A 144,179-nucleotide genomic window follows, 5' to 3' on the forward strand; every position below is an offset into this window, starting at 1 on the left:
CTTTGTAAAAGTTAAAGTGTGAGGTGGTTGGTTTGGCTTTTGGGTAGAATTAATGAACTAAGGAGAAAGGTGCACTTTTTTGAAAAAGTAAGAGCCACTTGAATTGAGAAAGAAAAGAAAAATATAGTTGTATTGATGTGAAAAATATTCCTTGATAGTGGTGACTCTTGATGTAATTGTGCTTAAAGAAGTATGGAGTTAATATACATTGATGTGAAGGTGGAGTTATGGTTTGATATAAGTATGGGTTAAATGTTAAAGTGTATGTATTAAAGTGTTTAGGGAGGTGTACTCACTCTTATATCCAAATGTATCCTACCTGACCCGCAGCCTACATTACAACCAATTAAAGTCCTACTTGATCCTAGACAGAATGAGCTCGATTAGTAGAGTAGTACACTACGGGCAAGCCTATGGTGAATATGAATGTTATTTATGAGAGTGAGTGAATTCTTCCTATCTTGAGTTCCTAATTGTTCTTAAATTTTATTGTGTGTGGAACTAATCTCTTTTGTTGTGTGAGGACACTTGATTCATGAAGGAAAGGTAATGTCATTGACCTCTATGTTAGAGTAAGTGAGTGAGTTGTGAATAATGTATGGTACTTGCGAGTCAAATCTTGAGGTGAAGATGTTACACCCTTGTGCTTAGTCTATTTTAAAGATTCTTGGTGTGATGAGTTAGGAGAATTGTTTAAAAAGGTCGTGTCTATATAAAGTGTAGTTTGATTGCTCGAGGACGAGCAACGTTTAAGTGTGGGGTAGTGATGTTTGGTTATAATTCCATATTTTTAGTGCATTAATTACCTTACATTTTGGTGCTTTAATCCTAAACAATACTATATTTATGCTTAATTGAGTTTATTTTATGTATAGATACGTTAAAGATGAAATTGGGAGAAAAATAGAGATTTTATGTGTATTTTATGCACTACAAGAATGGCTTGTGATTATTTGATGATGGAAAATATTATGACATCATGATTAGATAATGATTGAAGACAAAATTGTTAAAGGATAATGTGTGCAAAATGACGTGAGATGAAATTAGAAAGCAAAGGAAAGAAATGAGAGTGTTAGGCAACTAGCACTAACAAAAGACCTCAAAATTAAATTGAACCAGAGAAGCATCAGGCGAAGCGAGCCAACAAGCTCGCATTAGAGCAGGCAAAATGAGGGATTTTGCTCGCGATAGAGCTCGTGTCTCCAGGGTTGTAGCGAGGTGGAGCACGCGACATAGCTCACGCCGCGAGGCTTACAGCGAGGTTCATTGGGCGGTAGAGCTCGCGCCGCATGGTCTGTAGCGAGGGTGTTCCGGGTTTTAAAGCCTATTTTGTCTCCTTTTTGGTTTTGGACTTGGTTATTTCGTCTAGAATTTTTTTTTACACATATAAATAGTCATTAAACACCATTTTTAAAGAAGTTTTTGCGACCGGAGGCAAGAACATCACGTGGAACAACTTTTGGAGGAGAAAATCATCGAGTTCTTTATTCCTTTATCTTTTCTTTGTAATTTGTTTATGCAAAATACTTGGAAAATTGTTACTATGAACATGAGTGGCTAAGCACTCTAGTTCTAGGGTTGTGGTTGACATGATTATTAACGTTTATTAATTACATCTTCGTTAATTCGGATTATCATCTTGTGGTTGTTTCTTTAATTCTAATTTTAACTTGTGAATTATTGTAGCTACCAATTCACCCTACTATCTATGCTATGCTTGGGAAAGCTGTGTTTAGATTAGAGTATAATCAGAGAGAGCTTGTTTCTGAACTCGTGGCTCGGGGGACGATTTCGCAGTTAGGATAGAAATATACCTAACAGTCTTGCTTAATTGAATACCGTATTATATTCGTTCATGATAGACTAAATACCATAGGAATATAGTATTGTGGGAACATGCTATTCATATAAATGATCTAGTCAATTAGCAACCATAGATAATCTTGATTAACAATTGCGATTATTGAACTTAATAGGATTGATAAACCAACCACAACCCTGGATTCTTCATCTCCCCTGAATTACAATCTCATCATACACATTTGCATTCTTGATAAATTAGTTGTTACTTTTTTAATTTTTGCAATAGTATATTAATAGAAAAATATCACTCTTGATTATCTTGGACAATTACCTAATTTTAGTTTGCTTAGTTAACAATTGATCTAAGTCTCTGTGGGTTCGACATCTGACTTTTGAGTCACTTTGTTACTTGATGGCCACGTATACTTGCGTGTACTTGGGGAACCAACAATAACGGATCAAGATTTGGACTTAAACAACCGCTGGAAATTTTAGCCTTTTGGTGCAATCGCACCTGCAGAATCTATCTCGCAGGTTTGGGTTGAGGCCGAGGTCGCGACCAAGCATGAGTTGAGGCCGAGGTCACATAAGCGAGCAGATGGTCCGAGGTCGCAACCAGGCATGAGTTGAGGCCGAGGTCACAGAAGCGAGCAGATGGTCCGAGGTCGCGACCAGGCATGAGTTGAGGTTGAGGTTGCAGAAGCGAGCAGATAGTCCGTGGTCGTGACCAGGCATGTGTTGAGGCCGAGGTCGCAGAAATGACCAGACATGGGTTGAGGCTGAGGTCGCAGAAGTGAATGCTCGACCGCAGAAATGGCTAAATTAGTCGCAGGTGCGAAAAGCCATGGACAGAACATATAAATTCAGTGGCTGACCATTTTTACCCATTTTTGTATTTTAAGAGCTCGGTTGAGGTGATTGTCAGGAGATATTTCAAGGAAAATATTGGGGTAAGTGTTCCTTATCATATATTGATTATAATTCATGATTCCATACTAATTTACATCATGAATCCGTGAATTTATGGAAGAAAAATCAGATTTTTATAAAATCTTCCAAAAACGAAATCTAAGATATGAAGGTCCATTTGACATCGGAATTTGATATCGGAGCGGGTGTTTGGTTTTCGTGTGTTTTTTAGGTATTCGAGACGTGGGTCCCATTTTCGATTTTTAAAATGAATTTCGGATTTTAATCCATAAAATTAGTAAATTCATATGGAATTAATTCCTACGATTCGTGTTGAATATATTAAATTGTTTGTGACTAGATTTGAAGCTTTTGGACACGAATTCGCGAAGCAAAGGTGTATTCAAATCTTGAGTTGGTTGCAAATCGAGATAAGTGTCGTGGTTAACCTTGACTTGAGGGAGTATGATTTATTTGTCTATTTGCTACGTGATTTATCGTGCGGGTAAAAAGTATATGTGAGGTGAAGAGTACTTATGCATTGTGGTTGAGTCAAATCATGCGGGAGTAATTTGTTTCATTTTGAATAATTTCTTATTTAATTAAGATAATCTTGCGTAATTATTATTGATTATTTGATCATTATTCATGAAATTGTTATTGATTTAATTATTGTTGAATATGGTGAGAAAGAGTGTGAAAGCATGAAGGGTGATGTCGTTCTATTTATATTATTTATAAGAAAAAGTGTAAAAGGACGAAGGGTGATGCCGTGCCATTTTCAGAGAGTGTAAACGCACGAAGGGTGATGCCGTGCCATTTTCAGAGAGTGTAAAAGCACGAAGGGTGATGCCGTGGCAAAAGAGAGTTAAAGCATGAAGGGTGATGCCGTGCTAATTAATGTTAATTATTTATCGAATTATTGGAGGAATGTGAGTAAAGCACGAAGGGTGGTGCCGTGCCATTTTCATTTTATCAATTGCTCATTTTATTGTTGAGGAATTAATTGGCTGCTAAGTGATACTTCTCCTGCTGAAATTATCATATCAACCTCTTTCGCATGTTCCCTCCCAAATTATAAATTGTTATTTATTGTATTATTGTTGCTTCGTATTTGTATATACTTGTACAGGTTGTTTACGTACGTGTTTTGTCATAGCCTCATCACTAATTCGTTGAGGTTAGGCTCGACACTTACGGAGTACATGGGGTCGATTGTATTCATACTACACTTTGCACTTCTTGTGCAGATTTTGGAGTTGGTCCCAGCGGCGTACATAAACTTGCTCGGATTCAGCTACTAGAGGAGACTTGAGGTATAACTGCATAGTGTCCGCAGTTCTAAAGTCCCCTTCTATCTTATCTTAGCTGTGTATTATCTTTCAAACAACTTGAATTTTATTCATACCTTTATTTGTATTATTCTAGTAGCTCATGCACTTGTGACACCAGATTCGGGGATTTATTTGGATAATTCGTTTGTTATGGTTTTCCACACTTTATTTTAGTAATGGACTTTTGTTTAATTTAATTTGTTTAAAACTGGCTAAGATTATTATAATGTTCGCTTGACTAGCAAGTGAAATGTTAGGCGCCATCACGGTCCCGAAGGTGGGAATTTCGGGTTGTGACAAGTTGGTATCAGAGCACTAGGTTACTACGTCTCACGAGTCACAAACAAGCTTAGTAGAGTCTGAAGGATCGGTACGGAGATGTCTGCACTTATCTTTCAGAGGCTATGAAGTTTAGGAACAATATCACTTCTTTCTTACTTTGTCGTGCAATTTTATTCTATCATCGATGATTGAACCAGTGCTATAGGACGCTCTAGTCCGTTTGGTAAGTCTTATAGAGGGAGTGGCCCAGAATGGTACATTTTCAGTGGCACCAGCCGTCTCATAGGCTGGGGGAGGAGCACAAACTCCCACTACTCCTGCTCCGGAGCAGATAGTTCCCCAGTATCAGGCTTCAGCAGCCCCGCCAGTTGGGGTAGTTCAGTTGGATGTTGCGGCAGAGGCCGATGATAGGCCCGCCATGTCTTTTGAGGCTTTATTGATACTGGATAAGTTTACTAAGCTCTTTCCAGTTCACTTCAGTGGTACACCTTCTGAGGACCCACAAGATTATCTTGACCGCTGCCATGAGGTATTGCAGAACATGGGCATAGTTGAGACCAATGGGGTCGATTTTGCTGTATTCCAGATGACGGGATCCGCCAAGAGGTGGTTGAGAGATTATATGTTGAGCAGACCAGCTGGGTTGCCTGCAATGACTTGGGAGCAATTCTCACATCTATTTCTAGAGAAGTTCCTCACTATCACATTGAGAGAGGATTACCACAGGGCAGTATGACAATTACTCAGTACAAGACCCGTTTTGTAGATTTAATCCGACATGTTATCCTCTTACTACCTACTGATGGAGAGAGAGTGAGGAGATTTATTGAGGGACTCATTCACCCTATCAGGCTTTAGATGGCCAAGGAGACCGAAGGTGAGATTTCCTTTCAGGATGCTGCTAATGTTGCGAGGAGGATCGATATGGTTCTTGCACAAGAGAGATAGCAAGGGTCTAATAAAAGGCCTCGTAAGTTCGGTGGGTTCAGTGGTGCCTCATCTGGAGGCAGGGGTAATTTTGGTAGAGGCCATCTGTCACGCCCCGAAACTCGGAAGGGGGGGGAGAGACCGGCACCTAGTGCCTCACCTATCCTTTCGTACCAACTTGCGACTAAAGGAATCTGAACATATAATGTCATACGTTGGCCATGGGCCACATTGCAAGACAATTTCAGAAGAAAAATATAAAACTGATTGGAAACCAACCCTGACTAAACATCAATATAAAGCTGGGCCGGCAAGGCCGTCATAACTACTACAGCTGACAAACCAACAAAATATACATACAAGGCCTACAAGCCCAACATACTGCACTAACTGACAAGTTATGTCCACAACCCTCTACTGATGGATGTACCATGATCGGAACAGGGCCCCGACCTACCCATAATCTATATACATATATACACAAGATGTACACAAAACTTCTAGACCCGGCAGCTCCGAAGGACATGGAGCTTACCGATAAAGCTGAACTCGGGCAACACCTACCGAGAAAGTCTACCCGTCTGTCTGTCTGAACTTTCACGCATGAAATGCAGCATCCTAGAAAAAGGGACGTCAGTACGAAATAACGTACCGAGTATGCAAGGCAATAAAATAACTGAAAGCTAAAACTAAACTGATAATATAATAACTGAAAGTAACTGGGAGTCAAAGATGATTTGGAGATATACTTACCTGCTGACACCGACTCAACTCTCTCAATATAGTAAATAAAATAGATGTCCGGCCCTATAAGGCTCGGAACGTGTAACTACTCTACCATAGTAGGCTCTGTACCTCGGCCATAATGGGCTCGCTCATAGGTGCTCGGCCACAGTAGGCTTGATATATAACTTACCATCTGATCAGAGGTTACCCAATAGGGGCTTGCCCATCGATTATAGCTCGATGGTGGTAAAAGTACTGTAAAACTGTGCATATATATAGACCCTCTGCTCTCTTGACTGGAAGAAGACAATACTCAATTGAATATAAAGTCCCGATAAGAAAGAATACTGTAACTTATGAGACTAGGATAATGTATGTAAATTCGGGAGTATGAACTTCTCTTTATGCCTCGTTATCAAAAACATGTAGTTACGAGATCATGCCAAAATGAAGGAAGGACTTAACCTTAACATACCTGGAGTAGGAAAAAATCTGTATGATATTCTTGAGAAAGATTGCATCGTACTCCCTTAGAATCGCAAAATCTCACGTTGCTTAAGATACTAAGAATTCTCGTTTGAGTTTTTGTTTCAAGAGATTCACGTTACTACTACCTGAACCCTTGTATGAATTGGTTGAAGTCTTAATCCCTCATATTGTAGAGATATTCCATCTCTTTAAGTGATTTAGAGGGATGTTTTAAACTTTGGTGGTGTGGGCCCCACTAAGTGATGACTAAGCTTTGGCCTAAAGGCCCCTAACATGCCACCTTGTTTTGTGAGTTAAGACTCATTATAAATGCCTCTTTGGGCTGCCACGTTGGGAGGGGAGGTGTTACATTTATCCGAAAATTCACTCCTTTCCCTAATCAACTTATTAATCCTCTACTAATCCAATAATTAACCAATTACCCACACAATTAAGAATTATCTCAAATTACTTAAAATACTACTCGCTTTTAACACACTTTATACACCTTACTATCATGGTCATGTAGTACCTTGTATGGCACTAGTCCATAAATACCGGGTACTATAGCTCGGACCGTATTTTTTTTCCAAATCGACAATCTTCAATGAAGCTCATTTTCTTTGATTCGTTTACCCTTTAACCTTCATGGCATTTTACTTATCGCCTATTATAAATAGCATAAATGCTTATAATCTCAAGATAATCTCATCCCCGAGTCTACGTTGATTATTTGAAGACGAAACTTTAACGTATGAAAACGCGAGATGTAACATCCTTCCCTCCTTAGAAACATTCTTCCTCATATGTTTACTCTTAGAGACTTTGGGAAATTGTTTTTTTTTTACAGAGTCTCCTCCGTACATTAGACTAAAATCAACTTGTACGCAACCAGAAAACATACTATACGTGCCATACTTGGCCAATGTCTATAAATAGCAACACGTGGCCTTACACAGCTATCCATTATAAATTCTGAAAGTCAAAAATAAGAGCTTACCTGATGACCTACTGGCCTGAATAGAGCTGTGCTGAGGTATCCCACCTCGAGCCATATCTTCAGTTTGAAATAAGTGGGGGTATATAGACTTCATTTCATCCTCCGCTTCCTACGTCATCTCTTCCACATTCTTGTTTCTCCATAAGACCTTCACGGAGGCTACCTCCTTATTCCGTAGCTTGCGGATTTATCGGTCTAGGATGGCAACCGAAATTTCCTCGTATGACAAGTCCTCTGAAATATGTACATCATCTGTGGGCACCACTCGGGTAGGATTGCCAATGCACTTCCGTAACATAGATACGTGAAAAACCGGACGGACAGACTCCAATTCCAAGGGCAATTCTAACTCATAAGCTACTCGGCCAACTCTCCGAATAATCCTATAAAGCCCAATATACCGTGGGCTAAGCTTGCCTTTCTTGCCAAACCTCATCACACCCTTCATAGGTGACACCTTTAAGAATACCCAGTCATTAACCCCAAACTCTAAGTCTCGTCGCCGCATGCCAGAATATGACTTCAGATGACTCTAGGCTATCAACAGTCGCTCCCGGATAAGCTTTACTTTCTCTATGGCTTGCTGAACTAGGTCTGGCCCATGTAACCCAGATTCTCCAACATCAAACCACCCTATAGGAGATCTGCACTTACGCCCATATAAAGCCTAGTACGGAGCGATCTGGATACTGGAGTGGTAACTGTTATTATATGCAAACTTCATAAGAGGTAAATGTTCATCCCAACTTCTTTTAAAATCTCACACACATGCTCGTAACATATCCTTGAGCGTCTGAATTGTGCGATCGGCTTGTCCATCAGTCTGTAAATGAAAAGTTGTGTTGAGATTCGCCTGACTCCCTAGACCATTCTGAAATGACCTCCAAAAATATGCTGTAAACTGGGCCCCACGATCAGATATAATAGATACTGGTACTCCGTGTAGCCACACTATCTCTTAATATATAACTTTGCATAGTCTTCTGCTGTATATGTAGATCTGACCGGTAGGAAATGAGCTGATTTCATGAGCCTATCGACTATCAACCATATGGAATCAAAATTACGATTAGAACGAAGTAAACCCCTGATATAGTCTATGTTTATCGTGTCCCATTTCCACATCGGGATCTCTATAGTCTGCATTATCCCTCCCATCTTCTGCTGCTCTACCTTCACCTGCTGGCAACTAGGACACTGAGCGACAAACTCAGCAATGTTCTTCTTCATATCGTTCCACCAGCACACATCCTTAATGTCATGATACATATTCGTCGACCCAGGATGAATGGAGTACCACGAATAATATGCCTCTGACATAATATTGTCTTGTAGCTCTGCCACATCTGGAACACACAAACAACCCCTGTATCTAAGAATCCCATCTCCCTTGAGCTCTAACAACGTTTTCTTCTGTTGTGGAACTTGCTCTCTCAACTCGACCAACTCTGGGTCCTCATACTGCCTCTCCTTTACTTCAGCTATGAGAGATGATTTTGCAGTATTTTGGAGTACAACACCACTATTGCCAGAGTATACTAACCGAACCCCCAAACAAGCCAATTGATGAATCTCTCTAGTTAATTATCTTTTCTCGGCCTCTACATGTGCTAAGCTACCCATAGATCGGTGACTTAAGGCATCTGCTACCACATTAGCTTTTCCTGGATGATAGAGAATGTTAATACCGTAATCTTTCAATAACTCAAGTCATCGCCTCTGTTGCAAATTCAACTCTTTTTGCTTGAAGATATATTGCAGTCTTTTATGATCTGTAAATACATCAACATGAATGCCATATAAATAATGCCGCCATATCTTAAGTGCATGGACAACTGCGGCTAACTCGAGGTCGTGGGTCGGATAATTCCGCTCATGCTTCCTTAACTGCCTTGAAGAATACGCAATTACCTTCCCATGTTGCATTAGGACACATCCTAACCCGATATCTGAAGCATCACAATACATGGAATAACTATTTGGACCCTCTGGAAGTGTTAGAACTGGCGCTGAGGTCAACCTGTTCTTCAGCTCTTAGAAACTCTGCTTGCAAGCCTCTGTCCACTGAAACTTAGTTTCTTTCTACGTCAACTTCGCCAATGGTGCCGAAAGGGAAGAAAAGTCCTCTACGAACCTCCGGTAGTATCCTGCAAAGCGTAGAAAGCTATGAACCTTTGTCGGAGTTGTAGGTCTAGGCCAGGATTTCACAGCCTTAATCTTCTGAGTGTTTACCTTTATACCTCCATCGGATACAATGTGCCACAAGAATGCTACAGACTTCAACCAGAACTCACATTTAGATAACTTAGCATATAATTTACTATCACGGAGGGTTTGGAGTACCGCTCGTAGGTGGTCCGCATGCTCATCCTCTGAATGTGAATAAACAAGAATATCATCAATAAATATTATCACGAACAGATCTAAAAATGGCCAGAATAGGCTATTCATCAAGTCCATGAATACGGCAGGTGCATTCGTCAACCCGAAGGACATGACAAGGAACTCGAAGTGGCCATATCGGGTCCTGATGGCTGTCTTGGTAATATCTTTCTCCCGAACTCTGACCTGGTGGTACCCCGACCTCAAATCTATCATTAAAAAGCATCTAGCTCCCTGTAACTGATCAAACAAGTCATCTATCCTTCGAAGTGGATACTTATTCTTAATAGTTACCTTGTTCAGCTGCCTATAATCGATACACATCCTCAGCGAGCCATCTTTCTTCCGTACAAACAATACCGGTGCACCCCAAGGTGAGGTACTGGGCCTGATGAAACTTTTCTCCAACAAATTTTTTTACTGCTCCTTCAACTCCTTCAATTCGGCAGGTGCCATTCTATATGGAGGGATGGATATTGGTTGAGTTTTTGGAAGTATATCGATGCCAAAATCAATCTCTCGCTCTGGAGGAATACCTGGAAGTTCATCTAGAAATACATATGCGTACTCTTTGACTACTGGAATAGACTGAAGTGTAGGTATCTCAGCATCTACATCTCTAACTCGCACAATAAGATAAATGCACCCTTTTGCAATCATTTTCCTCGCCTTCAGATAGGAAATAAACCTACCTCTGGGTGTCGCTGTATTACCTACCCATTCAAGGACTGGCTCACCCAGAAAATGAAATCTGGTTGTCTTTGCTCGACAATCAACTGTGGGATAGCAAGCTGCCAACCAGTCCATGCCCATGATAGCATCAAAATCCAACATTTCTAGCTCAACTAGGTCGGCTGAGGTCTGACGACTACAAACTATCACCGTACAACCTTGGTAAACCCGTCTAGCAATAATCGATTGTCCGACCGGTGTAGATACGATAAGGATCACTTAGTATTTCATACACTATACCAAACTTCCCCGCGACAAATGGGGTAATACGCGATAAAGTAGATCCTGGGTTGATCAAGGCATAAGCATCGTGAGAGCAAATGGTCAACATACCTGTCACAACGTCTGGTGAAGACTCCTAGTCTTGTCGACCCACTAAAGCATAGCTACGATTCTGGTTACCACATGAACTGGAACCTCTACCTCTGTCTCGACCTCTACCCACTGAAGACTGAGACTTCCACCCTGAAGGATGCACAGACATAGATGACCCTGTAGCTGAATTCGCTGGTTGTGCCATACCCCCAGAATCTCTATTTGGGCAATCTCGCATCATATGCCCCGGACGTCCACATGTATAACAAGCATCAGTTTCGGCTCGGTATTGGCCCAAGTGTCCTCTACCACAGATGTCACATCGCGGCGAAAATGACCATGTCTGCCCTGAACCTCACAGCCGCTGCAAACCCGACACCCGTCAGCTCTCACCTAGTCTGGACTGAGTATAGCGGTCATACCGGTAACCCTGTAACTGAGGTGGCAGAGGCCTAGGTGACCGTTCGAAGTACTGGGCCTATAACTACCCTGAGACTGCTCCTGAGACCTGGCAAATCTCATCCTCTTACGCTGTCCTAACTCAGTCCTCTCGGTACCCTGCTGCCGACGCCTACCCCTTTATATATTCTGGGTGAATGCCTGAATCCGGGAGATATCTATAATATCCTGCAATGCAGCGGTGGCACATGCCTTGGTCAACTCTAGGGCCAACCCTGCTATAAACCTATGAATCATGTCTCGCATAGTAGCAACTATGGATGGTGCATATCTGGCCAATGAGTCAAAACGGAGACTATACTCTTGAACACACATATTGCCCTGCTTGAGGGCTAGAAACTGATCGACTCGAGCCTGTAGGATCTCCCGCGGTAAGTACTGGTCAAGGAAGGCATCCGAAAAATTCTCCCAAATAGTTGGAGGTGCATCACGTCCCCTGGACCTCTCCCATCCCTCGTACCAAAGGATAGCTATATCTCAGAGTCGAAAAGCTGCTAGCTCAACTGCCTCTTTCTCCATGGCATGCATAACCCGAAAGATCCTTTGAAGCTGATCTATGAAATCCTGCGGGTCCTCCCTCTGATCTGTCTCCGTGAACTCTAGAGGACTCAAAGTAATATACTCTCGGACCCTTAAACTCCTAGACCCCTCAGAAGATCCTGCACTAGCGGATGCCCTAGCCTGTTGCTGGGTAGCTACCAACTGTGTAAACAAATGCACCGCTCTCCTCAAGTCCTAATCCGATCGAAGCTGAGGGGGAACTGGATGTGCGGTCTCCCTAGGAATCTCCTCAAGTAGTGGAGGAGTCGTTAATGGCTGGGTATGGGTCTCTCACTGGGCCTCTGATTGGGCCCCATCTACTGAGGGTACCCTGCTATCCCCTCACCTACGGTTGTATCTCTCCTCTGACTAGCCGTAGTATTCCTAGTCACCATCACTTGTGCATGCAAACGCCAATACGTAAGTTTAACTCAAATTTCCTATAACTCAGTTTTATAGCACGATTTAGATTTAAAAGAAGGGTAACCAATTCCTAAATGTCCTGTAGTCCCCTGCTTATATAATGTGGTGCACAACACATCTATAAACAAGACCCTACTAGACACGGCATGTAGACTCCCTAGGACAGAACTGCTCTGATACCACTTTTGTCACGCCCCGAACCTGGGGGGAGGGGGGGGCGAGACCGGCACCCGGTGCCTCACCTATCCTTGCATACCAACTTGTGACTAAGGGAATCTGAACATATAATGTCATACTTTGGCCATGGGCCACATTGCAAGACAGTGCTGACTAAACATCAATATAAAGCTGGACCGGCATGGCCGTCATAACTACTACAGCTGACAAACCAACAAAATATACATACAAGGCTTACAAGCCCAACATACTGCACTACCTGACAGGTTATGTCTACAAGCCTCTACTGATGGATGTACCGTGATACGAATAGGGCCCCACCCTACCCATAATCTATATACATATATACACAAGATGTACACAAAACTTCTAGACCCGGTAACTCCGAAGGACATGGAGCTTACCGATAAAGCTAAACTCGGGCAACACCTACTGAGGAGGTCTACCCGTCTGTTTGTCTGAACCTACACGCATGAAATGCAGCATCCCCAGAAAAAGGGACGTCACTACAAAATAATGTACCGAGTATGCAAGGCAATAAAATAACTAAAAGGTGAAACTGAACTGATAATATAATAAATGAAAGTAAGTGAGAGTCAAAGATGATCTGGAGATATACTTACCTGTTGATACCGACTCAACTCTCTCAATATAGTAAATAAAATAGATGTCCGACCCTATAAGGCTCGGAATGTGTAACTACTCTGCCGTAATAGGCTTGCTCAGAGGCTCTCGGCCATACTAGGCTCTGTAGCTCGGCCATGCTGGCCTCGCTCATAGACGATCGGCCACAATAGGCTCGATATATAACTTACCATCTGATCATAGGTTGCCCAATAGGGTCTTGCCCATCGATTATAGCTGAATAGTGGTAAAAGTACTGTAATATTATGTATATATATAGACCCTCTGCTCTCTTGACTGGAAGAAGACAGTATTCAATTGAATATAAAGTCTCGATAAGGGAGAATACTGTAACTTATGAGACTAGGATAATGTATATAAATTAGGGAGTATGAACTTCTCTTTATGCATCGTTATCAAACACATGTAGTTACGAGATCATGCCAAAATGAAGGAAGGGCTTAACCTTAACATACCTGGAGTAGGGAAAAATCCGTATGATATTTTTGAGAAAGATTGCATCGTACTCCCTTAGAATCGCAAAATCTCATGTTGATTAAGATACTAAGAATTCTCGTTTGAGTTTTTGTTTCAAGAGATTCACATTACTACCACATGAACCCTTTGTATGAATTGGTTGAAGTCTTAATCCCTCATATTGTAGAGATATTCCATCTCTTTAAGTGACTTAGAGGGATGTTTTAAACTTTGGGGGGTGTGGCTCCCACTAAGTGATGACCAAGCTTTGGCCTAAAGGCCCCTAACATGCCCCCTTGTTTTGTGAGTTAAGACTCATTATAAATGCCTCTTTGGGCTGCCACGTTGGGGGTGTGTTACATTTATCCAAAATTTTACTCCTTTCCCTAATCAACTTAATAATCCCCCAATAATCCAATAATTAACCAATTACCCACACAATTAAAAATTATCTCAAATTACTTAAAATACCACTCGCTTTTAACACACTTTATACACCTTACAATCATGGTCATGTAGTACCTTGTATGGCACTAGTCCATAAATACCGGGTACTATAGCTCGGACCGTATTGTTTTTCCAAATCGACAATCTTTAACGAAACTCATTTTCTTTGATTCGTTTACCCTTTAACCTTCACGGGATTTTACTTATTGCCTATTATAAATAGCATAAATGCATATAATCTCAATATAATCTCATCCCCAAGTCTACGTCGATTATCTGAAGATGAAACTTTAATGTACGAAAATGCGAGATCTAACACCATCTTCCCAGGCTGTTTCATTCAGCGCTACAGGCTTCCCACAGTGCTTCAGGTGGTCACATTCCTCTTGTGTCTCATTCTGACCATCTAGCTTACAGTGCACCACCAGCTCCTATTAATGGACCTCCGATCCGGAGTCATCGTAATGGCTATCAGGTTGGCATGGCTAGTTCTAGGGTCAACAGTAACAACAGCCGAGGACCTGCTATACTTATGGTGATCCGAGACACATTACTAGATTTTTCCCTCGAGCATCGGGCAGTTCACAGCAGCAAGGTTCCCTAGCTATGATTCCAGCACCAGTTGTTCTGCCACCCGCCCAGTCAGCTAAGGGCCGGGGTAAGACAGCTAGAGATTGAGGTCAGGCAGTTAGAGATGGAGGTCAGCCAGTTAGAGGCCGTCCCAGGGATGCGGTTTAGAGTGGTAGGGCCTAGCCCCGATTTTATGCTTTTCCAGCTAGGCCTGAGGCCGAGTCATCCAATGTAGTGATCACAGGTATTGTTCTAGTTTGCCATAGAGATGCTTCAGTTTTATTTGATCCAGGATCTACTTATTCCTATGTGTCCTCCTATTTTGCTTCATATCTGGTTGTGACTCGTGATTCTCCTAGTGCTTCTGTGTGTGTGTCCACACCGGTGGGAGATTCTGTTGTGGTAGATCATGTCTATCGTTTATGTGTGGTTACTATTGGGAGTCTTGAGACTAGCGTGGATCTTCTACTACTTGACATGGTATATTTTGATGTCATCTTGGGTATGGGTTGGCTGTCACCTTACCATGCTATATTGGATTGTCACGCCAAAACGGTGACCTTAGCCATGTTGGGGTTACCTCGACTAGAGTGGAAAGGGACTCTTGGCCATTCTATCAGCAAGGTTATCTCTTATGTGAAAGCTCGGTGTAGGGTGGAGAAGGGGTGTCTAGCTTATTTGGCTTATATTCGCTATCCCAGCGTAGAAGTTCCTTCTTTGGATTCAGTTCCAGTTGTCCGTAAATTTCCAGATCTATTTCCTGCTGATCTGCCGGGGATTCCACCAGAAAGAGATATTGACTTCTGTATTGATTTAGCTCTGGGCACTCAGCCCATTTCTATTCCACTATATCGTATGGCCCCTCCAGAGTTGAAAGAATTAAAGGAGCAGTTACAAGACTTGCTGGATCAGGGATTTATTAGACCTAGCGTCTCGCTCTGGGGTTCGCCAGTGTTATTTGTATAGAATATTGATGGCTCTATGTGGATGTGTATAGATTATTGGCAGTTGAACAAGGCCACTATCAAAAACAAATATCCATTGCCCAGAATTAATGACTTATTCGATCAACCTCAGGGTGCCAAGAGGTTTTCAAATATCGATTTGAGGTTTGGTTACCATCAGTTGAAAATTAGGGCATCTAATGTCACTAAGATAGCATTTGGGACTCGGTATGGACATTACGAATTCGTAGTGATGTCATTTGGGCTAACAAATGCCCTAGCAGCATTTATGGATTTGATGAACCAGGTATTCAAATCCTATTTGGATTCTTTTGTGGTTGTATTCATTGATGATATCTTGATTTACTCTAGCAGTCGAGAGAAGCATGAGCATCATCTTCGAATTGTGCTTCAAACTTTGAAAAATAATCAATTATATGCCAAATTTTCAGAATGTGAATTTTGGTTAGACTCAGGTGCCTTTTTGGGTATGTTGTATCGGTAGAAGGCATAAAAGTGGATCCTAAAAAGATTGAGGCTATTCAAAATTGGCCTAGACCTACTTCAGCTACAGAGTTCTGGAGTTTCCTAGGTTTGGTAGGTTATTATCGCCGGTTTGGGGAGGGGTTTTCATCTATAGCATCTCCATTGACCAAATTGACCCAGAAGGGTGCCCCATTCAGATGGTCAAACGAGTGTGAGTTGAGATTTCAGAAGCTCAAGACCGCTTTGACTACAGCGCCAGTGTTGGTATTACCCATAGGTTCAGGATCTTATAAAGTATATTTTGATGCAAGATGGTAGGGTTATTGCATATGCGTCGTGGCAGTTGAAAGTTCACGAGAAGAATTATCCTGTTCATGACTTAGAATTAACAGCCATTGTTCATGTGCTGAAAATTTGGAGGCATTACCTTTACGGTGTCTCGTGTGAGGTATTCACTGATCATCGTAGCCTACAGTATCTGATCAGGCAAAAATATCTCAATTTGAGGTAGAGAAGATGGTTGGAGTTATTGAAGGACTATGATATCACCATTTTGTATCACCCCGGAAAGGCCAATGTGGTGGCCGATGCTTTGAGTAGAAAGGTTGTGAGTATGGGCAGTCTTGCGTATATTCCGGTTGGTGAGAGGCTGTTAGCTGCAGATGTTCAGACTTTGGCCAATCAGTTCGTGAGGTTAGATGTTTCAGAGCCTTGTAGAGTTCTAGCTTGCACAACTGCTCGGTCTTCTTTATATGAGCGCATCAGAGAGCGGCAGTGTGATGATCCTCATTTTCTTGTCCTTAAGGACACGGTGTGGCACGGTGATACCAAACAGATTGTTGTATGGGAAGATGGAGTTCTACGGATGCAGGGTCGAATTTGTGTGCCTAATTTGGATGGACTTCGTGAATTAATTCTTGAGGAGGCATACAGTTCCCTGTATTGTATTCATCTAGGTGCTGCCAAAATGTATCAAGATTTACGGAAAAATTATTGGTGGAGGAGAATGAAGAAGGATATAGTTGCATATGTAGCTCGGTGTCTAAATTGTAAGCAATTCAAGTACGAGCATCAGAGACCTGGTGGTTTGCTTCAGAAGTTAGAAATTCCTAAGTGAAAGTGGGAGAGTATCACTATGGATTTTGTTGTTGGGCTTCCACGGACTCAGAGAATGTTCGGCGCGGTAAGGATCATTGTGGACAGGTTGACCAAGTCGGCACATTTCATTCCAGTAGCGGTTACCTATTTTTTAGAGCAGTTAGCAGAGATTTACATCCGCGAGATTGTACGCCTTCACGGTGTGCCCATGTCTATCATTTCTGATCGAGGTACGCAGTTTACCTCGCACTTCTGGAGGGCTATACAATGTAAGTTAGGCACGCGTGCTGAGTTGAGTACAACATATCATCCACAGACAGACAGACAGTTAGAATGCACTGTTCAGATATTGGAAGATATGCTTCGCGCTTGTGTTATGGACTTTGGAGGTTCTTGGGATCAGTTCTTGCCACTTGCGGAGTTTGCCTATAATAACATCTACTAGTCGAGCATTCAGATGGCTCCATATGAAGCATTATACGGGAGACAATATCGTTCGCCAGTTGGCTGGTATGAACCGGAAGAGGCTTGGTTGTTGGGTACCGATTTGGTAAAGGATGCCTTGGATAAGGTTAAGATTATTCAAGATCGACTTCGCACAGCTCAGTCTAGGCAAAAGAGTTATGTCGATCGTAAAGTTTGTGATGTTGCCTTCATGGTTGGAGAAAGAGTATTGCTCCGGGTTTCACCTATGAAAGGTGTAATGAGGTTTGGAAAGAAGGGAAAGTTGAGCCCTAGGTATATAGGACCCTTCAAAATTCTTGAAAGGGTGGGTGAAGTAACCTACATACTTGCATTACCACCTATTTTATCAGCGGTTCATCTGGTGTTCCATGTGTCTATGCTCCAGAAATATCATGTTGATCCGTCCCATGTGTTAGATTTCAGCTCAGTCCAATTGGACAAGGATTTGACTTACGAAGAGGAGTCGGTAGCTATTCTAGCCTGGCAGGTCTGGCAGTTGAGGTCTAAGAGTTATCCATCAGTTCGAGTGCAATGGAGAGGTCAACCAGTTGAAACATCTACCTAGGAGTCCGAGTCGGACATGATGAGTAATTATCCATATCTTTTCACCAGCTCAGGTACTTTTCTAATTCCGTTTGAGGACAAATGTTTGTTTTAGAGGTGGAGAATGTGATGACCCAATATGTCATCTTTAATTTTCAATATTCATTTCTGTGTTCTGAGACCTCAAAAAGAACTATTCAGCATTCCTCAACTTGCGTGCGCAGTCCGTAAAAATTTTCGAAAAGTTTTTATGTGAAAAATGTATTAAAATATGAAATAGAACTTTATAACTCAACTAAGTTGACTTTAGTAAACATGTTGATAAAATGGACTTGGATCAGTGTTTTGACAGCTCCGGTAGGTCCGTATCGATATTTCGGACTTGGAGTATGCCCGGAATTAAATTCGGAGGTCTCTAGCTCAAATTATCGCCATTTAACGAAAACTGAAAATCTAAAGGCTAAAAATTTCCAAAGTATGACCGCGGAGTTGACTTTATCGATATCGAGGTTGGAATCCGATTCTAAAAATTGGAATAGGTCTGTTATGTCATTTATGACTTGTGTGCAAAATTGGAGGTCAATCAGACTTGATTTGATAAGTTTCGGCGTTGAATCTAGAAGTTGAAAGTTCTTAGTTTCATTAGGCTTGAATTGGGGTATGATTCATGGTTTTAGCGTTGTTTGATGTGATTTGAGGTTTGAACTAAGTTCGTATGATATTTTAGAACTGGTTGGTGTATTTGGTTTAGGTCTCGGGGGCCTCAGGTGAGTTTCAGGTAGCTAACGGATCAAAATTTGTACTTAAACAACTGCTGGAAATTTTAGCCTTCTAGTGCGATCGCACCTGCAGAATTTAGCTCGCAGGTTTGGGTTGAGGCCGAGGTCACGATCAGGAATTAGTTGAGGCCGAGGTTGCATAAGTGAGCAGATGGTCTGAGGTCGTGACCAGGCATGAGTTGAGGCCGAGGTCGCAGAAGCGAGCAGATGGTCCGAGGTCGCGACCAGGCATGAGTTGAGGTCGAGGTCGCAGAAGCGAGCAGATGGTCGAATGTCGCGACCAGGCATGGATTGAGGCCGAGGTCGTAGAAGCGACCAGACATGTTGATAGGATCAGGAACCCGGGTAGTGCGTAATTTAGCCAAACAATGGTATAATGACAATAACAAAGACAATGGAAGTTGATAACAACGACAATTAAAGCAGATAAAAAGACACAAATTTAATGTGGTTCGGTCAGTGTGACCTACGTCCACAAGCGGAGAGGGAAAATTTCACTATAACAATAAGAGTACAAAAGAGAGTACAAAATTAGACTAAACACTCTAATTAATCCTAAATACCCTAAGAGAATAACCTTACAACATCACTCCAAAGAAAGAGTTCACACAAGTGCTTCCCAACAGTAACTCTCATACAAAACACTCTTAATAAAGGTGGAAAGGAAGAAACAAGAAATGAAGACTCAAGTCTTTTTGGTTTGTCTAAAATGAACTAATGGCCTTCCCTTTTATAGGCAAAAAAAGTCTAGGCCTCTTAGGTGTAAAAGAAAAGATACAACTTATGCAAATGATGTCCGCCACACAATGCAATATTGTTTTGTCCCAAAGAATATTGCCAACAAAGTCCACACTTTTCAAAGATGCTTATGCTTATGTGAGATGGACTCCATTAGCCAAAATATTGGCCATAATTACAAATCTCCACCTTGGCCTAATTTTGACTGATATAGTAAGTTTATTCCACCTTCTCCGCAAAAGCCGCAATGGGCATATGTCAAAATTTAATGCCATCAAAATCAGACAAGTTGTCTGATACCAAAACTGTAGTATAGCCTATAATATTAGAGCCCAATAAAGTATACAACGAACCAAATCTGTGTGCTTTCATGATCACAATAGCACCTTGAAACATTTTCAGAACTCCACCTTCACCAGTGAATTTGCACCCAAGGGATTCTAAAGTTCCCAAAGATATGAGATTTTTCTTCAACTCAGGAACATATCTAACATCGGTGAGAGTTCTCACCACACCATCATGCATTCTGATCTGAATTGTACCTTTGCCAATAACATTACAAGTAACATTGTTACCCAGTTGGACAACTCCACCTGCAACTGAATCATATGTAGAAAACAAGTCCTTGATAGGACACATATGATATGAACAACCGGACACATATGCCAAACAAGTCTTTATGCTTTTTTTTTCCAGTTTATAGCATTCAGAGATAATGTGACCTTTCTTATGACAATAGAGACACTCTAAATTATTGTATCTGGATATGGAGTCGGATTTTCCCCTAACAAACAAGCCAACTTCCGCTTGAGTTCCACTAGCTTCTCCAGTAATATCACTATCTATATGTTCTTTTGATTTTAAGATAGATTTAATATCCTATAAGAGATATTATCCTTTGTATAAAGCATAGTATCTCTTATATGCTTAAAAGATGGGGGTAGATAACAAAGCAGTAACAAGACTTGATCCTCATCTTTAATTTAAGCATCTATATTACTCAAATCCAAAAGAATGGAATCAAAGGTGTTAAGATGAGAGAGAATAGAGGTACTTTCACCCATACAAATTTTATAAATCTTCTGCTTCAGGTAAAGTCTATTTTCCACCGTCCTCTTCATATATAAGGTTTTCAATTTTTCCCACATGCCTTTGGTTGTGGTTTATACAGAAACTTCACGTAAAACCTCATTTGAGCGATTTAAAATGATACCTGGTTTTGCCCTTTTGTCTATGATGGCAAACTCCTCATCCGTCATTTTATTCGACTTATTCTTCTTTCCTTGCAACGCCAAGTCTAAGCCATCCTGAATTAGGATAGCTTCCATCTTTAATTGCCACATTTTGAAGTTTGCACTTCGGTCAAATTTCTCAACATAGGTCTTTGTTAGAGTCATTTTGGCTATTGAAACTAACTTGGTTAGATCCGGCTCTGATACCAATTAGTTAGGATCAGGAACCCGAGTAGTTGAAATTTAGCTAAACTACGATATAATGACAATAACAAAGACAATGGAAGTTGATAACAACGGAAATTAAAGCAGATAAAGAAGACACCAATTTAATATGGTTCGGTCAGTGTGACCTACGTCCACAAGCGGAGAGGAGCAATTTCACAATAACAATAAGAGTTCAAAAGAGAGAACAAAATTAGAGTAAACATTCTAATTAATCCCAAATACCCTAAGAGAATAACCTTATAAGATCACTCCAAAGAAAGGGTTCACGCAAGTGCTTCCCAACACTAACTCTCATACAAAACACTCTTAATAAAGGAGGAAAGGAAGAAACAAGAAATGAAGACTCAAGTCTTGTTGGTGTATCTAAAATAAACTAATAGCCTTCCCTTTTATAGGCAAAAAAGTCTTGGCCTCTAAGGTGTAAAAGAAGAGATACAGCTTGTGCAAATGATGTCCACCACACAATGCAATATTTTTGGGTCCCAAAAAATACTGCCAACAAAGTCTACACTTTGCAAAGATACTTATGCTTATGTGAGATAGACTCCATTAGCCGAAATATTGGCCATAATTACACATGGGTTGAGGCCGAGGTCGCAGAAGTGAATGCTCAACCGCATAAATGGCTAAATTAGTCGCAGGTGCGAAAAGCTCTGGACAGAGCATATAAATTCAGGGGTTGACCATTTTTACCCATTTTTGGATTTTAAGAGCTCGGGTGGGGCGATGTTCAGGAGATTTTTCAAGAAAATCATTGGGGTAAGTGTTCCTTATCCTACATTGATTATAATTCATGATTCCATACTCATTTATATCATGAATCCGTGAATTTATGGAAGAAAAATCAGATTTTTATAAAATCTTCCAAAAACGAAATCTAAGATTTGGAGGTCCATTTGACATCTGAATTTGATAATTTTTGTATGGTTGAACTCGTATCGGAACGCGTCTTCAGATTTCGTGAGTTTTTAAAATGAATTTCGGATTTTAATCCAAAAAATTAGTAAATTTATATGGAATTAATTCCTACGATTCGTGTTGAATATATTGAATTGTTTGTGACTAGATTTGAAGCTTTCGGACAAGAATTCGCGAAGCAAAGGTGTATTGGAATCTTGAGTTGGTTGCAAATCTAGGTAAGTGTCATGGTTAACCTTGACTTGAGGGAGTAGGAGTTATTTGTCTATTTGCTATGTGATTTAACGTGCGGGTATAACGTATATGTGAGGTGACGAGTACTTATGCATTGTGGTTGAGTCAAATCATGCGGGAGTAATTTATTTCATTTTGAATTATTGCTTATTTAATTAAGATATTCCTATGTAATTATTATTGATTATTTGATCATTATTCATAAAATTGTTATTGATTTAATTATTGTTGAATATGGTGAGAAAGAGTATGAAAGCACGAAGGTTGATGCCATTCCATTTATATTATTTATAAGAAAAAGTGTAAAAGCACGAAGGGTGATGTTGTGCCATTTTCAGAGAGTGTAAACGCACGAAGGGTGATGCCGTGCCATTTTCAGAGAGTGTAAAAGCACGAAAGGTAATGCCGTGCCAAAAGAGAGTTAAAGCACGAAGGGTGATGTCATGCCAATTATTATTAATTATTTATCGAATTATGGGAGGAATGAGAGTAAAAGCACGAAGGGTGGTTCCATGCCATTTTCATTTTATCAGTTGCTCATTTTATTGTTGAAGAATTAATTGGATGCTAAGTGATACTTCTCATGCTGAAATTATCATATAAACCCCTTTCGTATGTTCCCTCCCAAATTATAAATTGTTATTTATTGTATTATTGTTGCTTCGTATTTGTATATACTTGTACATGCTATTTATGTACATATTTTTTCATAGCCTCGTCACTACTTTGTCGAGGTTAGGCTCAACACTTACGGAGTACATGGGGTCGGTTGTACTCATACTACACTCTGCACTTCTTGTCTAGATTTTGGAGTTGGTCCCAGTGGTGTACCATAGACTTGCTCGGATTCAGCTACTAGAGGCGACTTGAGGTATAACTGTATAGTGTCCACAGTTCTGAAGTCCCCTTCTATCTTATCTTAGTTGTGTATTATCTTTCAAACAACTTGAACTTTATTAAGACATTTATTTGTATTATTGTAGTAGTTCGTGCACTTGTGACACCAGATTCGGGATGTATTTGGATAATTCGTTTGTTATGGTTTTTTGCACTTTCAGTAATGGAATTCTATTTAATTTAATTTGTTTAAAAATGGCAAAGAATATTCTAATGTTGGCTTGCCTAGCAAGTGAAATGTTAGGCGTCATCACGTTTCCGACGGTGGGAATTTCGGGTCATGAAAAGTTGGTATCAGATCACTATGTTACTAGGTCTCACGAGTCACGAGCAAGGTTAGTATATTCTAAAGGATCGGTACGGAGACGTTTGTACTTATCTTTCAGAGGCTATGAAGTTTAGGAACAATATCACTTCTTTCTTACTCTATCGTGCGATTTTATTCTATCATCGATGATTGAACCATTCTATTCTTATTCTCTCGCAGATGGTGAGAACACATAATATATCTACCGATGGATAGGGACCAGAGCCCCCGGTGGAAACTATGACCAGGGGTAGAGGTCGTGCCAGAGGTCATGCCAGAGGCTGAGGTAGAGGCAGAGGTAGAGCTCAGTCTAGAGCTCGAGCAGCAGCACATGTTGTAGAACCTCAGGTAGATCTTCCGGAGGAGGTTCCAATTCGGATTGTACCGGTTGGACCAGTTCAGGTTCCAAAAGGATTCATAGCTACTCTAGTGCTTCAGGACGATCTAGTCCGTTTGGTAAGTCTTATGGAGGGCGTGGCCCAGAATGGTACAATTCCAGTGGCACCAGTTGTCTCACAGAATGGGGGAGGAGAAAAAACTCCCAATACTACTGCTCCAGAGCAGATAGCTCCCCAGTATCAGGCTCCGGCAGCCCCGCCAGTTGGGGTAGTTCAACCAGTTGTTGCGGTACAGGCTGGTGATAGGCCCACTATGTCTTTTGAGGCTTTATTGAGACTGGATAAGTTTACTAAGCTCTTTCCAGTTTACTTAGGTGGTACACCTTCTGAGGACCCACAGGATTATCTTGACCGCTGCCATGAGGTATTGTGGAACTTGGGCATAGTTGAGACCGATGGGGTCGATTTTGCTGTATTCCAAATGACGGGATCCGCTAAGAGATGGTGGAGAGAATATGTTGACCAGACCAGCTGGGTCGCCTGCAATGACTTGGGAGCAGTTATCACAGTTATTAGAAGTTCCTCCCTATCACATTAAGAGAGGATTACCGCAGGAAATTTGAGTGCCTACAGCAGGGCAGTATGACTGTTACTTAATACGAGATCCGTTTTGTGGATTTAACCCGTCATGCTATCATTTTACTACATACTGAGGTTGAGAGAGTGAGGAGTTTTATTGAGGGACTAACAAACCCTATCAAGCTTCAGATGGCGAAGGAGATCGGAAGTGAGATTTCCTTTCAGGCGGCTACTAATGTTACGAGGAGGATCGAGATGGTTCTTGCATATGAGAGAGAACAGGGGTCTGATAAGATGCCTCATTATTTCTGTGGGTTCAGTGGTGCCTCCTCTGGAGGCAGGTGGTAATTTTGGTAGAGGCCATCCTCCCAGGCCGTTTCAATCAGTGCTCCAGGCTTCCTATAGTGCTTCAGGTGGTCACGGCCCTCATGTGTCTCATTCCGACCAGCTAGCTTATAGTGCACCACCAACTCCTATTAATGCACCTCCGATTTGGAGTCATCAGAGTGGTTATCCTGGTCGAAATGGCCAGTTCCAGCAGTCACAACAGCCGAGGACCTGCTATACTTATGGTAATCCGAGACCCATTACTAAATTTTGCCCTGGGGAATCGGGCATCGGGCAGTTCACAGCAGCAAGGTTCCCTAGCTATGATTCCAGCACCAGTTGTTCTTCCAGCCGCCCAGCCAGCTAGGGGCCGGGGTAAGACAACTAGAGATGGAGGTCAGGCAGTTTGAGGTGAAGGCCAGCCAGTTAGAGGCCGTCCTAGGGATGCGGTTCAGAGTGGTGACCTAGCCCCGATTTCATGCTTTTCCAGCTAGGCTTGAGGCCGAGTCATCCAATGTAGTGATCACATGTATTGTTCCAGTTTGCCATAGAGATGCTTCAGTTCTATTTGATCCAGGATCTACTTATTCCTATGTGTCCTCCTATTTTCCTTCATATCTGGTTGTGCCTCGTGATTCTCTAAGTGCTTCTGTGTATGTCTCCACACCGGTGGGAGATTTTGTTGTGGTAGATCATGTCTATCATTTGTGTGTGGTTACTATTGGGAGTCTTGAGACTAGCGTGGATCTTCTACTACTTGACATGGTATATTTTGATGTCGTCTTGGGTATTGATTGGCTGTCACTTTATCATGCTATATTGGATTATCACGCCAAAGCGGTGACCTTAGCCATGCCGGTGTTACCTCGACTAGAGTGGAAAGGGACTCTTAGCCATTCTATCAACAAGGTTATCTCTTATGTGAAAGCTCGGCGTAGGGTGGAGAAAGGGTGTCTAGCTTATTTGGCTTATATTCGCGATCCCAGCGTAGAAATTCCTTCTTTGGATTCAGTTCCAGTTGTTCGTGAATTTCCATATGTATTTCCTGCAAATCTGTCGGGGATGCCACCCGAAAGAGATATTAACTTCTGTATTGATTTAGCTCTGGTCACTCAGCCCATTTCTATTCCACCATATCATATGGCCCCGCCGGAGTTGAAAGAATTAAAGGAGCAGTTACAAGACTTGCTAGATCAGGGATTCATTAGACCTAGCATCTCGCCCTGGGGTGCGCAAGTGTTATCTGTACAGAATAATAATGTCTCTATGCGGATGTGTATAGATTATCAGTAGTTGAACAAAGCCACAATCAAAAACAAATATCCGTTACCCAGAATTGATGACTTATTCGATAAGTTTCAGGGTACCAAAGTGTTTTCAAAGATTGATTTGAGGTCTGGTTACCATCAGTTGAAAATTAGGGCATCTTATGTCCCAAAGACAACTTTTCGGACTTGGTATGGGCATTACGAATTCCTAGTGATGTCATTTGGGCTAACAAATGCCCCAGCAACATTTATGGATTTGATGAACCGGGTATTCTAACCCTATTTGGATTCTTTTGTGGTTGTATTCATTGACGATATCTTGATTTACTCCAGTAGTCGAAAGTAGCATGAGCATCATTTTCGAATTGTGCTTCAAACTTTGAAAAATAATCATTTGTATGCCAAATTTTCAAAATGTGAATTTTTGTTAGACTCGGTTGCCTTTTTGGGGCATGTTGTATCGGCGGAAGGCATAAAAGTGGATCCTAAGAAGATTGAGGCTATTCAGAATTGGCCTATACCTACTTCAGCTACAGAGATCTAGAGTTTTCTGGGTTTGACAGGTTATTATCGTCGGTTTGTAGAGGGGGTTTTATCTATAGCATCTCCATTGACCAAATTGACCTAGAAGGGTGCCCCATTCAGATGGTCAGACGAGTGTGTGTTGAGCTTTCAGAAGCTCAAGACCGCTTTGACTACAACGCCAGTGTCGGTATTACCCATAGGTTCAGGATTATATACGATATATTGTGATGCATCTCGCATTGGGCTTGGTGCAGTATTGATGCAAGATGGCAAGGTGATTTCATATACGTCGCGGCAAATGAAAGTTCACGAGAAGAATTATCTTTTTCATGACTTAGAATTGGCAGCCATTGTTCATGTGCCGATGATTTGGAGGCATTACCTTTACGGTGTCTCATGTGAGGTATTCACTGATCATCATAGCCTACAGTATCTGTTCAAGAAAAAAGATCTCAGTTTGAGGTAGAGACTATGGTTGGAGCTGTTGAAGGACTATGATATCACCATTTTATATCACCCCTGAAAGGCTAATGTGGTAGCCGATGCTTTGAGTAGAAAGGCTGTGAGTGTGGGCAGTCTTGCGTATATTCTGGTAGATGACAGGCCGTTAGCTGTAGATGTTCAAACTTTGGCCAATCAGTTCATGAGGTTAGATGTTTCATAGACCTGTAGAGTTCTAGCTTGCACAACCGCTTGGTCTATTTATATGAGTGCATCAGAGAGCAGTAGTATGATGATCCTCATTTTCTTGTCCTTAAGGAAACGGTGTGGCACGGTGATGCCAAACAGGTTACTGTGGGGAAAGATGGAGTTCTACGGATGCCGGTTCATATATGTGTGGCTAATGTGGATGGACTTCATGAATTAATTCTTGAGGAGGCACACAGTTCCCTGTATTCTATTCATCCAGGTGCTGCCAAAAATGTATCAATATTTGTGGAAACATTATTGGTGGAGGAGAATGAAGAAGGATATAGTTGCATATGTAGCTCGGTGTCTAAATTGTCAGCAAGTCAAGTACGAGCATCAGAGACCTGGTGGTTTGCTTCAGAAGTTAGAAATTTCTGAGTGGAAGTGGGAGCGTATCACTATGGATTTTGTTGTTGGGCTTCCACGGACTCAGAGAAAGTTCGACGCGGTATGGGTCATTGTGGACAAGTTGACCAAGTCGGCACATTTTATTCTAGTAGCGGTTACCTATTCTTCAGAGCGGTTTGGAGAGATTTACATCCGCGAGATTATACGCCTTCACGATGTGCCTGTGTCTATCAATTCTGATCGAGGTACGCAGTTCACCTCGCACTTCTAGAGGGTTGTACATCGTGAGTCAGGCACGCGTGTTGAGTTGAGTACCGCATTTTATCCATAGATACACGGACAGTCAGAACGCACTATTCAGATATTGGAAGATATGATTCGTGTTTGTGTTATGGACTTTGGAGGTTCTTGGGATTAGTTCTTGCCAATTGCGGAGTTTGTCTATAATAACAGCTACCAATCGAGCATTAAGATGGCTCCATATGAAGCATTATACGAGAGACGGTGTCGTTCGCCAGTTGGGTGGTATGAACCGGGAGAGGCTCGGTTGTTGGGTATCCTTTTGGTACAGGATGCCTTGGATAAGGTTAAGATTATTTAGGATCGACTTCGCACAGCTAAGTCTAGGCAAAAGAGTTATGCCGACCGTAAAGTTCGTGATGTTTCCTTCATGGTTGGAGAAAGAGTATTGCTCCGGGTTTCACCTATGAAAGGTGTAATGAGGTTCGGAAGGAAGGGCAAGTTGAGCCCTAGGTATATAGGACCCTTCAAAATTCTTGAAAGGGTGGGTGAAGTAGCCTATTGGCTTGCATTACCACCTAGTTTATCAGCGTTTCATCCGGTGTTCCATGTGTTTATGCTCCGGAAATATCATGGTGATCCGTCCCATGTGTTAGATTTTAGCTCAGTCCAATTGGACAAGGATTTGACTTATGAAGAGGAACAGGTAGCTATTCTAGCGCGACATGTCCGATAGTTGAGGTCTAAGAGTTATCCATCAGTTCGAGGACAATGGAGAGGTCAACCAGTTGAAGCATCTACCTGGGAGTCCGAGTCGAACATGCGGAGTAAATATCCACATCTTTTCACCAGTTTAGGTAATTTTCTAATTCCGTTCGTGGACAAACATTTGTTTTAGAGGTGGAGAATGTGATGACCCAATAGGTCATCTTTAATTTTAAATATTTATTTCTGTGTTGTGAGACCTCAAAAATCACTATTCAGCATTCCTCAACTTGCGTGCGCAGTCCGTAAAATTTTCCGGAAAGTGTTTGTGTGAAAAATGGATTAAAATGTGAAATAGTACTTTAAAACTCAACTGAGTTGACTTTGGTCAACATTTTGAGCAAACGGACTCGGATCAGTATTTTTGATTGCTCCTGTAGGTCCGTATCCTGATTTTGGACTTGGGTGTATGCTCGGAATTGAATTCAGAGGTCCCTAGCTCAAATTATCGCCATTTAACAAAACTAGAAATCTAAAGGCTAAAAATTTCCAAAGTTTGACCGCGGAGTTGACTTTATTGATATCGAGGTCGGAATTCGATTATGAATATTAGAATAGGTCTGTTATGTCATTTATGACTTGTGTGCAAAATTTGAGGTCAATCGTACTTGATTTGATGGGTTTCGGCATTGAATGTAGAAGTTGAAAGTTCTTAGTTTCATTAGGCTTGAATTGGGGTATGATTCGTGGTTTTAGCGTTGTTTGATGTAATTTGAGGTTTCGAATAAATTCGTATGATGTTTTAGGACTAGTTTGTGTATTTGGTTGAGGTCCCGGGGGCCTCGTGTCAGTTTCATATGGCTAACGGATCGAAATTTTGACTTAAACAGCTGCTGGAAATTTTAGCCTTCTGGTGCAATCGCACCTGCAGAATTTAGCTCGCAGGTTTGGTTTGAGGCCGAGGTCGCGACAAGGCATAAGTTGAGACCGAGGTCGCAGAAGCGAGCAGATGGTCCGAGGTTGCGACCAGGCATGAGATGAGGTCGAGGTCGTAGAAGCGAGCAGATGGTCTGAGGTCGCGACCAGGCATGGGTTGAGGCCGAGGTCGCAGAAGCGACCAGACATGGGTTGAGGCCGAGGTCGCAGAAGTGACTGCTTGACCGCAGAAATGGCTAAATTAGTCGCAGGTGCAAAAAGCCCTGAGTAGAACATATAAATTCAGGGGTTGACCATCTTTACCTATTTTTGGATTTTAAGAGCTCCGGTGAGGTGAATTTCAGGAGATGTTTGAAGGAAAATATTGGGGTAAGTATTCCTTATCCTATATTGATTATAATTCATGATTCCATACTCATTTGCATCATGAATCCGTAAATTTATGGAAGAAAAATCAGATTTTCATAAAATCTTCCAAAAACGAAATCTAAGATTTGAAGGCCCATTTGACATCAGAATTTGATAATTTTTATGTGGTTGAACTCGTATCAGAACGGGTGTTCGGATATCGTGAGTTTTTCGGGATTCGAGACGGGGTCCCATTGTCAATTTTTAAAATGAATTTTAAATATTAATCCGGAAAATTAGTAAATTCATATTGAATTAATTCCTACGATTTGTGTTGAATATATTGAATTGTTTGTGACTAGATTTGAAGCTTTCGGTCACGAATTCGCAAAGCAAAGGTGTATTAGAATCTTGAGTTGGTTGCAAATCGGAGTAAGTATCGTGGTTAACCTTGACTTGAGGGAGTAGTATTTATTTATGTATTTGCTACGTGATTTAACGTGCGGGTACAACGTATATGTGAGGTGACGAATACTTATGCGTTGTGGTTGAGTCAAATCATGCGGGAGTAATTTATTTCATTTTGAATAATTACTTATTTAATTAAGATATTCCTGCGTAATTATTATTGATTATTTGATCATTATGCATGAAATTGTTATTGATTTAATTATTGTTGAATATGGTGAAAAAGAGTGTGAAAGCACCAAGGGTGATGCCATGCCATTTATATTATTTATAAGAAAAAGTGTAAAAGCACGAAGGGTGATGCCGTGTCATTTTGAGTGTAAAAGCACGAAGGGTGATGTCGTGCCATTTTCAGAGAGTGTAAAAGCACGAAGAGTGATGCCGTGCCAAAAGAGAGTTAAAGCACGAAGGGTGATGCCGTGCCAATTATTGTTAATTATATATCGAATTTTTTATTCTTGATTTTTCTCGAATTTTTGGGTTTTCAGATTTTTTTCGTTTTTTTTTTCATAAAGTCTTCATAGTACAAAACGTAAAACTTGTGCTCCAAATATTTCTTTAATCATAGTAAGGCAGAACTATATAAGGTGTTTTTCAATAAAATAATATAAATATGAGATGAATCATGGCATTGTACTAAAATATTCAAGAATAAAGATAATAAAATCTCATAAAATAAATATTATTTATAAGCCATAATGAAAACAAACATATTTTAAAATTATGACTAATAAGTACTATTATTTACATGACTAACCACTAAAAGAAAAATAAGTTATATATTTTATCTAAACCATGAAAAAACTAAAAACAATATATCCAATACTATTTTCATTCATAGAATAATTGAATTGAATGTCTTTTATTAGCATTAGTATTGATTTGATTTTAGCTTAGGATTTATTTGAGTTGATAACATTTATGGACTATAAAACTTATTGGAACATCTAAAAATTATAAGCACATTCTTGAAATAATACGTTAAAAAATAAAACTATGAAAAAGCTTAAGAAATATTTATAAACTACACTTCCATAAATATTTTTATGTATTAAATATATTTAAATTTCTATACATATAATGTCGGGTTGGTTTGGTTTTGTTTTGACTTTTGTTAGTTAAAACCAAATCAAATATGATCGGGTTTTTTTTTTTCGAACATCAAACCATAGTCGGATTTGAGCTCATTTTGTACTTCCCAAATCATCTACATTGCAGATATTATTCATCCAATCTTTGTTTCAGATGTTTTTTTACTAGTCTTTCCTCACACAACAATTCTTGAACATAATTGGTATCACACAATTTATGAATTCACACAATTAGTTTAGATTGTATATTGACCAGCCCCACTCCACGCAACAAATCATGAATAGTTGGTATCAGACATTTCAGTTCAATGTAAAGATTCACACAATTCGAGAACATTCACACAATTCTGTCACGACGTGATTTTCACTCAACCCTTGCCGCTCGTTGAGTGAACCATGTACTAGTATCAAACTTCAAGTTCAATAGCAAAAACTCTAACGTGCTTAAATATTAATTCTAATCAAGTTGCAGTTCTTAAGCTGGCTGATAAAAATAATAAATAAAGAGTAAATCCCAAACTATTTTAATACTGACCCTGTAACCATCCAACCGGTCGTTTTGAGCATTTGCACTTCGCTCGGTAGTTTACGGGCATGAGTAGCTCCGTATGATGTATTATGACTTATGTGAATCGTCGGTTTTGATTTTCAAATTATTCGAAATCGAATTAGAAGAATGGATTTCATTGTTGAAGCTTTAAATTGGGAGAGTTGTCCGAAAAATTATTTGGAGGTCTGTAGTAGAATTTGGCTTGAAATGGCGAAAGTTGAATTTCTGAAAAGATTGATCGAGGGATTTACTTTTTGATATCGGGGTCGGAATCCGATTTCAAAAATTGGAATAGTTTCGTTATGTCATTTATGACCTGTGTGCAAAATTGGAGGTCATTCTGGATTGATTTGATGTGTTTCGACATAAGTTATAGAATTTGAAAGTTAAAAGTTCATAGATTTTTGATTTTAGGTGCGATTCATCGTTTTGATGTTGTTATGCGTGATTTGAGGCCTCGAGTAGGTCCGTGTTATGTTATAGGACTTTTTGGTATAATCGGACAGGATCCCGAGTGGCTCGGATGAGTTTCGGACGAGGTTCAGATCACATTCGTTGCATAGTGCATTGCTGAAGGCTGCTGGTTCTGGTGTGATCGCACCTGTGGCTGGTTTGCGCAGGTGCGATGGCCGCAGAAGTGACAGAGGCGTCATAGAGGCGAGGTGAGTGCTAGGTGAGGAAGACCGCAGAAGCGGAGATTTGAGCGCATATGCGGATGCGCAGGTGCGAGGTGATGGAGCGCAGGAGCGAGGTATTTCACAGGTGCGGATGGTGGCTCGCACCTGCGATGTCACAGAAGCACATATGTTGTCCGCAGGTACGAGGGTCGAGTCCTCAGCTAATTCTGTGGAAGAGGAGGTTATGTCGCAGAAGCGATGCCACAGAAGCGGCTAATGTGCCGCAGGTGCAAAAGTGCTGGGCACAATGATAAATACAAGGGTTCGCAATTTTGGCTTCATTTTAACACTTCCAAGCTCGGATTGAGGCGATTCTTGGAGAAATTTTCATCACAAGGATTGTTGTTAAGTGTTCTCTACTCGGTTTCGGTTATATTTTATGAATCTACCTTCGTTTTTGGTAACTGGATTGTGAATGTTAAAGAGGAAATTGGGAGTTTTGGCCTAAAGCTTCATAATATGAATTTTTAAGTTTTGAACATTGAATTGGAGTCGGATTTGAGTAAAACTAGTATGTTTGGACTCGTAATTGAATGAGATGTTGGATTTTATAAATTTTGTCCGGTTCCTGGGTTGGGATTTTGGCCGATTTTGGGCTTTTGATTCAAGATTGATCTTTTTTGATCGGGATTGGTTCCTTTAGCATTGGTTGATGTACTTGAGTTGTTTTTGGTTAGTTTCGAGCTGTTCGAAGGTCGGAACGCGCGGGATCGCATATTTGAAGCATTGCTTGGCTTGCTCGGCATTGGTATTGGCTTGTTCGAGGTAAGTAACTCTTCTAAACTTAGTGCTGAGGGTATGAAACCCCGTAATATATGTTATATGATTGGTGTTGAGGTGACGCACATGCTAGGTGACGGGCGTGTGGGCGTGCACCATGTGAATTGAGACTCTGTTGCTTTTATGGCACTGTATAGTGGTCCTACTTTGTTGATATCCGTGTTTCCACCATGTGATAAAGTAGTTAAGCGGTAAATTATGCTAGATATCATGTTTAGGAATTATGTTGACACTATTTGGACCCATAGTGATCGTTTCTTACTGTCATCTCACTGATTTCATTGACATTTCGTACTCAGTCATATCCATGCATTCATACCATATCTCAGTCTCAGTTATTATTTATTGATACATCATATCATTGTTGTCGGGCTAGTTTCATGACATTGTGATCCCGTGAGTGAGACTGAAGAGATTGATGACTGAGTGAGGTCGAGGGCCTGAGTGATAGTGATATTATGGGATTGGGCTGCACACCGCAGCATGTTATATTGATTACATTTTATGGGATCGGGCTGCACGCCGCATCGATATATTGATTACATTTTATGGGATCGAGCTACATGCCGCAGCAATATAGCGCTTGGGCTGAAGGAGCCCCTCCGGAGTCTGCACATCCCTAGTGAGCGCAGTCGACTATATATATATGGATCGGGCTGCACGCCGCAGCGGGTATTGTACATCGCTGAGTGATTGAGTGTGCTGAGCATTGAGCATAGTGAGAGAGGATGCGAGACAGTGAGATTGAGTACTATGAGAGTGTGAGTGCATGAGCTCATCATCGAGATGCATCACATATCATATGCGTACTTGAGATACATGTCCTTCTGCTACGCAGTTTTGGGACATTTATGATTTTACCTGTATCTTGACATGTAGGCATAGAGACGTACTTTCCTCATGCTATCTAAAAATGAAACATGTTACTTATTGTTGAAAGGATTTTTGGGAAAAATCACAGTTTTCAAACTTACTCGTATTTTGGCATATTCGGTAAAAGATTTAAGTTTTTACTGAGATACTTGAAAAGCATGCCCATTTTTCTAGAACTGTGAACGAGCTGAGCATCTTACTTCTAAGATACCTCTTTTATTACCTGTATTATGTTGTTATGAACTATTGTGGAATATTGGTGTTGGACCCGACCTTTGTGTTAGCTCATCACTACTTTCAACCGAAGATTAGGTTTGTTACTTATTGAGTACATTGGGTCGGTTGTACTCATACTACACTTCTGCACCTTGTGTACAGATCTTGGCTGTTGATATTGCTATGCTTGATGGGAGCTGGATTGAAGATGTACTTGCGTCCCGGTTGTAGCTGCCTCTTGTTCGTGGTAGCCTTACATTTATAAAACTTTATTTATGTACTTTTCAAATAGACTATGTATTTATTTTACTTCAGCTTTGTATACTCTATTCTTTGAAGCTCATGATTTGTACTACCAGTCCTTGGGGAATGTATAAGATTCAGATATTTCTTTACTTAATCACTTTATTAATTGTTATTGGAATCGGTTAGTGGTTTATTGGCTTACCTAGCGGGTTAGGTTAGGTGCCATCATGACTAGTGGATTTGGGGTCGTGACAGTTGGTATCAGAGCTCTAGGTTCATACTACAAGTCTTGAGCAAGTGTCTAGTAGAGTCTTGCTGTGAATCGGTATGATGACGTCCATACCTATCTTTGAGAGGCTACATGACATTTAGGATATATTTACCATCTTTTTTTCCTTATCGTGCGGCATTGATTCGGCTTGAAGCGTAACCATTTGAATTCCATCCACACATTCATATGCATGCATGAGCGCTCTGTATCAGCTATGCAACGACGACTTGTGATTCCATGGTTGAGGTACGAGATGTGATTTTGGCATGCTGACGATGGGCCAATCTGGAGGAATCGAGGCCGGGTTTTGATGGTAGCCTAAGCACGGAGATTTCGATTGAGTGAGCACGTGCTTTTCGGACTTATACGTTTGTTGGTGTCCATACTAATGGAATTTGTGATTGGATGACTACGTGGTGAGTATGATATGTCTGCGAGATGTGTTCAGATTGTTCGAATGTGACGACAAGAGTTTACTTGAGAGGTAGCAAGGACTATTAGGTGTTTGATTTCTTTTTTGATATGGCGTATAGTCTCGAGTTATGTGTGTGTTGAGGGATCTCTCATGTTGTTTAGTTGTGGAGTAAAGTAGATTCTCATGTCTTGTAGATGAGTTCAGAATCAAGAAGATAAAGTGATTACGTAGTAGTCGTGACTATAGAAGGGTATAGGGAGATGTCAGTTTGAGGCAAAGCAGGTGGGTTGTCTCATGCGAGGTGTCCCGAGGTTGTGTGATCCCTATGATGATTTGTAGAGAGTTCTCCTTTAACAGTGAATGATATATGTTGCAATTTGAGTTTGGATCGCTTGCGGAAGTTGTATTAACCATCACGAGGATGAATGCAAGATTGCAGATGATTTGAGGTACTGGATGGTTTGTGTTGCATGAGCTGATGAAGGATTTAGTTGAATCTCACCGCGGTATTATGGCAGTAATAGAGTGTGGGCATTGTGAGTTATTGTGTGTTTTGTTATATGGCTTTGAGCCAAGTGGGGGAGTCTGTTATCGACGAGTTGATTGCACGATTATGTGTTGTATTGGTTTCGGTTTGAGGTATACTGGTGAATCAGTTATGACTGCAGGGGTTGAGATTGAGGATGACTCGAGAAAGGGGATTTCTGGATACGGGTTGTATTACACTCTATGGGTATATAGGAATCATGGAATGATTGAGTGGTTAGCCTGAAGGATGTAGTGTGCATGGAGTAGGAATTGCTCGGTTGCTTAGGAGTGTAGGTTACTCCCTTGGGTGTTGGTGTGCCAATGGGGCACAGGTCGTTCAGTCTGTTTGGTCGGTTTAATTGAGATTTGAGTAGAGTGGATGACTCTCGAGAATGATTCTAATGGATTCAAGATTTATATGTAGCGATTTGAAATTTTCAAGATTTGTATATGGCTAGGATGTGATATTTGCATATGATGGTATCGAGACTTGTGGAATTTTTGTATCATTGTAGATTATGCATTTCAGTTTCAAGAAGGTGAAGGAAACAATTTTAGGTTTACATAAGGTCTCTTTAGGGCGGGTGTCTCGGTTGTGGTGCTTCGGGGTGCCTAAGAGGGAAGTCAGCGGCTTATGGGCCTTAGGGCGTTATGGTTTTATACTAGGGTCTCTTGTATGGTTAATTTTGGTTAGGGATCGTGGTGTTCTAGCAAGGAGAAGTATCAATTTGAAGGCAATTTGGAAAGGACTTGGAGAAATAGGACAGCTTGGTAGTAGGTTGGGTTAGCACAGTAATGGATAAAATCGGTTCTTTGGGTACTTACGATATGGCTAGTCTCTACAGGTGTTTCGTGGCAATGCTCTTGCGTTTTGGCAACCTGCGTGGCTGGGTTGAGTTAGAAAGATTTGGTTCTGATAGCTTGGTTATGTGAAAATAGGTTCGAAGATTTCTCAATTGTTTTTATCAAGGTTCGAGGGGTATATTTCCTACTGGCGTGAGGAGCATATGGTGTATGGTGAAATTCTCCTGGATGAAATCAAATGGAAGGTCCTTGGCTAATTGAGTATGTAGTTGCTTGTGACTCGGAGTGGACTATGAAGTTCTCGTATTTTACATATGATGGCATAGTATATGTGGTGTGTTGTGTGGGATTGAGATTTACGTGAGCGAGATCACAGTTCTGTTTTGGAAGGGAAGGTCATAAAATTCGTAGACAGTATGGGCGGTTTCAGATGAATAGGTAAATGATATTACTATTTGGTATTGCTTGATAAGAGTGTACATTTCAGAAGGGACACTGTGATTTGAATTATGGATACTTCATTGGTATTATGTCACTCTCCTGGTTGATCGACTGTTGATGTTCAAATTTTTCTATGTGGCACGGATGAATTATAGAAGTATTCCTCGTGGGATGATCGTGTATGAGAGATGTGTTAGACATTCCAGCGGTGGAGTTAGGATCAGATATGGTGATTCGTGTGTTCTATGGATTTGGAGACTAGGAGTTCTCAAGAGCAGATTGTTTCATGGTTGTGGACTGTGAAGTCTTGGCCGAAGCTAGCCAGATGATAGTATGTATTATGATTCAGTCATTGTGGATTTTCGGAGGGTTATTTATCTATTTGTGGGTGACCATAGTTGATTTGGGGGTCCATTGGTAGGCCCAATTAGGATGTGTATTCTACACCGAGCCGAATTGGTTGGCTCCATACTGCTATTGTTGAGGGATGTGCCATTCGGTTATTGTTGAGCTTATTCGTGTTCTGAAAGGATCTGTGAGTTGTTATTTTATGCTACGAGGAGTTATGATTCGTTGGCTATAAGCACACCTGGTGCAGTTCTATTTGGGATTTATTGCGAAATTTGAGCGAGATGAGTAATTGGGTATTGCATGGTTGATGGCGTATGGGTTATGTTCTTTTCGAGTTTTGTGTGGCATTGTGTCATCTTCTTCTCCATGGTTATGGTAATGCACTTTGGGTACTTGATGTCGAATTGTGCGTGGTTATTGATTTTGAGCATGGTGGCTCGAGGTGTCTCATATGGGCCAGTGTTTTGGTGGGGTCGCACATTGCAGCAGAGTTATGTTGAGATATGATTCTTTGTGTTAGATTCGTGTGTTATGGTTCTACGATGTAAGTTAGGTTCTTAGCATTGCATTGGGGTGGTACCCGTTGAGCTTGCGGAACGGTTCTCTTGATTGAGTCCTTTTCGTGATTGAGTACATTTGGATTGTTACTTATTGATGCATGGATTGCACGATTTGTGGCTTTGAGTAATATTGGTGTTGCGTGTTAGTAGAGTAGTTGGTATTCGATAATATGAATTCGTCGAATCTAGGATGGTTGCTATCGGGTTTTAATTGCGATATGTTTGGAAGGATAATATCGGAAGTGAGCTTAGGAATTGTCTATAGTTCTTGTTGAAAGAGAGGAAGCTCCACGGCTTGTTGATTTGATGAATGATTATGAGTTTCTGCGTGTTCTTTTCATCATCGGTAGTGTACGAAGGATTCAGAATGGAGCCTTGTTTGATATGAGGTTTATTACCGGCATTGGGTTGTTTTGAGCAGCTACTGTGATTAGAAATCATTGCTTCGAGTATCTGTGTTATGTGATATATCATGCGATTGTATCTTGGGTTATGGTTGCGGCTTGGTACAACTTGTTCAAACTTTTACAGGGTGTAGGTTGCGAGATTCAGATCTTATAAGAAATTCTGGATGTTAGAAGTTAGATTCTAAGGCTTATGGGCTAGGTTGAATTGAGAAAGATCAGTTATGTTGTGTTATCGGACCTATATGGGATAGGGTGACGTGGGATCACCCCCGGGTATGTGTCTGGTAAGGTTATATGGCAGTTTGATGGTTTTGGGAACAACTTTTGGCACGTTCGAGGACGAACGTATGTTTAAGTGGAGGAGAATGTAACGCCCCAACATGTCGTTCTGAGCATTTGCACTTCGCTCGGTCATTTACGGGCATGAGTAGCTCTGTATGATATATTATGACTTATGTGAATCGTCGATTTTGATTTTCAGATTATTCAGAATTGAATTGGAAGAATGGATTTCAGTGTTGAAGCTTTAAATTGGGAGAGTTGTCTAAGTTTGACTTTTTGTGAATTTGAACCTGGAACGGAGTTTTGATGGTTCCGGTAGGTCCGTTGGGTGATTTTGGACTTAGGAGCGTATCCGGAAAATTATTTGGAGGTCCGTAGTGGAATTTGGCTTGAAATGGCGAAAGTTGAATTTTTGGTAAGTTTGACCAGGGGGTTGACTTTTTGATATCGGGGTCGGAATCCGATTCCGGAAATTGGAATAGCTTCGTTATGTCATTTATGACTTGTGTGCAAAATTGGAATTTATTTGCCAGAGCTGAGATTGATTATGGGCCTGTGTATGATGTGTTACATTGTATGAATGTGTTGTGCGAGTGTAGGCACGAGTTGCTATAGCCGGTTGAGTCTAATATCGTGTGTCGATGTGAAAAATCAAGTCTTTTTGAAATTTATGGGAGTGTAAGAAATTTGGTTTTAAGGCTTGTAAGTGTAAACAGGAGGAATAATCTCAACTGAGATTGTGTTGTTGGACCCATGTTAGTTTGCGGCGAAGTAGAATCACCCCCGAGTATGTGTGTAAGAATACACTTAGTAATTTAATGTCCTCAGAAAGATTCTTGGCACGTTCGAGGACGAACGTATGTTTAAGAGGGGAAGAATGTAACGACCCGACTTGTTGGAGACTATAGAGGTAGCTCCTTGATGTCTACAGACCTTGACTCGTTTTCCTTTCAGTTATTTGTACTGTTCTACATTTCTGGACAGTACTGATTCTATTAGTCAGACTATGTTATCATTTAGATGCTCATGCACTCAGTGATACCGTATTTTGGGAGTGTATTTATATCAGTATGTGTGGGATATTCTATTAAATATAAATATTATGTTTTCAAACTTAAAAGAAATTGTGATTTATTAAGATTGTCGGCTTGCCTAGTACTGAGATAGGGGCCATCACGACATGCTGATTTTGGGTCGTGACAAGTTGGTATCAGAGCCTAGGTTACATAGGTCTCACGAGTAATGAGTAGGTTTAGTAGAGTCTTGTGGATCGGTACGGAGACGTCTGTACTTATCTTCGAGAGGTTGTCGAACCCATAGGAAAATTTTCACTTTCTTGTATTCTGTCGTGCGAATTTGTTGATTCCGGAAACTAAATTTCTATTATTCTATTCTCTTACAGATGGTGAGGACACGTTCTACCGGATTGGATGGTCAGCCACCAGCGCCACCGGTTAGGGTCGCTAGAGGCCATGGTAGAGGTCGAGGTCTAGCTCGTACAGCAGTTGGAGCAGCACCTGTAAAACTACTAGTTGCTCTAGCTCAGGAGCAGGTTCCAGATATAGTCGAGCCAGTGAGGCCAGCTCAGGCACCAGTTATGCCTATTGTGATTTCAGGCCTTTAGGAGGCTTTAACCCAGATATTGACTGTTTGCACTGGCCTTGCTCAGGTGGTTTCGTCCCAAGCCACACCAGCCACTTCTCAGGCCGAAGGAGGTACTCATACCCCTGTCGTCCGTACTCCAGAGTAGGCAGTGCATGGACTTTAGATACTGGGGGCACTACTTGTCCAGCCGGTTGTAGCTACTCAGGCCCAGGTGGGTCCTATTATGAATGACGTGGAGCAGAAGAGATTAGAGAGGTTTGGGAGACTCCATCCTCCAACTTTCAGTGGAACTGAGTCAGAGGATGCTCAGGATTTCTTGGACAGATGCCAGCGAATGTTTCATACAGCGGGTATTCTGGAGACCATTAGGGTCTCATTTACTACTTTTCAGCTGACAGGGGCAACCTTCAGATGGTGGGAGACTTATGTGAGGAGCAAACCAGTTGGTGCAACACCACTTTCATGGTAGGAGTTCTCTGTATTATTCTTGGAGAAGTTTGTGCCATAGACTCGCAGAGAGGAACTGCGCAAGCAGTTTGAGTATTTACGTCAGGAGGACCTGTCCGTGACCCAATATGAGATGCGGTTTTCAGAATTGTCTCGTTATGTAGTTTGGTTGGTTCCCACTGAGAGGGAGAAGATCAGGAGGTTCATTAATGGCCTCAACCATCAGTTCCGTTTTGTTATGACTCTGGGAAATATAGCAGGTGCTAAATTCAACGGAATGGTTTACAGTGCTCGGCGGCTAAAGATGGTTTGTATTCAGGAGAGTGAGGAGAGGGAGGCCAAGAGGTCTCGTGGTCCGGGTAATTCCATCGATGTTCCTTCTAGGGGACAGCCCGACCGAGTCAGTCTTATCTTAGTGCACTTCTAGCTCAGAGTTTATCTAGTGCACAATTAGTTTAGGATTCATCTATACCAAGTTCTTCTGGTAGTTATTTTGGTTCTCATTGTCCACCTAAGTATTTGCCAGCGTTTTCAGAGAATGCTAGTTTTGAGTGTGGAGATTTGGGTCACATAAAGAGATATTGCCCCTGTCTTACTAGAGGGTCAGCTTAGTAGATGAGTCAAACTACGACTTCAGCACCAGTTGCTGTACCACCTGCCCAGCCAGCTTGGGGTGGGGCTCAGGCAGCCAGAGTTCGCCCAAGAGGGGGAGGCCGATTAGGCGGCAGTCGGGCCCGATTCTATGTTATTCCTGCTAGGCCAGATGTCGTTACTTCAGATGCAGTGATCACAGGTATTGTCTCAGTGTGCCACAGGGAAGCTTCTATATTATTTGACCCTGGTTCCATATATTCATATGTATCATCATATTTTGCTCGTTATCTAGATATTCCCCATGAATCCTTAGTTTTACCTGTTCGTGTATCTACGCCAGTGGGTGATACTATTATTGTGGACCGAGTGTATCGATCGTGTGTGGTAACTATTGGGAGACTCGAGACTAGAGTTGATCTCTTATTGCTTAGTAATGTTGATTTCGATGTAATCTTGGGTATGGATTGGTTGTCTCCATGTCATGCTATTCTGGACTATCACGCAAAAACCGTGACATTGGCGATACTGGGATTGCCGAAGGTCGAGTGGAGAGGGTCTCTAGATTGTGTTCCCAGCAGGGTAATTTCTTACTTAAAAGCCCAACGGATGGTTGGAAATGGATGTTTCTCATATTTGGCCTTTGTGAGAGATGTTGATGCAGACACTCCTACTATTGACTCTGTACTGGTAGTGCAAGACTTTCCGGATATATTTCATGCAGACCTACCAGGTATGCCACCCGATAGGGATATTGATTTCGGTATTGACTTGGTGTCGGGCACTCAGCCCATTTTTATTCCTCTGTATCGTATGGCACCAGCTGAATTGAAAGGGCAACTTCAGGAACTTCTTGATAAAGAGTTTATTACGCCTGGTGTGTCACCTTGGGGTGCACCAGTTCTATTTGTGAAAATGAAACACGGTACGATGCGGATGTGTATCAACTATAGGCAGTTGAACAAAGCTACAATCAAGAACATAACCTTTTGCCACGTATTGATGATTTATTTGACCAGCTTCAGGGAGCGAGGGTGTTCTCCAAAATTGATTTGAGATCTGGGTATCACCAGTTAAAAGTTCGGGATTCGGATATTCTAAAGACGACATTCAGGACCCGCTATGGTCACTATGAATTTATCGTGATGTCTTTTGGGCTTACCACCGCCCCAACAACATTTATGCACTTCATGAATAGTGTATTCCAGGAGGGTAGAGTGATTGCTTATGCTTCGCGCCAGTTGAAGCCACATGAAAAGAACTACCCTGTTTATGATTTAGAATTGGCAGCCATCATTCATGCATTGAAGATATGGAGGCAGTATCTCTATGGTGTGTCTTGTGAGGTATTTATAGATCATCAGAGTCTTCAACACTTATTCAAATAAAAGGATCTAAATTTTAGGCTGCGGATATGGTTGACGCTGCTAAGTGATTATGATATTACCATTTTGTATCATCCCGGGAAGGCCAATGTGGTGGCCGATGCCTTGAGTAGGAAGGCGGTGAGTATGGGTAACCTTGCATTCATTCCTGTTGGTGAGAGGCCTCTTGCAGTTGATGTTTAGGCATTGGCTAATCAGTTCGTGTGATTAGATATTTCCGAGCCCAGTCGGGTTTTAGCTTGTGTGGTTTCTCGGTCTTCCTTTTATGACCGCATTAGAGAGCGCCAGCATGATGATCCCCATTTGCTTGTCCTAAAGGACACAGTTCAGCACGGCGATGCCAAAGATGTTACTATTGGAGATGATGGGATGTTGAGGATGCAGGGTCGAATTTGTGTGCCAAATGTAGATGGGTTGTGTGAGTTGATTCTTGAAAAAGCCCACAGTTCGCGATATTCCATTCATCCGGGTGCCGCTAAGATGTACCATGCAGTGTTATAAAAGGCGTGGGCATAAGGCGAGGCATTTTACATATGCCTCAGCGAGGCGTAAGCCCCATAGGTATTTAATTTTTAATATTTTATAAAATAATATAATGACAGTAAATATTTATAAATAGGTAAAATTGCATAAAAATTGAAGAAAACTAAAAATATGTGATATATATATATGTGTGTGTGTGTGTGTGTGTGCGCTCCATCCCCTCAAAAAACTAGTCAAAACAATCTATTATACGCTACTTACAAGCACAAGTAACTTGAGTCTAAAAGAATAAAGTTTTATACATGGAGGAACAAAAAGGAACCTGCAATTTGAACTTTGAACTTGCTACTATGAAGGAAAATGGAGTTCTCTTTGTATTTGTAAAAAAAATTAAATATTCGTTGCTTTTGGAAGATATTAGCAGACTAGCGGACAAGATAAAGAATTGGGAATGACCATGAATTAGGGTTTCAATTAATAAAAAAGGTCTTAACTTTTAAATTTAATACTTTTGAGTTCCTTTTTAAGCCTTTTGAGTAATTATCAAACTGACTTTTGAGAATTTGGGTATTATATGAAGGACTCTAGGAAAGTCTCTGGGGCTTACACCTCACTAAAAAAATGCGGCTCGAATGCCCGGGCGTACGCCCTGAATTGCTGGGCATACGCCCCGAGAGACTTTCGCCCCACACCATCGCCCGGGGTTCGCCTTTTAAAACATTGGTACCAAGACTTGTGACAACATTATTGTTGGAGAAGGATGAAGAAAGATATAGTTGGGTTTGTAGCCTAGCGTTTAAATTGTCAACATGTGAAGTACGAGCATCAGAGACCAGGCTGATTGCTTCAGAGACTTGAAATCCCGGAGTGGAAATGGGAGCATATTACCATGGACTTCGTAGTTGGATTCCCACAGACTTTGAGGAATTTTGATGCTATTTGGGTAATTGAGGATCGGTTAACCAAGTTCGCACATTTTATTCCAGTCGGTACTACTTATTCTTTGAAGCGATTGGCTGAGATTTATATCCACGAGATTGTTCGCCTTCATGGTGTGCCAGTGTCCATCATTTCAGATCAGGGCACGCAGTTTACATCATATTTTTGGAGAGAAGTGCAACAAGAATTAGGCACGCAGGTTCAATTGAGTAAAACATTTCACCCTCAGGCGGATGGACAGTCCGAGCGCACTATTCAGATATTGGAAGATATGCTACGCATTTGTGTTATAGATTCCGGGGGTTCTTGGGATTTGTTTCTGCCACTTGCAGAGTTTGCTTACAATAACAGCTACCAATCGAGCATTCAGATGGCTCCGTGTGAGGCTTTATATGGGAGACCATGTCGGTCTTCGGTGGGTTGTTTTCAGCCCAGTAAGGCTAGGCTATTGGGTACTGATTTAGTTCAGGATGCTTTGAAAAAGGTTAAATTGATTCAGGAATGAATTCGCACGGCATAGTCTAGACAAAAGAGTTATACCGACCGGAAGGTTCGCAATGTTTCTTACATGGTAAGAGAGCAGGTACTACTCCGAGTTTCGCCCATGAAGGGTGTTATGAGATTTGGGAAGAAGGGCAAGTTGAGTCCTAGGTATATTGGGCATTTTGAAATACTTAAGAAGATTGGAGAAGTGGCTTATGAACTTGCATTGCTGCCTAGTTTATCGAGTGTTCATCCAGTATTTCATGTATCTATGCTCTGGAAATATGTCGGAGACTCGTCTCATGTTTTGGATTTCAGTACAGTGCAGTTGGATGGTAATTTGACTTATGATATGTAGTCGGTGGCCATTTTGGACCTGCACTGTAATGACTCGGCCAGTCTTTTTGAGAGTTGTATCCTCGTTCCCCATTTACTGCTCATTTTATACTTTATAGCTGTTATGTGACTTGCCAGTATAGTCAGTTCGGGTCCGTAGAGATTTCAGAATAAATTGAGACCTCTAGTCTCAAAGTTGAAAGCTTAAGTTGAAATGGTTGACCAGATATTGAATTATGTGTAAACGACCCCGGAATAGAGTTTTGATGATTCAAATAGCTCCGTATGGTGATTTTTGACATAGGAGCGTGTCCGAAAAATTATTTGGAAGTCCGTAGTTAAATTAGGCTTGAAATGGCTAAAATAGAAATTTAAGTTTGGAAGTTTGACCGGGGAGTTGACTTTTTGATATCGGGTCGGAATCTAATTCTGGAAATTTGAATAAGTCTGTTATGTCATTTATGACTTGTGTGCAAAATTTGAGGTCAATCGGACTTGATTTGATAGGTTTCGGCATCTAATGTAGAAGTTAAAAATTCTTAAGTTTCATTATGCTTGAATTGGGGTATGATTCGTGGTTTTAGCGTTGTTTGATATGATTTGAGGTTTGGACTAAGTTCGTATGATGTTTTAGGACTTGTTGGTGTATTTGGTTGAGGTCCCGAGAGCCTCGGGTGAGTTTCGGATGGTTAACGGACTAAATTTTGGACTTGGAACCTCGCTGGAATGTTTCTAATGCACTACCTGGTTTACTTCATCGCGTTCGCGAGAGGGGTCTCGCGTTCGCGAAGGGGAAATGGAGGCAGGCAAAGTTTTTGTGCTTCACGTTAGGGAATGGGATTAGGTCAGTGTGCATCGTGAACGCGAGGAGGTTGTCACGTTCGCGAAGAAGAGAGAGGGCTGGGGTAGACACACGTGTTGGCCTACGCATTTGCGAAGAAGGCTGCGCGTTCGCGAAGGCCTATGGGAAGTGGTAATCTTATTTGCGTGTGAGCCCTCGCATTCGCGAAGAGGAAATTTTGGGCAGCACATTTTTGTGCTTCACGAACGCGAGGCAAGGGTCACGTTCGCGAAGAAGAAACCACTGGACAGAAACTTTAAGTTCTGAAAATGGGACTTCGTCCCATTTTCCATTTTTGACGAATTGGAGCTTGGGAAGAGGCAATATTCGGGGGAATTTCAAGAAAAACAACGGGGTAAGTGTTCTTAACTCAATTTTGATCAAATTACTCGAATCCATGGTTGTTTTTAACATTTAATTGGTGATTTAAGTTGGAAGATTTAGAAATATCTCTTGGTTTAAATTGAAGATTTGAGGGTCGAGTTGATGTCGGAATTTAGTAATTTTAGTACGGTTGGACTCGTGGTTAAATGGACGTTCATATTTAGTAACTTTTATCGGGTTCCGAGACGTAGGCCCCACGGGCAATTTTTGAGTTAAATATTGGATTTTGTTGGAAAATTTGTATTTTCATATAGAATAAATTCAAATAATTTGTATTGATTAAATCAAATTAATTGTGACTAGATATGAGGCTTTCAGAGGCCAAGTCACGAGGCAAAGACATAGCAGAGTAAAGAATTACACAAGTCGAGGTAAGTGACTTGTCTAACCTTGTGTGGGGAAAATTTCCCTTAGGATTGGTATTGATATGATAATTGTGATGTGTTAAAAGTCGTGTATGCGAGGTGACGAGTTTGCACACGTGATAAATGTGGAAAACTCTGGTTTTAAATTGTGTAAATCTTTGTTACACATTAATTAAATTATTTTATCCGGTTATATTCATCATCATTGATCTACTTTTATATTTTAAATTTGCTTGACATTTTTTCCACTAATTGCTTTACCTGTTTAGTTGAAACTTTGTTTCTTTTATTCTATGCTCATTATTTGAAAGTTGAATTATTAATAATATGAAGTATTTGATATTAAAAATTTGGTATTGAGGCAAGGCGTTTTTTGTGAAAAATTATTTTTGTTGAGTTATTCACTTTCAAATATTTTGTAAGATTTTGTATTCATTATGATTGAGTCGTGAGCTCCTTATTGTGGAAATAATATTGTTGATTTATTTTGGCAAGATGAAATATTTGGGCACTTGAGGTATAAATTGTGATATATTGTGATATTGATACGCATGCGGTGATATAAGGTCTGGGTGTTGAAATGAATGCGGTGAGATAAGGGTGGCTTGATACGCATGGCTAGTAAGGGAACTACTAGAAGTCATGCGGTGCGATTGGGGTGGCTAAAACGCGGGATGCTATTTCGGAAAAACTATTTTCTTTAAAATTAAATGTGAAGGCTCCTGCGATGATATAAGAAAATGAGATATTGTGAATTTATTTATGATGTGGGACTATGAGGCGGCACCTCGGGAGTGCCCTTGTTGATATTTCTTTATGGGTGCATTTGCCTTTGGTTATTTTGTGTTTTCCTTAAAGTTGTAAATTTTTGTTTTCCTTCCGCGAGGTATTATTTGCCCTTATTTTGTGTAGTTAAATTGTGACATATTACTTACTTGATTCATTCCCATTGTCATTTTATTATTATTATTATATCCTTAAACTTTTCACCCTGTATTTTATTATTTCCAGTAGGGCCTGACCTGACCTCGTCACTACTCTACCGAGGTTAGGCTTGGCACTTACTGGGTACCACTGTGGTGTACTCATACTATGCTTCTGCACATCTTATTGTGCAGATACATGTACTTTCTATCAGACCAGGCATCAGTGAACTAGCCGTACGCGGAAACTTCAAGGTACATCTGCCGACGTCCGCAGACCTCAGAGTCCCCTTCTATCCTTATTATGTTGCTTTCTTTATTCTCTTTAGACTTTGATGTATAGAGACACTTAGAATAAATTCTTAGAAGCTTGTGACTTATTTCTACCGGGTTTTGGGAGTTGAAATTATTTGAATTGTAGTTTTATTTATTTCAGATTTCTATTATGTTATTCCGCATTGATAGGCTTACCTAGTCTTAGAGACTAGGTGCCATCACGACATCCTACGGAGGGAATTTGGGGTCGTGATAGGCAGGTTCGAAAGTTGTGATCAAAGAACATAGCTTCATTGAAAGTGCAGTAGAGAGGCCAGTCAGTCGAAGAATCTACTTGGGAGACTGAGCGGGAGATGCGGAGCAAATATCCACACCTATTTGAGATTACAAGTGTGATTCTAAACCCGTTCGAGGACGAACGTTTGTTTAAGAGGGAAAGAATGTAACGACCCGGCCGGTCGTTTTGAGTATTACAGCTCTATTCCCCTATTTACTGCTCATTTTGTGCATTACAGTTGTTATATGACTTTCCGGGGTAATTGGTTCGGGTCCGGTGAGGTTTCGTAATGAATTGAGACACTTAGTCTCAAAGATGAAATCTTAAGTTGAAATAGTTGATTGGATATTGACTTTCTATTTTAATGTTATTTATTATTTTTGACCCATAGTGAGTGTCAAAGTCGACCATCTCGTCACTACATATTCGAGATTAGGCTTGATACTTACTGGGTACACGTTGTTTATGTACTCATGCTACACATGGTGCACATTTTATTGTGCTGGTACATATATGTCTAGTGGCCTTGTGGGCGCAGAGGTGTGGTTAAAAATACAGGGACTTCAGTGAGCTGCATTCTATATTACGATCCACAGCCCACAGAGTCTCCTTCAGAGTTATTTATATTTTTTCTGCCTAATTTATATTCTGGATAGTTGCTGTATTTTATTTTATATTCCTAATAAATGCTCATGCACTTGTGACACCGGGTTTTAGGAGGATTATGGGTTGCTCTGAATCAAATTTGTTAAAAGCATTATTATTTACTCTGTAAATATCCATTCTTTGCTTTGTATATTAAAGGAAAATATGATTTCAAAGTAATAAAAATGATAACCCAATTTAGTATTTATTGTTGGCTTGCCTGACAGTGGTGTCCGACGCCATCACGACCTTAATGGATTTTGGGTCGTGACAACATGATATCAGAGCACTAGGTTCACTTAGGTCTCATGGGCCATGAGCAAGTCTAGTAGAGACTTGCGGATCGGTATGGAGACGTATGTACTTATCTTCGAGAGGCTACATGGCTGTTAGGAGCACTTCCCTTCTTGATTCCTCATCATTCGATTTAATTCTTTTGAGCCTTATGCCTTTGTTTCTTTCATATTCAATCTTGTGCGATGCGGAACTCTTATTATAGATCAAGAATTGAGGGATTGTAATGGTACTACGGATGTGGTGCAGGATGTTTCTCCCTGCGTAATTGATTGGACTATTGTTTTCGCCCTGCTGAATGATGTTCTGTCATTTCAGCTCAGTAGCTATATTTCGGATGGTTTTGAGGCCATGCATAGGTTGCTACGATGTTCACGAGTTATTATCTCGCGGAATTGATGTAATGGCGGGGTGCTCATTTATGTACTGATGCAGTGAACGACTTGAAAGAAGGTTATTCTCAATACATGATGTAGAGGTTCGACGTTTAATCCCAGCAAAGGAAAGGTAAGCATACTATGAATGTTCAGGTTTGGGGTTGATGGAGTAATGATGCTTGATATTTTCGAGTGTGGTAGAGTTTTCAATTGTGATGTGGTGTCATCGCCTTGTTAAATGCGATAAGGTTCGCCGGTATTATGGTTTTCTTCAACTTGCCTTCACGACGGGGTATTAGGAATTGGTGTCGGGGAAGTTGTTGTCAGAAATCGCGGTGTACAGTGGTTCAGGATCGAATCGGTGTTCCTAGTGTTGATGGCTCGAGAAGGATGATCTTTGGAGAGGTTTAAAATTGTTAACGACCTATTGGTTCAAGTGATAGAGAGATGGATTTTGAGTAAAGGCAACAATTAGGTAGCGAAGGATGAGGAAGGACATGTGGGAGGTGTCTTGTGGTGGTTAAGTTCCAAGAAGGCCAAGTGTGAGAAACAAAAGTCGAGTAGTTGCTTAAAGGAGAGGGTTTGACCAAAGTGGGAGAGTGGCAAGGTAGCATATGGGTTACGTGGTAGGATAACTACACGTCTTGAGGAAAGTTTGGAGTGATTTGGGATTCATGGTGGACACTGACTAGGTCTACAAACTTAATTTGGAATGTTGGTTGTTATACTAGGGGAAGATTAGATGCGAAAGAAATGAGTTTGCCTGATATGAAGAGGAGTGCAACATGACTTTGGGTTGGAATGTATCGTTGCACCTTTAGTTGATGTCAACGGGGAGTGAACGGACTTGTACAGCTGGTGAACGAGCACGGGCTTATGATGGTTTATTGGTTTTGTTGTAATAGTACTCGGTGCAGCGTTGTTGGAGGATGTCGGCATGGAATTTCCACAGGTGGGATATCTCCTGTGAGCAGGTTAGCGGTTGCGTGGTGTTGATGGAGCTTCTACGAAGAATTTTACTGGCTATCCAGTAAGAGGTCGAATATGTGAATGTGGTTAGTGATTCAGAATATTCATGAAATATTTAACATAAGGATTTTGAGGCATTTGGTGGGTTGATTATGCGAGATTGTATTAATGGGGGATAAGGAGTCTTGGTGGGTTCTAGAGTTATGTAATTATAGCTTCAAGCTAAGTGGGAGAGCCCCGCCGTCTACAATTGGATTGTATGGTTGTCTATTTGTGAGGTTTCTGGTTATCGGTGTATTGGTAGTCATTTCAACTAAGGAAAGAAAACATCAGTGGTAATTTGAGAAAAGGATTTGGGGAATGTGTGCCATATTTGGCCTTATCGATTCATATTCAGGTTTTTGGAAGACTCAAAGTCTATGCTACGTGTTGATATGATGTACAAGGAAGGTGATTCGATCGGGTGCTTCTTTGAAAGGGTGTTTAACTGCTAGCAGAGCCTTGGAGTTGATTATATTCGGGACTAGGTCGGAATGGGTAACTCTCAACAATGGTCCTAGTGGATTCAAAACGTTAAAGTGCGGTGCCTAAGGATTTCGAGATTGTAGTATGGTTAAGTATCGAGCTTTTGCAGCAGATTTTGAAAAGGGTTTGGGGTGTTCTATGTTATCTTCGGTCTGCGATGTAAAATTAGAGGAATGCGAGAAAATGACTTCGAATTCATAAAAGAAATATCACAATTGGTGTATCAGTTGAATATGTGAATGTGCGCACAAGGAGGGTATGAGATGGTTTGTGGGTTTTAAGACAATGTGGTCCTGTGAAATGGGGTCACTCAGGACGAGTGCAAATTTGGTTCGTTACGTTAAAATGGAGATATTTTTACTATTTCTAAGGCAAATAGAGAATAAATTGGAAGAAGCGGGGTCAGTTAGTAATGGTTGAATTGGCATGATGGTGGCAATGATCAATTCCTTCAACGTGTTAAGTTTTACAGGTGGTTGTGGTGGTATGTGTGAGGCTTGACGGCCGCCGTAATTTAATTTATTTGGAGGTATTTGGTTACTATGGCATGTTATGAGTAGATGGATCTCGGAAGGGACATGGTGGTTTAGACAACTACGTGGGGTTGTATTTTCTGCGGTTATTGGAATTAAGTCACGTGTGGCAATGGTTCTCCTGAAATGAGTTAAATGAAAGGTTTATATATGAGGAAGTGTGTACCCTATTGGTGGTTCAGGAGTTATGATAAAATTCTTGTACTCTTGCGTATTGGGATGTTAGGTGTAGTGAGCAGCGTGGGAATTGGAAGTTGAGGATCAAGGTTGTAGTTGATGTCGACAAGAATGTTTAGAGTAAGCTGGTATTGTCTTTAGCACCACCTGAGATTGGTGTCCTGTGTAAGAGGCTCCGTGTACTGATTTGCAGATTCTTAATTTGCTTTACAGCATTAATGTGGCCGACAGCATGGAGGTGCAGACTTGTTACCTGGTGTGGAAGGTCGTGGGAGTGCATCCCATGGGAATATTGTATAAGTGTGACATGTAGTCACCTGATTGAATAAAGATTTAAAATAAAGTATGAAGATTGTGGTACTATCGTCCATGTGAGAATTTATGCCTGAAGGGCGCTCAGTTCATTTAGTTGTGAGTTGTGGAATTTTGTTCCGGATTCGACGGTTGTTCTTGCGTGACATAGAAAAAGGGTAATTGTGGATCCTTGAGAGATTATTTACCCAAGCATGGTATGAGCAAAATCGGTTTGAGGTGTGTTGATGGGTCCAAATGTGGATGTATACTCTATACCAGCCTGGATGTGTTCATTCGGCATAGCATTCCTTATGCAAGAATATTCGGGCGTGGGATGTTAATTTCGTTGCCAACTATTTCATATGATACTTTATAGTGCCGTGTGGGCTGTGAGACGGCTTGATTTTTGTACAATGTGTTGAGGTCTCACAAAATAGTATTATTATGTAAGCAGGACGGCTCTCGAGATGCAGATCATATATCGCACCTTAGTTCTGCTTTAGTTTTATAGCGTATGACGCTACCCGTCCTCCCAAGATTCGTGAGTATAAGTGTTACGGTTCGAGGTTTGTTTTCCTTAGATTATTACGTGTGGATTGGGTGGCACGCCGCCACGGGTAACATGGTTGGATCGGGTGGAACGTCGCCACGGGTATCATATGCGAATTGGGTTACACGCCGAAATAGCGTGATGTTGAGCACATTTCCCTATATCCATTCCTGTGTGTTATGTCCGCATTTCCTTATGTATCACATTTGAGTTTGTAGCCTGTTGGCGCATTGTTGGCATCATACGAGATCTTGGTCAGTGTTTGAGGTGGCTTATTGGATGTGTAGCTTACACAGGGTGAGACGAGACTACTGGACCTGAAATCAGTGCAATTAGATTGATATAAAGTATATTAAAGAACAAATATTGCTATTCAGTTTAGAATGAGGTGATGGTCCTTGTCAGGAGGAGAGACTCCATGATTTGTTAATTCGGTAGTTGGTTATGAATTTCTACATATCTCTTCCGTCGTGGAAGCATTTCAGGTGTTGGAGCATGACTTATATGTGTCATGAGGGGTGTTGTGGGCATCAGATTCGTGAAATTTTGGCTATTGTTATCAGAGGATGTTATTATGGTCATGTGAATTATGCGGTGCATGGTGTGGATTTAGCAAAGGTATGCAACCATGTATTGGTGCATCGTGCAGTGATTGATACGGTGTTTGGATGATTGCAACAGGCCTGGCGGAGAATTTTAGATGTTGGAACTAGGCTCTAAGGCTTGTTTGACTAAGAAAAAAAATAAAAAAGAGTAGAATCTTTAGACTGGCTCGAGCTAGTGAGCTCAATTAAGTTATGGTAGCATGGGTAGGTGCACGATGTGTTAAACAATGATTTCAGACAACTCCAGAGCAGTTCTTAGCACGTTCGAGGACGAATGTATATTTAAGTGGCAGAGAATGTAACGAGCCGACCGGTCGTTTTGAGCCCTAGCGCATCATTCAGCAGTTTGAGGCCTCGAGTAGCTTCATTTAAGGTGTTATGACTTGTACTTGTGGTCGGAATTAAATTTTGGGAAGTTTGGAGTTGATTTGGAAAGAAAATTCTAAATTTGGAAGCTTCAAGTTGGAAGAGTTGTCCAAACTTTGACTTTTGAGTAAACGACTTCAGAATTGGTATTTGAAGGTTCCAACAGGTTCGTATGATGTTTTTGGGCTTGAGCATACATCCGGGTCGAGTTTTGGATGACCAGGGAGCGTTTTGGCGCCTATTGTGGAAATTGGCATTTTGGAAGAATTTCATAAATTTGGATTGAGGTGTATTTCAATGTTATCGATGTCCGTATGGGATTCTGAGTTTGGGAATAGCTCCGTATGGTGATTTTTGACTTACGAGCATGTTCGGAATTTTATTTGGAAGTCCGTAGTTAAATTAGGCTTGAAATGGCTAAAATAGGAATTTAAGTTTGGAAGTTTAACCGGGGAGTGGACTTTTTGATATCGGGGTCGGATTCCGATTTCGGAAGTTGGAGTAGGTCCGTAATGTTGAACGTGACTTGTGTGCAAAATTTGAGGTCAATTGGACGTGATTTGATAGGTTTCGGCATCGAATATAGACGTTTGAAGTTCTAAAGTTCATTAAGCTTGAATCGGAGTATGATTCAGGGTTTTAGAGTTGTTTGATCGGATTTGAAGGCTTGACTAAGTTCGTAATATATTTTGGGACGTGTTGGTTTGATTGGTTGAGGTCCCGAGGGCTTCGGGTGGAATTTGGATGGTTAACGGATTGAAATTCGACTTGGGGGATATCCTGAAGTTGTTGTCATGACTGTTGCTGGTATCCTTATACGCGATCGGGAGTGGAAGTCCACGATCGCGTAGAGTTGTTTGGGGCGATAGTAAAATATTCTATGTGGTCGCGATGATGAACCTGCGATCGTGGTGCTGTGGGTAGTTGTGCTACGCGAACGCGACTGTGGTAACGCGTTCGCGAAGAAGGAATGATGGTTGGCCTAATGCTACGCGTTTGCTCATCACGATCGCGTGAGAAGGAGTGCGATCGCGAAGTGTTGGGTTATAGAATGCCGCATTCGCGTGGGCTTGTTTGCGGTTGCATAGAGGAAAAATCAATGGCAGTGTGCTTAGCCTTCGAGATCGCGAATGCACTCCCACGATCGCGAAGAAGGACAATGCTGGGCAGCGAGTTGCTTTAAATAGGATTTTGACCATTTTCACTTCATTTCCGACATGGGAACCGATCTTGGAGAGATTTTGGAACTCCATCTTCATCATCCATGTCAAGGTAAGTGATTCCTACCTATTGCAAGTTAAATACTTGGATTATATATGGAATTAGACATGAAAATTAAGAGAAATATGGAAATTTTGAAGAAAAACCTAGAAATTGGAATTTTTGGATTTTAACCACGAAAATTTCTATGGGATTGGATGGAAATGGTATATTTGTGTTCTTGAGGTTATGGGTAATGATTCCCTCCAAAAATATATGAAATCCGGGCACGTGGGCCCGGGTGAATTTTAGAATTTTTACCATTTTGGATAGGGTAATTTATTTAATAGGTGAATTTCGAATTTTTTAACATGTATTAATTATTTCATATAACTTTTGGATAGTTTCGGATTGTTCGGCACCAAATTGAGGTTTTTCGCGACATTTTGATCGGAAAGTGGAACCTTGAGACAAGGTAAGTCTCTTGTATAATCTTGTGAGGGGGAATTTAACCCATAGGTGATTAAATTAAAAATTATTGCTAATTTGGGGGGGGGGGGGCTACGTACGCATGAGGTGACGAGAGTCCGTGCGTAGCTACTATGTATGCTAAAGTTCGGGTAGTTTAGGACTCAAATCACGAATTACTTATGTAAATTGTATTCTTTATTTAATTAAATTATTTAAAATATATTGTGAATTGTTAGGGAAATATAGTAAAATATGGAAATCTAATATACTTAATTTTTTTGTATAAATTATTTAATTGTTAAAAGAAATTGTGCATCCTCTCGTATTAATATATCAATAAACAAACTCTCCTTCTGGAGGTACATAAGAAAATGTCCTCCTTTATTGTGGAGCGGGCCGAATGCCTCGGCAGTATAGATACATCTATGGATCGTGCCGCACGTCCTTCGGTAGTGTACACGACACTTTGGATCGGGTCGTACGACCTCGGCAGAAATCGTGCCTAATAATAATAATAATTACACGATACCTTTATATTTTAATTGCAGCTTGTGAATTTAATTAATAGATTAGGAATTGTTGCATTTGAAGGAATTTAATTAATTTTGTTGGTTAAATAAAATTATTGTTAACTCTGTGAATCTGCTGATTTAAATATTTCTATTTTGATGTTATTTATTATTATTGACCCTTAGTGAGTGTCAAAGTCGACCATCTCATCTCTACCTCTTCAAGATTAGGCTTGATACTTACTGGGTACACGTTGTTTACGTACTCATGCTACACTTGCTGCACATTTTATTGTGCAGGTACATATATGTCTAGCGACCTTGTGGGCACAGAGGTGTGGATAAATATGCGGGGACTTAGGTGAGTTGCATTCTATGTTACGATCCGCAGCCCACACAGTCTCCTTTAGAGTTATTTATATTTTTTCTGTCTAATTTGTATTCCGGACAGTTGTTTTATTTTATTATATATTTCTAGTAAATGCTCATGCACTTGTGACACCGGACTTTGGGAGGATTATGGGTTGTTCTGTATCGAATTTGTTAAAAGTATTATTATTTACTCTGTAAATATCCATTCTTTGTTGTGTATATTAAATGAAAATATGATTTCAAAAGTAATAAAAATGAGAACCCAATTTAATATTTATTGTTGGCTTGCGTGACAGTGGTGTCCGGCGCCATCATGACCTTAATGAATTTTGGGTCGTGACATGTAGGCACGAGTTTCTATATCCAGTTGAGACTATTACCGTGCGTTGATGTGAAAATCAGGCCTTTTGAAAATGTTTGGAGTGTAAGAAATTGGTTTTGAAGTTTTTAAGTATGGATAAAAGAAATAATCTCAACTGAGACGGTGTTGTCAGACCCATGTTAAATTGCGGAACATAGAATCACCCGCGAGTATGTGTGTAAGAATACAGTCAGTAATTTAATATCCTCAGAAAGATTCTTGGCACGTTCGAGGACTAACGTATGTTTAAGAGATGGAGAATGTAACGATTCGACTTGTCGTTTTAAGAATTAACGCCCCGTTCAGTGATTTCAGGTCTCGAGAAGCTTCGTAATATATATTATGACTCGCAGGTGTGGTCGAGTTTGATTTTTGGAAGATTCCGAATTTAATTAAAAGAACAATTCTTATTTAGAAGCTTAAATGGAAAGAGTTGACCGGAGAGTTAACTTTTGAGCAAACGACCCCGGAATAAAATTTTGATGATGGCAATAGCTTCGTATGATGATTTCAGACTTAGGCGTATATTTGTATTTGGATTTGGAAGTCAGTAGGACAATTCGACGCATTTTGGCGAAAGTTGGAAACTAGAATATTTTTAAACAGACCGACCGAAAGTTGAATTTTTTATAACGAGGTCGGATTTCGATTCCGCAAATTGGAATAGCTCCATTACGTCATTTATGACTTGTGTGCAAAATTTTGACGTCATTCCGTATTGATTTGATACATTTCGGTGCAAAATATAGAAGTTGGAAGATTTGAAAATTCATAATTTGATTCGATGTGCGATTCGTAATTTCGGCATTGTTTGATTGAATTTGAGACCTCGAGCAAGTCCGTGTTAGGTTATGGAACTTGTTGGTGTATTTAGACGGAGTCCCGGGGGCATCAGGTGTGTTTCAGATGGGCTTCGAGTCATTTCCTTCTATTTTTGCACTGCTGAATATGTCATCTGGTTTTCTCCTTCGCGTTCGCGAAAAGTAATTTTGGAGGCAGGAAACTTTGTTCTTCGCATTTGCATGCCTCGTCTTGCGAACGCGACAGCCTGGCCCTCCCCTTCATTGCATTCGCGTTCGCGAAGTCATGCGTTTCCCTTCTTCGCGTTCGCTTAACGTTCCCCGCGTTTGCGTAGGCCAGCCGAGAGCCATCAGGCCTTTCTTCTACGCGTTCGCGAAGCACTTCTGGGCAGCCTCATTTTTCTTCTTTGCGAACGCGATCCTTACTCCGCGTTCGCGATGCATAATCGTCTGGGCAGAATATAAGATCTACAAATCGATGGTTAGGCCATTCTTATCATATCTTGACTTGTAGAGCTTAGATTTAAGCGATTCTAGAGGGATTTTTCACAAGCTTGGTTGGGGTAGTTCTATATCCTAAAGTGATTATATTTAGTGAATCTATGATTATATTCGTCGTTTAATTGGGTTTTAATGGAAGAAATCAAGATTTTGGCAAAATCTTCCAAAAACAAAAATTTAAGATTTGGAGGTCGAGTTGATATCGAAATTTGATAAAATTGGTATGGTTGAACTAGTATCGGAATGGGTGTTCGGATTTCATGAAAATTATGTCGGGTTCCGAGAGGCGGGCCCTGCGTTGATGTTTGTTGACTTTTTGGAATAAATTTTTAAGTCGACGTATTATTATCCAAAATTATTTTCGATGAATTTTAATGAGGTTGTACAATTAATTTGGATAGATTTAAGGTGTACAGAGGTCAATTTAATCAAGAAGGTGATTTTGGAATATCGGCATAACTTCAAAAAGGTAAGTATCCTGCTTAACCTTGAGTGGGGGAATTACCCCTTAAGCATCGAGTCTTATGTGCCATTTGTAAAATGTGATAAGTCGTGTACGCGAGGCGACGAGTATGTACTCGGGCTTATATGTGAATAATTTACTGAGTTAAAGTCTTTGGCATACTGTGTAGTAAATTGGGTAATTGTGGGCATTTATTTAATCATCTATTGCCATGCCTCAATTCGCATTTATTAAATTTATTGTATATGACAATTTGACGTGATTATTACTTGTATATTTATGTGCATTCCGTGAGTTTGATGGTTTGATTTCTTGGAATGTAATTTCATTGTGGATTTTTCCTCTACAAATAATTAATTAAATGAGCTTAATAAGAGGTGTTTATATAATTATTGAGAATTTGGATTAATGAAGGTGTTGCCCTATACTGAGTAATTTCTATCTCTGTTGATTGTTTTTTAGGTCTTATACACATTGTGTGGAGCCTTCGGCTATTTGTTGTGCAATTAATTGATTTGTTGTATCTTTGGAATTCGTTGTAGCCATTGGGCAAATTGTGATATGAATTGATTTTGTTATGTTGTCGTGATAATATTCCGTGTAAATTGTTGTGTTGTGTGAGTTATTATTTTAAGGATATAAGGGTGGCATTCCACTGTTGATATTATGTGGGTATAAGGGTGGCATTCCACTGTTGATATTATGTGGGTATAAGGGTGGCATTTCACTGTTGTTATGTGTGTTGGGATATTGTCTGGGCGGAGTGATAAGGGGGGCTATAGGAGAGATAAGGGTGGCTATAGGAGCGATAAGGGTGGCTATTGATATTGTCAGGGCGGAGAGATAAGGGAGGCTATTATAGGAGAGATAAGGGTGGCTATTGTCAGGGATGATATGTGATGATGTGGATTTATTGTGTTGGTAATTTTCATGTGATGTTGGGATATTCCTTGTGTTTATTTTTATATTTTGTGCAATTTGTCTTGTTGTTTCGGTAAACTTGATAATAGCCTGATCTATGTTGAAATTTGTGAGCCTGTGGCTATTGCCAGGTTATATGGCATAGGGTTGCACGCCGCAACGGATATGAAATGTGGGCACGAGGTGCCGGGAAAAAATGATGGTTTTATTATTGGCACGTGAACTGTCCGTGCAGCTGTGATATGAAAAGTGGGCATGAGGTGCCGGAGAATTACGATGATTTAATTATGGGCACGAAGTGCCGTGAAAATATGAAAGTGGGTTGAGACCCGTGTTTACGAAAAAATATGAAAATGGGTTGAAACCAGTATGTTTATGATTTTAAAATAGTGTGTCACATGGTGACTTTTAATTGAAAGAGTTATATTTGAAAGATATTTATTTGAGAAAATTATATTTGAAAGAGATTTATTAAAGAATTTTATTTGAAAGATATTTATTTGAGGAAATTATATTTGAAAGAGATTTATTGATTGAATAATATTTGAAAGATATTTATTTGAGGAAATTATATTTGAAAGAGAGTTATTTGGAAGAATTATATGTGAAAGATATTTATTTGAATGACTTGATTTAATTGGGTGTACTTGTATTTATTATTTGTTGAGCGATATTAATGGTGTTCTTGTTGCCCTGTTGTGCATATCACTGGTTGATTATTGTTGTCATCGTTGTTATTTGTTTCCTATTATTTTTGTATACAATATTGCACAGGTTATAGACTAGTGAGTGTCTCGACTGTACCTCGTAACTACTCCACTGAGGTTAGTCTTGATGCTTACTGGGTACTGACCGTGGTGTACTCATACTACACTTCTGTACATTTTTGTGCAGAGCCAGGTATTGGAGCTATCGGACTCGGACAGAATTAAAGTGTGATCGCAAGGATTCAAGGTAGAGCTGCTTGGTCGTCGCAGTCCCTTGAAGTCTTTTTATTTTATTGTACTGTTAATTATTAATCAAACAATATTGAGTATTCGATCCTTGAGATCATTTCATATATTCAGTTAGAGTTCATGACTCAGTATTACCAGTCTTGGGAGGTTGTTATATTTGTAATTATTTCCGCTGTTGGTTTATATATATAAAAAAAATGACTTGAATTGTTATAAAATCGGCTTACCTAGTCTTAGATACTAAGTGCCATCACGACGCATGTGGCAGGATTTTGGGTCATGACAGTTGGTTCGGGATTTGGAAGTGTTCGGGTTGAAATCGGAACACTTAGTTCTTTAGTTTGGCTTTAAAAAGGGAAAGTTTGACTTCGGTCAATATTTTTAGGAAACGACCCCGGAATCGGGATTTGACGGGTCCAATAGGTTTGTATGATAATTTTACACTTGGGCATATGTTCGAATCGGGTTTTGGACAATTCGGAAGCGTTTCGGCGCTTAATAGTGAAAATCAACTATTTAAAGGTTTTAAGGTTCTTTAAATTTGGTTTGTAGTAGGTTTTGGAGTAATTAAAGTCCGTTTGGAATTCCGAGCCTGGGAATAGTTCTGTATGGTGATTTAATACTTGCACGCAAAATTCGGCTTGGGTATGATTCTTAGTTTCGATGTTGTTTTACACGTTCTGTAGTTCGAGCGAGTCCGTGTTATAATTTCAAACTTGTTGGTATGTTCGGGCGGGACCCCGGGGGCCTCGGGTGTCAACAGGACGAAGCTCAGACCAATTTTTGAATTTGGAGCAACAACTGAAGTTTCTAGCTTCTGCTGCAATCGCACCTGCACTTGGGCAGTCGCAGGTGCGAAACACGCAGGTGCGACATTTTGCTCGCAGAAGCGGAAATGGGAGGGCAGGCCACAGGCCGCAGAAGCGGGATTTTTGGGCGCACCTGCGAGCGCGCAGGTGCGAGCTTCGGCGTACAGAAGCGGACAGTTCCTCATGTGTGAGGGTTTGGGGTGCAGTTGCGGTTGCGCATGTGCGGTCCTTAGGGCGCAGATGCGAAGCTTGGCTAGGCGAGGAAACTTGCACCTGCGAGGCTTTTTCCGCAGGTGCGGCTAGCCCTCCGCAGGTGCGAAAGTATTGTTGGGCATAATGTTTTAAATGGGCGAGGCTCAGCCATTGTAGCCCGTAATTCCTCCATTTTGGACGATTTTGGAGATTTTTGAGAGGAGATTTCAACTAGCAACTTGAAGGTAAGTTAGTTCTACACACTTTGAGTTAAATACATAGATTATGGGTAGATTATAACCAGTAAATCTTGAAAATCAAGGGTTTAGATGAAAAGCCTAGATTTTTATAAAAATGAGATTTTAACCAAGAAAATGATTTTGGAATTGGAAGGAAATTGTATATTTGAGTTCTTGAGATTATGGGTAACGTTTTCCTCCGAACATTTCCTGAATCCAAGAACGTGGGCCCGGGGTGAATTTTAGGAATTTTACTATTTTGGATAGGGTAATTTATTTAATAGTCTAATTTAAAATTATTGAACATGTATTAATTATTTTATATAACATTTGGATAGTTTCAGATTTTTTGGCATCGGATTGAGGTTTTTACGCGACATTTTGACCGGGAAGTGGACTTTTAGACAAGGTAAGTCTCTTGTCTAACCTTGTAAGAGGGAATTTACCCCATATGTGATTTTAACTAATAATTGTTGTGATTTTAACTAATAATTGCAGCTTGTGAAGCTAATTGATAAATTAGAAATTTATGAAATTTAAGCAATTAATTATTTCTGCTTGTTAAGGAAATTATTGTGGTTCACCTAAAAATCGTGTTTAATTAAATATTTCTTTTGTAATATTATTTACTCAGAGTGAGTATCAAAGTCGACCTCTCGTCACTACTTGTTCGAGATTAGGCTTGATACTTACAGGGTACACGTTGTTTACGTACTCATGCTACACTTGCTGCACTATTTTGTGTAGGACCTGAGACCGGTGCTATAGTTGGACCTACCGGAGCGCATCCACGATACCCCGAGGCCTAGTGGTGAGCTGCCTTTCTGAGTTATCCTACAACAGCTAGTGCCTCTCCTTGTATTTGTATTCTGTCTATTTATTTCAGACAATATTTAAAAATTTTGTATAATCTACTAGATGCTCATTCACTTGTGACACCAGGTCTTGGCACACACTAGTAGAATTTTTGGATTTAATTATTTTTTTGGTTATTTTAATTTACCAGATCTTTTCATATTGCCTTAATTCTTACAAGTAAGAAGAGTTTAATTACTCGGTTAATTTTTAAAGAATTGAACATGTATATAAATCACTAGTTGGCTTGCCTAGCTGTGGTGTTGGGCGCCATCACGACCTATAGGTGAAATTGGGCCGTGACAAATTCCTACCACTATTCTTGAGTATTTTGAATCTCAACTCCAGATGAATTAAGTTTCCATTGTAACCTTCTATATTCTTAAAATGAAGAGGACTTTAATTGAATGTCCTCTATATATAATGCTTTCTGTTTGCAGAATTTAAGGGGTTACACTATCACACGCCTATTTTGTCGTATGTATAAGGATTTAATACTAACACAAAATACGGTAGAACTTTACATTATTAGTATATTTTAACGTAGGATAGTAGACTGTTTGCCTTATTTTTAAAATTACCAATTTCACCTACTCCCTTCGTTTCAAAAAGATTATCTTAGTTTGACTTTACACAAACTATAATAAAGAAGGAAAAACTTTTGAGATATGTTGTAACGACCCGACTTGTCATTTTAAGAATTAACGCTCCGTTCAGTGACTTAAGGTCTCGAGCAGCTTCGTAATATGTATTATGACCCGCGTGTGTTGTCGAGTTTGGTTTTCGAAAGATTCGGAATTTAATTTAAAGAACAATTCTCATTTTTGAAACTTAAATGGAAAGAGTTGATCGGAGAGTTGACTTTTGAACAAACGACCCCTGAATGAAATTTTAATGATGTCAATAGTTTCATATGGTAATTTTGGACTTAGGTGTATGTCCGAATTTGGATTTGGAAGTCCGTAGGACAATTCGACGCATTTTGGCGAAAGTTGGAAAATAGAAGATTTTTGAAAAGTTTGATCGAAGGTTGAATTTTTGACAACGAGGTTGGATTTCGATTCCGGAAATTGGAACAGCTCCATTACATCATTTATGACTCGTGTGCAAAATATGAAGTCATTCCGGATTGATTTGATACATTTCGGCGCAATAGAAGTTGGAAGATTTAAAAACTCATAATTCGATTCGATGCGCGATTCATAATTTCGGCGTTGTTTGGAGTGGATTGAAGCCTCGACTAAGTTCGTATTGTATTTTGGGATATGGTGGTGTATTTTTTTAAGGTCCCGAGGGCCTCAGGTGGATTTCGGAAGGTTAACGGAATGGATTTCGGACAAGGAAAGCTGCTGGAATTTGTTTTCTGTTGCTGAAGTTGTGCTGGGCAGCAGCTGTTAGTTTCGCTTCTGTGGAAGCTTGATCACAAAAGCGACCTCGCAGAAGGCTGGAAGCTCATCGCAGAAGCAAGATCGGGAAGGCTGGCAGCTCATCGCAGAAGCGGACAAGTTTGCGCACCTGCGACATCGTAGGTGCGATCACTGGAACGCAGAAGCAGCAAGGTCCGCAGATGCACCTTTGGCCATCGCTTCTGCGATTGCGCAGAAGCGAAACATTCTTTCCCGGATGCGAGGATTCAGCTGGATAGTGTGCTCCGCAAATGCGAGATTTGTCTCGCAAAAGCGAGCTCGCAGAAGCGTAGAATCAGTCCGCAATTGCAAAAACTGGGAAGAAACATTTAAGGACCAAAAATGGTCATTTCGCCGTTTTCGATTGAGATTTCGGAGCTCGATTTTTGGGCGATTTTGGAGGCGTTCTTCATGACTTTGACTTGGATAAGTGTCCTACATCTGAAAGTGATTATATTTCATAAATTCATGGTTATATTCATCGTTTAATTGGGATTAAAATGGAAGAAAATAAGATTTTTGGAAAACATTTCAAGAACGAAAATTTAAGATTTGAAGGTCGAGTTATTATCGGAATTTGATAAAATTGGTATCGTTGAACTCGTATCGGAATGAGTGTTTGTATTTCATGAAAATTATATCGGGTTCCGAGAGGCAAGCCCCGTGTTGACCTTTGTTGATTTTTTAGAATAAAATTTCAAGTCGAAGTTTTATTATCCGAAATTATTTCCGATAAAGTTTAATGAAGTTATACAATTAATTTGGATAGATTTGATCTGTCCGGAGGTCAATTCAAGCAAGAAGACGATTTTGAAATATCGGTGTAACTTCAAAAATGTAAGTATCTTGCCTAACCTTGAGTAGGGGAATTACCCCTTAGGCATAGAGTCTTATGTGCCATTTGTGAAATGTGAAAAGCCGTGTACGCGAGGTGACGAGTACGTACTCGGGCTTGTATGTGCAAAATTTATTGGGTTAAAGTCTTAGAAATTATTGTGTAGTAAAATTGGATAATTGTTGGAATTTATTAAATCATCTATTTGTCATGCCTCAATTCTCGTTTGTTGAATTTATTTTTATATGACAATTTTATGTGATTATTACTTGAATATTTATGTGAATTCCATGAGTTTGTTGATTTGATATTTTCTGGAAATAATTATATTATGGATTTTCTATCTGCAAATAATTAATGAAATAAGTTTAAACTGAGGTGTTAATATAATTATCAAGAATTCGGATTAATGAAGGCGTTGCCCCTATACTGAGTATTTTCTATCTTTGTTGATTGTTTGAGGTTTTATATATGTTGTGTGGAGCCTTGGACTATTTTTGAGAAATTTATTGATTTTACTATATCATTGGAATTGGTTGTGGTTGTTGGGCAAATTGTGATAGGAGTTGATTGTGTTGTGTTGTCGTGATAATATTCCGTGTTAATTGTTGTGTGATTTGAGTTATTATTATGAGGATATAAGGGTAAAATTCACTGTGGTTATGTGCATTTGGATATTGTCTGGGCGGAGAGATAATGGTGCCTATAGAAACGATAAGGGTGGCTATTGATATTGCCAGGGCGGAGGGATAAGGGAGGCCATTATAGGAGTGATAAGGGTGGCTATAGGAGAGATAAGGGTGGTTATTGTCAGGGATGATATGTGATGATGTGGGATTATTGCGTTGGTAATTTTCATGTGATCTTGTGATTTTCCTTGTGTTTATTTCAATATCTTGTGCAATTTGTCTTGTTGTTTCGGTGAACTTTATAATAGTATGATCTATGTTGAAAATGGGAGCCTGTGGCTATTGCAGGCGGATTATGAAATGAATTGTGGGCACGAGGTGTCGTGAGTAAATAATGATGATATTGACACGTGAATTGTCCGTGCAATTGTGATATGAAATGTGGGCACGAGGTGCCGTGGTTAAATGATGATTATATTGGCACGTGAGTTGTCTGTGCGGTTGTGATAGAGAGAATGGTACGAGGTGCCGTAAAAATATGAAAGTGGGCTAAGACCCATATGTTATGAATTTGAAATGTTGTGTCACAGGGTGACTTTTATTCGAAAAATATTTATTTAAAAGAATTATATTTGAAAATATTTATTTGAAAGAATTATATTTAAAGATATTTATTTGAAAGAATTATATTTGAAGATATTTATTTGAAGAAATTATATTTGAAAGAGATTTATTTAAAAGAATTATAGTGAAAAGATATTTATTTGAAGGAAGTATATTCAAAATATATTTATTGGAAAGGATAATATTCTAAAGCTTTTTATTTGAAAAACTTATAGGTGAAAGATTTATATTTGAAGAACTTGATTAATTGGTTGTACTTGTATTCATTATTTGTTGAGCAATATTTATGTTGTTCTTGTTGCCCTACTGTGTATATCACTGGTTTATTATTGTTTCCATTGTTGTTTCCTATTATTTTTGTATACTATATTGCACAGGTTATTAGACTAGTGAGTGTCTTGACCGTACCTCATCATTGTGAACCTGAGGTTAGTCTTGATACTTACTGGGTACCGAGTGTGGTGTACTCATACTATACTTCTATATATTTTTTTTGCAGAGCCAAATATTAGAGATATCGGACTCGGACAGAGTTAAAGTGTGATCGCAAGGATTCAAGGTAGAGCTACTTCGTCATCGCAGTCCCTTGGAGTCTTTTCATTTTATTGTACAGTTAATTATTAATCAAACAGTATTGAGTATTCGATCCTTGAGATAATTTCATGTATTCAGTTAGAATTCATGACACAGTATTACCAGTCTTGGGAGGTTGTTTATAATTATTTTTGTTGTTAGTTTCTAAAAGAAAATGGCTTGGATTGTAATTATAATCGGCTTACTTAGTGTCACGACCCAAAAATCACACTTGTCGTGATGGCGCCTATCCCGATACTAGACAAGCCGACAACATCAAAAACCTACAATTTCTTTTAAGTTTGAAAATATAATATTTAAACACAATCCACAAGTCTCGCAATTACAGATGAAAACACTCCCAAAACATGGTATCACTGAGTACATGAACATCTATACATTACAAGTCTGGAAAATACGATCTATAATAATCTGAGATCAAATACAATAAATAAAAAGATAGAGAAGGAGAGACAAGGTCTGCAAAACATGGCAGTTACCTCAGAATCTCCGAAAAATTAACTGTGTGAAAGAATCAACAACCACTGTATCCGAGATCACCTGGATCTGCACACGAAGTGCATGGTGTAGTATGAGTACAACCAACTCAGTAAGTAACAATAATAAATAAAGAACTGAAAGTAGTGACGAGCTTCTCAGCTAAGTCCAAATATAGTACTTTCCAATAAAAAAGAGTAGGCATGCTCTCAAGTTCAACATTTAAGATTTCACTGAAATTTCATATCAAGTTTGATCGAAACAGAAAATAATGTTTTTCCGAAATTTCCAAAGTAGTGATATATGACAGCTGACTTGCAGCAAATAATAAAATTAATGCATCCTCTCAGAGTAACAGTCACTCATTCCTCTCATTCACTCCAACCTCGCAGTCACTTATTCCTCACAGTCACTCATCACTCGGCACTCGCACTTGGCACTCGAACTCGGCACTTGCACTCAGTAGGTACCTGCGCTCACTGGGGGTGTGTACAGACTCCGGAGGGGCTCCTTCAGCCCAAGCGCTATATCCAGCCAATCATGGCATAAATCAATAAAAACATGATACGGCGTGCAGTCCGATCCATAAATATCCTCACAATTAGGCCCTCGGCCTCACTCAGTCCTCAACCTCTCCAGTCTCTCGGGATCAAGATGTCATGAAAATCAGCCCAAAATGATAATATGATACATCAATAAATAGTAACAGAGTCTGAGATATGATATGAAATTAATAAACATGACTGAGTGTGAAATTACAATTTGAACATATAATTCAACCACAAAAATGACCCCAATGGATACCAATAATAACAACATATGTCTAAGTATGATTTTTAATACGAGTCTCAGCTCAATTTTCCCTAACACATAGAGAATGTACAAATATCAACCGATAATTCAACTACACAGTCCCATGAAATTTGACCAAGTCACAATTCCTACGGCGCACGCCCACACGCCAGTCACCTAGCATGTGTGTCACCTCAAAACCAATCACATAACACATAATCCGGGGTTTCATACCCTCATAACCAAATTTAGAACTGTTACTTACCTCAAACCGTGTAATTCTTTATTCCGCTATGCCCTTTCCACAAGAATTGGTCTCCGAAAGCCTCGTATCTAGCCACAAATAATTCGATTCAGTCAATACCAATTATTGTAATTAATTCCATAATGAAATACTAATTTTCCAATAAAAATTCGAAATTAACTCAAAAATCGTCGGTAGGGACCACATCTCAAAACCCGCCAAAAGTTATAAAATATGAACGCCCATCCAACCATGAGTCCAACCATACAAATTTCACCAAATTCCGATACCAACTCGGCCCTCAAATCTTCAATTAAAGTCTTTGAAGATTTCTACCATTTTCAACTCAATCCTTACCCATTTGAACTCAACAATCTGTCCATAAACCTTATTAATATGTATAAATAATACTCTTACACCCAAGAATCATACTCTTAATGTCCCATCTTTACCCAAACTCAAAATTAAAGACTAGGGGTTAGAACCTTACATCTTGGGTGAAGATCTTGTGATATTTCCTTGTTGGATTTCAAAACTTGTACAAGATCTTCATGAACAAAGCACTTGAGCTTCTTCCTCTCTCTAGAACACTCTCCCTTCTCTCTAAAAATCTCAGATTTTTGCTCCAAAATGAGCTTCAAGGGCTATAAATCGAAGTTAGGTCGGGTCAAAAATTAGAAAGAATAGTAGCCCTGACGCAGTAATGCGATAACATAACACGTATGCGGTTCGCATATCGGCTGCATAATTTGGCCTCCAAAACTGGGCGTGACTGACCCGGTCTGTGGTCATTATGTGAACCGCGGACCTGTTCTGCGATCGCATAATGCACTGTAGAACGGGTCTGCAGTCGCGTAATGCACCGCATATTTTCCTCAAATATTGCCTCACAACTGCTTCACTCTGCGATAATTATGCGTCCGCAGAGTGCTTCTGTGGTCGCATAATGGACCGCAGAAATGCATTTTTCTGCCACAAATTTTCCTTTACTCCCCGGTGCATTGTTCAACTCAAACCATGTAAGCAACATCACGGACCTTCCTGTCGGCATAACTCTTCTGTCTAGACTGCGCCGTGCGAAGCCGCTCCTGAATCACTTTAACCTTCTCCAAAGCAACCTGAACCAGGTCAGTACCCAATAGCCTAGCCTCACCCGGCTCAAACCAACCAACTGAAGATCGACACCGTCTCCCATATAATGCCTCATACGGATCAATCTGAATACTCGACTGGTAGCTGTTATTGTAAGAAAACTCCGCGAGTGGCATAAATTTATCCCAAGAACCTCCAAAATCAATGACACAAGTGCGTAGCATATCATCCAATATCTATATAGTGCGCTCGGACTGCCCATTTGTCTGAGGGTGAAATGTTGCACTCAACTGAACCTGTGTGCCTAATTCTCGCTGCACTGCTCTCCAAAACTGTGATGTAAATTGGGTGCCCCGATCTGAAATGATTGAAACCGGCACACCGTGTAGGCGAACAATCTCGCGGATATAGATTTCAGCCAACCGCTCCGAAGAATAATTAGTACCAACTGGAATAAAATGCGTGGATTTGGTCAATCGATCTACAATAACCCAAACCTCATCAAACTTCCTCAATGTCCGTGGAAGCCCAACTACGAAGTACATGGTAATGCGCTCCCATTTCCACTCCAGAATTTCAAGTCTTTGAAGTACTCCTTCCGGTCTCTGATGCTCGTACTTTACCTGTTGACAATTTAAATACCGAGCTACAAACTCAACTATATCTTTCTTCATTCGCCTCCACCAATAATGCTGCCTCGAATCCTGATACATCTTCGCGGCACCTGGATGAATGGAGTACCGCGAACTGTGCGCTTCCTGGAGAATCAACTCACGCAAGCCATCTACATTAGGCGCACATAGCCTGCCCTGCATTCGTAATACACTGTCATTTCCAATAGTGACTTCCTTGGCATCACCGTGCTGAACTGTATCCTTAAGGACAAGCAGATGGGGGTCATCATACTGACGTTCTCTGATACGATCATAAAGAGAAGACTGAGAAACCATACAAGCCAAAACTCGATTCGGCTCAAAAACATCCAATCTAACAAACTGGTTGGCCAAGGCCTGAACATCGAAGGCTAAATGCCTCTCTGTTACCGTTAAGTATGCTAAGCTTCCCAAACTCTCCGCCTTACGACTCAAGGCATCAACCACCACATTGGCCGTTCCAGGATGATAGAGAATGGTGACATCATAATCCTTAAGCAACTCCAACCACCTTCACTGCCACAAATTAAGATCCTTATATTTAAACAGATGTTGCAGACTCTGGTGATCGGTATAAACCTCACAATGGACACCGTACAAATAATGTTGCCAAAATTTCAAGGCATGAACAATAGTTTCTAACTTAAGGACATGGACCCAATAATTCTTCTCATGTACCTTTAACTGTCTGACGCATAGGCAATCACCATACCGCCTTGCATCAGCACTGCGCCAAGAGCAATACGCGACGCGTCACAATACACAGTATAAGACCCTGAACCCGTAGGCAACATCAATATTGGAGCTGTAGTCAAAGCTGTCTTGAGCTTTTCAAAGCTCTCTTTACATTCATATGACCACCTTAACGGAGCACCTTTCTGGGTCAATTTAGTCATAGGCGATGCAATAGATGAGAAACCTTCCACGAAGTGATGATAATAACCAGCCAAGCCGAGAAAACTCTGTATCTCAGTAACTGAAGATGGTTTGTGCCAACTCTAAACTGCCTCTATTTTCTTCGGATCCACCTAAATCCCTTCACTGGACACTATATGTCCCAAGAATTCTACCGAACTAAGCCAGAACTCACACTTAGAGAATTCGGCATAAAGTTTCTCTTCCCTCCGCTTTTGTAGTACAGTACTCAAATATTGAGCATGCTCCTCCTGGCTACGTGAGTACACCATGATATCATCAATAAATACCACGACAAATGAGTCAAGATACAGCTGGAATACGCTATTCATCAAGTGCATAAAAGTTGTTGGGGCATTGGTTAGCCCAAATGACATCACAAGAAATTTGTGGTGACCACAACGAGTCCTGAATGCCGTCTTTAGAATATCCGAATCCCGAATTTTCAACTGGTAGTACCCAGATCACAAATCAATTTTGGAGAATACCCTTGCTCCTTGAAGTAGGTCAAATAAATCATCAATACACGACAAAGGATACTTATTCTTGATTGTAACTTTATTCAGTTGCATGTAATCGATGCACATCCTCATAGTACCATCTTTATTTTTCACAAATAAAACTGGTGCACTCCAAGGTGACACACTAGGCCTAATAAACCCCTTATCAAGGAGTTCGTGAAGTTGCTCTTTCAATTCTCTCAATTCAGCTGGTGCCATACGATACAGAGGAATAGAAATGGGCTGAGTGCCCGACACCAAGTCAATACCGAAATCAATATCCCTGTCGGGCGGCATACGCGACAGGTCTGCAGGATATACATCAGGAAAGTCTCTCACTAATGGTACTGAATCAATAGTAGGAGTATCTGCATCACCATCTCACACAAAAGTCAAGTATGACAAACACCCCTTCCCAACCATATGTTGGGCTTTCAAATAAGAAATTACCATGCTAGGAACATAATATAGAGAACCTCTCAACCTTTGGCAACCCCGGCATTGTCAACGTCACGGTTTTTGCGTGACAGTCCAGAATGGCATGACATGGAGACAACCAATCCATACCCAGAATTACATCTAAATCAACCATATTGAGCAATAAAAGATCAACTCTAGTCTCCAGTCCCCCAATAGTTACCACACATGATAGATACACACGGTCCACAATAATAGTATCGCCCACCGGTGTAGATACACGAACAAGTGAAACTAAGGACTCACGGGGCATATTCAGATAATGAGTAAAGTATGATGACACATATGAATAAGTAGAACCAGGGTCAGATAATATAGAAGCCTCACTATGGCACACTGAGACAATACCTGTGATCACTTCATATGAGGCAACATCATCTGGCCTGGCAGGAAAAACATAGAATCGGGCCTGACCGCCACCTGATCGTCCGTCCCCCCCCTCCTTTCTTGGGCGACCCCTAGCTGACTGACCCCCACCCCGCACTGGCTGGGCTGGTGGAGAAGTAACTGGTGCTGAAGTCGTAGTCTGACTCCTCTGTTGCAATGGACCTCCTGAGCGATGAGGACACTGCCTCCACATATGCCCAAATTCTCCGCACTCAAAGCAGCTCCCCGATACTGGTGGTGGTGCGGACTGAATCGGGCCCCAAGAACCAGAATAACTGCTAGAAGCACCCGGTGCAAATGAACCCTAAACTAAAGAGGCACAGCACAAACTCTGGGCTGGGAGGGCACCAAGGGATGGCTGACCCTGATGAGAACTGTATGAACCATGGCTCGATGATGCACCACGGTGAACTGGACGAAGCGTTTGAGCATGTCTGTAAGGACGACCCCTACAGCGGTAAAACCGACCCCCTAAAGGAACACCGCTAAAATCACCTTAACCACAAAGCCTCTTGGCCTCCCTCTCTCTACGTTCCTGACTACGAACCATCTCTATCTGCCGAGCAATATCAACTACCACTTCAAAAGTAGCACCACATACACTCTCCAGAGTCATAAGTAACCGCAACTGATATGTGAGGCCATCAATGAATCTCCTAATCCTTTCCCTATCAGTGGGAACCAACCAAATAACGTGACAAGCCAACTCAGAAAATCTCATCTCGTACTGTGTCACAGACATTCCATCCTAACGTAACTGCTCAAACTATCTGTGCAGCTCCTCTCTATGAGACTGCGGAACAAACTTCTCCAAAACAAGAACGGAGAATTCTTGCCATGTAAGTTGTACTGCACCGACCGGCCTGCTCCTCTCATCGTCCTCCCACCATCTGAAGGCAGTCCCAGAAAACTGAAAAGTAGTGAACGAGACCCCACTTGTCTCCAAAATACCCGTTGTCTGAAGCATCCCCTGGCACTTATCCATAAAACCCTAAGCATCCTCTGACTCAACACCGCTAAACGATGGAGGTCGAAGCTTCCCAAATCTCTCAAGTCTCCTCTGCTCATCATCTACCACAACGGGGACTATCGGGGCCTGAGCAGCTGCAGCTGGCTGGGCTGGTAGTGCCCTCGGTATCTGAAGTCCCTGCACTACCTGCTCTAGAGCATGGGCAACAGGGGTATGAGTACCTCCCCCGGCCTGAGAAGTGGTTGGTGCGGCCTGAGCCGAAACCACCTGAGCAAGGCTAGTGCAAACTGTCAATATCTAAGTCAAAGCCTCCTGTAGACCTGGAATCTCAATGGGCACAACTGGTGCCTAAGCGAGTCCCGTCGGCTCAACTACATCCGGAATCTGCTCCTAAGCTGGAGCAACTGGTGGTGCTACAGGTGCTGCTTCAACTGCTGTACGAGCGACACCTCGACCTCTACCTCGGCCTCTACCACGGCCCCGACCTCTTGCGGCCCCATCTGGTGGCACTGGTTGCTGATCGTCCGATCCGGTAGTACGTGTTCTCACCATATGTGAGAGAATAGAATAAAAGAATTTTAGTTTTCCTAAGGGTTGGGTAGCCTCACGAAGATAAGTACAGATGTCTTCGTACCGATCTGCAAGACTCTATTAAGCCTGCTCATGACTCGTGATACCTATGTAACCTAGACTCTGATACCAACTTGTCACGGCAAAAATATCACACCTGTCGTGATGGCGCCTATCCTGATACTAGGCAAGCCGATAACATCAAAAACCCATAATTCTTTTTAAGTTTGAAAATATAATATTTAAACACAATCCACAAGTCTCTCAATAACCTATACAAACACTCCCAAAATCTGGTGTCACTGAGTACATGAGAATTTATACATTACAAGTTTGGAAAACATGGTCTATAATAATCTGAGACCAAATACAATAAAGAAAAAGATATGGAAGGAGAGACAAGGTTTGCGAAATATGGCAGCTATCTCAGAATTTTCAAAAAAATCGACTGTATGAAAGAATCAACACCCACTGTATCCGGGATCACTTGGATCTGCACACGAAGTGAATGGTGTAGTATGAGTACAACCAACTCAGTAAGTAATAATAATAAATAAAGAACTTAAAGTAGTGACGAGTTTCTCAGCTAAGTCCAAATACAATACTTTCCAATATAAAAGAGTAGGCATGCTCTCAAGTTCAACATTTAAGATTTCACTGAAATTTCATATCAAGTTTGACCGAAACAGAAAATAATATTTTTCCGAAATTTCTAAAATAGTGATATATGACAGCTGAAATGCAGCAAATAATGAAATCAATGCATCCTCTCAGAGTAATAGTCACTCAGTCCTCCCATTCACTCCAACCTCACAGTCACTCTTTCCTCATAGTCACTCATCACTCGGCATTCGGTACTCGCACTTGGAACTCACACTCGGCACTCGCACTCAGTAGGCACCTGCTCTCACTAGGGGTGTGTACAAACTTCGGAGGGGCTCCTTCAGCCCAAGTGCTATATCAAGCTAATCATGGCATAAATCAATAAAAACATATTGCGGCGTGCATCCCGATCTATAAATATTCTCATAATTAGGCCCTCGGCCTCACCCAGTCATCAATCTCTCCAGTCTCTCGGGCTCAAGATGTCATGAAAATCAGCCCAAAATAATAATATGATACATCAATAAATAGCAACAGAGACTGAGATATGATATGAAATGAATAAACATGACTGAGTGTGAAATTACAATTTGAACATATAATTCAACCATAGAAATGAGCCCAATGGGTACCAATAATAACAATATATGTCTAAGCATGATTTTTAATACGAGTCTCAGCTCAATTTTTCCTAACACGTAGAGAATGTACGGATATCAATAGATAATTCAACTACATAGTCCCATGGAATTTGACCAAGTCACAATTCCTACGGTGCAAGCCCAAACGCCCGTCACCTAGCATATGTGTCACCTCAAAATCAATCAATCACAAAACACATAATCCAGGGTTTCATACCCTCGGGACCAAATTTAGAACTGTTACTTACCTTAAACCGTGTAATTCTTTATTATGATATGCCCTTTCCATGAGAATTGGTCTCCAAAAGCCTCGTATCTAGCCACAATTAATTCGATTCAGTCAATACCAATTATTGTAATTAATTCCATACAGAAATACTAATTTTTCAATAAAAACTGAAATTAACTCAAAAATCGCCGGTGGGGCCAACGTCTCAGAACCCGATAAATGTTACAAAATATGAACGCCCATCCAACCATGAGTCCAACCATACAAATTTCACCAAATTCCCACATCAACTTGACTCTCAAATCTTCAATTAAAGTCTTTGAAGATTTCTACCATTTTCAACCCAGTCCTTACCCATTTGAACTCAACAATCTGTCCATAAACCTTATTGATAGGTATAAATAATACTCTTACACCCAAGAATCATACTCTTAATCACCCATCTTTACCCAAACTCGAAATTGAAGACTAGGGGTTAGAACCTTACCTCTTGGGTGAAGATCTTGTTATATTTCCTTGTTGGATTTCAAAGCTTGAACAAGATCTTGATGAACAAAGCACTTGAGCTTCTTCCTCTCTCTAGAACACTCTCCAGTCTCTAAAAATGTCAGATTTTTGCTCCAAAATGAGCTTCAAGGGCTATAAATCGAAGTTGGGTCGGGTAAAAAATTAGAAAGAATGGAAGTCCCGACGCAGTTATGCGATAACATAACACGTTTGCGGTCATTATGCCGCTCGCAGACCTGTTCTGCGATCACATAATGCACCGCAGAACGGGTCTGCGGTCGCATAATGCACCGCAGAACGGGTCTGCGGTCGCATAATGCACCATATATTTTCCTCAAATCTTGCCTCACAACTGCTTCACTCTACGGCCATTATGCCGTCCGCAGAGTGATTCCGTGGTCGCATAATGGATCGCAGAAACGCATTTTTTTGCCACAAATTTTTCTTTACTCCCCGGTGCATTGTTCAACTCAAAAGGTCCGAGCTGCGGCGAGAAATTTCTATAATCTTTGTACTAATTGATCTGCCTCGGCACCACAAAAGCTTAATTTCCTTAGCAAAAATTCTCAGGGGTCGTTACACATAAGTCAACATGCGATCAACATCCGGTCAATGTGGAGACTGTGTTGCATGAGATATTGACTAATGTGGTCATTCCTACTTTTGATATCAAGAATCTACAGCCAACAATTTTCTCCACTTTTGACGTCCTTTTTCTCCCTTTACCTCTGAATTTATGTGAAAATGTTTTTGTCTAGGTTTTGATTCAACTGATGGATATCTAAATATATATAGGAAAAGACTAACATATATAATTTCGAAATGCCAACAGGCCAGAGTAAAACCATTAATGGATGCTCGGCTCTCCAATATATGCATCAGCATATCAGCTGCTCCAACGTATCTTCCTGCACATTATTTCCAGACCCAAGATAAAGATGGCAACTTTCATGAGTTCAATCTTGTCGATGGTGGAGTAGCAGCTAACAATCCAGTGCGTACAGTACATTTTTTTTATTTTTTATTTTTACTATAGTTTATGGCCAAAATGTTTACAAGAAAATAAGTCATTTTCTGAAGTTTGGTTGCTATGGAAAATTTTACGGAGAGAATATTCTCCATCAAATTAAAGAGGGAAAATGACGATCCTCACTTTTGTGCGGAAGCCATTTCCCTTCCCAATTATCTCAATTCTTGATATTTATCCCGCTCTTGAACATACTATTAATCTTTATAATTCAAAATTTCATCGAAACATCTCAGATTTGCTAATATTACTATCAACTTTAATACTCCTAAATATTTTTTTGAAAAAATAATTCACTCTCCAATCGAACACACCATAAATTCTTTCTAAGAAATAGTTCATATCATTTTTGTTTTCTTCAAAAAATGACTTCTGCCATACCAAACGCATTATATATATCCTTCTTTCTCTTTTTTCTTTCCCCCCTTACATGTGAGGTTTGTATAGTTGGAAATCTATATAGGAGTATATGATTTGGCAATTGCTATTTCAGGCCCTTGTTGCTACAAGCGAAGTGACCCATCAAATAATGACTGGAAACCCAGATTTCTTCCCAATCAAACCCATTAATTATGAAAGGTTTTTGGTGATATCTATAGGCACTGGATCAGCAAAAGTGGAACAGAAATATAATGCTAAAATTGCATCCAATTGGGGTATTTTGGGATGGCTTCTTAATGGAGGTTCAACTCCAATTGTGGATGTTTTTACTCAAGCCAGTGGTGATCTGGTTGATCTTCATATTTCTGTTGTTTTCCAAGCTCTTCAGTCTGAAGAAAATTACCTTCGTATTCAGGTACAATTATATAAGCTTAAAAATAAAAATTCTAAGAAGTACTGATTGGTATTAATAGATGGATCGCCCTTTTCGTCCTTAAAGTTGATCTTTGTTGCCCAAGACCAACTAAGGTTGTAAGAGTCAATTAAATGGTGGAACTCCTTTCGGGAACTCCGATTAACTTATCTTATTGAGGTTCTCTTTTCGGATTGATTTTCTCATTTGATCCTAAATTATTCGACAACTTGAGTGTCTTAACTATCTTATTCTTGGCAAGGGCAGATTTAGGGTACGAAAGGGGTACACTATAAATATCAGGCAAAATTCGTTTTATGCCTCTATATATTATATTTTGTATCCCCTTAACGCAGTCCAAAAGCATAGCTCAGTGATCAGGGGGGTTCAAAACCTTTGTGAGGTTGCTCGTTTAATTCCCATTGGCCACAGTCTTTTTAAATTATTTAATTTTTTTTTAACCTCTTTAGTGAAAATCCTGCATCCGCCACTAAATTTCTTTGCTGTTAGATGAGAAGTTGTGTAGAGAGATAATAGAATCTCCCCGGGGATGGTAGCTTCTATTCCTTGATTGCGGGTTGTCCTGGTTTGCTACATAAAAACAATTGATTGAATAACCTTTTAATACATTTTAATATATTGCCTCTTTTCGTCGTCTTTTCGTCTTCTTGAGCCGAGGGTCTATCGGAAACAGCCTCTCTATCCTTTCGGGGTAGGGGTAAGGTCTACGTACACTCTACCCTCCCCAAACCTCACTAGTAGAATTTCACTTAGTCGTTGTTGCTGTTGATGTTGTTTAGTCGACATACAGTTGAAGCTGCTTTGTTTGGAGATCCACCTATTTTCAAATAAAATTTAATTATACTTTAATAGCGTAAAAGGTTGTTATAATATCTGTTGTATCATGTTACTTATCATGTTTTGCAAGTTATACCATTTCATGCTTGCAATAAAAAAATTAGTTGTAATTAGCTTTTGAGCGACCTATAATATAAATTTTCTGTATACTAGTGCCGTGTATATTAGTCAAACTCTTTCAAATATAATATTGGAAAAAAGAGAGGAAAGTTTTAGATCTTATGACTTTATATTGACTAAGATAATTATATTGTTCATCAATTGTAGAATGACACATTAATTGGAACAGACTCCTCTGTTGATATAGCAACCAAAGAGAACATGGACAAATTGGTAAAAATAGGGAAAACTTTATTGAAGAAACCAGTTTCAAGGGTAAATTTGCAAACAGGCCTATCTGAACAATGCGAAAATGGTGGCACAAATGAAGAAACTTTGAAAAGGTAATTCAACTCTCTTCTGAACATTACCATCTTATATAGTTGTATATAGTAATACTAATACCAAGAAAAGTATTTCGTGTTAATTAATTAATTGATTTATATTATATTTGACAGGTTTGCGAAGGTACTTTTAGAAGAAAAAAGACTCTGGGATTCCAAGTCACCTCATACAAACAAAACCTCAGAGTAGCACATCATTTCTTTGGAGCACAGAAGAAATCATTGTCTTTATTTAGCTTTGTATTTACTTTAAAGCTTTAATTTGTTATAGGGAATGAATTGGATAAGTCTCAAAGGTGCAAGATAACAATTTTCTATTTTATAACAAAAGTTGTTGACTTTTAAAAACAACCTAATATTAACAGCTACGAACAGCAAGTCATGATATTGTTTGTTGTGTCTGCTAAAAATCTGTTTTTGAAACACGTTTATAAGGTTAAGAATTACATTTTTGGAAAATTAATCAAAATCATGTCATTATTTGAATATGCAACACGTTTATAAGATAAAGAACTACGTTTCGCAAAATTCAGCAGTCAAAATCATGTCACTTAGGGTGTGTTTGGTATGACGGAAAATGTTTTTCCATTTTTCATTGTTTGGTTGCACAAAATAATTTGGAAAATATTTTCCTAGATATCACATTTTTTCGAAATTAGAGTAAAATGACTTCCCTAGAAAAAGTTAGGAAAATATTTTCCAAAAACTCCACCTACCCTCACATCTAACCCCAACCCCCTCCAACTTCAATTTTCTGTTTATTTTTTCGTTTTTCTAAGCCACTCACCCACCCCAATCCCCCCTCCCCCCCCACAAAAAATTATTATTATTATTATTTTGTATTTTTAATTTTCTGTTTTTTCGTTTTAGTTCTGGCTTTTTTATTTTTCAGTTTACAGGTTCGAAATTTTACGTGTTCCAAAGTTCTGAGTTCGCAGGTTTATGTGTTTGAAAGTTTGTGGGTTTAACAATTACAGAGTTTACGGGTTCGAAAGTTTAGCGGTTAAGAAGTTTATGAAATTTGTGGGTTCGGAAGGTTGTTGGTTCGAAAGTTTATGGCTTCATGTTTATCGTATCTAAATTATAATTTATGAATACTCTTGAGAAGTTTATTTTCCTTAATTTGCGTACCAAACACCGGAAAATGAGTAAGATTACTACTTGTTTTTCAAGAAAATATTTTTCATTATACCAAACACACCCTTAATGGCGAACTTTTGGCTCAAATGTGCTTTCTTTATTTTTTTTGTCAATTTTCGGAAATCGACATATATTTTTCAAAATAATGTAAAATAATTGGTGTTAGGATTGCTTCCTTAGATAAATTTGAAATATTGATGTAACGACCCAACCAGTCATTTTGACTGTTAGAACCCTGCTCCCCTAAATAAGTGTCACGACCCAAAGCCCATTAAAGGTTGTGATGGCGCCTAACACCGTTGTCAGGTAAGCCAACCTTGACTAATTAATTTAATTACCCATTTTAGTATTTTTGAAATCAAAATTTTCTCAATTAAATAGTAAAGATAGAACTCATAGATTAAGTGATAAATAACTCAGCAACTAAATTACTAAACAACCCATAATCAATCCCAAAACTCGGTGTCACAAGTGCATGAGCATTTACTAGAAATATAAAATAAAATACAGCAACTGTCCGGAATACAAATTAGACAGGAAAAATATACATAACTCTAAATGAGACTATACTGGCTGCGGATCGTAATATGGAATGCAATTCACCTAAGTCTCCGCATTAACCACACCTCTGCGCCCACAAGCCCGCTAGACATATATGTTCCTACACAAAAACTGTGCAGCAAGTGTAGCATGAGTACGTAAACAACGTGTACCCCATGAGTATCAAGCCTAATCTCGAAAAAGTAGTGATGAGAGGTCGACTTTAACACTCACTAAGGGTCAATAATATGAAAAATAAAAATATTAAATCAACATGATTTATATGATTAACAATAATTTCCTTAATAAGCAGAGATAATTAATTCTCTCAATTCCAATACTGTCCAATTTATCAATTAGCCTCACAAGCTGCAATATAATATCAAAGTATCGTGTAATTATTATTATTAGAAACGATTTCTGTCGAGGTCGTACAACCCGATCCATAGTGTCGTGTACACTGTTGAGGGACATGCGGCGTGATCCATAGATGCATCTATACTGCCGAGGCATTCGGCCCGCTCCACAAGAAAGGATGACATTTTCTTATGTACCTCCGAAATGAGAATATATTTATTTTTATTAAGATACACACCATGATGTACAGTTTATAGCAACAGTTAAATAATTTGAGCAAAAATTCAAATATGTGAAATTTCATTCTCTTATTATTTCCTCTAACAATTTACAACAAAAATTCCAATATTCAGTTAACTGAAAGATGCAATTATCACAAGTAATTCATGATTTGAGTTCTAAATTACCCGAACTTAGTAATATTAGTAGCTACGCACGGACTCTCGTCACCTCGTGCGCACATAGCCCCCATAATTAGCAATAATTATTAATTTAAATCACCTAGGGGTAAATTTCCTCTTACAAGGTTAGACAAAAGACTTACCTCGCTCCGAAGTTCCATAGCCGGCTCCCAAGCCTTTCAAATAACTCGACCGACGCCTAACGTTCCAAAACTCGCTTTCGCTTTATTAATATTTACAAGCTTTTAATCCTCCTCCGACATCGTAACATTTATTAAAATGCTCATACGCTACCAACAATTTGATATCTACAATTACAATCCCAATTACAATCAAAATATGAATCAAAAATATTTGTCAACATCCATTTATGGCTCACAAGTTGGCTACAAGCCTCCAGCTCAAATCGTCTAATTGGTTTACTTACTAGCACATTCAACTCCATTCTTATCATTTAAAACCCATTTGAAATCATCAATGATACTACATTAATTCTCCAACACCGCCAAATTACTATTCATCGTCTTCCTTAACCAACATTTCCAAAACATTCAATTTGGTGATTACTTAGTTGAACACTTCCAACTAAGCTAGAAAATGATCTCATAGGTTCATTGCATCCTTTAATATCATTTCTAAGAACATTATTTATCTTTCCCTCATTTTCTCAAGAACATTATTCATGCCATGAACTAGGGTTTATGAAATCAATTATCCAACCATAACAACTTGAAATAAATATTAGAATTACTCTCACCGACTCATAAGAAATGATATTGAAGCATTAGTATTACCTTCTTGAAGTTTTTCCTTAAAATTCCAATGTTTGGAAAATTTGGTGTTCTTGAACAACTTGAAAGATTTCTACGGATTTCAAAGATTGAAGGATGTTAATACTAGTGTTAATAGGATGTTATTAACATAAAATATCCAAAAACACTCACCTGGTATTCTTAAGTAGTCCCTAAGGTCGAATCCACCATGAAAGAACCAATCTCTAGCTCAAGAAAATCCCCACAAATGGCTGCTACCTGTGACTGCCTTATATAGGCACATGTGCTTCAGCGAGTTGTACCTTGGATGTGCAAGTTGTACCTCGTATTACAAGTTTTCCCCTGCTGGACACCTTTTACTAAAACGTCCATAACTCCTTGTAGAAATATCCGAATGACTAACAGTTTAAAGCGTTAGAAATTAGACTCGAAGATCTTTCATTTGATAGGTTGTTCACCATATAACTCCTTTTATATATATAGGCATGCTTGTCTAAAGTTAGGTTTTGTGTGTACTTATTTGGAACTTTAGTCTATCATGTAATTTTCAACTTGACTTAGGGCTCTCCTTAGACCCCACATCACTTATTATATGACTCGTACACTTATTAACATACAAACCTGCTGGAACCTTCAAATCCGATTCCAAGGTCGTTTACTCAAAAATTCCAACCTTAGTCAATTCTTCCAACTTAAAGCTTTCGAAATGAGAATTTTCTTTCCAAATCAACTCCGAACTTTACGAAATTAAATTCCGACCACGTGTACAAGTCATAATACCTGAATTGAAGCTGCTTAGGGTCTCAAACCGCTGAACGACGCGCTAGATCTCAAAACGACCGGTCAGGTCGTTACATTCTCTCCCACTTAAACATACGTTCGTCCTCGAACGTGCTAAGAACTGCTCTGGAGTTGTCTGAAATCATTGTTTAACACATCGTGCACCTACCCATTCTACCAAAATTAGTTGAGCTCACTAGCTCGAGCCAGTCTAAAGATTCTTTTTTTTTGGTCAAATAAGCCTTAGAGCCCGATTCCAACATCCGGAATTCTCCGCCAGGCCTGTTTCCATCATCCGAACACCGTATCAATCACTACATGATGCACCAATACATGGTTGCATACCTTTGCTAAATTCACACTATGCACCGTATAATTCACATAACCATAATAGCATCCTCTGATAGCAATAGCCGAAATTCCACAAATCCGATGCCCACAACTTACCTCATGACACAAATAAGTCATGCTCCAACTCTTGAAATGCTTCCACGACGGAAGAGATGTGTAGAAATTCATAACCAACTGCCGAATTAACAAATCATGGAGTCTCTCCTCCAGACAAGGACCATCACCTTATTCTGAATTGAATAGCGATATTTGTTCTTTAATATACCTTATATAAATCTGATTGCACTTATTTGAGGTCCAGTAGTCCCGTCTCACCCAGTATAAGCTACACATGAAATAAGCCACTTCAAACACTGACTAAGATCTCGTATGACACCAGCAATGTGCTAACTTGCTACAAACTCGAATATGATACATAAGGAAAAATGAACTCTGGAAAGAGCTACTTAACGCGTGTAACTAATTTAACAACTAAAAAGATGTCATGAATCTTTCTCAGAAAATGCGGACAAAACACACAGGAATAGATATAGGGAACTATGCTCAACATCACGCTATTTCGGCGTGCAACCCAATTCACATATGATACCCGTGGCGATGTTCCACCCGATCCAACCATGTTGCCCTTGGCGGCGTGCCACCCGATCCACACTTAATAATCTAAGTAAAACACACCTCGAACCGTAACGATTATACTCATGAATGCCTGAATATCAACCATAAACATGCCAAGTGCATAATATGAATCCTGGGGGGACGGGTAGCGTCATACGCTATAAAACTCAAACACAACTAAGGTGCGATATATGATCTGCATCTCAAGAGCCACCCTGCTTACATAATACCACTGTTGTACGGGACCTCAGCACGTTGTACAAATAATCAAGCCACCCCACAGCCCACACGGCACTATAAAGTACCACCATGAAATAGTTAGCAACGAAATTACATCCCACGCCCGAATATTCTTCCATAATGAATGTTATGCTGCATGAACACACCTAGGCTGGTGTAGAGTACACATCCACATTTGGACCCGTCAACCGACCTCAAAATGATTTTTTTTATCATATCACGCTTGGGTAAATAATCTCTCCAGGATCCACAATGACCCCCTTTTCCTATGACATGCAAGAACAACTATCGAATTCAAAACAAACTTTCACAATTCTCAACCAACTGAATAGAGCGCCCTTCAAGCATAATTTCTCAAATTAGCGATAGTACCACAATCTCCATGCTTGGTCTCAATCCCTGATCAATTAAGTGACTATAGGTCATACTCATACATTCTTCCTGTGGAATATGTTCCCACGACCTTCCGCACCAGATAACAAGTCTGCACATCCATACCACCGGCCACAAAAATGCTGTAGAGCAAAATCGGAAATCCACAAATCAATACATAAAGCCTCTCACACAAGACACCAATCTCAGGTGACACTAAAAACAATACCAACTTACTCTAAACATTTGAATCCTTCCCTGCTCGTCCGAGCTCGTGACATCCCTGTCAACACCGAACTGCAACCTTGATCCTCAACTTCCAATTTCCATACCACTCACCGCACTTATCATGCCACTACGCGATAAATACGTGTATTCACCATAACCCTTGAATTAATAGTAGAATTAAACACTTCACTGGCTAGAACCTTCCACTTAGCATCATTTTAGAAGGGCCAATACAACACGTAACCGAATTTCCCCAAATAGTAGAAAAAGACACAACCTCAAACCGTGATCTCAACCGTCATAACTCTTCCGGACTCCATTTATACAACAAAGCCATTTGAATCAACTACCTACAAATAAATCAAATTACTATGGCTGCCAAGCCTTGCATATACCGCTACAACCACCTGTATAACTTAACAAGCTAAAGGAACTGATCATCGCCACCATCATGCCAATTCAACCATTGCTAACCGATCCAACTTCTTCTAATTTACTGGACTTGCCCTAGGAATAATAATAGCTCCATTCAAAACATCATGGACCCAAATCCACACTCATCCTGAGTGACATCATTTCATGAGACCACGTTGTCTCCAAAACCCACAAACCATCTCATACCCTCGTTATGCGCATATTCGCATCTTCAACTGGTACACCTATTCTGGAAAATCCCTCTATGAATCTGAAGTTATTTTCTTCCATTCCTCCAATGCTATACCGCAGCCCAAAGATAATGTAGAACACTCCAAGCCGCTTTCATAATCTGCTGCAAAAGCTCGATAATTAACCATACTACAGGCTCGAAATCCTTAGGCACCGCACTTTAACTTTTGAATCCACTAGGACCGTTGTTAAGTGTCACCCATTCTGAACTGGTCCCGAATATAATCAACTCCAAGGCTCTGCTAGCAATTGAACACTCTTTCAAAGAAGCACTCGACCGAATAACCTTCCTTGTACATCACATCAACACGGAGCATAGACTCTAAGTCTTCCCAAAGCCTGAACATGAATCGATAAGGCCAAATATGGCACACATTCCCCAAATCCCTTGCTCAAATTACCACTGATCTTTTCTTTCCTTAGTTGTAATGACCCACCAATACACCGATAACCAGAAACCTCACAAATAGACAACCATGCAATCCAATTGTAAACGGTGGGGCTCTCCCACTTAGCTTGAAGCTACAATTACATAACTCTAGAACCTACTAAGACTCATTATCCCCCATTGACACAATCTCGCATAATCGACCCACCAATTTCCTCGAAATCCTTATGTTAAACATTTCTTGAACATTCTGAATCACTAGCCACATTCACATACTTGACCTCTTACTGGATAGTCAGTAAAATTCTTCGTAGAAGCTCCATCAACACTCCGCAAACTCCCTCCTATCGCACCCAATCTTTCTCAATATAGTAGCCAATATTCCAAATAAAGCTCGTAAACCTATTCACTGTCCACCATGAATACCAAATTACTCCAAACTTTACCCAAGGCGTGTAGCTATCCTACCAAAAAACCCATATGTTACTCTGCCGCTCTCCCACTTTGGTCAAACCCTATCCTTTAAGCAACTACTCGACTTCTGTTTCTCACACTTGGCCTTCTAGGAACTTAACCACAACAAGACATCTCCCACATGTCCTTCCTCATTCTCTGCTGCCCAGTCGTTGCCTTAACTCAAAATCCATCTCTGTAGCACTTGAACCAATAGATCACTACCAGCTTTAAACCTCTCCGAAGATCATCCTTCTTGCACCATCAACACTAGGAACACCGATTCGATCCTGAACCACTGCACACCACTATTTCTGACAACTGCTTCCCCGACACCAATTCCTAACACCCCGCCGTAAAGGCAAGTTGAAGAAAACCATAACACCGATGAACCTTAATGCATTTAACAAGGTGATGACACCACGTCATAATTGAGAACTCTACCACACTCGAAAATATCAAGTCTCATTACTCCATCAACCCCAAAACTGGACATTCATAGTACGATTACCTTTCCGTTGCTGGGATTAAACGCTGAACCCCTACATCATGTACCGAGAAAAACCTTCTTTCAAGTCGTTCACTGCATCGGCACATAAACGAGCACCCCGCCATTACATCAATTTTGCGAGATAATAACTCATGAACATCGTAGAAACCTGTGCATAGCCTCAAAACGATCCGAAATATAGCTACTGAGCTGGAATGACCGAACCATGTTCTCCAAGGCGACGACAATAGATCAATCAATTACGTAGGGAGAAACATCCTGCACCACATTACTATTACAATTCCTCAATTCCCGATTTATAACAAGCATTTCACGTCGCACAAGATTAATAGGAAAGAAACAAAGGCATAAGCCTCAAAGGAATTAAATCGCAGGATGAGGAATCAAGAAGGGAAGTGCACCTAACAGTCATGTAGCCTCTCGAAGATAGGTACAGATGTCTCCGTACCGATCCGCAAGACTCTACTAGACTTGCTCATGACTCGTGAGACTTAAGTGAACCTAGTACTCTGATACCCTGTTGTCACGATCCAAAACCCATTAAAGGTCGTGATGGCACCTAACACCGTTGTCATACAAGACAACCTTGACTAATTAATTTAATTACCCATTTTAGTACTTTTGAAATCAAAATTTCCTCAATTAAATAGTAAATATAGAACTCATAATGTAAGTGATAAATAATTTACCAACTAAATTATTAAACAACCCATAACCACTCCCAAAAGTCGGTGTCACAAGTGCATGAGCATTTACTAGGAATATAAAATAAAATACAGCAACTGTCCAGAATACAAATTAGACAGGAAAAATATAAATAACTCTGAAGGAAACTCTACTGGCTGCGGATCGTAACATAGAATGCAGCTCACCTAAGTCTCTACATTAACCACACCTCCGCGCCCACAAGGCCACTAGACATATACGTAACTGCACAAAAAATGTGCAGTAAGTGTAGCATAAGTACGTAAACAACGTGTACCCAGTAAGTATCAAGACTAATCTCCAAGAAGTAGTGACGAGAGGGTGACTTTAGCACTCACTAAGGGTCAATAATATTAAAAATAGAAATATTAAATCAACATGATTTATAGGATTAACAATAATTTCCTTCACAAGTAGAGATACTTAATTCTTTCAATTCCAATAATTTCCAATTTATCAATTAGCTTCACAAGCTGCAATTAAAATATCAAGGTATCATGTAATCATTATTATTAGGCACAATTTCTGCCAAGGTCATACGACCCGATCCAGAGTGTCGTGTACACTACCGTGGGACGTGCGACTTGTGAAGCTAATTGATAAATTGGAAATTATTGAAATTTAAGGAATTAATTATTTCTGTTTATTAAGGAAATTATTGTGGTTCGCCTAAAAAAAATCATGTTTAATTAAATATTTCTATTATAATATTATTGACTCATAGTGAGTGTCAAAGTCGACCTCTCGTCACTACTTCTTCGAGATTAGGCTTGATAATTATTGGGTACACGTTGTTTACGTACTCATACTACACTTGCTATACTTTTTATGTGCAGGACCTGAGATCGATACTATAGTTGGACCTACCGAAGCGTATCCACGATACCCTGAGGCCTAGTGGTAAGCTTCCTTTCTGAGTTATCCTATAGTAGCTAGTGCCTCTCCTTGTATTTTTATTCTGTCTATTTCAGACAGTATTTAGAAATTTTGTATAATATACTAGTTGCTGATACATTTGTGACATCAGGTCTTGGCACACACTAGTAGAACTTTTTAGATTTAATTATTTTCTTGGTTATTTTAATTTACCAGATCTTTTCATATTGTCTTAATTCTTGAAAGTAAGAAGAGTTTACTTACTCGGTTAATTTTTAAAGAATTGAATATGTGTTTAAATCAATAGTTGGCTTACCTAGTTGTGGTGTTGGGTGCCATCACGACCTATGGGTGAAATTGTATCGTGACAACATGGTATCGGATCACTAGGTTCATGTAGGTCTCACAAGTTATGTGCAGGCCTAATATAGTCTTGTGAATCGGTACAGAGACATCTGTACTTATCTTCGAGAGTCTATAGGGTGCTAGGAAACTACCTTTCTTCATATTCCATCGTTCAATTTATGTAGTACTAAATATCTTTCTCTTATTCTCTCACAGATGGTGAGAACGCGCTCTAATGAGGTTCCAAATCAGGGAAGAGCTACTCCCCCTATTGTTAGAGGCCGAGGGAGGGCTCCAGCCTGTGGTAGGGGACGAGGACGTCCCAGAGTTATCCCAGTTATAACACTAGTGGATCCAGTAGAGGATCCTATTATTGAGGAGCAGGGCAAGGTGCCCGCAGCAGAGCCAGTTCCGGTGGATTTTACGTCTGCACCAGGATTCCAGGAGGTGAAGGGCCGTATTCTGCAATTCATGGACACTATGACTCAGGCCGGTTTATTTTCGGCAAACCCAGCCATATCTCAGGCGGGAGGGGGAGCATAGATGCCTACCGCATAGGCTCATGGGCAGGCAACTGCTGTGTATCATACCCAGGGTGCACTACCCGTGGGTGGGACCCAACCAGTGGCAGCAGCTAGACCTGAGCTTAGACTAGTTGTAGCCACCGAGCCGCAGACGCTATTGGACAGATAGACTAGGCTACATCCTCCTATTTTTGGGAGAGAGCGACATGAGGATCCCCACGACTTCATTGATCGGTGCAGGGACAGACTGCACAACATGAGGATATTGGATTCTCATGGGGTAGACTTTCCTACTTTCAGCTGAAGGGCAAGGCCCGTAGATGATGGAAGTCTTATCTTCTTGGAAGACCAGCAGATTCTCCTCCCATGACTTGGGACAGGTTCACCCGTATTTTTCTGGATAGGTATATTCCACCCCCAGAGGGAGGAGTTGTGGTTTCATTTCGAGCAACTCCAGCAGGGCCAGATATCAGTGACCGATTATGAGGCGAGATTCTCTGAGTTATCTCGCCATGCACTTATGATACTCCCTACTGATGCAAAGAGACTATGGAGGTTTGTTGCGGGTTTGCATACTAGCATTCAAGCCACTATGGCCCGAGAGGTTGAGATAGGTACTTCTTATGAGTTGGTCGTGGAGATAGCCCGGAGGATTGAGGGTGTGTGTCAGCGTAGCCGAGAGCAGGTTATGAGAGATAAATGGTTTAGATATTCTGGAGAGTTTAGAGGTGCTCCGTCTAGGGGTAGAGGTCAGTTCGTGAGAGGGCAGTCTAGCAAGCCCCCATATCCACAACCACCGCCTCCTCGAGGTGCTCTGGTGCGACCTTATTTTAGTGCTATGCCAGGGAGCTCTTGTTGCCCACCAGTTATTTAGGTTCCTTCCAGTGGGCATTCAGGTCACCAAGACCAGACTTCTAGTCAGCAACCCATCGCACCGAGAAGTTGTTACGAGTGCGGGGATTTCAGTCACATGCGGAGATTCTGCACCAGGCTTTAGGGTAGGCCAGTGCAGCAGGGTCAGCAGCCTATGATTACCACACAATTTGCTCCACCAGCCGTCTGACCACCAAGAGGTGGAGGGTAGGTGGTTAGGGGCCATCCTAGAGATGGAGGCCATCCAGGTGGTGCTCTAGCTCGGTTCTATGCTTTTCCGGCCAGACCAGACGTAGAGGCCTCAAAGGTTATGATCACATGTATTATTTCTGTTTGCGGCAAAGATACCTCCGTATTATTTGATCCAGGGTCTACATATTCCTATGTGTCATCTCTATTTGCTCATTTCCTGGGTATTTCTCGTGAGTCCTTGGGTACTCCTGTTTTTGTGTCCACTCATGTGGGTGATTCTGTTATTATGAATCAGATCTACCGGTCCTGCATTATTTTACATTATATGGTTTCTGAAACTAGAGCAGATCTTCTACTGCTTGAGATGACTGACTTTAAAATCATCCTAGGCATGGATTGGTTATCTCCATACCATGCCATCCTAGATTGCCATGCCAAGATTGTTACCTTGGCTATTCCAGCATTGCCTAGGTTGGAGTAGAAGGGTTCGTCTGTTAGTGCATCTAATCGGGTTATATCTTTTCTGAAGGCTCGAACATGGTCGAGAAGGGTTGCTTGGCTTATCCAGCCTATGTTCGGGATACTACTGCAGAGACGCCGACGATTGATTCAGTGCCTGTAGTCTGGGAGTTCTCCGATGTATTTCCTTCAGATCTTCCAGGCATGCCACCAGATCGTGATATTGATTTATGTATTGACTGGGCTCCAGATACCCAACCTATATCTATCATACCGTGTCGCATGGCACTGAAAGAATTGAAAGAGTTAAAAGAACAACTTGAGGAGTTACTAGCCAAAGGGTTCGTCAGACTGAGTGTATCTCCTTGGGGTCAACCGGTATTATTTGTGAAAAAGAAGGATGGAACGATGCGAATGTGTAATTGAACAAAGTCACTATTAAGAACAAGTACCCGTTGCCGCGTATTGATGATCTATTTGACTAGTTGCAGGGTGCTAGGGTGTTCTCTAAGATCGACTTGAGGTCAGGGTACCATCAATTGAAGATTCGGGATTCGGATGTTCCAAATACTTCTTTACGGACCAGATATGGTCATTATGAGTTTCTGGTGATGCCCTTCGGTTTGACTAATGCCCCGGCGGCAATTATGGATCTGATGAACATGGTATTCAGGCCATACATTGATTCTTTTGTCATTGTCTTCATTGATGATATTTTGATCTTCTCACGCAGTAAGGAGGAGCACGAGCTGCATATGAGAGTGGTGCTTCAGATGCTGCGGGAACTAAAGCTATATAGTAAGTTCTCTAAATGTGAGTTTTGGCTAGATTCTGTAGCAATTTTGGGGCATATTGTATCGGGCGAGGGTATTAAAGTTGATCCCAAAAAGATCGAGGCAGTTCAGAATTGCATCGTCCCACTTTGGCTACTAAGATCAGGAATTTCCTGGGGTTACTAGGTTATTATCGTCGGTTCGTGGAGGGCTTTTCATCTATTGCAGCACCTTTGACCAAATTAACCTGGAAGGGTGCTCTGTTTCGATGGTCCGATGATTGTGATGGGAGCTTTGAGAAGCTCAAGACAGTATTGACTACATCACCGGTGTTAGGGTTTCCTTTCGGTTCGAGAATGTATACAGTGTACTATAACGCTTCACGCATTGGGTTTGGTTGTGTATTAATGCAGGAGGGGCGAGTTATTGCATATGCTTCATGTCAGCTGAAACCCCACGAGAAGAATTACCCGGTACATGATTTGGAGTTAGCTGCGATTGTTCACGCTCTTAATATTTGGAGGCACTATCTTTATGGGTTATCTTGTGAGGTTTACACTGATCATCATAGTTTGCAGCATTTATTCAAGCAGAGGGATCTAAATTTGAGGCAGCGCAGATGGCTGGAGTTACTAAAAGATTATGATATCACTATCCTGTATCATCCGGGCAAAGCAAATGTAGTTGCAGACGCCTTAAGTAGAAAGGCGGAGAGAATGGGTAGTTTGGCTTTTTTTGAAGTAGGAGAAAAGCCATTAGCTTTGGACATTCAGTCATTGGCTAACAGACTTGTAAGATTGGATATTTTAGAGCCCAGTCGAGTTCTTGCATGCATTGTAGCCCAGTCTTCACTAGTTGAGCAGATCAAGGCTCGCCATTATGATGATCCACACTTATTGGTTCTTCGAGAAACGATACTATGAGGTGGTGCCAAGGAGGTTACTATAGGCGGAGATGGTGTTATGCGACTGCGGGATCGCGTATGTGTTTCTAATGAGGATAGACTGAGGGAGAAGATCCAACATGAGGCACACAGTTCTCGGTATTCTATTCATCCAAGTGCTACGAAGATGTATCATGACCTGAGGCAACATTATTGGTGGTGGAGAATAAAAACAGACATAGTTGAGTATGTAGCTAGGTGTCTAAATTACCAGCAAGTTAAATATAAGCACCAGAGGCCAAGTGGCCTACTTCAGCAGATGACTATACCGGAGTGGGAATGGGAACACATTACTATGGACTTTGTAGTTGGGTTGCCGTGGACCTTGCAGAAGTTTGATTCAGTTTGGGTCATTGTCGGCAGGTTGACCAAGTCAGCATATTTTATTCCGGTTGTGACTACGTATACTTCAGAGAGGTTGGACCAGATTTATATTCAGGAGATAGTTCGGTTGCACAGTGTGCTAATTTCCATCATATCAGATAGAGGCCCTCAGTTTACTTCATATTTCTGGAGAGTATTATAGAGTTAATTGGGGACCCGTGTGGAGCTCAGCACAACCTTTCATCAGCAGACCGACGGGCAGTCGGAGCGGACAGTTCAGATTTTGGAGGATATGCTTAGGGCATGTGTGATTGCCTTTTGATGTCAGTGGGATCGTTTCTTGCCTTTGGCCAAGTTTTATTATAATAACAGTTACCAATCCAGCATCGAGATGGCTCCATTTGAAATGGGAACACTTAGTTCTTTAGTTTGGCTTTAAAAGACCAAGTTTGACTTCGGTCAACATTTTCAGAAAATGACCCCAGAATCAAGATTTGACGGTTCCAATAGGTTCATATGGCGATTTTGGACTTGGGCGCATGGTCGAATCGGGTTTTGGACAATCCGGGAGCGTTTCGACGCTTAATAGTGAAAATCAACTATTTAAATTTGGGTTGGAGTAGGTTTTGGAGTAATTGAAGTTCGTTTGAAATTTCAAACTTGGGAATAGTGTCGTATGGTGATTTAAGACCTGTACGCAAAATCTGGTGTCATTCCAAGCAGTTTAAGTATGTTTCGGCGCGTTCGGAGTAAGTTTAAAAATTTTGAAAATTCTAAGTTGAATCAATTTGGTTTGGGGGTATAATTCTTAGTTTTTATGTTGTTTTACACATTCTGAGGGTTCGCGCGAGTCCGTTTTATGATTTCAAACTTGTTGGTATATTCGGGCGGGGTCTCGGGGGCCTTGGGTGTTAACCGGACGAGGCCCAGATCATATTTGGACTGTGGGGCGGCAGCTGAAGCTTCCAACTTCTGCTGCAACCGCCCCTAGGGGTGGGCATAAAATCCGAAAAACCGAATTTCGAACCGAATCGAATTAATTCAGTATTTCAGTTTCATTTTTTTTGGTATAATTCGGTATTACATTTTCGTTATTTCAGTATAACGGTACAATCCTCGGTATTAGGATCTTGAAATTTTGATATATCGAAATACCGAATTTTTAAAGAATTTTATGTTGGACCTATACTACCCAGCCCAACCCAATATGTTATATATCTTATTCTCTACACTGCCCTAGTGACCAACGCCTCAGTCCAACCCAATAAGGCCCAACAGAAACCTCTTTAGTCTTTCACTATAGGGATTAGGGAATTAGAAAGGGAGAAACAGAAATGGAGAAACCTAACCTAAGAGAATAGAGATCGGCTACTGTGACTGTGAGAGATAACTCAAAGAAGTGAGAACCTCGGCGTGATAGAGGCGAGTCAGACGATGTCACAGCGACTTCACGACCTCGGCGCTGACGACTCTACTGCTGCTATCCTCACTTTTTACTTCATTCGTCAATCTTCAACTCTTCAACAGGTTCATAACTTTTCATTCTTCAAACGTCAGTTTGTTTTTATAATAATAGCTGTACTGTTGGAGAAGGAATGTTATTTTAAATTTTGGGGTATGAATTTTGATATAGCTGTAGTGTTGAATTTTGGGGTATGAATATTTCAAAGTGAACTAAAAAATTAATGATTATTATTGCCTCAGGTTGCTCTAAATTATGAAGATGGAAATCCTATAGAGGCAAAAGGCATAGGACGAAAATTTCTGGACAAGGTGCAACAAACGTATGCATTGGAGCTAGCCGACAAATATTTTGCCTATGATGGTGAGAAGAGCCTGTTTACAGTTGGTACACTACCTCACAACAAACTTGTGTTTACTGTTGTGTTGGGGGATCTCTCTTCTTCTTCTAGGTGCAGTACTGAATTTCTTTTTGCATTTACAATAAACGATTTTGGTTTTATAAAAATTAATTTTATGTATCAACTAAACTTTTGCTTTATGTGTATAGAAGCACTACTCGAGGTGGAAGTCTTGAAGGGAGCCCCAGTGAGGCTGATAAAAAAAGGTCAAAGAGGCAGCCACAGTCAAAGGCATACAAAGTGGTAATTAAGTACTCGTTTTTCTGTTTCATTTAATTCGTTTCTGCTTGTATCGTCACTTAACTAGACTGATTTGATTAATTATGTCACTGTTAATATGTGTCTTGCCTCTTTTCTGGTTTTATTTTTCAATCTGATTAATTTTGTTAGTATTGGGTTAATTTCAGGAGTTTTATAATGCTGAATTTATTCACAATTCTGTGAAGATGTTACACTCCTTAGTCCTTAATCGTTGTACAATGTGTGAGTTAGGCAGAATTGTGAATTGTGCAAGGTGCACTTTGAATTTTGTAGCACTGTGTGAGTTAAGCTTTGAATTGTACAATGTGCACTTTGAATTGGCAGCTTTGATGTTTGAATTGTACACTGTGACTCCTTAGTCCTTAATCACTGTTGCACAAAATTGTACACTTAATCGTTGTGCACTGTTGTCACTCGTTAGTGTTGCTTATTTAGCGACTATTAAACCAAAACCGTACCGAACCAAAATAAGAAATATCGAACCATACCAAAATAATTTGGTACGGTATTTGGTATACGTAATTGATAAACCAAATACCGAAATGCCGAACCGAAATTCTTAAATACCGAACCAAAATACTGAATGCCCACCCCTAATCGCACCTGCGCTTGGCCAGCCGCAGATGCGAGCTCGCAGAAGCGAGCCACGAGCCACAGAAGCGGACAAGACAAGCACGCCATGGAATAGCATGAGCGAGATTTTTGGCGCACCTGCGAGCGCGCAAGTGCGATGCAATACGATGTAGAAGCGGCTAGAGCCGCAGGTGCGGAAGAAGCACCGTAGAAGCAGACGCGCATGTGCAGTCCTTAGGGCGCAGATGCGAAGCTTCGCCAGGCGAGGGAAACTCGCACCTGCGAGGCTTTTTCCGCAGGTGCAGAGTCGTAGGTGCGGCTAGCCATTTTAGCCCGTAATTCCTCCATTTTTGGGCGATTTTGGAGCTTTTTGAGCGGGGATTTCAACTAGCAACTTGAAGGTAAGTTAATTCTATACACTTTGAGTTAAATGCATAGATTATGGGTGGATTATAACCGGTAAATCTTGGAAATCAAAGGTTTAGATGAAAATCTAGTTTTGTTTTCTATAAAAATGAGATTTTAACCACGAAAATGGTATATGAAATTGGATGAAAATTGTATATTTGAGTTCTTGAGATTATGGGTAATAATTTCCTCTGAAAATTTTCGGAATTCAGGCACGTGGGCCCGGAGTGAATTTTAGAAATTTTACCATTTTGGATAGGGTAATTTATTTAATAGTTTAATTTCGAATTATTGAGAATGTATTAATTATTTTATATAACGTTTGGATAGTTTCGGATTTTTTGGCATTGAATTGAAGCTTTTACGCGACGTTTTGATCGGGAAGTGGACTTTGAGACAAGGTAAGTCTCCTATCTAACCTTGTAAGAGGGAATTTACCCTATAGGTGATTTAAAATAATAATTGTTGCTAATTGTGGGGCTACGTACGCACGAGGTGACGAAGGTCCGTGCGTAGCTACTAATTATGCTATGTCCGGGTAGTTTAGGACTCAAATCATGAGATACTTGTGATAATTGCATCCTCTTATACTTGAATTTTTGTATAAATTATTTAATTATTAAAGAAATTATACATCTTTATGTGTTATACTTATAATAACTTCTCATTCCAGAGGTTCATAAGAAAATGTCCTTTCTTGTGGAACGGGCCGAACACCTCGGCAGTATAGATGCATCTATGGATCGCGCCGCACGTCCCTCGACAGTGTATACGACACTCTGGATCGGGTTGTACGACCTCAGCAGAGATCGTGCCTAATAATAATAACTACACGATACCTTGATATTTTAATTGCAGCTTGTGAAGCTAATTGATAAATTGAAAATTATTGAAATTTAAGGAATTAATTATTTTTGTTTGTTAAGGAAATTATTATTGTTCACCTAAAAAAATAATGTTTAATTAAATATTTCTATTGTAATATTATTGACCCATAGTGAGTGTCAAAGTCATTCTCTCGTCACTACTTCTTAGAGATTTGGTTTGACACTTACTGGGTACACATTGTTTACGTACTCATGCTACACTTGCTGCACTTTTTATGTGCAGGACCTGAGATCGATGCTATAGTTGGACCTACCGGAGCGCATCCACGATACCCCGAGACCTAGTGGTGAGCTGCCTTTCTGAGTTATCCTGCAGCAGCTAGTGCCTCTCCTTGTATTTTTATTCTGTCTATTTATTTCAGACAATTCATAGAAATTTTGTATAATCTACTAGATGCTCATACACCTGTGACACCAGATTTTGGCACCCACTAATAAAAATTTTTAGATTTAATTATTTTTCTTGGTTATTTTAATTTACTAGATCTTTTCATATTGTATTAATTCTTGCAAGTAAGAAGAGTTTTATTACTCGGTTAATTTTTAAAGAATTGAATATGTGTTTCAATCACTGCTTGCCTAGCTGTAGTGTTGGGCGCCATCACGACCTATATGTGAAATTGGGTCGTGACAATTGTGGCGCGGGCTGATGAGGGCAGATCCGTCATAATTGGTAAGCTTTTAGGCTGACAAGATTCTGAAAAAGGGGTATACATGTCACCTTAGATAAATCCAACATGGAAATATGAAAAACAAATGAAGAACTTTATATAGCATAATATAAGTTCTCGTGATATATGTGATAGTTGCCCTTTGGTCTCAAAAATGGCGTAACCAAATGACAAATTCGTGAAGTATGTTAGTCTTCAATAGATTGAATCACACTCATAACACATATATCAGCAGATTATCATATTATTCGCATAAAATATGGACTTCAACTGATTATACAGTGTTCAAAATTACTCATATGTGGCATAACCACGAATAACTTATCTTATATGTTTGTTCTTAAATGTTTTCTGTTCAGCCTGTTTTATTCGTGATTAAAATTAACCGTGGAACAGATGTAGTTTAGCTTACAAAATATCGAAGTAGCCATCAGCAACAACTTGCACCGTCAAAAACAAAATAAGGATCTTTCAATGTTCCTTCAAACTTCCCTACAACATTATTTGTTCTGATATTTTTTTTATTTTTATAGTCAATGAATTTTATACAATTATAACAGCATTTGACATTTAAATATATTTTGGCTGTTATATGCAAAAATTATCCAAAAATAAACTTTTTTTAATCACTACTAAAAAACTGCCAAAAAGCGTCCAGAAAAACCAACTGAAATCGGTCGAAATCCAACAAAAATCGACCGATTTTCGACAGTTTTCAATTGGCCGATAAAATAATGGTCGCAAACGGGGAGCGACTGAAGTCAGTCACTATTTTCCGACTGAAGTCGGTCGGTAACTGTCAACGCAGTTTGACCAAATGTCTGACACAAATTAATTTTACCGACCAACGTCGGTCGGTATTGTTAAAAATGTTTTTTAATTATTTTTAAATTACCGACCGAATTCGCTCGAAAATTTAATTATTTTTTTTTTAAATTATTCAATTCCGACCGACCTCGGTCGGTATTGTTAAAAATATTTTTTAATTATTTTTAAATTACCAACCGAATTCGGTCAAAAATTTAATTATTCATTTTTTTTAAATTATTCATTTCCGACCGAAATCGATCGGTATTGTTAAAATATAAAATTATACATTTTTATTTAAAATTACTAATTCCGACCGAAATCGGTCGGTATTATTTAAATAATTAATATTTAAAATCATAAATTCCAACTGAATTCGGTCGGTAGTTTTGATTTTCTAGGAATTTATATGAACATTTCCGACCGAAGTCGGTCGGTGTTTTGGGTATTGTTTTGTGAGAAAACAACTGTTTTATATCTGCACCGCCTGCCAACAACCAATCACCTTTAATGACAACATTACATTGCTGTCATTCAACCAATAACAACAACAATAACAACAATATCAACCAATCACAACAACAATAACAACAATATCAATAATAACAACAACAATAACAACAACAAGAACAACAATAACAACTATCAAAACTATATTAACAAAATATTATCACCATCTCCATCTCCACTAAACTACATTAACAAAACATCATACCCAACAACAAAACGTTTTACAAGTTAAAAATTCAAACATCATTCAATGAGTGTTTTGTATTACATCATCTTTATCTCCACTACTATAGCATTCATCGTCGGCATGGTTCGAAGGATTACCATCTGGGGAAGGTTGACGAGACCAGAGAATCGGGAAAGCACCACTAGCAAGAAGATTGGCTAGCTGGCCTTGAAGGATATTAAATTGTTGGTCCCTCTTTTGTAGCTGAACTTGAAGGGTATCTAATTGTTTATCTCTCTTTTCTTTTCTAGTCTTTGTCTCTTCAAGCTATGTTGTCAGCTTTGCTATCTTCTTATCCATAGACGAGAGAGTCGACCTATCAATTATCTCGCCCTGAGCGGAAGTCCCTATACCTTGCAATCCAGCCCTATAGCGCCGAAATGATATTTGGAAGGCCGTATGCTATCCCTTTTTTAGGACCACCGACAACATCCAACCATATCTTCTGCGCTTCTTCGTCTGTAATGGGTGGTCGCTCGCCTTGCTCATTCGGTGGCAAGCTCTGAGTGTACTCCTCTACATTAGCCTTGTAGCGACCCTTTATTTAGAAGATAGAAAATTATTAACTATATAATATTATAAATATTAATTTCAAGTTATAGTAGTTATGAAACTTACATATGCAGTGTTCGCCGCGTCCTCGACCCATCTAGTTGGATCTATCGGTGCCTTTTTCTTCCGGATGTGAGTCTCCATGAAGAACTCATCGTTAGTCATCTTCCTCCCATATGTTTTTTCCTACAAATATAATAAAACGTGTTAACTAAATTAAAATATATAAATATAGTTCGATAAAAATAGATGTAAATATTTGAAGGAATTACCAGTAGTCTCATCGCAGTCCCCATGCTCCTTGCACCCACACAGTGTAAGGAGCCACCCTTCTCAGATGCCCGGGCCTTCTTTCCCTGTTCACTCCTATTTTCGAATTTCTCGGTGGTCCACTACCTCAGCAGATCCTCCCATAAATGCAGTATAATCCATGAAGGCTTCTTGCTCTTTTTTTTAGCAGAGCAGAAGGAATCATATAGTCTCTTACGACATTTGAACACAAAATTTGCACAAATTTCACTGTTATGTCAGTCCTCCCAGGCACACTTTGTCTGCAAATGAAGTGTGTAATGTTAGATGAAAATTTTATTAATATAATACATAATTAGATAAGAATTATATTAAAACCTTAAATTGGTTGAAAATTTATTGCACGAGCACCGATGGAAAGTCACTCCAAGTCGCATAGGGTGCATCATACAACCGGCCAAGAGCTTCAGTGATTATCTTTGTAGTCCGATGATTAGGTATGAATCTGCAATATAGCAATTACATTAATTAAACAAGAGTAGCTATTATAATTCAGAAAAAATAAAGAAGTAATAAATAAATCTTACCCATTGCCCTCCGGCCTGATGATCATCCTATGATAACGATCATACCGCACTTCCTCTGGATTATCATCCTCCGATGAATCTGAAGTGTGCGTAGAAGGGGGGCATCTGGCTCAGCTCTACTATCCCGAAGGCGAAGTCTAAAAATTCTAGGAGACGAACTCTGTGGAGAGGGAGACGGTGTCGCTGATGAAGATGGTTGCAATCCACAACCTTGTTGCGATCCAGGCCACTACTACGATTCAGCTGGCTGAAATCTAGATGGAAATGATCTAGCTGGTGATGAAGCAAATGGAGCAGATGACGGGCGTATCATCACATGGCCCTGTGACTGCATACTCGATGGACCCATATAACTATATACAGGATCTTGTGGACCAAGGGAATATAGCCCTATGGTGCAGAATGATAAGAATACTGCTGGAAGGGCGAATGATAGGTAATCTGATGAATAGATGGATATGGTGGAAAAGATGTGTGCCTAGAAGATTGTTGCCGACCATCTGCAGCGGAGGGATGCAAGTGTGGAGTGGAAGGAAGTGAGGGTGTAGCACCATCATCATGATTAATAGGCCTCTTATACTTCCTAGACCTACCTCGACCCCTACCAGTCATCTACATAAATTAAAGAAAATGTTAGAATTGACAATATAAATCTATATAAGTTGAGAGCACTTGAAAAAACTAACATGCTAGTCGTCTTCGAAGTATTCTTCCTCGTCCGAAAATTCTTCCTCTTCACTTATTTCATTTTCATTAGGTGATTCTTCGTCCTCATTTTCTATGATAGTTATTTCCTCCATATCAACTTCTTCTAATATGTATTGAGGATGCTCCAAGTCATTTTCTAACTGATCATCCACCATTTGGTTAACACTTGAGGTATCATTTTGGTAAGCAACATCTAGCATATTCTCAACTTTCACCCTACCAACAGGCTTAGTTTTGATTACAACCAACCAATCAGCCTTATCCCTCTGCAATGGGTATGGAGCATAATACACTTGTCTAACTTTTTCTGCAATTATAAAAGGATCATTGCGATTATACTCCATCTTTTTATTAACCTCAATTATGTTGTTCTGCAAGTGTACATTTGCACCTCTTCTAGGTATTGGGTCAAACCACTTGCATCGGAAAAGTATGATCTTCTTATTTGGCCAACCTGGATATGATAATTCTAGAATCTCTTTGATCACACCATAATAATCATTTTTCCCATCTTGGTTGCCTTCACCACCTTTGACACACACCCCACTGTTATTACTTTTGTTTATACTTGGAGCATTCCTCGGTGTAATATTTGTAACCATTCACAAAATACTTAGACATAGTTGTAACCATCGGTGCAGGACCCCAAGATATATCTTTTAAAAATTGATTAACACCGTTGTTTGGATTATTGACCCACATGTAGTGTTAAATAAATTACAAGTGAGCAAGTATATTCACAAGTGACCAAGTATGCATATTCACATGTGAGAAAGTATGTAAGATGCACTTACACACTCTTTAAACCATGTCTCAAACGTAGAATATACATCATCATGGCCAAATTGACTCACAAAGTTATTGAGCGACACATTGAAAATTTTGTTAGTTGCATCAACCAAATTAACTAGTAGTCCATGTAAATTAATCTTACGTCAACACTTACTTAAGGAAGGGTTGAGCTTCCGAAAAAATTAGCAACACATGATTTGAAGCTGATTTGTACTCCATACTATTTAGGCCCCTTTTTGTTCAATCTTTAGAGCCTCGGCCTAGTTGATTGAATATGGACATTGGTGGATATAATGGATCAATCTCAATCACGACATTATTCTGATTGGGCTTATTTCTAGCACATGACACATGACTGTCAAAGTAGTAAGAACAAAAATGGACAGTTTCCTTCGCAAGATAGGCTTCGCATATGGATCCCTCAATCCTATTCCTTTGTTTAACAAATCGTTTACACTTGCCGATAGTCATGCACATTGTCATATTAGACGATAACGTTAAAAACATTACAAGAATAAATCAAGGTTTAATCATTACCTCTCGAATGGATACATCCACATACATTGAACTGGCCCTCCAAGTCACGCCTCGTGTACAAGGTGAATTGGAAGGTGTTCCATGAAATCAAAGAAACCACATGAAAAAATCCTTTCCAGCTTATTATTGATTATAGGAATGTTTCGATTCATTTGAAATAGGTTTTCTTCCCTTAACGTGGTAGAACATAAGTCTTTGAAGAACAAACTTACCTCTGTGATGGGTTTTCAGATATTTTCAGGCAAACCACAAAATGCAATAGGGATTAAGGTTTCCATGAAGATATGACAGTCATGACTTTTCATACGAGTCAACTTTCCTTCAATCATATCGGCACATTTTCCCAGGTTTGAAGCATAACCCTCGGGCATCTTTAGATTTGCAACCCACTCACAAATTTGTCGTCTTTATTCCAAAGTGAATGTGTATCTAGCCTTGGGCTTACCATTGTTCGCAGACTGCAAATGTAATTCAGGTCGCCTACAATATTTTTGTAAGTCCAGTCTAGCCTCCGGGGTTATCATTTGTCTTATTCTTCTCATCCATCACTTTGTAGAACAAATTGTCAAAATAGTTCTTCTCAATATGTATGACATCAAAATTGTGTCGGGGAAGATTATCCTTCCAATATAGCAACTACTAAAATATGATTTGTTTTTTCCAGTTATGAGTAACACCATATCCAGGAAATCTAGAAGGTGGGGCCTTGATCGGGTCCAAGCCTACACTACTATTGAGTAGCGAGGGTGGTCGATGCAGTTTTTACCCAACTAACTCGGGATCGAGTCCACAGGGAGTTAATGTTTGGAATTAGGTTTATATCTAAGCTAGATGCGGGTTTTAAATCTAATTACACTTCCACAGGTTTGGGTTTGATTTCTACTTCTAACTTTACTCTAAAGTTTGCAATAATTGAAGCTAAGGACAATATTTTTGTTGTTGTTTTTCAAATGTTTAAAGAGACTAGGGTAGTGACTTCTACCTAGGTGGATATCTAACGGATAGCAAAATCTAGGGCAAGCTTGATTAGTTAGGATTGTAATATAGCTATCACACCCGGGGTACTCACTCTATACCTCTCTGTAGTTTGAGTGATTTTGCCCAATTTGGCTTTCTCAAGTCCAAATAGGTATTCATGCAAATCAAGTAATATTAGCTCAAGTTGGGTATTACTATCCCTAGGTTTAGACCTTTAATTGGGGTTATCAATTTTTTGAGTTCACCCCAATTCTTTGTTAGCCTAGTTTTCCTAGACTTAGTCCCTCTTTCTCAAGTAGAGACTAAGTCATAAAGACATGAATCAATATTTGCAACCATTAATTCTTGGGTTCTAGCAAGAACTAGGCTAAATATCATTAACACATTCACATTTATGCCCTAAACGCAAATACCCATTAAATACCCATACTAGGGTTGGGTCACAACCCTAGCTATGGGTTTAGCTACTCATGGAAATAAGAAAAATTAAAGATAAAATGAAGATAAAATCCATAATATTAATTTATGGAATGAAAATCTAATGTTAAGAAGTGAATCTAGTACAAAATTTCCGAAAACAAAGTCGTCTCAGGTGCTCACACAAAACATAAAATCACCTAAAAATGACAAAAAAGTTCTATTTATACTAACCTAATAATATCTGACAAAAATGCCCCTGCGGAGGTTGTGTAGCCGCGTAATTCTGACTGCGGCCGCACTCTTGCTTTCGCGGCCGCATAATTCTGATGTTGTCCGCCTTCTTCTCTTTTGGATCTGGGTTGAGCTGAACTTTCGCGGACCGCATAATTCTAAGTGCGACCGCGCTCCAGATTATGCGGCCGCATAAAAGTTATGCGGTCCGCACTTGCTTGAGTTTGGCTTGAAATCAACTCTCTGATTCTTCATCTTGCGGACTGCATAATTCCGATCGCGGCCGCACAAGGGACTTCCGTGGCCATACAATTCTGGTGCGGTCCACACTTCTCTCTTTTGCTCAAGTTGTCAGCTCTTCGAATCTCAGTCATCACGGTCCGCGTAATTTCAATTGCGGCCGCACAGGGACTTTTGCGGCCATATATTTCTGGTGCGGTTTGCGCTCATCATTAGCCCAAAATCACACTCTCTGAATATCCCTCTTGTGGACCGCATAATTATGATCACGACCGCATCATGGATTTCGCGGCCGCACAATATTTGTGTGGTCTGCACTTCAGACATCTTTTCCCAACCTTGGTTTTTGTTCAATTTTTAACTCCTTTTTGAGTTGATTTTGATTCCTTTAGCTCATTTTGAACAATTCCTACAAGCAAGCATATTTCATTAGTTTCCGGGAATATCTTAAAGCATTTTTTGCTTAAAAGACAAGTAAAAGAGAGCAAAATATAGGTTAAAATCCCTACTTATCAACTCCCCCAAACTTAAGCTTTTGCTTGTCCTCAAGCAAATAAGGTAATTCCCACCTCCACTAGAAAATAAGATACTTCAGCTGGCCTAAGGTGAATAAATCATACATGAATTGGGACTAACAATTACCCTCAACACAAATGAATTATCAACAACACCATGTTTTGACCTTTTGAGTACCATAATTCTAATGTGACACTAGAGCATCAAGAGTTGACTTAATTCACCAAGGAAGCTCGCTCTATCACGTAGGTCATTGTGGAACCCAAACTCCTCCTCCTCTACTCTCCATGAGCAAATCTCACTTTAGAATGTAACAATCAAAACAAGGATTGTGAAGACGTGCGCTCATCTCTCTCAAAAGAATGTCACAAGTCCGGTTCTAAGTACCATAAGCTTGCCCCTTATGTAAATAACCACTAATGTAAGCTCACTCAACTTGAAATCATATAGGTCTTTTGCGGGAATATAATGAAGGCTTTTGGATCAAGGTAGGACTTATCGGCATATGATGGTTTCATCTTTCCTTAAGAACTCCATTTCCTCTTTTTGGCTCATACTTTCTTAACTCTTTGAGTCATTTTCTTTTTCCTTATGGGAACTAGAGAGATGTAATGTCACTCTTTCTTTCTCATGACAATTATTTTTCTCCTTTTCTAATCACTCCATGCCTTTCATCATTGCTTTCTTTGAATCCCTTCAACTTTCTACTTTATTCACTTTCTTTTTGACATATTTCTTTTTGGCCTTTCATCCTTTTCTTTGCCTTCCCTTTTCTTCATTTCTTCTTTGTTTTTTTTACCTTTTATCACTTTCACATTTCTCGTCTCTCCCCCAAACTTATGCTTTTTCCAATTGTATCAAGAATGCTAAGGAAAGATCGGGTGCCAAGAGAGGGTCATTATAAAACGGATAAAGGCTTGTAACATGGCTTGAATGAAAAAGGGCTTCGGCTCAAAGGGGTTAACTAGGGATATCACATTGGTAGGATACGAAAGCTTTCAAGTTTCAAATTGGATCAAGGAGAGCCTACAATCATTTTTCAAGTCGAGCTACACTTAGAATTTCACCTAGACAAACATCCAAGGCAAGTTCTAGACTTATTGGCACGGAACTTGGACTTGCAATTCAATACCTCACCTCTCAAGCTGCTGGATTGTTAAAGAGAACAGAGTCGAGGGCCCACAACAACCCTAGCTATGATTGAAAATCACAAATAGCTCAAAGAAACCACTCGATGATTGTTTTAGTGAACACAAGAGTCTAAAGGTCATAACTAGAGCTATTCTTTGCCAATCAACTTGTTTCTAACCATAAGGTCGAAGTTAAATGTGTTAGTACCAAGTGAAGCCTGCTTGAGACACTTTTATTCATTACTACTATATATACAAAAACATAAAGAAAACAGACTCAAACCCTTAAGAATGTTGTCACGCCATCAATCATTGGGAAGAGCCACCCGGTTCACACAACATCCACCTTTGGAAAGAACCGTGGTATTAAGAAAACCAGAGGCTTATTGTTCACACAAAACGTAAAAAGAAGCTAACAACTTAAAAAGAAGCTACTAAAGTAAATAAGAATGTATGCTACTAAGGAAAAATAACGAAAGAAATTAAGAAGTAAACTATGGAAAGTAGACTAAATATGTACAAAATGAAGTAAAATGAATATATACATAATAGAAATGAGAATATACATCGAATGGTAAGAATATATATACATACAAAAAGTGAAAATAAAGATAAAGAAAAATAGTATAATGGTTATTACATACCAATTGTCATCAAACCAAAATGGACCACCCCACAAATGAAAAATAGCATTGTCCTCAATGCTCATAACAGATAAGAACAGGGGAAAGGGGTAGAGAGTAGAGAAAACTCCCTATGTGGTCTCTGTCTGTATCAGGTCCTCAACATGGACGGGGTCCTCAGCATGCATGGGCTCATCATCACCCTCTGTATCCTCTAACTAGATCTCCACATCCTCTGACTGGGGGACTACGGAGTTGCTGAGCATCTGAATCAGCTCCTCAGCAGAGTGTGAAGTGGCAGCCGGCTCCTCGGACTGGCTGGTTGCTGCCTCTGATGCCTCAGGAACTACTGCATGTGCTTCTGGGACTGTCTTCTCCATGAGCAGGTCCAGTGGAATATCACCAGCAGAAGAAATCTTCTCAACCTCTTTGCTCAACTTCTCCACCGACTCTTTAGATGCCTGAGTCTTCTGCATCTTCTTCATCTGCTTCCCCAAATCCTTGATAATCCTCCCATGTGTATCAAGAGTCTCCCAAATCTTTTTCTAGTCGTCCAGAATCTTCTTCTGGTTGTCCAAAATCTTCTTCAAAGAGTCCTTTACTAAGGGAGGTACCTGAAGCTCTGATGGGGCTGAAGAATGTGCTGCCGCTGCACTAGATATGGCAGTCAGCTTTGTGGTAGCTGCCTGCATCCAGTTGTTGAGAATGGATAGTGTTTATGAAACTCGCAGTGCAGTCTGAGGGTAGGTAGGAGATGTGAGCACTGAGAAGGATGCTCCGGAGGAAGGAGGAGGCATGGCTGTTGCTCCGATAGAAGTACAGGCTGCTGTGGAGGGCTCAGCAACTGACCTGGTGGCCACTACCCCTGGCTCTTCAGACTGGCCAGTGGGGGTAGTGGCTTTACCCTTGAATTTAGGGTTGTCCGCTGCCTGGAGGTGGTACCATGAAAAAGGCTTTTTAGCCTTCACCTCCACATCAAAATATCTCGTGTCTACCCCTTGGTCCTGGAAATACTCTGTGAGGAAACTGGGGTAGGGATACGATCATTCTTCTTTCTGGACTGCATTGGAGATGTTGTAGGACATCAATTTTCCTACATTAATAGGATAACCTGCCATGATGGAAGCAACCAATACTGCCCGGGGGAGTGGAGGGACATTCTCATGGTGGCACGGGTCAAGAGGCTGCACACGAATGTTTGTCACCCTTGTGCTTCAAAGTTAAGGGTGGCTCTAATAATTTGAACTCCTGCTGTGAGCCATGCAGGTGTTGTCCCCGGAATAGCAAGTATCTCAGCTAGCAATTGGCGAACTGCCTCACCCAAGGCTAGCTTCTCCAGGTATTGCACTGCCTCAACCTCCTCAAACCCTACATATCTATTCAGTGCGTGGCCATCAAACTGGATTTTCAAGTTCCGGACCTTCGTCACCTTTGTACCCTTTTTGATGTGGGCAACATTGGCATAAAATTCCTTGACGAGGTATTCATTGGCATCATGCAAGCAGCCGGTGAACCATTTCCATCCTTTTCTCTCCGTAAATTGCTTTAAGACATTTGAATTGTGCTGGCTTAGGTCTTTGATTATGAATTGTCGCTCAAGAGTGAGCGACCTTTGGGGCCACCATTCCCAAAATTTTCCATACGCCTTCTCACTTACAAATCGAATAGCCCACACCCCCGGCTTCCTTGATCTAGCCAGGCCTCCCAGAATTGTGTCACCCCCTCTCCCGTCATCAGGGACCTCATCATCATCATCTAAATTGTTGGGGTAGCTGCTGTGGCAGGTGGGGAAGATGGTTCAGATGCCTGACTACCTCCCTCTGAGCCATCAGAAGAACTAGAGGATGAGGTAGGTTCATTGACTAAACATAGTCTATTGGGGAATTGTTGTGATTGTTCCCCCGGTTGTGGTTGTACAGAATCCCCCTCAGAAGTTTCCCGGGATGGGAGGTATTCACTAGTGTCTGAGGAGTCCAGAGGTGGTCTACTGAGAGTAGTCTTTTTTCCCAAGGCTTTCTCGACTGATAGTGGTATGTTAGGTTTTCCTCCACCCCGGCCTCGGGAAGATTCTGCCCTCCCTTTGGAAGTATCGCCTCGACCACGAGAACGCACCATTGTCTGCAACACCCAAGTAGTGAAAGTCAGTTAGAATTGGGGTTCAACATATGTAATTGAATTACAGGTGAATAGAAAGGCATTGCTTCTCAGAACAGGGCAGCGCGAACCGCACAAAAATGAGTACGACCGCATAATAGCCATCAGGGACCGCACAAAATTGAGTGCGATCGTGGAGATCCCAGGTTCAGACTACTGGTTCTCTGAAGTTAAATCAACGCAGAGTGCATAACTTTGAGTGCGGCCACGAAAACCCATCACGGACCGCACAAAATTGAGTGTGGTCGCATAATCAATTTATTGGGTCTCTGAAGTTTAATTGTGCGGACCGCACAAAATTGAGTGCGGACGCAAAAACCAATCGCGGACCGCACAAAATTGAGTGCAGCCGCACAAAATTGAGTGTGGCCGCACAAACTTAGCAATGACTAGTGCCTTCAACCTAGGGTATCATGGACCATACAATTTTATATGCGGCCGCATACCCTAGCGCGGACCGCACAAAAATGTGTGCGGCCGCAAAATTCAAATCAGAGCGGTACCAAAGTACGATTAATACTAGAGTTTTCACTAATTACTGATGATTTGTTGCAATTAAACAATAAAAGATACTAACCCTATCCCCCATTATGCATTCAAACGCTACCCACATGCTTCTAAGCAAGAATTAAGCATCAATTTGACATATTTGGCATGAATCTAACCCTTGATATAAAGAAAACTAAAACAAAGAGAAAAGAAAAGAAAAGGATGAAATTAATTCATTGAAATAAACATACCAGTAATGAAATGTAGTAGGAAATCTACATTTGATGAAAATGAGATGAGATTGAAAACAAGAAAGAATGCATTGTGCTTTAGTCTAGCTTGAGAGGTCAGAGTGTGTAAAGTGTGAATAGTCTCAAAAAGTCCTATTTATACTCTGACCATCTTGGCCCACCGACTTACCTCAGTGCGGCCGCACAATTTTGGTGCGGTCGGGACTCTTTACCTTTTCTAACACAACAGTTGATTCAGTGATGCGGTCCGCATAATCTGTGAGGTCCGCAAAATTTTGATCGCGGCCGTGAATCCTTAAGGGATTTTGTCAGGCCAAACTTCATAGAGTTGGAATTTTCCATCTTTCAGCGGTGCGACCGGACACAAAATTGTGCAGCCGTGAAGGGCTTGTGCGGTCCGCATAATTCTGGCGCGGTCCATATAATTTTACCACTTGGCCAATTTTTATCTTGTCAATTTTCTGCACTGCATACCCAATTCCTGCATACACTTCACAACCAGTTAGTCGAAAACAATGCCTAATCGAACAAGAAAATCAAAAGAAATAAAAAACATGTGGGTTGCCTCCCAAGAAGCTCCTGATTTAATGTCGCGGCACGACGCATGTTACCATCATTCATTTGAAATGGAGCAATGCCACACCGTGGCCATCATCAACCTTACCAAGGTAGTGCTTCACCCGATGCCCATTGATTCTAAAGATATCACCATTCTTATTTTTCAAATCAAGAGCACCAAAAGGAGTCACATGTACCACTTCAAAAGGACCACTCCACTTTGATTTAAGCTTTCCCGGAAACATCCGTAACCGAGAGTTGAATAAAAGAACAAGGTCACCTTCTTTGAATTCTTTGTTCCGGATATACTTATCATGTAGGTACTTCATCTCTTCCTTATACAAGGACGAACTGCAGTAAGCATAGAAACGGAACTCATCAAGTTCATTCAATTGCTCCACCCGAAGATTGGCAGCTACATCCCACTCAAGGTTCAATTTCTTCAATGCCCACATGGCCTTATGCTCTAATTCCACCCGAATGTGACATGCTTTCCCAAACACCAACCGATACGGAGACATACCAATTGGAGTCTTGTAAGCTGTTCTATAGGCCCAAAGAGCATCGTCAAGTTTCCTTGACCAATCAGTCTGATTTGCATTGACAGTCTTGGATAGAATACTCTTGATCTCCCTGTTGGAGACTTCAACCTGTCCACTTGCCTGGGGGTGAAAGGGGGTCGACACTTTGTGAGTGACACCATACTTGGAGAGTAAAGTATCAAAAGCTTTGTTGCAAAAGTGTGATCCACCATCACTAATGATGTCCTGTGGTGTACCAAACCTTGTGAATATGTTTTTCTTCAAGAAAGCTAACACACTCCGAGCTTCATTGTTGGGCAAAGCCACGACTTCAACCCATTTGGACACGTAATCCACAACTACCAATTTATAGGTGTTCCTACATGATCTCACAAATGGGCCCATAAAATCAATGCCCCAAACATCAAAAATATCAATCTCCAGGATGATGGTGAGAGGCATCTCATTTTTCTTGGAGATCCCAACGGCCCTTTGACATTCATCGCAACGCTTAACGAGATAGCTAGCATCCTTGTAAAAGGTTGGCCAATAGAATCCACACCTTAGCACCTTTGTAGAAGTTCTCGCTCCACCATGGTGACCACCATATGGCGAAGAGTGGCAAGCTTCAAGAATACCCAATTGTTCTTGTTCTGGCACACATCTCAGGATAACACCATCGGTACAAATTTTGAAGAGATATAGCTCATCTCAATAGTAGTCCAAGAAATCCCATTTGAGCTTCTACCTTTGGTTTGAGAAGAACTCATTCGGAACAATGCCACTCACAAGATAGTTGGCCACATCGGCAAACCATGGCATCCCAGTCATAGAAATGGAAAGGAGTTGTTCGTCAGGAAATGAATCATTGATCTCAAGGCCATCATGTGGCCTCCCCTCCTCCTCCAATCGGGACAAGTGGTCCGCCACTTGATTCTCACTACCCTTTCGATCTTGAATCTCTAGATCAAACTCTTGCAATAGAAGCGCCCACCGCATCGACCTTGCCTTAGAGTCTTTCTTGCTCATCAAATAACGAAGTGCCGCATGGTCGGTGTGAACAATCACCTTTGTACCCATTAGGTACTGGCGGAACTTCTCCAGAGCAAAGACAATGCCTAGGAGTTCTTTCTCGGTCACCGTATAGTTGACTTGGGCCTCGTTCATGGTCTTGCTAGCATAGTATATCGGATAAAAAATCTTATTAATTCATTGTCCCAATACCGCACCAACCGCCACATCGCTTGCATCACACATGAGCTCCAATGGTAAGCTCCAATTTGGCGCGGTGATAATATGAGTGGTAGTCAACTTATACTTGAGTAGTTCAAATGCCTTCATACAATCTTCATTGAAAAGGAACTTGGAATATTTTTCCAAGAGTTTGCAAAAGGGGTTTACCACCTTAGAAAAGTCTTTGATGAATCGACGGTAAAACCCCGCATGACCTACAAAGCTTCTCACTCCCTTTATGGAAGTAGGGGGAGGGAGTTTGGATATCACTTCATTTTTGCTTTATCAACCTCAATACCATTCTTGGAAATCATGTGACCGAGGATAATGCCCTCCTTCACCATAAAGTGACACTTCTCCCAATTCAGCACCAAGTAAGTTTCTTCCCAACGTGCCAATACCTTATCCAAGTTATCCAATCACTCCTCAAAAGAATCCCCCACGAAAGAGAAATCAACCATGAAAACCTCGAGAAAGTCCTCCACCATATCGGTGAAGATGGACGTCATACACCGATGAAAGGTTGTCGGTGCATTGCATAACCCGAATGGCATCGGCGAGAATGAGAAAGTGCCATACGGACAAGTGAAGGTGGTCTTCTCTTGGTCTTCAGGTGCAACAAGAATCTGGTTATATCCAGAATATCCATCCAAGAAGCAATAATAAGCACGTCTGGCTAACCTATCCAACATTTGATCAACAAATGGAAGTGGAAAATGGTCTTTCCGCGTAACTTTGTTGAGCTTTCTATAATCCATGCACACTCTCCACCCGGTGACAGTTCTTGTGGGGATAAATTCATTTTTGTCATTTGTTATCACAGTCATTCCCCCTATCTTTGGGATACATTGCACTGGCGAGGTTCACGAACTATCGAAAATGTGGTAAACCACCTCGGCATCCAACCACTTGATGATCTCTTTCTTTACTACCTCTTGCATTTCCTCATTCAATCGTCTTTGATGTTCCACGAAGGGTTTAGCATCCTCCTCCAAAATGATTTTGTGCATGCAAAAGGCGGGGCTTATACCCCGAATATTTGCCAATGTCCAACCTATTGCTTTCTTCCTCCTTTGAAGCACCGTAAGGGTGGCATCTACCTGCATGTTAGTTAAGCACGAGGAAAGAATAACAGGTAAAGTGGAACAAGGGCTTAGAAACTCATACATGAGGTGTGAAGGCAAAGGCTTTAACTCCAAGGTGGGAAGCTCCTACATTGAGGGCTTTGTTGGTGGAGTCTTCTGGTTTTTGAGATCCAAGGAAAGTTTTCGGAGCTTATAAGTATATGATCTCATTCCTTGCAAAGCATTGACACATTCTATAAAGCCTTCCTTCTCATCCTGATCATGATTCAACAATATAATTTTCAAGGTATCTTCCACATTTATCACAACTCTTGTGTCATCAACAATTACTTCGGTCAGAAGATCCACGAACGAACACACTTCGTTGCTATTTGGCTGCCTCATTGATTTACAAACATGGAACACCATTTTTCATCGCATACCCGTAAGATGAGCTCTCCAGCTTCCACATCAACTAAGGACTTCCCTGTAGCAAGTAATGGTCTCCCCATAATGATTGGCACCTCGTAGTCAACCTCACAGTCAAGTATCACAAAATTTGCGGGAAGGATGAACTTGTCGACCCTAACTAACACATCATCGATTATCCCCAATGGACTTTTCATTGTCCGATCCGCCATTTGCAACCTCATGGATGTGGGTCTTGGTTGCCCAATCCCCAATATTTTGAACACAGAATAGGGCATCAAGTTAATGCTTGCCCCCAAATCACATAAAGCTTTGGCAAAATCGGCACTCCCAATAGTGCATGGGATTGTGAAAGAACCGGTGTCTTCTAGATTTGGAGCCATGAAGTTCACCATAGAACTCACTTGATGTGTCATTTTAATCGTTTCACAATTCATTTATCTCTTCTTTGTTACCAAATCCTTTATGAACTTGGCATATCCCGGCATTTGTTCTAAGGCTTCAACCAACGGCACATTTATGGAGAAACTTTTCATCATATCAATGAATTTATTGAATTGATTCTCATTGTTTTGCTTTGCAAGTCTTTGAGGGTATGGAGGAGGAGGCCTTGGCATTGGTACCTTAGCCTATGGCACTACCGGTTCCGGCATGTCAGTCACGTGCTCCCTAGACGAGTTCACTTCTTCTTGCGTCTCCTCTACATTTTAATCAAAATAAATCCTTGCTTCTTCATTAGCTTGAACATTATTGTGTGGCTCATCATCATCTTGCACCAACACATAATCACCCACATGTCTTCTTTGGTTTGAGGTACTTGCAACTCAACCTCTCCCACTTCTTGTTGTCACGGCCATTGCATGCCCCGTATTCCCACCTTTCGGGTTCACCACCATATCACTAGGTATTCCCCCCTTTGGGCGAGTATTTAAAGCTCAAGAAATTTGGCCAAGTTGAACCTCCAAGTTGCAGATAGAAGTGTTGTGAGAGGCTAATTGGGCATCGGAGTCAGCGGTTTTCTCCATCATTTGCTTAAACATGTTTTCAATTCGTCCCATTTCACTATTGGAAGAACTAGGACCTTGAGACAGATATGGAGGCGGGTTGTTTGGTTGTTGATACATCGGGGGCCTCTGAAAGCCCGACCCCCGATTTCCTTGATTGTTATTGTTCTAACCCCTTTGATTATTGTTGTTCCCCCAATTACTTTGATTGTTGCCACCCCAATTACCTTGGTTATTTCCTCCCCAATTGCCTTGATTACCTTGATTACCCCAATTGCTTTGATTATTGTTGTTGCCACCACTCCAATTTCCTTGGTGGCCTTGGTTGTTCCAGTTTCCTTGGTTTCCTTGTGATCTCCATTGTTGTTAATTTGGAGCATTGCTTCTTTGACCTTGATAATTGTTGACATATTGAACCTTTTCACCTTGCTCATCATATGAATCATCTTGTTTATACCCACTATTAGTTTGCTCAAATTGTTCTGGATGGTTTTGTACTTGTTCACCTCATTGCCGTCTCTTATTTACCATCATGTTCACCCCTTCCATGGCATTCACCGTTTTCGACCCTTCAGCCTGTTGAAGCTGAGCCCTAGACAATTGGTTCGTGGTGGTTGTCAACTCCGCAATAGCTTGCCCATGATAATGTAGCTCCTTGTGTAGGTGAATAACATTTGGGTCACCCAGACGAACATTGGCTCTACTTTGTCACGCCGAAGAGATGTCCGCCATCTCATCCAAGATATCACAAGCTTCAGAATAAGGCGTGTTCATGAAGTTACCCCCAACGAGTTGATTTATCACACACTGATGTCACGACCCTAAATTCTCTCCGTAGGATGTCATGATAGCACCTAGTCTCTAAGACTAAGTAAGCCTATCAATGCAGAATAATAATAAATATCTGAAATAAATAAACTACAATTCAAACAATTTCAACTCCCAAAACCCGGTAGAAATAAGTCACAAGCTTCTAATAATTTATTCTCAATGTCTCTATATATCAAGGTCTAAATAAAATATAAGGAAGCAACATAAAATAATAGAAGGGGACTCCGGAGTCTGCGGACGCTGGCAGATATACCTCGAAGTCTCCGTACGCAGGTAACTCACTGACGTCTAGGCTGGTAAGATGTACCCGAATCTGCACAAAAAGATGTGCAGAAGCGTAGTATGAGTACACCACAATGGTACCCAGTAAGTGCCAAGCCTAACCTCGGTAGAGTAGTGACGAGGTCAGGTCAAGCCCTACTGGAGAATAAATAATGGCATGGTAAAATGTTTAAACAATATTATAAGATAAAATGACAATGGAAATGAATCAAGTAGTATATCACATTAAATTATATCAAATAATGGCAAATAAATACCTCGTGAAAACAAAATAGAATTCTTTTCAACTTTAAAAAAAAATCACAACAATAATCAAAGGCAACTGCGGCCATAAATCAATATCAACAAGGGCACTCCCGAGGTACCGCCTCGTAGTCCCAAATCATAAATCAATTCACAATATCTCATTTTCTTATATCACCGCGGGAGCCTTCACAATTTATTTAAAGAAAATATTTTTTCCCGAAATAGCATCCCGCGTTTTAGCCACCCTTATCACACCGCATGACTTCTAGTAGTCACCCCTACTAGCCACGCGTATCAAGCCACCCTTATCTCACCGCATGCGTTTCAACACTCAGACCTTATACCACCGCATGCGTATCAATATCACAATATATCATAATTTGCACCTCAAGTGCTCAAATAATTTAACTTGCCAAAATAATTCAACAACAATATTTTTCCACAATAAAGAGCTCACGGCTTATGCCAAAATAAATCATCAATAATAGTTTGCCACAATAAAGAGCTCACGGCTCATGTCAAAATAATTCATCAATAATAGTTTTCCACAATAAAGAGCTCACGGCTCATGTCAAAATAATTCAACAATAATATTTTTCCACAATAAGGAGCTCACGGCTCATGTCAAAATAATTCAACAATAATATTCTTCCACAATAAAGAGCTCGTGGCTCCCTCACAATGAGTATAAAAATATTCAGGAGTAAATAATTTAGGAAAATAATATTTCAAAATCTTTACTACGTTGCTTCAATATCAAGTTTAAAAATGTCAAATACTTCATATTAATAATATTTAATATACAGAAAATCAACCTTCAAATAATGCACAGAATAAAAGAAACCAAGTTTCAACTAAACAGGTAAAACAATTAGTAAGAAAAGATCAAACAAATTTGAAGTATATATCTCTGATCAATGATGAAGAATATAACAAGATAAAATAATTTAATAAATGCACAACAGTGATCTACACAATTTAAAAATATAATCTTTCGCAATTTAGCCCGTGTACACACTCGTCACCTCGTGCACACGACTTTCAACACATTTCAATAATCACATCAATACCAATCCTAAGGGAAATTTCCCCCACACAAGGTTAGACAAGTCACTTACCTCGACTTGCTCCAATTTAACCAAGTATTATACTTTTTCCTTGATTTTTTGACTCCGATCGACTCGTATCTAGATCCGACAACCCATTCAATTACGAGTCCACCCATACCAATTTTACCAAAATCCGATAACAACTCGACCTCCAAACCTTAAACTTTCGTTTTTGGAAGATTTTGCAAAAATCTTGATTTCTCTTCCATAAATTCACGGATTCATGATGTAAATGAGTATGGAATCATGAAATATAATCAATATAGGATAAGGAACACTTACCCCCAATATTTTCCCATGAAAATGGCCCAAAAATTGCCCAAGAACCGTGCTCCAAAAATCCAAAACGAAATGAATGAAATAACCATTTTTGGTCCTTAAGTTTCTGTCAATCCGTCACTAAAAGTCCATTTTTCGGCACTAAAAGTCCACCAAAAACTGCTCTGCCAGCTTTCTTTCAATTAATCATAACTTCATGTACAAATGTCCAAATGATAAATGGTTTAAAGTTCTGGAAATTATAATCCAACGACTACAACTTTCATGTTTTGAAAATGTTCTGATTCCTTATGAATTGCGAGATATAAGCTTCCAAAATCGGCTCCACGCATCAAAAATTTCTGGCGAAACTGCTCTACCAGCCTTCATTCAATCAGTCATAAATTTCTGTACAAATGTCCGAATAATGAATTGTTTAACGTTCTGGAAACTATAATCAAACGACTGTAACTTTAATGTCTTGAAAATGTTCCGATTCCTTATGAATTGCGAGATATAAGCTTTCAAAGTTGGCTCCACGCATGAAATTTCTGCAACAGAAATTTCCGCAACAGAAATTTCCAGCACTATTTGTCCGAAATCCATTCCGTTTACCTTCTGAAATTCACCCGAGACCCTCGGGACCTTAACCAATTATTCCAACATATCCCAAAATACCATACGAACTTAGTCGAGGCTTCAAACTACATCAAACAACATCAAAACGACGAATCGCACCTCAAATCAAAATCAATGAACTTTGAACTTTCAAATTCTATATCTTGTGTCGAAACACATCAAATCAATTCGGAATGACTTCAAATTTTGCACACAAGTCATAAATTACATAACTGAGCTATGAAAATTTTCTGAATCGGATTTTGACACCGATATCAAAAAGTCAACCCCTCGGTCAAACTTACCAAAAATTCAACTTTCGGCATTTCAAGCCTAATTTCACTACGGAGTTCCATTTTCATTAAAATCCGAAATTAGCTCAAAATTTGCCCGTGGGGCCCATATCTCGGAATCCGGCGAAACTTATAAAATCCGACAACCCATTCAATTATGAGTCCACCCATACCAATTTTACCAAAATCCGATAACAACTCGACCTCCAAATCTTAAACTTTCGTTTTTGGAAGATTTTGCACAAATCATGATTTTTCTTCCATAAATTCACGGATTCATGATGTAAATGAGTATGGAATCATGAAATATAATCAATATAGGATAAGGTACACTTACCCCAATGTTTTCCCGTGAAAATGGCCCAAAAATCGCCCCAGAACCGTGCTCCAAAAATCCAAAACGAAATGAATGAAATGACCATTTTTGGTCCTTAAGTTTCTGCCAATCCGTCACTAAAAGTCCACCAAAAACTGCTCTACCAGCCTTCCTTCAATTAATCATAACTTCATGTACAAATGTCCAAATGATAAATGGTTTAACGTTCTGGAAACTATAATCCAACGACTACAACTTTCATGTTTTGAAAATGTTCTGCTTCCTTATGAATTGCGAGATATAATATTCCAAAGTCGGCTCCATGCATCAGAAGTTTCTGGCAAAACTGCTCTACCAGCCTTCATTCAATCCGTCATAACTTTCTGTACAAATGTCCGAATAATGAATTGTTTAACGTTCTGGAAACTATAATCAAACGACTACAACTTTAATGTTTTGAAAATGTTCCGATTTCTTATGAATTGCGAGATATAAGCTTCCAAAGTTGGCTCCACGCAAGAAATTTCTGCAACAAAAATTTCCGCAACAGAAATTTCCAGCACTCTTTGTCCGAAATCCATTCCGTTTACCTTCCGAAATCCACCCGAGACCCTCGGGACCTTAACCAATTATTCCAACATATCCCAAAATACCATACGAACTTAGTCGAGGCTTCAAACTACATCAAACAACATCAAAATGACGAATCGCACCTCAAATCAAAATCAATGAACTTTGAACTTTCAAATTCTATATCTTGTGTCGAAACACATCAAATCAATTCGGAATGACTTCAAATTTTGCACACAAGTCATAAATTACATAACTGAGCTATGAAAATTTTCTGAATCGGATTTCGACACCGATATCAAAAAGTCAACCCCTCGGTCAAACTTCCCAAAAATTCAACTTTCGGCATTTCAAGCCTAATTGCACAACGGAGTTCCAAATAAAATTCCGATCACGCTCCTAAGTCCCAAAATCACAATACGGAACTGTTGGAATCATCAAAATTCTATTCCGGGGTCGTTTGCACATAATTTGACATCCGGTCACTATGTGAACTTAAACTTTTAATTTTTTATCAAAATTTCATATCTCGGGCTAGGGGCCTCGGAATTTGATTCCGGGCATACGCCTAAGTCCCAAATCACGATACAGACCTACCAAAACTGTCAAAATACTGATCCGAGTCTGTTTGCTCAAAATGTTGACCAAAGTTAACTTAGTTAAGTTTCAAAGCTCTAATTCACATTTTAATTCATTTTTCACCTGAAAACTTTCCGAAAAATTTTTACGGACTACACACGCAAGTCGAGTAATGGTAAATAGTGCTTAGATCACATAATTAATCATTAAGTTTAAAGATGACATTTTGGGTCATCACATTCTCCACCTCTAAAACAAACGTTGGTCCTCGAACGGAGTTAGAAAAAGTACCTAAGCTGGTGAATAAGTATGGATAACAGCTGCGCATATCATGCTCGGTCTCCCAAGTCGCCTCCTCGACCAGATGACCCCTCCACTGAACCTTCACGGAAGCAATGTTCTTTGACCTCATCTTTCGAACATGCCTATCCAAAATAGCCATTGGTTCCTCAACATAAGATAGATTCTTGTCCAACTGAACCGAGCTGAAGTCTAACACATGAGACGGATCGCCGAGATATTTTCGAAGCATGGAAACATGGAATACCGGATGAACGGCAAAGAGACTAGGTGGTAGTCCAAGTTTGTAAGCCACCTCTCCAACTCTCTCAAGAATCTCAAAAGGCCCAATATACCTAGGGCTCAAATTTCTCAACAACCATGAATGCAACATCATGAACCTTCCGATTCTCATAACTCTTTTGTCTAGATTGGGTTGTACGAAGTCAATCCTGAATCAACTTAACCTTTTCCAAGGCATCCTGAACCAAGTCTGTACCCAATAGCCTAGCCTCGCCCGGTTCGAACCAACCCATTGGGGACTGGCACCACCTACCATACAAGGCCTCATACGGAGCCATCTGAATGCTTGGCTGACAACTGTTGTTGTAAGCAAACTACGCAAGTGGTAAGAATTGATCCCATGCACCCCCAAAATCTATCACACATGCACGAAGCATATTCTCCAGTATCTGAATAGTGCGATCGGACTGCCCATCCGTCTGAGGGAGAAATGTTGTACTCAACTCTACCCGAGTACCCAAATCATGTTGTACTGCCCTCCAGAACCGAAATGTAAACTGCGTACCCCGGTCAGAGATGATAGGTACTGGTATGCCGTGAAATGTGACAATCTCGTGAATATAGATTCGAGCCAACTGCTCGGAAGAGTAGGTAGTCATCATAGGATTGCAATGAGCTAACATTGTCAATCTATCCACAATCACCCAAGCTGCATGGAACTTCCTCTGAGTCCGTAAGAGCCCAACAACGAAATCCATAGTGATCCTCTCCCATTTCCATTCTAGAATCACTAACTTCTGAAGCAATCCACTCGGTCGTTAATGCTCATATTTCACTTGTTGACAATTTAGACACCAAGCTACATCCTCCACCAATAATGTTGCCTCAAGTCCTGCTACATCTTCACAGCACCCGGATATATGGAGTACCGCGAACAGTGAGCCTCACGGAGAATCAATTCACGAAAACCATCTACATTAGGCTAGCCTACCCTGCATCCGTAATACATTGTCATCTCCAATTGCGACTTCTTTGGCATCACCGTGCTGAACTGTATTCTTAAGGACAAGCAAATGGGGGTCATCATACTGACACTTCCTGATACAATCATAAAGAGAAGACTGAGAAACCACACAAGCCAAAACTCGACTCAGTTCGGAAACATCCAATCTGACAAACTGGTTGGCCAATGCCTGAATATCCAAGGCCAAAGGCCTCTCTGCTACCGGTAAATATGCTATGCTGCCCAAACTCTCCGCCTTACGACTCAAGGCATCGGCCACTACATTGGCCTTACCAAGATGATAGAGAATGGTGATATCATAATCCTTAAGCAACTCCAACCATCTTCGCTGCCACAAATTAAGATCCTTCTATTTAAACAGATGTTGTAGACTTCGGTGATCGATGTAGACCTCACAATGGACACCGTACAAATAATTCCACCAAATTCTTCAAGGCACGAACAATAGCTGCTAACTCAAGGCTGTGGACCAATTTTTTTTTTCTCATGTACCTTTAACTGTCTGGACGCGTAGGCAATCAGCCTACCGTCTTGCATCAACATCGCGCCGAGACCAATACGTGACGCGTCACAATACACAGTATAAGACCTTGAATATGTAAGTAATACCAATGCTTGTGTCGGAGTCAAAGTGATCTTGAGCTTCTGAAAGCTTAACTCACACTCGTCTGACCCTGTAAATGGGGCACCCTCTTGGATCAATTTGGTCTTAATAGTTGTTCATAATCAATTACAGAATCGTCATTTAACCTCATATTAACAAAAAATCTCGTTGCAAACCTTCACTATACTGATAACTAGATGCGAGGCATGAAAACTTCATAATTATTTACCCGAATTAACGAGTCACATTTAACGCCATCTAGGCGGGCACCTACCTCGTAGGTTAAAAATTAATAATTACAACACGAATTTGACAACTATGTACAGAGAATTTCATATAAGAATTTTCAAATAAGCCTAACAGGCATGTCTCCCTATTAGTACTATAGTACAAATTTAATTTCACAAGGGAGAACTTAAACACAAGAATTTTTTCTCACAAGGATCTCGTCCTTATATAACATCCACCGCAGCTCGTAGCCGGTTTAAACATATCAATTTATATAAAAATGTGAGGATCTCGTCCTCAGTTCTGAATCACAAGTAATATACACATCGTGCCAATTGAAAATTTCTATTTTCTCCTTTTAAATAATTTCGGTTACACCAAATCACAACACATAATGAATAACATACCGGTAAGGCATATAATTCATAATTTGCAATTAATTATTCGGAATTTACATCATAATTTACCGAAATGAGTAATAAAAAGCCACATTTAGCCTCGCGGCTCTTATTAGTGACCAACACGAAATGATAGGCGTAGTTATCTCCATAAAATCTCCCAACAGGGGTAAACACATAAGTAAATTATAGAATTATGAAGTTCACTCATAAGTGGAGCACAATAGGAAGACTCGTTTCGTTATTGAGAACCGAATCAACTTAAGGAAATTATTCCTTTATATTAAATCGAAGTCGTACCTGTAACGACACCATCTGATGTAGCGACCTACGCCATACCGTAAAATAAATATATCAACGGCTGGGTCTCCACCTCTAGGACGCCTTCTACCCGTCTGTCCTCTACCCCTAACTGGTCGTGTGGGTGGTGTAGTAACTGCAATGGGGCACGTAGCCTGGGTGCTTTGATGAAATAAGTCTTTCCCAAGTTTGGGACAATTTTCTCATGATGTGCCTAGTATCACCGTATTCATAACAACCCTTTTGCGGGTTAGGCTGCTCATATTGAGTCTGTGCCAGATAACTAGAATAACCATTGTAGGAACTCATGTCGGTGGTGCATTAAAAGAACTTACTGGAGCACCCCGAGTAATCCGATGTGCGGATTGGGCTGGCCGACTGCCCGAGCCCCCTCCATAATGATTTATACTTGCAGAGTAGAATCCACTGAATTCCCCAGAACCTTGAGACATCTTGGTCTCCTTAGTTTCCTTTTTCCTCACCCCGAACACATTCTAATATCTTGGCAATTTGTACAACTAGCAGAAATGAAGTATTAGCTTGTAGCTCCCGAGTCGTACAAAACTTTACGATCATAATTGACTCATTTAATAAGTCTGTGGACTCGCCCTCTGTCTATAGGAAGCAAAGTAGGGGTATGACGGGCTAACTTATTGAACTTGATGGCATATTCTGACACTGTCAATGGTGACTTGACACAACCGTTCAAACCCTATACGCCACGCATTACGGAGAGTCCGGAAAACAAACTCTTTCAAAAGCATTTCTGAGAACTAAGCCAAGTGGGCGGTGTTGCATTGGCTGGTCTGCCCTCTTCATATGATTGCCACGAACACCGGTGGAGAATTATCTCTCCCAAGGCAAATTTCTTTTGTTATTCTGACTTAACACTGTTGATCTGACCAATTTCTTAACATACTCTTCAATTCTTCTTTGGGGGTAACCCTTACCCCTATTTTTTCACAACGATCACGAAAGTAGAGCTCCATACAGACAAATCTTATCACGAACCACCCCAAAATCCGCAACAGTGATGTCCACGCTGAGTAGACCTTCTATAAATTTAGAGTTGTTTCTATAACTCCTTTGGTATTGAAGTATATGATTATTAAGGAGGCGGACATACCGCAAGTCCCACCCTTATCCTCTACAAAATATCAGGTCTTAAACATGTGTAAATTTTAGGGAACCTTTCAGTACCACATATATACATTTCAGGCTAAAACTGATATAATACAAGATCCCGCAATCCACCCATTGGTAGTGGACTCCCCCTACTCGATGCGAAGTCATAGGTCGCAACGTCCAATGATCTACAATAATAATCTTCACAACTTGTATAAATCAACCAGACGCCAACGTCCGTTGCACCCCCACATGATTCAATAGGTGATCTCTCAATACGCCCGCATCTTCAGTCGGAACCACATGTTGAGGCAATGTTTGAGCATCTCTGGCTCCCTCATAGTCCATCTACGGCATCACGAACCGTCGACGCACAACTGATACCGAGTGCGCAATGTCATACACGAGTGGATACAAAGGAATATATAATATATGTTTCAAGCTAAATCAATGTCGCACGATAAGGAGTCAAAGAAGTGAATATTTCCTAACAGTTCCATAGCCTCTCGAAGATAAGTACAGACGTCTCCGTACCGATCTGCAAGACTCTACTAAACCTGCTTGTGACTCATGACACCTATGAACCTAGTGCTCTGATACCAACTTGTCACGACCCCAAATTCCCTCCGTATAATATCGTGATGGAACGTAGTCTCTAAGACTTGGTAAGCCTATCAATGTGGAATAATAATAAATATCTGAAATAAATAAACTACAATTCAAACAATTTCAACTCCCAAAATCCGATAGAAATAAGTCACAAGCTTCTAAGAATTTATTCTCAATGTCTCTATATATCAAGGTCTAAATAAAATATAAGGAAGCAACATAAAATGATAAAAGGGGACTCCGGAGTCTGCGGACGCTGGCAGATATACCTCGAAGTCTCCGTACGCAGGTAACTCACTGACGTCTAGGCTGGTAAGATGTACCTGAATCTGCACAAAAAGATGTGCAGAAGCGTAGCATGAGTACACCACAACGGTACCCAGTAAGTGCCAAGCCTAACTTCGGTAGAGTAGTGACGAGGTCAGGTCAAGCCCTACTGGAGAATAAATAATGGCATGATAAAATGTTTAAACAATATTATAATATAAAATGACAATGAAAATGAATCAAGTAGTATTTCACATTAAATTACATCAAATAATGGCAAATAAATACCTCGTGGAAACAAAACAGAATTCTTTTCAACTTAAAAAAAAAATCACAACAGTAATCAAAGGCAACTGCGGCCATAAATCAATATCAACAAGGGGACTCCCGAGGTACCGCCTAGTAGTCCCAAATCATAAATAAATTCACAATATCTCATTTTCTTATATCACCGCAGGAGCCTTCACAACTTATTTAAAGAAAACATTTTTTTCCCGAAATAGCATCCCGCGTTTTAGCCACCCTTATCACACCTCATGACTTCTAGTAGTCACCCCTACTAGCCACGCATATCAAGCCACCCTTATCTCACCGCATGCGTTTCAACACCCAAACCGTATACCACCGCATGCGTATCAATATCACAATAAATTACAATTTGCACCTCAAGTGCTCAAATAATTTAACTTGCCAAAATAATTCAACAACAATATTTTTCCACAATAAAGAGCTCACGGCTCATGCAAAAATAAATCATCAATAATAGTTTGCCACAATAAAGAGCTCACGGCTCATGTCAAAATAATTCATCAATAATATTTTTTCACAATAAAGAGCTCACGGCTCAAGTCAAAATAATTCAACAATAATATTTTTTCACAATAAGGAGCTCACGGCTCATGTCAAAATAATTCAACAATAATATTCTTCCACAATAAAGAGCTCACGGCTCCCTCATAATGAGTATAAAAATATTCAAGAGTAAATAATTTAGGAAAATAATATTTCAAAATCTTCACTATGTTGCTTCAATATCAAGTTTAAAAATATCAAATACTTCATATTAATAATATTTAATTTAAAGAAAATGAACCTTCAAATAATGCACAGAATAAAAAAACCAAGTTTCAACTAAACAGGTAAAACAAATAGTAAGAAAATATCAAACAAATTTAAAGTATATATCTCAGATCAATGATGAAGAATATAACAAGATAAAATAATTTAATAAATGCGCAACAGTGATCTACACATTTAAAAATATAATCTTTCGCACTTTAGCCCGTGTACACACTCGTCACCTCGTGCACATGACTTTCAACACATTTCAATAATCACATCAATACCAATCCTAGGGGAAATTTCCCCACACAAGGTTAGACAAGTCACTTACCTCGACTTGCTCCAATTTAACCAAGTATTATGCTTTTTCTCAATTTTCTGACTCCGATCGACTCGTATCTAGTCATAATTAATTCGATACAGTCAACAAAAATTATAGTAATCAATTTTATAATAAAATATTACATTTTCATTAAAATACGAAATTAGCTCAAAATTTGCCTGTGGGGCCCAAATCTCGGAATCCGTGATTTTTTTTCATAAATTCATGGATTCATGATGTAAATGCGTATGGAATCATAAAATATAATCAATATAGGATAAGGAACACTTATCCCCAATGTTTTCCTGTGAAAATCGCCCAAAAATCGCCCAAGAACCGTGCTCCAAAAATCCAAAACGAAATGAATGAAATGACCATTTTTGGTCCTTAAGTTTCTGCCAATTCGTCACTAAAAGTCCATTTTTCGTCACTAAAAGTCCACCAAAAACTGCTCTACCAGCCTTCCTCCAATTGATCATAACTTCATGTACAAATGTCCAAATAATAAATGGTTTAGCTTTCTAGAAACTATAATCCAACGACTTTCATGTTTTGAAAATGTTCTGATTCCTTATGAATTGCGAGATATAAGCTTTCAAAGTCGGCTCCATGCATCAGAAATTTTTGGCGAAATTTTTGGCAAAACTGCTCTACCAGCCTTCATTCAATCCGTCATAACGTTCTGTGCAAATGTCCGAATAATGAATGGTTTAAGGTTCTGGAAACTATAATCAAATGACTACAACTTTCATGTTTTGAACATGTTCTGTTTCCTTTTGAATTGCGAGATATAAGCTTCTAAAATTGGCTCCACGCACGAAATTTCTAGCACTCTTTGTCCGAAATCCATTCCGTTTACCTTCCGAAATCCACCCGAGACCCTCGGTACCTTAACCAATTATTCCAACATGTCCCAAAATACCATAAAAACTAAGTCGAGGCTTCAAACTACATCAAACAACATCAAAATGACGAATCACACCTCAAATCAAAATCAATGAACTTTGAACTTTCAAATTCTATATCTTGTGTCGAAAAACATCAAATCATTTCGAAATGACTTCAAATTTTGCACACAAGTCATAAATGACATAACTGAGCTATGAAAATTTTCCAAATCGGATTTCGACCCCGATATCAAAAAGTCAACCCCTCGATTAAACTTCCCAAAAATATAACTTTCGGCATTTCAAGCCTAATTCCACTACGGACTTCCAAATAAAATTCCGATCACACTCCAAAATCACCATACGGAGCTGTTGGAATCATCAAAATTCTATTCTGGGGTCGTTTGCACATAGTTTGACATCCGATCACTAATTGAACTTAAACTTTTAATTTTTCATCAAAATTCCATATCTCGGGCTAGGGACCTCGGAATTTGATTTCGGGTATACGCCTAAGTCCCAAATCACGATACAGACCTTCCAAAACTGTCAAAACACTGATCCGAGTCTGTTTTCTCAAAATGTTGACCAAAGTCAACTCAGTTGAGTTTTAAAGCTCTAATTCACATTTTAATTCATTTTTCACCTGAAACTTTCCGAAAATTTTTTACGGACTGCACACGCAAGTCAAGTAATGGTAAATAGTGCTTAGATCACATAATTAATCATTAAATTTAAAGATGACATTTGGGGTCATCACGATTGATTTGTTATGTTGATCCCCCTGTAGAAGGTCTGTTGGATCATGGCCTCGGTCATATCATTGTTCGGGCATTCTTTTACCATGGTGTGATATCTTTCCCAAATCTCGTGCAATGGCTCATTAGGCTCTTGTTTGAAAGCTAAAATTTCATCCCTTAGTGCAGCCATGTGCCCCGGAGAGAAGAATTTGGCAATGAACTTCTCGGCCAACTCATCCCAAGTGTGGATGGAATGATTGGGAAATATATCTATCCAGTCAAAAGCCTTTCCCCGTAGAGAAAAGGGAAACAACTGTAACCGCAGTGCATCCTCGGTGACATTTGTTTGCTTGCTCCCCCAACAAGTATTGACGAAACCCTTGAGATGCTTGTAGGCATTTTGGTGTGGAGCTCCGGTGAAGAAACGCCGTTGCTCAAGCAGTGTAAGCATTACGTTGGTAATTTGGAAGTTGCCCGCCCTAATCTGGGGTGGGACTATTGCACTTGCATAGCCCTCATTCGGCAACACCCGGTGAGCTGCTCTTGGTGGAGGCAGTCGGCCTCGCCTGTTTACTTGAGGCTCGGGATGAACCTCATCCACTTGATCATTTTCTACCTCCTCCGCCAATGGTAAATTTCCGAGGGGCTCGTTGTTAAGGGCCATTTTGTACTTAAAAGCAATTCACAAACAAAATTAGTGACTCGGAAGGAAAGAAAGACAAAACATACAAATACATAGATATATAGATAAATCCGTTTAACTCACCAGCAACAGCGCCAAAAATTGATCGTGTCCAAGCCTACAGTACTATTGAGTAACGAGGGTGGTTGATGCAGTTTTTACCCAACTAGGTCAGGATCGAATCCACAGGGAGTTAATGTTTGGAATTAGGTTTATATCTAAGCTAGATGCGGGTTTTGAATCTAATTCCAATTCCACAAGTTTGGGTTTGATTTCTACTTCTAACATTACTCTAAAGATTGCAATAATTGAAATTAAGGACAATATTTTTGTTGTTGTTTTTCAAATGTTTAAAGAGACTAGGATAGTAACTTCTACCTAGGTGGATATCTAACAGATAGCAAAATCTTGGGCAAGCTTGATTAGTTGGGATTTTAATATAGCTATCACACCCGGGTACTCACTCTATACCTCTCGGTAGTTTGAATGATTTTGCCCAATTTGTCTTTCTCAAGTACAAATGGGTATTCATGCAAATCAAGTGATATTAGCTCAAGTTGGGTATTACTATCTCTAGGTTTAACCCTTTATTTGGGGCTATCAATTTCTTGAGTTCACCCCAATTCCTTGTTAGCCTAGTTTTCCTAGACTTAGTCCCTCTTTCTCAAGTAGAGACTATGTCATAAAGGCATGAATCAATGTTTGCAACCATTAATTCTTGAGTTCTAGCAAGAACTAGGCTAAATATTACTAACCCATTCACATTCAAGACCTAAAAGCAAATATCCATTAAATGCCCACACTAGGGTGTGGTCACAACCCTAGCTATGGGTTTATCTACTCATGTAAATAACAGAAATTAAAGATGAAATGAAGATAAAATCCATAATATTAATTTATGGAATGAAAATCTAATGTTAAGAAGTGAATCTAGTTCAAAATATCTGAAAACAGAAAAGTCAGCCGTCTCGGGTACTCATACAAAACATAACCTCCCCTAAAAATGATTAAAAATTATATTTATACTAAGCTGAAAATATGTGACAAAAATACCCCTATGGAGGTTGTGCGGCCACGTAATTCTGAGTGCGATCGCACTCTTGCTTTCGTGGCCACATAATTCTGATGTGGTCCGCGTTCTTCTCTTTTGGGTCTGGGATGAGCTGAGCTTTTGCGGACCGCATAATTCTAAGTGTGGCCACGCTCCAGATTATGCAGCCACATAAAAGTGATGCGGTCCGCACTTGGTAGAGTTTGGCTTGAAATCAACTCTCTGACTCCTCATCTTGCGGACCGCATAATTTCGATTGCATCCGCACAATTCTCTCCTTTGCTCAAGTTGTCAACTCTCTGAATCTCAATCATCGCGGTCCGCATAGTTTCAATTGCAGCCGCAGAGGGACTTTTGCGGCCGCACATTTCTGGTGCCGTCCGCGCTCATCATTTAGCTCAAAGTCACACTCTCTGAATCTCCCTCTTGCGGACCGCATAATTATGATCGCGGCCGTGAAAGGTAGGTATTTTAGCCTATTATTAATTGCTCTCTTTTACTTGTGTTTTTGGCCAAAAATGGGTGAAGGTATTCCCGGAAACTAACTTAATATACTTGCTTGCAGGGATTGTTCAAAATAATCCAAAGGAGCCATAATCTACTCATAAAGGAGTTAAAACTTGAACAAAAACTAAGACTGGGCCAAGAGGTGTGGAACGCGGACCGCGACAAAAATACGCGGCCGCGAAAGTATCAACGCGGACGCGGCCAATATTTCACGGTCCGTGATATGAAGAATCAGAGAGATGTTTTTTGGGCACAAACATGAACGCGGACAGCGACAAGAAGATGCGGCCGCGAAAGTACCAGCGTGACCACGATGGGAATTTCGCGGACCGCGATTGCTAAGGTTCAAAGAGTGCATAATTCAAGAAAAAATGAGAAGGGCGGTCCATGTCAAAATTATGCGGCCGCAGAAGTCTCTCACGCAGATACGGTATAAATTACGTGGTCTGCAAAACAAGGTTCAACACAAGTCCAGATGTGAAAAAATGCGGACCGCGATCAGAATTACGCGGTCGCGAAAGCAAGTGTGCGGCCGCGGTCAGAATTACGCGGCCGCAAAACTTCTGCAGGGGTATTTATGTTCGAAAATTTTAGCTTAGTATATATAGATCATTTTGTCAATTTTAGAGGATATTATGTTTTTGTTGAGTACGTGAGACGACTAGGTTTTCCTTTTTGGGCAATTTTGTACAAGATTTACTTTATAACATTAGATTTTCATCTTTTAATTTAGTATTATGGATTATATCTTCTCTTTATCTTTGATTTCTGCTATTATTATGAGTAGCTAGGCTTATAGCTAGGGTTGTGACTCAACCCTAGTGTGGGTATTTAATGGGTCTTGAATTTTAGGGCTTGAATGTTTATGGGTTAGTGATATTTAGCCTAGTTCTTGCTAGAATTATAGAATTAGTGGTTGCAAACACTGATTCATTTCTTTATCATTTGGTCCCTTCTTGAGAAAGAGGGATTAAGTCCGGGAAAACTAGGCTAACAAGGAATTGGGATGAACTCAAGAAATTGATAGCCCCAATTAAAGGGTTAAACCTAGAGATAGTAATACCCGACTTGAGCTAATATCACATGACTTGCATGAATATCCAATGGGACTTGAGAAAGCCACACTGGGCAAAATCACTCAAACTATCGAGAGATATAGAGTGAGTACTTGAGTATGATGGCTATATTACGATCCCAAATTAATCAAGCTTGCCCTAGATTCTTACTACCCGTTAGATGTCCACCTAGGCGAAAGTCACTATCCTAGTTCTTTTAAACACTTGAAAACCAACAGAAAAATATATTGTACTTAGCTTTAATCATTGCATACAGTAGAATAGAATTAGAAGTAGAATCAACACCATCATGTTCGGAAGTGTAATTACGAACAACACACACATCTAGACTTAGATATAAACCTAATTCCAAATCGATTATTTCCCTGTGGAAATCGATCCCGACCTTGTTGGGTAAAACTGCATCGACCATCCTTGCTACTCAATAGTGGTGTAGGTTTGGACCCGATAAAGTTTTGGCGCCGTTGCCGGGGAGTTAGACAGTGTTAGCTATATATCTAACTATTTGTGTGTTTTGTTTTTCTTTCCTTCTGTTTTTCTAATTTTTGTGTGTCAATTGCTTTTAGGTACCTAATGGCTCTTAACGAGGCCCTCAGACATATACTATTGGGGGAGGAGGTAGATGGCGATAAAGTGGATGAGGTTTATCCCGAGGCTCAAGTAAACAGGCGAGGCGGACCGCCTCCACAAAGAGCAGTGCACCAGGTATTGCCGAATGAGGGCTATGCAAGTGTAATAGTCCTGCCCCGGATTAGGGCTGGCAACTTCCAAATTACCAACATGATGCTTACACTTCTTGAGCAGCGGGGTTTCTTCACCGGCTCTCCGCACCAAAATACCTACAAGCACCTCAAAGGGTTCATTGATACTTGTTGGGGGAGCAAGCAAACAAATGTTTTGGAGGATGAACTGCGGTTAAGGTTATTTCCCTTTTCTCTATGGGAAAAGGCTTTGGGCTGGTTAGAGAGACTGCCCAATCATTCCATCCACACTTGGGATGCATCGGCCGAGAAATTCATTGCCAAATTCTTCTCTCCAGGGCACATGGCTACAATAAGGGATGAAATTTTAGCTTTCAAACAATAGCCCAATGAGCCATTGCACGAGATTTGGGAAAGATATCGCACCATGGTCAAAGAATGCCCGAACAATGATATAACCGAGGCTATGATCCAACAGACCTTCTATAGGGGTATCAACATAACTAACCAGTGTATAGTGAACCAGCTCACAGGGGGTAACTTCATGAACACGCCATATTTAGAAGCATGTGAAATATTAGATGAGATGGCGGACACCTCTTCAGCTTGGCAAAGTCGGGCCAATGTACCTCAGGGTGACTCTAATTGTATCCACCTTCACAAAGAACTTCATGATCACAGACAATCTATAGCAGAGTTGACAACTACCATGAATTAATTAGCCAAGGCACAACTTCAGCAGGTTCAGGGGACAAAGCAATTACATGCCATGGAAGGAGTGAATGTAATGGTTAACAAGAGGAAACAAAGATGTCAACAAGTTCAACACAATCAGGATCAATTTGAGCAAAGTAGTACTGGGTATAACCAAGATGACTCTTCTGACGATCAAAGTGAAGAGGTTCAATATGTGAACAATTACCATGGTCAACGGAGCAATGCTCCAAATCAACAATAATGGAGATCATAGGGAAACAATCAAAATTGGGGCAACCAAGGCCACAGAAATTGGAATAGTGGCAACAACAATAATCCGAACAATTGGGGGAACAACAATAAAAATTGGGGGAATCAAGGAAATAACCAAGGCAATTGGGGTGGCAACAATAATAGTAATTGGGGAGGCAATGGAAACCAAGGGGGTTGGAACAATAATAATCAAGGGAATCGGGGGTCGGCCTTTCAAAGGCATCCGATGTATCAACAACCCAACAATCCGCCACCATATCCGTCACAAGGGCAAAGTTCTTCCAACTATGAGATGTGACGGATAGAAAGTATGTTCAAGCAAATGATGGAAAGAAATGCCGACTCCGATGCCCAAATAGCCTCCTACAACACTTCTATCCGCAAGTTGGAAGTCCAAATAGGTCAAATTTCTCAAGCCTTGAATACTTGCCCTAAGGGGGCACTACCAAGTGATACGGTAGTAAACCCGAAGTGTGGAAACAATACGGGTCATGCTATGGCGGTGACTACAAGAAGTGGCAGAGGTGGAGTTGCTAGTACCTCAAACCCGAGAAAGATTATGAATGATGATGTGGCTGTGCAAGAAGAGGATGAACTAAGAAAGGATGAGAATGTGAGCGATGATAAACATTGATGAAAACGTGGAGGAAACACAAGATGATGTAAACCCGTCTAGGGAACACGTGACAGACATACCAGATCCGGTAGTGACCAAAGCCTAGGCTCTTTTTCCAAGGCCTCCTCCACCTTAGTTGATGTGGAAGCTGGGGAGCTCACCTTCCAGGTGGGCGATAAAAATGTTGTATTCCACGTGTGCAAGTCAATGAGGCAGCCTAATAGCAATGAAGTATGTTCGTTTGTGGATCTTGTGACTGAGGTAATTGTTGATGACACAAGTGCTCTGATTAATGTGGAAGACCCTTTGGAAGCTGTGTTGTTGAATCACGGTGAGGATGAGAAGGACGACTTGGTAGAATATGCAAATGCTTTGCAAGGAATGGGATCCTACACATATGGAACCCGAAAACTTTCCTTGGACCTTGAGAACCGGAAGACTCCACCAAAAAAGCACTCAATCGAAGAGCCACCCACATTGGAGATGAAGCCCTTGCCTTCACACCTCAGGTATGAGTTCTTAGGCCCTTTTTCCACATTACCTGTTATTATTTCTTCGTGCTTAACTAACGTGCAGGTAGATTCCACCCTTGCGGTACTTCAAAGATGATAAAAGGCAATAGGTTCGACATTAGCGGATATTTGGGGTATAAGCCCCACCTTTTGCATGCACAAAATCATATTAGAGAAAGATGCCAAACCCTCCGTGGAACATCACAGGAGGTTGAACGAGGCCATGCAAGAAGTAGTCAAGAAATAGATCATCAAGTGGCAAGATGCAGGGGTTGTGTACCCCATTTCTGATAGTTCATGGACTTCGCTAGTACAATGTGTCCCAAAGAAGGGGGGCATGACTGTGATCACAAATGATAGAAATGAATTGATCCCCACAAGAACTGTCACCAGTTGGAGGGTATGCATGTATTATAGGAAGCTGAACAAAGCGACGCGAAAAGACCATTTTCCATTACCATTTCTTGACCAAATGTTGGATAGACTTGTCGGACGTGCTTATTATTGCTTTTTAAATGGGTACTCCGGATATAACCAGATTCTCATTGCACCTGAAGACAAAAATAAAACCACCTTCACTTGTCTGTATGGCACATTTGCATTCTCAAAGATGCCGTTTGGTTTGTGTAATGCACCGGCCACTTTTCAGCAGTGTATGATGGCAATATTTATGGATATGGTGGAGGACTTCCTCGAGGTGTTCATGGATGATTTCAGTGTTGTGGGGGATTCCTTTGAAGAATGTTTGGATAATCTAGACAAAGTGTTGGCCCGATGTGAAGAGACCAACTTAGTCCTTAATTGGGAAAAGTGTCATTTTATGGTCGAGGAGGGCATTGTCCTCGGCCATAAGATCTCAAAGAACGGTATTGAAGTGGAAAAAGAAAAAATTGAAGTAATTTCAAAACTCCCTCCCCTACTTCCATCAAGGGAGTGAGGAACTTTCTTGGTCACGCGGGCTTCTACCGAAGGTTCATCAAGGATTTCTCAAAAGTGTTGAACCCCTTGTGCAAGTTGTTAGAAAAAGATGCAAAGTTTGTGTTCAATGATGATTGCATCAAAGCTTTTGAGCTACTCATGTATAGGTTGACTACCACTCCCATCATTACCTCACCCAATTGGACTTTACCATTTGAGCTATTATGCGGTGCTAGCGACGTTGCAGTAGGAGCAGTATTGGAACAAACAATCAACAAGATATTTTATCCGGTCTATTATGCAAGCAAAATAATGAATGACGCCCAAGTCAACTATACGGTGACTGAGAAAGAGCTATTAGCCATTGTCTTCGCCATGGAAAAGTTCTGCATGTACCTCATGGGTACCAAAAGTGATTGTGCACACTGATCACATTGCACTGCGTTATTTGATGAGTAAAAAGGACTCTAAGGCTAGGTTGATAATATGGGTTCTTCTTCTACAAGAGTTTGACCTTGACATCATAGACCAAAAAAGGGAGCGAGAATCAAGTGGCGGACCACTTGTCCCGCTTAGAAGAGGAGGGGAGGCCCCATGATGGCCTCGAGATTAATGATTCATTTTCGGATGAACAACTCTTCTCCGTGTCTGTGAATGGGATACCTTGGTTCGCCGATGTGGCTAACTTTCATGTTACCGGCATTTTCTCGAATGAGCTTTCATCTAATCAATGGAAGAAGCTAAAACAAGACTGCTTGGACTATAATTGGGACGAGTCATATCTTTTCAAATTTTGCAACGATGGTGTTATTCGGAGATGTGTTCCGGAAGATGAGCAATTAAGTGTTCTTGAAGCTTGCCATTCCTCGCCCTATGGTGGTCATCATGGTGGGGCGAGAACTGCTACAAAGGTCTTAAGCTATGGATTCTATTGGCCTACCTTGTACAAAGACGCTAGCCAGATCGTTAGGCATTGTGATGAGTGCCAAAGAGTAGGTGGAATTTCTAAGAAGAATGAAATGCCTCTCACCACCATCCTTGAGATTGATATTTTTGACATGTGGGGCATCGACTTTATGGGACCATTTATGAGTTCATGTGGGAACACATATATTCTTGTTGTTGTGGATTATGTTTCCAAATGGGTTGAAGATGTGGCTTTGCCTAACAATGAGGCACGGAGTGTGGGGGCTTTCTTAAAGAAAAATATCTTCACCAGGTTTGGCACCCCAAGAGCTATCATTAGTGATGAGGGTTCTCATTTTTGCAATAATGCCTTCGACACTTTACTTTCTAAGTATGGTGTCAATCATAAGGTGTCAACCCCTTATCACCCACAGGCTAGTGGACAAGTTGAGGTTTCTAACAGGGAGATCAAAAGCATATTATCCAAGACTGTCAATGCAAACTGGACTGATTGGTCAAGGAAACTTGCTGATACTTTGTGGGCCTATCGTACAGCTTATAAGACTCCAATTGGTATGTCTCCGTATCGGTTGGTATTTGGGAAAGCATGCCATCTTCCGGTTGAATTAGAACACATGTCTGTGTGGGCGCTGAAGAAGTTGAACCTTGAATGGGATGTAGATGCCAATCTCCGGGTAGAGCAAATAAATGAACTTGATGAGTCCTCGTTCCATGCTTATTCTAGCTTGTCCTTGTATAAGGACAAGATGAAGTACTTACATGACAAATATATTCGGAACAGAGAATTCAAGGAGGGTGACTTGGTTCTTCTATTCAACTATCAATTACGGATGTTTCCGGGAAAGCTCAAGTCAAAGTGGAGTGGCCCTTTCGAAGTTATGCATGTAACTCTGTTTGGTGCTCTCGATTTGAAAAACAAAAATGGTGAAATCTTTAGAATGAATGGGCACCGAGTGAAGCATTACCTTGGCAAGATTGATGATAGCCACGTAGTTTCCTTGATCCATTTCAAATGATGATGGTAACATGCGTCGTGCCGCGACATTAAATCAGGCGCTTCTTAGGAGGCAACCCATGTGTTTATCTTTCTTTTGATTTTCTTCTTAGATTAGGCATCATTTTGGATTAACTGGTTGTGAAGTGTATGTAGGAACTAGTTGTGCAGTGCAAGATTTTGACAGGGAAAAATTTGGCTAAGTGTTGGAAGTTCGCGGACAGCGCCTAAAACTATTTTGCGGTCCGCGTGAGAATTTCGCGGTAGAAAATTTTTGTCCGCGGACGCGTACATGAAAAGAGAAAAATGCCAACTCTCTGAAGTTGGACTGTCAAAAATCCTTCAGAGATCGCAGCCGCATTCCAATTTGTGCGGACCACATTGACTTTCGCGGCCGCGGGCAATATTCTGCGGACCGCGCCCATGTGCTTGAAGCTAGTCTACATAAGGTAACATAGCGCGGACCGCGATAGAATTTCGCGGTCGAGCTCAAGTAAGGCGGTGGGTTCCATAGCTGATTAGTATAAATAAGGGTTCGTTAAACATTTTATAGTTTTTGAACCCTAACATATCACCGCACTAAAAGCAATGTTCATCTCATCCTGCTCTCAATTTTCATCTCATTCACATTAAGAGCTCATTTCCTACTACAATTTTACAACTGGTATATTCAATTCCATGATGTGATTTTATCTTTTTCTTTTCGTTTCTCATTGTTTTAATTTTTCTTTGTTAGTTAGGGTTAGATGCATGCTATTGATCTCAAATTAATGCTTAATCGATACTTAAATATATGTGGGTAGTGTTTATATGCCTAATGGGGGCTGGGGTTAATAACTTTGCATGGTTACTTAAACTATTTTTGCACACTTAGTGAAAACCCTAGTTATCAGTGTTCTTAGTACCGATCGTGTTTGAATTTCGCGGCCGCGATCCATTTTACACGGCCCGCGATAGTGTAGGCAGCCACGTTCATTTTTTATTTCGCAGTCCGCGCTACCCCAACTTTTAGTTACAGAGTGATTGTTAAGAGTTCACGGTCGCGGTCACTTTTACGCGGTCCACGGTTGGTCCTTCGTGGCTGCATTCAAGTTTTTGCGGACCGTGCTTGTGAACTTAAAAGGGTCTGTTAATTTCTTTCGTGGCCGCATTCATTTTTTTGCGGTCCTCGATTGGTCATTCACGGCCACATCTAATCTTTCGCGATCCGCATGTGTCCAAGATCAAAGAGTCAGTAGTCTGAACCTGACCTCTTCACAGCCGCGTTCACTTTTTCGCGGTACGCGATAGGCATTCTGCGGCCGCGTCTACTTTTTCACAGTCTGTGATGCCCTGTTTTGAGAAGCACTGTTGTTCTTTCATCTGTACTGCATTAAGGAATGATTGAACCCCAATTCTAATTATCTTTCACTAATTGTGTGTTGTAGATAATGGTGCGATCCAGTGGTGGAGCAGACAAATCAAAAGGGAGGGCAGAATCCTCCTGAGGCTGGGGCAAAGGAAAGCAGGCTTTGCCCTTAGCATCTCAAAGAATCATATGCAAAAATAAAACCCTCACTAGACCTCCTGCCGATTCATCAGACACAAGTGAATATCTACCATCCCGGGAAATTTCTGAGGGGGAATCTACACAACCTCGACAAGAGGCCCAATCACAACCCTTTCGCCTAATTGATGAAGCTACCTCCTCTTCTGGGTTGTTTGATGGCTGAGAGGGAGGTAGTGCGGCATCGGAGCCATCTTCCGCACCTGCTGCAACCCTAGATGAGGATGACGAGGTCCCGAATAATGGGAGAGGGGGTGATACCAATGTGGGTGGTCTTTCTAGATCAAGGAAACCCGAGGTGTGGGAGGATAGATTCGTGAGGGAGAAAGCATACCTCAAATTCTGGGAATGGTGGCCCCAAAGGTCGCTCATCCTTGAGCGACAGTTAATAGACAAAGATCTCCTTCCTCACAATCCAAATGTCAAGAGACAATTTGAGGAGAGAAAAAGGGTGGAAGTACTTCACCAGTAAGATTCTGGATGCAAATTAGTACTTTGTCAAGGAGTTCTACGCAAATGTTGCCCATATCAAAACGGGTACCACTATGACAAAGGTACGAAACTTGAAGATACAGTTTGATGGTGCTACCTTGAACACATATGCCGGTTTTGAGGATGTGGAAGTTGTACAGTATTTGGAGAAGATGGACCTAGATAAAGCAGCCCGACCTTGGCTAGCGGAAGTAATAGCCATTCCAGGGACAACACCGGCCTGGCTCACAACTGGAGTCCCAATCGCCAGAAACACCCTCAACTTTGAAGCCAAAGGGTGGTGCACATTTGTATGCAGCCGTCTTGATCCTAGCCATCATGATAGTGACATCCCACTCTCCCGGGCGATCATAATAGCTTACATCATGGTGGGGTATCCAATCAATGTGGGGAACCTCATGTCCCACCACATCTATAAAGGTACCGGAATAGAAGAATGGTCCTACCCCTACCCCAACTTCATCACTATATATCTCGAGGACCAAAGGGTAGAGGGGAGGCACTATGACACAAAGGTGAAGCCAAAGAAACCTTTCTCCTGGTATAGCCTTTAAGGACCGGACAACCCTAAAGAAAAGGGTAAAGCCACTACCTCTACTAGCCAGTCTGAAGATACAAGGTAGTGGCCACCGTCTCAGAGCCTTCATCAGCAAAGGGACCTTCAACTGCCATGCCTCCTCCTTCATCCGGACCATCCATCACTGTGCCACTATCTGTGCCCTCATCTTCTAATTAAACCAGGCTGCATTGCGGGTTTCTCAAACCTTATCCAGCATCAACAACTGGATACAGGCAGCTACATCAAAGTTGTCTGTCTTATCCAGTGCATTAGTAGCACAGTCAGCCCCAGCACAGCTTCAGGTACCTTCATCAGTAGAGGATTCATTGACGAAGCTTCTGGCTAACCAGAAGAAGCTCATGGACAACCAAACAAAGATCTTGGAGTCTTTGGATACACATGGCAAGGTGATCAAGGATTTGGGCAAGTAGGTAAAGAAGATGAGAAAGACTCAGGCCTCAAAAGAGTCAGTGGAGAAGCTGAAGAAGGAGATAGAGAAGTTCACTTCTGCTGGAGATATCCCACTTGACTTGCTTTTGGAGGAGACTGCCCCAGTAGCACAAGCATCAGAGCATGAGGCAGGCAAAGCTCCAGTTAGAATATTTGTGGTCCCCCTGTTTGAGGATTTGGAGATCCAGTTAGAGGACCCGGAGGGAGATGATGATCCTATGCAGTCCGAGGACCCCACTCATGTGCCTGATCCCATGCAGCTAGAGACTACATAGGGAGTTTTCTTTACTCTCTAACCCTTCCCTTATCTTATTTTGATATTAGCATTGAGGACAATGCTATCTTTTATTGGGGGGGGGGGGGGTCCATTTTGATTTGGTTATGATTTGATGACATTGGTATGTAAGAATTATGATACTATTTTTCTTTACCTTTTATTTATCGTTAGTTTCACTTTCGTTATTTATCACTTTTGGTATGTATATATCTTTACCATTCGATGTATATATTCATCTCCATTTTGTATATATTCTTTTCACTCCATTATTGTACATATTCATTTTCCTTTCCGTAGTTTATTTCATAACTTCTTTCGTATTTTTCCTTAATAGCTTAGCTTTATATTTCCTTTAGTAGCTTATTTTTGAGTTTTTATCTTCTTTTTATATTCTGCGTGATTAATAAGCCTTTGGTTTTCTTAATGCCACTGTTATTTCCAAAGGTGGATGTTGTCTAAACTGGGTGGATCTTCCCAACGATGGATGGCGTGACAAGCAGGCTTCACTTGGTACTAACACATTTGCCTTCGACCTCATGGTTAGAGACAAGTTGATTGGCAGAGATTAGATCTAGTTGTGACCTTTAGACTCTTGCGTTGGCTAAAACAATCATCGAGTGGTTTCCTTGAGGGTTACATTCTAAAAGACGAGATTTGCTCATGGAGAGTAAAGGAGGAGGAGTTTGGGATCCACAATGACCTACGTGAGAGAGAGAGAGTTTCCTTGATGAATTGAGTCAACTCTTGATGCTCTAGTGTCACATTAGAACTATGGAACTCAAAAGGGCATAACACGACGTTGTTGATAATTCATTTGTGTTGAGGGTAATTGTTACTCCCAATTGATGCTTGATGAAGTCACCTTAGGCCAGCTGAAATATCCTTTTCTTTTTCTTGTGGAGTTGATAAGTAGGGATTTAGGCCTATTAATTGCTCTCTTTTACTTGTGTTTTGGGCCAAAAATACGTGAAGGTATTCCCGGAAACTAACGTAATATTCTTGCTCGCAGGGATTATTTAAAATGAGCCAAAGGAGCCATAATCAACTCATAAAGGAGTTAAAACCTGAACTAAAACCAAGACTGGGCCAAGAGGTACGGAACGCGAACCGCGGCAAAAATACGCGGCCGCAAAAGTATCAACGCGAACGCGGCCATTATTTTGCAGTCCACGATATGAAGAATGAGAGAGATGTTTTTTGGGCACAAGCATGAACACGAACCGCTAAAAGAAGATGCAGCCGCGAAAATACCAGCGCGATCGCGATGAGAATTTTGCGGACCGCGATTGCTAAGGTTAAGAGAGTGCATAATGCAAGCAAAAATGAGAAGGGCAGTCCGTGTCAAAAATATGCGGCCGCGGAAGTCTCTTATGAGGATGCGGTAGAAATTATGCGGTCCACGAAACAAGGTTCAACCCAGGTCCAGATGTAAAGAAATGTGGACCGCGATCAGAATTACGCAGCCGCGAAAGCAAGTGTGCGGTCGCGGTCAGAATTACACAGCCGCGAAACTTCTGCGGGATGTTATGTTTTTGCTGAGTACGTGAGACGGCTAGGTTTTCCTTTTTGGGCAATTTTGTACAAGATTTACTTTATAACATTAGATTTTCATCTTTTAATTTAGTATTATAGATTATATCTTGTCTTTATCTTTGATTTCTGCTATTATTATGAGTAGCTAGGCTCATAGCTAGGGTTGTGACTCAACCCTAGTGTGGGTATTTAATGGGTCTTGAATTTTAGGGCTTGAATGTTTATGGGTTAGTGATATTTAGCCTAGTTCTTGCTAGAATTGTACAATTAGTAGTTGCAAACACTGATTCATGCCTTTATGATTTGGTCCCTTCTTGAGAAAGAGGGATTAAGTCTGGGAAAACTAGGTTAACAAGGAATTGGGGTGAACTCAAGAAACTGATAGCCCCAATAAAATGGTTTAACCTAGAGATATTAATACCCGACTTGAGCTAATATCACATGACTTGCATGAATACCCAATGGGACTTGAGAAAGCCACATTGGGCAAAATCACTCAAACTATCAAGAGATATAGAGTGAGTACTTGGGTATGATGGCTACATTACGATCCCAAATTAATCAAGCTTGCCCTAGATTCTTACTACCCGTTAGATGTACACCTAGGTGAAAGCCACTACCCTAGTTCTTTTAAACACTTGAAAACCAACAGAAACTAATATTGTACTTAGCTTTAATCATTGCATACAGTAGAATTATAAGTAGAATCAATACCATCATGTTTGGAAGTGCAATTAGGAACAACACACACATCTAGACTTGGATATAAATCTAATTCCAAATCGATTAAATCCCTGTGGAAATCGATGCCGACCGTGTTGGGTAAAACTGCACCGACCATCCTTGCTACTCAATAGTGGTATAGGTTTGGACCCGATCAGGCCGCACAATATTTGTGCGGTCCGCACTTCAGACCTCTTTGCCCAGCCTTGGTTTTTGTTCAACTTTTGACTCCTTTGTGAGTTGATTTTGATTCATTTGGCTCATTTTGAATAATTCCTACAATAAAACATATTTCATTAGTTTCCGGGAATACCTTAAAGCATTTTTGGCCCAACTTATCAGGCCAAAAATAGTTTAAAATCCCTACTTATCAGGCCTCGGTAACTTTAGTGAAGTTGTGAACCCTCTCCCAAATTTCCTCACAGGACAAAATTGGTGGTGGCAAATCATGTTCAACTGAATTATTTTTAAATACGTTCTTCATCCTTCTGAACTCATGATCAACTGGAAAGAACTGACGATGACAATCAAACCATGATTGCTTTCAGCCATGTCTTAAAGTGAACGTTTTACCATTTTCCATGCAGTAAGGACATGCTAATTTTCCAACAGTCATAAACCCAGACAACATTCCATACGCAGGAAATCATTAATGGTCCACATTAAGTTATCACAGAACTGGTTAAGCTGATCAATCAGAGGTTGCAAATATACATCAACAACTTTTTGGATTGCGGGGACCGGAATAACATAATTTAAAAAAATATATGGACTAGTCATACACATTTCAGGCGAAAGATTATACGACGTAATAAAGATTGGCCATCATGAATATGGTGTTGCAGAAATAGAAAATGGCGTGAAACCATCAGCACACAAACCCAACCGAACATTCCTCGGTTCACTAGCATAATCCGGATACGTCCTATCAAAATGCTTCCAAGCTTCCCCATCTGAAGGATGACACATAACACCGGGCGACCTTCTATTTTCATAGTACCATATCATATGAGGAACATAACGCATCGATGCGTACAACCTCTTTAATCTAGGAATAAGAGGTAAGTAATGCATCGACTTCACAACAACCTTCTCCCCACTGGAAATGTGCTTAAAATGAGGTTTTTCACAACATTTACAACATTCTAAATCTGTATCACCCTTATAATACAACATGCAACCATCTTCACAACAATCAATTCTCATACACGAGAGTCCTAACTTAGAAACCAGTCTTTTAGCCTTATAGAAATCATCAGGTATGTTGAAAGTTGGGTCAACTAGCCCACTCATAAGGCCAATAAAAGAATCCATTCCCGCTTGAGAAATATTGTCATCTGATTTGATACTTAATAATCTAACTGCAACAGACAACTGAGAGTGCGTACTCCCTTCACTTAGTGGACGACTAGCGGCCTCTAACTGTTCATAAAAATGTTTTGCCTCTTCGTTAGGAACTTGTTCGATGCTTCCATGGGGTTCAAACTCAAAGTTCATCCCAAAAGCACCCGCAACCATTTCATGGTATCTAGGATGTTGAACGTTATTCTCCACTGACCTACTACTTTCACCAACAATGTTATGAAATACACCATCACTACCATCAATCTCTCCATGACTAGTCTACACAAAATAATTGATCATAAACCCTTTTTTTTAAAGATGAGTCTTAACATCCTCCGATCCAAAAAAATGAAAACACTTGCACTTCACACAGGGACACCTAATGATCCCTCCGATTTGAAATGGTTCAAGTGACATTGCATGCCTAATAATGTCACGACCCAAATTCACCTATAGGTCGTGATGGTGCCCAACATCCCAGCTAGGCAAGCCAACTAATAATTTAAACATATACTCATTTGTTTAAAAATTATCCGAGTAATAAAACTCGGAGTACTTGCAAAAATTAGACAATGGAAGAAATAAGATAAATTAAATCCCAATTAAAATAATTAAATCCACAATTCTACTAGTGTGTGTACCAAGACCTGATGTCACAAGTATATGAGCATCTAGCAAATTATAAAAAATTCTAAATACTATCTGAAATAAAAATAGGCAGAGTTCGAAATACAAGAAGATGCACTAGTTGCTACAGAACGGCTCAGAAAGGCAGCTCACCACTAAGCCTCCAGATAACGTGGGTGCCCTCCGGTGGCTCCAACTATAGCACCTGTCTCAAGTCCTGCACAAAAAGTGCAGCAAGTGTAGCATGAGTACGTAAACAACGTGTACCCAGTAAGTATCAAGCCTAATCTAGAAGAGGTAGTAATGAGAGGTCGACTTTGACACCCACTATGGGTCAATAATATTATTATAGGAATATTTAATTAAATATGATTTTTAGGCTAACAACAATAATTTTCTTAACAAGCAGAAATAATAAATTCCTTAAATTTCAATAAATTTCCAATTTATAAATTAACTTCACAAGATGCAATTAAAACATCAAGGTATCGTGTAATTATTATTATTAGGCACGATTTCTGCCGAGGTCGTACGGACCGATCCAGAGTGTCGTGTACACTGCCGAGGGACGTGCGGCGCGATCCATAGATGCATCTATACTGTCGAGGCGTTCGGCCCGCTCCACAAGAAATGAGGACATTTTCTTATGTACCTCCGGAATGAAAGAATACACACACACACACACATAGCAGTTAGAGATTTTTCACAAAAATTCAAGTACGTGAACTTTCAGTCTTTTAATATTTTCTCTAAAAATTATAGAATAAATCTCAGTAATTTAATTAATTAAAAGGAGCAATTATCACAAGTAATTCATTATTTGAGTCCTAAACTAACCGGACTTTAGCATAAATAGTAGCTACGCACGG

The 144,179-nt window shown here is 40.3% G+C and overlaps 3 protein-coding genes across 3 annotated transcripts; all 3 read left to right on the top strand.

The window, feature by feature from the left end:
* The first annotated feature begins 15,075 nt into the window (after positions 1–15,075).
* Positions 15,076–15,564, top strand: LOC138910452 (uncharacterized). Its single transcript, XM_070201693.1, has one exon. The coding sequence runs from the start codon at positions 15,076–15,078 to the stop codon at positions 15,562–15,564; it is 489 nt and encodes a 162-aa protein (XP_070057794.1).
* A 24,995-nt stretch (positions 15,565–40,559) lies between these two features.
* On the top strand, positions 40,560–41,395 carry LOC138910453 (uncharacterized). Its single transcript, XM_070201694.1, has 3 exons — positions 40,560–40,763; positions 40,845–41,090; positions 41,243–41,395. The coding sequence occupies exons 1-3, from the start codon at positions 40,560–40,562 to the stop codon at positions 41,393–41,395; spliced, it is 603 nt and encodes a 200-aa protein (XP_070057795.1).
* A 3-nt stretch (positions 41,396–41,398) lies between these two features.
* On the top strand, positions 41,399–78,603 carry LOC104119952 (patatin-like protein 2). Its single transcript, XM_070201695.1, has 6 exons — positions 41,399–41,576; positions 42,039–42,299; positions 75,954–76,189; positions 76,716–77,018; positions 78,141–78,316; positions 78,431–78,603. The coding sequence occupies exons 1-6, from the start codon at positions 41,399–41,401 to the stop codon at positions 78,504–78,506; spliced, it is 1,230 nt and encodes a 409-aa protein (XP_070057796.1). The 3' UTR covers positions 78,507–78,603.
* Positions 78,604–144,179: the final 65,576 nt, after the last annotated feature.

This window comes from Nicotiana tomentosiformis, chromosome 4, assembly GCF_000390325.3.
Source record: "Nicotiana tomentosiformis chromosome 4, ASM39032v3, whole genome shotgun sequence".
NCBI classification, from domain to species: Eukaryota; Viridiplantae; Streptophyta; class Magnoliopsida; order Solanales; family Solanaceae; genus Nicotiana; species Nicotiana tomentosiformis.

Excerpts from the sequence above, each read along its gene's own strand:
- LOC138910453 (XM_070201694.1), top strand. The coding sequence starts at position 40,560 with ATGAATGACGTGGAGCAGAAGAGATTAGAGAGGTTTGGGAGACTCCAT. Across the intron at positions 40,764-40,844 it reads TCAGATGGTGGGAGACTTAT|ACTCGCAGAGAGGAACTGCG; the intron begins GTGAGGAGCAAA and ends TTTGTGCCATAG. Across the intron at positions 41,091-41,242 it reads GTGCTCGGCGGCTAAAGATG|GATTCATCTATACCAAGTTC; the intron begins GTTTGTATTCAG and ends CAATTAGTTTAG.
- LOC138910452 (XM_070201693.1), top strand. The coding sequence starts at position 15,076 with ATGGTATATTTTGATGTCATCTTGGGTATGGGTTGGCTGTCACCTTAC.
- LOC104119952 (XM_070201695.1), top strand. The coding sequence starts at position 41,399 with ATGAGTCAAACTACGACTTCAGCACCAGTTGCTGTACCACCTGCCCAG. Across the intron at positions 41,577-42,038 it reads TTCAGATGCAGTGATCACAG|ACACTCCTACTATTGACTCT; the intron begins GTATTGTCTCAG and ends ATGTTGATGCAG. Across the intron at positions 77,019-78,140 it reads AAAATTACCTTCGTATTCAG|AATGACACATTAATTGGAAC; the intron begins GTACAATTATAT and ends CATCAATTGTAG.